The 137,644-nt window shown below is 48.3% G+C and overlaps 3 protein-coding genes across 9 annotated transcripts; all 3 read right to left on the bottom strand.

The window, feature by feature from the left end:
• Positions 1-3,111: 3,111 nt before the first annotated feature.
• Positions 3,112-31,456, bottom strand: ZDHHC18 (zinc finger DHHC-type palmitoyltransferase 18). Of its 3 annotated transcripts, XM_070383384.1 has the most exons (10): positions 31,069-31,456; positions 26,455-26,615; positions 11,976-12,125; positions 10,255-10,392; positions 10,078-10,126; positions 9,479-9,581; positions 7,946-8,058; positions 6,979-7,078; positions 4,429-4,506; positions 3,112-3,858 (listed from the first exon to the last, which is right to left on the bottom strand). In XM_070383384.1, exons 1-9 carry the CDS (start codon positions 31,383-31,385, stop codon positions 4,465-4,467), a joined length of 1,173 nt encoding a protein of 390 aa, XP_070239485.1. In that variant the 5' UTR covers positions 31,386-31,456; the 3' UTR covers positions 3,112-3,858; positions 4,429-4,464. The 3 variants fall into 3 exon arrangements, with proteins under 3 accessions (XP_070239485.1, XP_070239474.1, XP_070239495.1); XM_070383373.1 differs by lacking the exon at positions 4,429-4,506; XM_070383394.1 differs by lacking the exons at positions 3,112-3,858; positions 4,429-4,506 and having other exon boundaries at positions 5,102-7,078.
• An 18,101-nt stretch (positions 31,457-49,557) lies between these two features.
• Positions 49,558-59,322, bottom strand: PIGV (phosphatidylinositol glycan anchor biosynthesis class V). 5 transcript variants are annotated; one of them, XM_005895886.3, is made up of 5 exons: positions 59,257-59,322; positions 58,173-58,257; positions 56,335-56,469; positions 52,179-53,300; positions 49,558-50,648 (listed from the first exon to the last, which is right to left on the bottom strand). In XM_005895886.3, the coding sequence occupies exons 3-5, from the start codon at positions 56,410-56,412 to the stop codon at positions 50,367-50,369; spliced, it is 1,482 nt and encodes a 493-aa protein (XP_005895948.1). In that variant the 5' UTR covers positions 56,413-56,469; positions 58,173-58,257; positions 59,257-59,322; the 3' UTR covers positions 49,558-50,366. The 5 variants fall into 5 exon arrangements, with proteins under 5 accessions (XP_005895948.1, XP_070239436.1, XP_070239455.1 ...); XM_070383335.1 differs by having other exon boundaries at positions 58,173-58,262; positions 59,257-59,295; XM_070383354.1 differs by lacking the exon at positions 59,257-59,322 and adding an exon at positions 58,804-59,250 and having other exon boundaries at positions 58,173-58,262.
• A 6,235-nt stretch (positions 59,323-65,557) lies between these two features.
• ARID1A (AT-rich interaction domain 1A) lies at positions 65,558-134,129 on the bottom strand. Its single transcript, XM_070383321.1, is given in 21 exon segments — positions 65,558-68,648; positions 70,386-70,516; positions 70,862-71,476; positions 71,479-71,752; positions 72,222-72,318; positions 72,402-72,536; positions 72,623-72,773; positions 73,097-73,272; positions 73,408-73,540; positions 74,650-74,857; positions 77,509-77,718; positions 78,913-79,022; positions 79,107-79,252; positions 80,570-80,882; positions 81,591-81,758; positions 82,312-82,401; positions 82,695-82,935; positions 106,013-106,129; positions 107,320-107,772; positions 109,290-109,502; positions 132,908-134,129. Coding segments are annotated over 21 exon segments (6,855 nt in total). The 5' UTR covers positions 134,051-134,129; the 3' UTR covers positions 65,558-66,917.
• Positions 134,130-137,644: the final 3,515 nt, after the last annotated feature.

Raw genomic sequence — 137,644 nt, 5'->3', positions numbered from 1 at the left:
CCTGTTCTCTGACACCCTGTCTCCGTGTCAGTTGAAATTTTCACCCAAAGGTGTTGGCATTGCACCTAGGAGGGTGGGTTCCTGCTTGTCTGCTCTACCTCTAGCCAAAGCTCAGATGGGGCTCAGGGCGGGGCTCCTCTCTCTGGGAGCCAGCCAGTTTAATGCTTGAACCAGAACTATTTCACAAGCCTGTCCCTCCCCAGTTCCTCTTGGTGTCTGAACACCCACCCTCTCCTCCTGGAGGGAGGCTTAGGCCAGAACTCTGAGGCCCAGAGGTGAGATCTGCCTCTTTGAAGGAAAAGTAGGGACGTGTCTGAGCTAATGCATGTTTTCCAAGGAAGCAAGCAGAAGGGATTTTAGGCTTGCCATCCTGAAGGCTTTGCCTAAATCAGATCACTGACAGAGAAAACAATGAAACATACTGGAATACCAATTTACAGTGTATGTCTAGGTAATAGGATTCTAAGTGGGTTTTTCTTTTTCCTTTGACTTTCCTAGTATCTTCAGGTTGTCAATGGTGAATGTGTATAATTTTTCTATGACAGAACAGCCTACAATCTTGGAATCAAACTGTCTGGGTTCAGTTCTTACAAGCTACTGTGGCTTTGGGTAAGTGACTTGGCCTCTATGAGCCTCAGTTTTCCTGAATAAAAATGGGGCTTGTTGTGAGCATTAAATGAGTTGATGGAAAGCATAGCAGAGTGGATGGTAACTATTAATATCATGTGAAAAGAAAACCGAGCCTTATTATTATAAACATACACACTTAAAGCACTAATATGGAGCTGATTTCTATGCAATAAGGAAGGGCCCCAAACCAAGTCTCAACCAAAGGTCAGACCCTGCCCAACTGGAGAGACGATGAACGAATGGTCAGAGGCACTCACTCAGCACTACCTCCGCCCTCTCCAGCTCACACATTCCTCTGGCCTCCACAGGCCTTGGGCCCTTGAGGACCTTCCTTGGTACTAGTCATCCAGCCTGGGCTCTCCCAGGTCCTGGGGAAAGCTGGAGATTCCAGAACATTAGAAACCTGGAGGGCAGGGCCTGGGAGACCTAGGGATTTTGCAGATGTTTCTGTCTCAAGGCAGGAAGACTTCTCTTCCTGCCATTCTCGCCAAAGACCTGGTGGCGGCTCACACCACGAGCTCCAGGCCCTCAGTACAGTGCTGGGCAGGGAAAAGGGAGTCTCCTCACTCCTTCCCCTCCCCTGCTGAAGCTCAGGGGTGAATTTGGGAGCCAGGCTACCTAACACCTCCTGCCCGCTCTGGCCTGTCAGTCCTGACTCAGTTCCTGTCTCAGGCACCTCCCTTTGCCTCCAGGCCTCCCTTTCCCAAGTCCAGGAGCCCAGGCAGGCAGGAAGCAGCAGGCCCTGACAGGGCATGGGGTTCCGCTGTCAGCTGCCTGAGTCAGCAGGGCAGGAGTGGGGTCTGCAGCACAAAGGGGCTTTCCTCATCCCGCCTGCTACCTCCCCACCCTCCCATAGAGCATCCTTCCTACCCGCAGGATCAAAGTCTCTCGTCCCACAGACAACCACTCCTTCTTAACTGGTAATAACAGGCTTTGAAGGGTTGTGGCATAGAGAAGGCACCAACCAGTTGCTATCTACCTCCATTGAGAACAAGGACAGGACTCTGATTGCAGCAGGAGGGACGCTGGTTAGACTTCAGAATGAACTTCCTTGGAAATTTTTTTCAGTCTTGGAATGAGCAAATTAATCAGGTAACTAGAGGAAACTAAAGTGAAAGAAAGTGAAAGTAAAGTTGCTCAGACATGTCTGACTCTTTGCGACCCCATGGACTGCAGCCCACCAGGCTCCTCCGTCCATGGGATTTTCCAGCCAAGAATACTGGAGTGGGTTGCCATTTTCTTCTCCAGGGGATCTTCCCGACCCAGGGATTGAACCTGGGTCTCCTGCATTGTAGGCAGACACTTTAGAGGAAACTAAGGGCTTCCCTCATAGCTCAGTCAGTAAAGAATCTGCTTGCAATGCAGGAGACCTGGGTTCAATTCCTGGGTCAGGAAGATCCCCTGGAGAAGGAAATGGCAACCCAGTCAAGTATTCTTGCCTGGAGAATCCCATGGACAGAGGAGCCTGACAGGCTACAGTACATTGGGTCTCAGGTCGGACACAACTTAGTGACTAGAGAGAGAGAGAGAGAGGGGAAACTATGGTGCCTTCTCCCATGGTTAGTTCTGAACGAGAGTTCAGTTATTCAGCTAAGAGCTCACTCTACTAGTTGGCTGTCTTTGGGAGAGATATTAGATCACTTTTAAATGACTCAGCTATCTGAGTCTTTTTTCCTCAAGGCACTGCTGTTTAGAGTACCCTACGTCTCCTTGGCCATTCCAGGACACACTGTGGAATTACTGGAAAGAGAATGGAATGAGGTCTGGGTGTGGAACTGCATCCCAGCTTCATTATAAGGCCTTGAGCAGGTCCATTCCTGTCTTTTGGCCTCAGTTTCCCCATCAGTTCAACACAGATCATCACTCAGCCCCTGCTAGCTCTGAATGACATTCTCTGATATTAAGATTTCTTCTCTAAGATCCCCTCCTTCCACAGCAGCCATCTTCATTTCTTAGGTGGTGCAGAAAAGTCAGAGATTGGGAGAGACATGGGGCAGGTGCAGATCGTGGACTGATCAGCTGCGAGACCCTGGGCAATTCCTAAAAAGGCTGTCATCACCTTCTTCATAGGTTTAGGTAAGAGAATGGGCCTGTACGTGTATTCTGATGTGGGGTGTCAGCTGGGCAAAGGCAAGATTCCATTATCACCCTGGGCTGGGCTCAGTTCAGGGTGTGACAGCCCCAGACTGGAGTTAAACCCGCTGCCCTGGCCTGGATTGGGACCTCTCCAAGTTCAGAGGTCAGCTAAGACTTGAAGGTCTCTGGAACTGAGACCAGGAGTTCTGGAGGGGCAGAGTGACGACAACCCTAGCCACTCTGCCTGTCCCCTCTGGCTTCATTGTGCCTCTTTTTTAAAATCTCTAGAATGGCTCTGACCAGCTGACTAGGCCGGCATTGAGGATAAGCCAGATGTTCTCCTGCAGATTCATCATAGGCCCCAGCCCTGGACCCCAAATAAAGGTGGTACTAGACACTCAAAGGTATGGCAAGAAGAGGGAGATCTTTATTTTGGTTAAAAAAAGGTACAGGACAGTAGACAAGCAGCCCCCCACCCCCATCCCGCCATGGGCTCAGCAGATTCCCTAGGCCTGCCTGGTTGCCTTCAGTTCCTCTAAAGAGCTTGGGGCTGTCAGCGCTAGCCCGCCCCTCGGTGCCTGAAGCAAAGAGGGACAGCGTCCTCCTTGCGTCCTACCTGCTGGGTGGGGGGTGGGGGGGGTGCCGTGGGAACAGTGTCAAACCAGCTATGCTCAGAACAGTCACCAAACTTGTTCAGCAGCGTCATCAACACCCCAGAAGGCTCCTGAAGAAACCTGCTCAGCTAGACTAGAGCTCTGCCTGATCCTGGGGGTGGGCAGGCTGTAAGGCAAGATTCCTAGAGTCTTAACTCTGGACGGATCTGGGGAAGGGGAAGGAAGGTGGAGGAGGGGAGGGCGAGTTTCAGCAGAGTCTGACATCATTGTGCTGACAGCTGCTTTCTGGCCTTCTACACTCTGGCCGTGCGCGTGGAGTAGGAGCAGGGGCAGAGAGGCCAACCCCTGCCTCCTCTGGGGGGGGCCCTAGAGAGAATACGTGTGGGGCAGGCTTGGGGGCAGACCCTGTAGGCACAGACGGTGGCAGACGGGCCACGGGTTAGGCAGGTGGAGGTGCCGAGGGCCTGGCGCCCCCCAGGCCGCTCCTGGAGAGGCAGAGAGCAGTGGTCCTCAGGAGGTCCTTAAGCCCCCGCATACACTGGAGATCCAGGGCAGGACAGCAAAGGAGGAGAAGAGAGAGGGTTAGCGCGATGGGGAGCAGAGAGGAGGCCGGCAGGGAGAAGGGGTGGCCACAGCACCTGCGTCTTCCCCACAGAAGGGCCGAGGCTCGGGTAGCAGGCAACCAAGCAGGAGAGAAAACGGGCAGGTGAGAGAAAAAGCTCAGCAGGACAGAAAGCTAGGACACAAGTTAGTGACCGAGGGCCCCTGCGCACCAGGACCCGCCAGAGCAGGCTCCAGCGCCCCAGGGCAGGTGTGCCATCCTCTCCCGACCTCGCCCTTCACCTCCTGCTCCAGCTGGAGAGCTGCTCTGCGTGAAGCCACTTCCTCTGTCCAGGGTGGGGCGGCTCCTAGCCCTGCGCCCACGCCCCGGCCCTTCTGCTGATGGGGGGGCAGTCCTGAGGGCCCTACCACCGCCAGCACACACACTGCACCACACACCAGACAGATGAATGGGCCCCGTGGGGGCGGCGAGGCATGCGATGAAGATGGTATGGTGTGTGAGGGGAGCGGGCAGTGCTGCTGGCCGACGGGGGAGATACAGTCTTACCAGCTAACCCTCTGCAAAGAGGCCTGTTAGCTCCCCTCAGGCTGTGCAGGAGATGGCAAAATCCTGACAGGTGTCCTCCTGGGGGAGATACCAGAGAGGTGGGCCAGGGTTACGAGCTGTCTGGTGGGGCCCTGCTGCCCAGGCGGGGGTGGGGGCCAGGGAGGCTCTGGCTCTCAAACTGCAATCTACTTCTTTACAAACATTTTCTTAGCTAAGCAGTCACTGGAGGTCAGAGTGGAAAGACAGAAAAGAAAGAAGAACTTAGGGGTTGCAAGCCCCCAGGGCCAGAGAAAGTAGAGGGGATGGAGAGAGGACCAGATGGCCTTTTCTGCCCTGCCTGCGGGGGCCTAGCTATAGCCCTCTGTGCTCGGCCTCCAGCAAGCAGACTCCAGCCAGGAGAGAGCTTCAGCTGGAGCACTGGGCTGCCTGCCCTCTTTCTGTCTACCCAGGCATCACCGACTCGATGGACAAGAGTCTGAGCAGGCTCCGGGAGTTGGTGATGGACAGGGAAGCCTGGCGTGCTGCAGTCCCTGGGGTCGCAAAGAGTCAGACACGACTGAGCGACTAAACTGAACTGAAGAGGAAAGACCAAGTCTGGCTAAAAGAACAGAGGGCTGCCAGTCGGGGCCTCAGCAAAGAAAGAGCAAACAAAAACCAAACCAAAGCAAATCAATTCTTAAAAACAAAAATTTTATTACAAGCAGGAACAAAGAAAACTGGCTTAAATAAAAGGCAGGTCAGAGTCCCCTCCTCTAGCCAGCTTCCTCCCCACCCCTCACTCCCACTGCAGCAGGGCCCAGGGCCCTGAGGCTGGGGCGAAGTGGTTTCTCCCAGAGGGGACTCCTGGTGGCTGTGACTCCTCAGCTGCCTGTGACCCACCAGCCTCTGGAGCAAGGAAGGACAAGGTGCGGGGACTTCCTATGTCCTTTTCCAAGGGCTTTGACCCTCTTAGAGGGCCAAGGAAGGGGGACAGAGGGACAATTTCCTATCTATTGTGACAAGAAACTGTCGCTCCCAGGAGAGGAGGGCCATCGTCTAAGTTTCTGGCCCAGATTTAGGCCAACCTTCACTCGTTTCAGCCCACCCTGGTCCTTCCTGGAGGGAGGCCCTCAGTTGGCCACGCTCTAGCCCCTGGGGCTGGGTCCCATACTCAGATCCCGGAGGAGGGGCTGTGGCGAGGCAGCCACTCCCCACAGCCATTACCCCATCCAGCTGACCAGGCCCCAGCCTGTCTGGGCAGGTCCCAGCTGGAAGCCTGACCTGGGGGCTGGGTGGCCGAGTCCAGGCCACTGTTTGAGGTCCTTGGAGGGGGGCAAGGAGGATGGGCTGGACTGCAGCAGGAGCCCAGGGGTCTCCTGTGACCAATGCACACACTCCCCGTCCCCACGGCTCAGGCTGCTCCTGCTGCTGCCACCACCGGCTGTTACCCAAGGGCGATGGCAGAGAGTGAGGCAACCCAGGGGGTGTGGGAGCCAGCCACATTCGTACAAGAGCACCCACACGTGCACACACACACACTCGCTCACTCACAGCCAGAAGGCCTCTTGTAATAAACTTATTAAAACCAAGGTGCCTTCTGATAACCCTTCACCTGGCACTACAAAGATAGCAATGTGGCTGACTTTTTCTTTTTTCTTCCATTAAAAAAAATGCTATGTAGAAAAGAGGTCTATAAAATTGTGCAAAATACCCAGCGTTAATAAACCCGTTTCAAGTATTGCCAGCATGAGTAAAACCTGCCCATCCCCAGACCTGGCCTGGGAGGGAGGTGGAGGGGGGTGCAGGTTGGGCCCTTGGAGAACCCTCCGTGGGCAGAGGGGGGCGAGGCTCCCCCTTCCTAGTGTGCCGCCCAGGAATCATGCAGGAGCTGAGGTCTCGGGTGTCTGGCTGGCTGATTTGGCTTCCTCTGACGCAGGCTGCTCCTCCCACCCACCCCCAACTCCGCCCTCTCTACCTGGAGCCCCAGCTCTAGTCTACTGGCCGACTCCATACAAAAACAAAAACAGAACAAAGAACGACGGCTCTCCCAGAAGGAAGGAAGGGCCCAGACGCCCAAGCAGCCCCCAGAGGCATCCTCTCCGACAGCCTGCTGTCCGGAGCCGACTTCTCAGTCCGGCTTCACCCCCTCGGACCCCGGCTCAGCAGGGCCCAGCAGCTCCCCAACCCGGGAGGCAGCACACTCAGTCTGCAGCCTCACTCACACAGGGCACGGCTGGGCAGAGGCTTGGCGTGGTCCGCTGGGCAGCCTCAGGGGCCCTGGCCTCTCTCTCCTGGCACTCCTGCCACTGACCAGCTTGGGGAACTTAGGGCCCCCGGCCGTGTGAGCCTGGTCTGGGGAGCAGAGGGTACAGCCATGGCACAGTGTGGGGAAAGCCACGCAGGGTGGGAAATAAATACGAAAAGACTCAAGCAGTCTTGGGCGGCTCTGCTTCCCTTCAGGTGGAATGGGGAGGAGGTCCTGGCAGGTGTGGAGGGTGGCAGGTGAGTGCGGAGGGGCAGACAGGCCAGCAGGTGGCAAGTACTGAGCCCAGTTCATGGGTGGCTTCCTACCATGCTGGCATCGGGCTTGGCTCCGCAGGCTGGCTCGTCGCTTCTGACGGGCGAGGGCAACACGGTGTCGGACTGCACAAATCCCCTCCGGTCAATCAGGCTTCCAAAAGACAAGAGGGGGACACATGAGGGCCCTGCCTGACACCACAGCTCCAGGCCAGGGCCTGGACAGCTGGGTCCATCTCCCAGACGAGGCAAGACCCAGCCCTAGAAAGGCTGCTCCAGTTGGTGGCTCAAGACCCTTCCTTTCTGGAAGGGCCCTCTCTACTCTGGACACCTGGCTTTGGGCCACAGAATTTATCCACTATTAATTCAAACTGCCTGGCTTTCTGTCGGGCTCCCAAGCTGCAGGCGAGAAGAGCAGGACGAAAGGGCATTGGGAGATCCTGCAGTTCGTACTGTCCTTTCCCCAGGGGCGGGATAGGTGACAGGCATATGGGATATTGGGCGGGAGGAGGTGGGGAAGGTGTGAGGAAATCTTACCCCACCCCCAACCCGCCCCCACGGCTTCCAATTGAATTCCCGATCTGGACATCTGGCGCCCCCTAGTGTCCGGACAGATGGGGCGTTTCCCCGCAGAGCTGAACCACCAGGAGGGAGATGAGGCTCCACCCAGTCCAGCCATCAGCACCGGACAGCAGAGTGCCTCAAGGTAGACAGAGCATTCATTGTGCTGATACCTGAGGAGTAAGATTACATGTGATATCTAATACTCTTTCTGATATTTTGTACTTAACTTTTTCTACAATGAGCACACAGGATTACAAATTACAACCCTACTGAATTCCTTTCTGGGACAAGTGCCACACAGCAGGGGATGATGGATGGAGGGCATCTTTGGTGTGGAGAGGTCAGTGATTCCAGAACCTCTTTGAGAGGAGACTCACAGAGCTACCCAACCCCACTCCACACGCACACACTGGCCAGGCCAGGCCCTGTGACCTCCCACACACACCCCCTGGCTTACCTGGGAGGTAGGGGGCCACAGAGCACAGCACAGCAGTTGGTGATAACACTTTTATGGCTGTAGGGGTTGACGGAGGCCTCGCCGCCCCTCTTGTTGGACCACGAGCCTTTGATCTGCAAGCAGGAAGGAGCTCTGAGTCAGGTACTCCCTTCATTTCCCCTTCTAGAGGCTGGGGAAGACCAGCACATTCTGAAACCAATTCTGGCTAGCCTATTGGAGGGAATGTGCCTTTACCCTTTAGTCGTTCCGTGAGAATGTGGGGGTCTGCTGGGTGTCAGGGAGGCACCCAGAAGAGGAGGCTCTGACCAAGACAGAAGTCAGAGCAGAGCCAGAGAGATGCCTCCAGAGGAAGCTTTCGGGGTGCATCATTCCTTCTCTTGCCAGCCACCCAGGAAGGAGGCTAGTGCAAGGGTCCAGGGCTCAGGCTGACCTAGCTGTGAACTCTGGTTCTCCCAGACTTGCTCGTGACCCCGGACAGAGCACTGTTTCTGAGTCTCAGTTCTCATTTGAAAACCAGGGAACTCTAGCAACGCTGTCGAAGCATGAGATGAAACCCTGCCCCTCTCTAGCTCCACGGAGCTGGCTGTCAAAGGCACTGAGGAGACCAGCAGTGAAGGAGACCGGCTTGACTGCACCGTGGAGTCTTCCAAATGTATCTGGCCATGACGCCCATTTCTGCTTAACCCCTAGTGATATCCTGCAGAAACAGCCCCCAGGAAATCACCTTGGGAGAAGCTGGCTGATGTCATTTCTGCTCTGTACCAATCACCCAGCATGTGATACCCTGTCATGCCTGTTAAGTTCCTTTCTCCAAATGACAGGCTGAGGTCAAGGAACGTATTTTCCGTTGGTCCATGGGCCTCTGAGCAATATTAGATGCCAGCCCTGGGACAGATGCTCTCATTTATTGTTGCTTGGAAGGATGGGAGGGGAGGGGTCAGGTCTGGCCCAGGGCTCAGCACATAGTGGGTGCTCCAACAGACAAGGTTTGTTGGTAGAGATCTACAAGGCAGCAGGGGGAGTGGGGAGGCTAATGGAGCTTCAGGCTTCTCTCTTGACCGCCCCCCTCACTAAGGATGCCTCAGAGAGCCCCAGGACTCCCTGAGAACAGTGGAATCGCTGTTGTCTACGAGGACAGCGTGATGGGCCTGAGCTTCCGAGTGCAACCCTGGCTCTGTCCCTTTCCAGCTGGTGACCTGGGGCAAGTCACTCAGCTCGGAGGCAAAAGGACCCAAAGAGAGGATGGAAACTGCAAGAACTCTGGAAATGGTAATGAGCCGGCCAAGTGTATAGCAATGGGGTCAGTGCTGCTCTGGTGGGGTTAGGGAGAAAGCAACCTCGGGGCCTGCCCAGGGTCTCCCAGAGCCCAGCCCTGAGCCCTGGAGGGAGATGCTGGGCTACCTCGCCTCTCTGCCTGCATTTTCCCAGAAGTTTGGGGGTCAGGGCTGCACTGTGGCTGCCCAGGCTCCTTCAGCCCTGCCCCCATCCCAGGATCTGGCCCAGGGATGAGCTGCTGCTCGAGCCTTTACTCACATCTTCATTAGTTGTCAGGTTGGAGGCGACGAGGTAAGTGTGAAACCCTGAGAGGCCCAGGATGGACCAGATGGAGAAGAAGCAGATCACCAACTCCAGCACGGTGAGCGGTGCAGTCAAGGACCCACACGGGACCGGGGCTGGGAGCCTCCCTCACCAGCCTCTCTCACCCATCCCTCTGTGCAGCTACTCCCCCGGAAGGGAGGTAAGTTTGTAACCGTCTATAATCTCAGCAGATCCTCTTCTGGGCCACAAGGAGGGTTCAAGAGCCCCCACAGGGCAGGACAAGCCCAGGGTCATGGACGGAAGACGGAACTGAGGGTTTCAAATACCAGAGCCACGGACAGGGCACAGTCCAGAGAGCTGGGTATCTCAGGGGGCTGTGCTCCTGGGAGTTCTTGGCAATTCTGGCCCCACAACAGCCCATTCAGAATGGGCTCTAGCTTGGGGGTGAACAGGAGCAGCTGGCACGCTGGATTCCAGAGGACAAACATCAGCTCTATCCCATTGCCCTCTGTTTACAGGATGTGGTGTGGGGACCCGCCTCAGGGAAGGGGCCTCAGGTCCCACCAGGGCTCCCCCTTGCCGACAAAGGATATCTCGCTGGTGTCTCCTTCAGAGTGGAGAGGAAGTTGCTTCCCTGAGAGCCTGGGGAGGAAGAGACAGGAGAGGGCATGGCTCAAGGGACAGTGACCACGGTCCCTTGAGCTGGCTGAGCTTGCCCCCGGCCCTCCCGCTTAGCCCTGACCCACCCCCCTCCGTCACCCCTAACTCACGCAGCGTCAGGTGGGTGACCACACAGGCGAAGATGAAGGCCGTCAGGAATGAGAGGGAGAGAATGAATGCATAGAAGAAGCGGTAGTTCCGTTTCCCCACACAGTTGCCCACCCAGGGGCAGTGATGGTCAAACCGTTCTGGAAGGGCCAGGGAGGCAGGTCAGCGCCGGGGGTTTAAGGCCTCCCGCCACAGCTGGGTGACCCCACCCCCTCACCCTGTCCACATGCAACTCTCAGTTCCTCGACACTCCTGGCCTCTGGCCCTTCACCTGCCGGTTCCTCTGTGTCTTGGCTGCAAGGCCACATCCTTGAGAAAGTTCTCCTTCAACCTCAGAGGAGAGTGAGGCCCCTGTTATTTGCCCCACTTCCCTGGCACTTGTCCTTTGCAGCACTTTGCCTACATGGGTTTATATGTTTATTTACAATTAGCAGGTTGGCTTGTAACCCCTTCCCAAGTGCCGTAGTGGTAAAGAATCGCTTGCCAATGCAAGAGATGCAGGTTCGATCTCTGGGTCAGGAAGATCCCCCGGAGTAGGAACTGGCAACCCACAGTATTCTTGCCTGGAAAATTCCATGGACAGAGGAGCCTGGTGGGCTACAGTGTGTGGGGTCGCAAGGAGTCGGACGCGACCAAACACAATAAGCACAACTGTAACCCCTGCTCCACTGTGAGCTCCATGAGAGGGCCTGGGCTGAACCCCAGGGCCTGGCAGAGTCTGGCATGAAGAAGACCCACAGAAAGGACTTGCTGCCTACGATCCTGGCCCCTTGGCAACAACCAATGACCCCTGCTCCCTAGCTCTAGAACAGAGGACCGGGGAGGGGCGGGCCCGCTATAACTTGTGGAGAAGCGGCATTGGAGGCCTAGTCAGAGGGCTGAGCTCACACCAGCACTGTGTCCCAGGGGTGGGGTCACGCCCAGGCAGGTGAAAAGTCCCCTGTGGGAATGTAGGTCACAAGCCTGACGCAGGCCTACACCGGGCCAGCGCCCTTCACAGAGGGTGGGTGGGGCAGATTCTCAGGGAGGAACGACACCCACTGAGTCACCCATTTCTTGGCCTGCTGTCCGGGTGCTCCCCCGGCTCCCCTGCTCAGGGAGTGCTGAGCTAGCGTCATGAGCTCACCGCCCTGGGGACTGTGCACAGTCACCATGGCTCAGCTCACCTGGGTCCTCTCGCAGAGCCTCTCCCTTACAACACCCTCCCAGAGGCACACCTGGGTCCCTGTCTGAGCTGCTGGGCCTCCAGAGAGTGGTGAGAGGGGACGAGACAGTCTCTGGCTCCCCAACAACCACGGCAGTTGTGGGTCAGGAGCTTAGCTTCCAATCCCAGCTCCACCCTCTCTACCTCACTGGCATGAACTCCTCGGTTCCCAGATTCTTGTCAGTCCAAAACCCAGGACTTTCAGCAGAGCTGGCCCTGGGCCACATGTCTAGAATGTCATGCTCCAGACTCTGGATCCTGGACCTGCTGAGGACCAAACCAAGGCGTCTCTATGTCCATTTCAGAGCTGGGGGAGGAATCCACCCACCCTGGGCTGAAGCTGCGATACCACTGGTCACATTCAGGGCCCCTCCCTGCAGCCCCTCCTCAGTCAGAGCAAATCTGAGGGAACCAGACTTCCTGCCCAGACGCCCCCGCCCCCCCACAAGCGACTCCCGGTCTCCAGGGCTCCATCCCTCTCAGGACTGCCCGCGCCCCCCTCTGCTGCCTCCCACTTACCCACACAGTTGTCGCAGACGCTGCAGTGTGAGGTGCGGGGCGGCCGAAACATCTTACAGGTGAAGCAGTACTTCAGCTTCACCACCTGCCCGTTGATCATCACCTCCCGGGTCCGAGGGGGTGGCCGGTACGTGGAACTGCCTGTGTTGTCTGAGAAGGGGAGGAGAGACAGATGGGGGATGGCCAAGCCCCGTCCGGGGGAGGGGGGAGCCAGTACTGCCTGGCCAGGACGAGAGAAGCTTCAGGGAAGCTGCTTGGGGGGACAAACATTAGGGCAAGATGGCTGCCGAGGGCATCGAGAGCTGTGACCACCCACCAAGACTTGCTGTCAAGTGCTGTGGAGAAGCTTCACACCCCTGCTCACGTGCCACTTCAGGAAGGGCTTTCAGGGAGGGAGACCTGGGAAGGCTTAGTGAGCTTCATCTGCATCTAAACATCCCAGCGAGCTTTATTTGCATCCTTATCGTCTGACCCACCAGGGACTGTAAAGAATCCACCTGCAATGCAGGAGACCTGGGTTCGATCCCTGGGTCAGGAAGATGCCCTGGAGAAAGGAATGGCAACCCGCTCCAGTACTCTTGCCTGGAGAATCCCATGGACAGAGGAGCCGGCAGGCTACAGTCCACAGGGTTGCAAAGAGTCAGACACGACTGAGCGACTAACACTTTCACTTTCTTTCAAACAAGCCTAGATCTGAGTTCTGGTTTCCAGGAGGGACAGAGGACACAGTGAGAGCACGCTATGAGGAAGCAGTCAGACGCAGGGTGTGTGGCGCCTGCAAGCACTGCCCTGCTCCCTGACAAATGCCAGTGTCACACTGCATTTCAACTCTGCTCCAGTTAAGAAAGAATTTTTTAAGAGTCAGTGTTGCTTACAAAAGGAGAAGGGAGATGCTTCTAAATTTAAAGATTTAAGAGATAGAAACCAGTGCAATGCTTGATCCTAGAACGGATCCTGTTTTCAAAAACAAAACAAAACAGGGGGCTTCCCTTGGTGGCTCAGTGGTAAAGAATCCGCCTGCCAGTGCAGGAGACGCAAGCTCGATCCCCGATCCAGGGAGATCACACATGCCTTGGAGCAACGAAGCCCGTGAGCCATGACTACTGAGCCTGTGCTCCAGAGCCTGGGAGCCGTAACCACTGAAGCCCGTGGGCCCGAGAGCCTGTGCTCAGCAACGAGGGAAACCATTGCAATGAGACGCACCCCAACTAGAGAGCAGCCCCTGCTCTCTGAAACTGGAGAAAAGCCCGCGCAGCAATCAAGACCCAGCATGGCCAAAACATAAATAAATAAAATTATTAAAAAACAAGACAAAACACAGCAACAGAAGAAAGTTGGGGAGCAAGGGGGAACAAGTGACTATAGATTAAAAATCTGGGAACCATGAATTCTCCTAGACGGGATAATGGAATTGTCATTATGGAGCAGGGTATCCTTAAACCTTGGAGATACATGCTGAAGTATTTACGGGGTAAGTGTATATTTTACTATGTGTATAATTTACTATGAAATGGTTTAACGTGACATATATGTTTGTGTGACACATATGACACACTAGTAACAACGATTTAATCTAGATGGTGAATTTATACAAATTTATTATACTAATTCTTCCCACTTTTCTGAACGTTTGAAATTTTTCATAATAAAAATTTTAAGAGAAAAAGAAATGCAGAGATACATGATATTCATGGATTGGCAGATTCAGTATTAGAAAACAATTTATTCTCTCCAAATTAATTTTTAGATTCAATATAATCCCAGTTGGGGTTTGTGTGTGTGTGTGTGGAAATCAACAAACTCATTCTAAAATTCATATAGAAATCAAAGGGCCAGGAATAGCCAAGGCACTCTTGAAGAACAAAGCCAGGTCTTATACAGCAAGACATTAACACTTATGATAAAGCCTTAGTACTTAAGACAGCTGGGTTTGGGTAAAAGGGGAGAAATGCTGACCAGTGGAACAGAACAGACTCCAGAAACAGGCCTAACATGTATATGATCATGTGATTCAGGACAAAGGCAACATCACAGGGCCAAGGAGGAAAATGGTCTCTTCCTGATAAAACAATGCTGGATCCACTGGATACACAAATGGGGGGGAAAATGTGACTGTCAGAAGGACTTCCCAGGAGGTGCAGTATTAAAGAATCTGCCTGCAATGTGGGAGACGCAGGTTTGATCTCTGGATCAGGAAGATCCCCTGAAGAAGGGAATGGCTACCCACTCCGGTATTCTTGTCTGGAAGATTCCACAGGGAGAGGAGCCTAGCAGGCTACAGTCAACGGGGTCACAAAGAGTTGGACGCGACTGAGCACACATATTACTGTAAGCCTGCCTCCCACTTAATACAAACTCAATTCCAGATGGACTACGGTGCTCAATACAAAACGTTTTGGATTAAAAAAAAGAAAAACAGAACAGCTTCATGACTCTGGAACAGACAAAGATTTCTTAAATAAGACACGAAGGAACTGATCATAAAAGAACAATTTGATAAACAGCATTTTATCACAATTAAGAACTCCTGTCCATCTAAAGAGATTATTGAGAATGAAAATATGACCTTCAGAGTAGTAGAAGATATGTGCAGTATGTTTATCTGACAAAGGACAAAGGATGTGTATCCAGAGTCTATAAAGAAGTCTATGAGTCAGTAAGAAAAAAATCAGACAGCTCAATCTGAACGCGGACAAAAGATTCAAACAGGCATTTTATAAAAGAAGCTGTTCAAATGGCTAATAGACACATGAAAAAGTGCTCATACTCATTAGTCATCAGAGAAATGCAAATTAAAACCACAATATGCTACCAGTACATATGCACCAGAATGGTGAACATGAAAAAAAAAAAATATATATATATATGTATATCTCAAGTGTTGGCAAAAATGTACAGCAACTCAAAATCTCATCTGACCACTTTAGACAACAGTTCTGCACTAACTACCAAAGCTCAGCATGTGCAGCCCAGCAGTCCCACTCAGAGGTGTTTTCCCAGCAGAAATGCACATGAGTTGACGTGCACCAAAGCCAAGTGCAAGACTGTTCTTAGCAACAATTCTCAAAATAGCCAAAATCTGGAACGACCCGAACTCCCATCAGTAGTAGAATGGAGAAAAAAACTGTAGTATATTCACACAACAGCATTCTATACAGCAGTGAGAACGAATGATCCTTAATTATACACAACAATATGAATGAATCTCACAAATGCGTAAGTGCACAAAATGCTCACAAACAAGTAACTGTAATCTATGGTGTTAACAGCCAGGATCATGGATATCCTTGTGGGGTGGGGGCAGGAGGTGACAGAGACTGGAAAGGGGAACAAGGCGGGCTCCACCACTGCTTCTTGGTCTGGGTGTGCTAATTACATGTGTGTGTTCCCACTGTGAACCCTCAACAAACAGAGCACTTATGAGTTGTACACTTTTGGCAAGCCCGTTATACTTCAGTAAAAGCCTAGGAAAAAGGAAAAAGAAAACAGAAAGTAACTTGTCCAAAGTCACATGTTGGGTCTGCTGGCAGAACAGGGTGCTGAACCTAGATCAAAACCCATAGAGCTACCCAGGGAGCCTCTTGGTGCCCCAGGCCAAGAGGACCAGTGCTCCCCAGAGCAGCAGCTCCTTCCCAGATGGAATTCTGAGTCCCAGGGGCGCCTGGGATCCCCAGCCCTTGGCTATGTTTCCAGCCAGTAAACGGGATTGACTCCCCGATAATACCTCTACTTTGGCCACTTGCTCCAGTGACTACTTACTGAGTGCCTACCATGTGCCAGGCACTATTCTAGGCGCTTGGCATGTATCAATGAACCAGACTCGTGTCTTACATTCTTAGCTACCAGAGACTTTTGCTAGGCTGTCTCTCCACCACCTCAACTGTGGCGTGTTTAAAGTGGAGCTAAACGTCTAAGCATCTCTTCCTTAGTAATGGCAGTATGGTCAAGGCAGGGGCTTTGAGGCGAACAAACATACTCTGAAACTCAGTTTTGCCACAGGCTGTGTGTGAGGCTGCAGTCAAATGAATTTTTCTCAGTTTTCTCATCTGTAAAATGGGAATAACAGGGAGGATGAGACATGAATTCTAGCTGCACCTCTTACTAGCTGGGTTTCTTCTGATGATGCCATTTGTGAGATGTGTGACAAGGCAGATCATTTAACCTCTCTGCCTCTGTTTCCTTGATCACTGAATGGGAGTAAGGGTACTTACCCCATAGGGCTATTGTGAGGATTAAATGAGTTAATGCACGTGAAGCAGCACAAAGCAAATGCTTAAGAAGTGTACACTGGGGGACATCCTTGGGGGTCCAGTGGTTAGGAATCCACCCTGCAATGCAGGGGACACAGGTGCATCCCTGGTCGGGGAACTGGATCCCACATGCCACAGAGCAACTAAGCCTGCGCGCCACAACCGCTGAGCCTGCGCACCACCAACTAGAGAGTCCGTGCACCACAATGAAAGATCTCACACGACAGAACAACGATCCCACATACTGCAACTAAGACCCCATCCAGCCAAATAAAAATGAATTTTTAAAAATAGTGTGCACTGTTATTATCAGCTCATAGAACTACGGAGAGAAAGAAGGGAATGAGAACAGGTCACCGAGTGCTAGTGCGCTAAGCGCTTGCATATATTCTCCTCTTCAACATCTCCGGAGGGGCAGTTACCATCTTAATGTCCAGGCTACCGTTTAGGAGCCTTTCCAGTGAGGCGAGTGACTTGCCTAAGGCCACACAGTGGCAGAATCACGATGTGAATCCAAGTTCCTGAAGCTTGGGCTTGAGGTCTTTTTGTAAATTTGCAATTGCCACAATGAGTGTTATTCTTCCCTGCCCGGTTCCTTATTTCTCCTGATGGCACAATCCAAGGGCCACGAGGCACCTCAAACAGCATGTAACACGGTCCCCGGTCCCCAGCAGATACCCGATGCCGCTGCTCTCACTCTTTCAGCTCACAGATGAGGAAAGAGGCCCAGGGAGGTTACGGGATTTGTCCGAGGTCCCACAGCCGGTGAGTGACTGAGCCAGGGGAACCCAGTCTGGAGTTCCCCGGGCAGACCCTTCCTTCTCCTTCATCTGGGCCTGGCCAGTCACTAGGTCTGGTCAAGTTCTTTCTTCATCACCATCCCTCTCCACTCCCAACCCCCATCCCAGCCCAGGCCCGTATTACCGAACAGTACCCCCAAAAGACTCTTGCTCCCAATCCCGCTGCCTTTTAACCTGCCCTGCACTCACCATCACATTCCCTTAAATAACCCCTTTCAAGTCACTTCCCAGCTCAGAAACCGTTCACTGGCCTCCCCTAAAAAAAACAGGATAAAGGTAAACTTCTCGTCCTGATATCAGGGCCCTCCACAGTTGTGTTCAACCTCCGTTTCCAGCTTTGTTCCCGCCACTCTGCCCTGGCTTCCTGCCCCCCATGACCCAGCCGGGCCTCCCTTCTCTCTGCTCACCAGGACTCACTGGGCCTCAGCAGCAGCCTCTCTGACCACAGGAGCCTCACACACAGCACAGGACATGCCCTCGACCCCGTGCTGAGCTGTGACAGGACTGCTGTGTGCGTACACTGTCTCCCCAGCTGGACACTACATCGCTTGAGAGCAGAGACAGTGGGACCAACAGGCAGCCCTGGGACCTAGGACCTGTGAGGCAGCAGGCAAGGGGCAGAGACACAGGCGGGCCTGCAGTTTACGCCCTGACCCTCCCACCTGGAGCTGGTGCCCTCTGGGAAGCTGCTTAATCTCTGTGAACCTGCATCTGTCCAAGCAGACAAATAATGACGACCACCTTGAAGAATGGAAAGGATCAGCAAGGGTACAGGTCAAGGAACTGGCACTCAGTGAGTATGTACGTGTGCGCTCAGTCACTCGGTCGTGTCTGACCCTTTGCAACCCCATGGACTGTAGCCTGCCAGGCTCCTCTGTCCATGGGATTTCCCAGGCAAGAATATCAGAGTGGGTTGCCATTTCCTACTCCAGGGGATCTTCCCGACCCAGGGATCGAATCGAACCTGCGTCTCCTGCATTGGCAGGCGGGTTCTTTACCACTGCACCACCAGGGAAGCCCTGGTAAGTACTTACAACAGCTGTTTTCATGAGGAGCAGCAAGAATGTGCAACCTACCACACAACCGCACTCACTTCACATGCCAGCAAGGTCATGAACAAAATCCTCCAAGCTAGGCTTCAACAGTATGTGAACTGAGAACTTCCAGATGTACAAGCCAGATTTAGAAAAGGCAGAGGAACCAGAGATCAAATTGCCAACATCCGTTGGATCACAGAAGCAAGAGAATTTCAGAAAAACACCTACTTCTGCTTCATTGACTACACTAAAGCTTTTGACTGTGTGGATGACAGTCAAACAAACTGGAAAATTCTTAAAGAGATGGGAATACCAGACCACCTTACCTACCTCCTGAGAAATCTGTGTGCCGGTCAAGAAGCGACAGTTAGACATGGTACAACAGACTGGTTCAAAATTGGGAATGGATTGCATCAAGGCTGTATACTGTCACCCTGTTTATTTAACTTATATGCAGAGTACATCATGCGAAATGCTGGGTTGGATGAAGCACAGGCTGGAATCAAGATTGCCAGGAGAAATATCAATTATCTCAGATATGCAGATGACACTACCCTCATGGCAGAAAGCAAAGAGGAACTGAAGAGCCTCTTGATGAAAGTGAAAGAGGAGAATGAAAAAGCTGGTTTAAAACTCAACATTCAAAAAACGAAGATCATGGCATCTGGTCCCATCGCTTCATGGCAAACAGATGGGGAAACAATGGAAACAGTGACAGACTATTTTCTTGGGCTCCAAAATCACTGCAAACAGTGATTGTAGCCATGAAATTAAAAGACACTTGGTCCTTGGAAGAAAAGCTATGACAAACCTAGACGTGTATTAAAAAGCAGAGATATTACTTTGCCAACAAAGGTCCATATAGTCAAAGCTGTGGTTTTTCCAGTGGTCATCTACGGATGTGAGAGCTGGACCATAAAGAAGGCTGAGTGCTGAAGAACTGATGCTTTTGAACTGTGGTGTTGGAGAAGACTCTTGAGAGTCCCTTGGACTGCAAGCAGATCCAACCAGTCAATCCTAAAGGAAACCAACTCTTGAATATTGAAAGGACTTATGCTGAAGCTGAAGCTCCAATACTTTGGCCATCTGATGCGAAGAGGTGACTTATTTGGAAAAGACCCTGATGCTGGGAAAGACTGAAGGCAAAAGGAGAAGAGGGCAAGCAGAGGATGAGATGGTTGGATGGCATCACTGACTCAATGGACATGAGTTTGAGCAAACTCTGGGAGATGATGAAGGACAGGGAAGCCTGGCGTGCTGCAGTCCATGGGATCACAAAGAGTCAGACACGACTGAGCAACTGAACAATAATAACAAGCAAGGCACAGGACCTGGAGTCTGAAACGTTGGGTTTGAACCCTGGTTTTGCTAGTCACTTGCTACTTTAGGAAGTCCCTTCACCTCTCTGAGCCTCAGTTTCCTCATCCATAAAATGGAGACAAGACTGTCTCACTCTCACAGAGCCATGGTGAGGGCTGAGTGAGAGGCTGGGAGGGCAGCCCTGAGCACAGCACTGGGTTCACAGGAGCCTCAGTCCTGACAAACAGCTCAGGCTGTGACACGTAGGGTATAGAACCCCCCAGCTCCTCCCAAAGCTGTTGATACTGCTGCAAACTCAACCATAATCCTGTTCCTCAGGCCCTAGGTCCCAGAACCTGCCCCTGCCCACTGGTGTCTCCCAGACTTGGATACAGGCTTTGGAGCCAGACAGGCACGTGGATACGAATCTTGGCCCAGACGCTTACTAGCTGTGTTGTGTGTCAAGTTGCTTAACCTCTCTGTGCCCTCATCTGCTGCAAAAGAAAATGGGCCATAATCGAATCCACCTCCTAGTGCTGTTAGGAGATCAGGCGAGAATTCATCAAGTGGGTTTAGCGAAGTGTCAAGCAGCTGGCAAGAGCTTAATAAACACTAGCCATTACTATTACTGGTGTTGTTTCTACGGAACACTATATTCCAAACAACTGATTTATGAAGAGACTTGACAACACAACCCAGCTGTGAGTGAAGAACAGCCACAGACCCTCTTCAGGGGCCAAGAGAAAAGTTACTGGACCCCTCACTGGATTCCCAGAGGCCCTCCCAGGGCACAGGGGTGCCCACACCTCTCCCCAGGGCAGGAAGAGAACTCCTGCCTGTATGCTCTGGCCTCCAGCAGCCAGGCCTCCTCCTCTCTAGAACTCTGAGAAAGAGGAAGTGAGGCTCTGTGCACCTAGCGTCTTCAGGCTGCTGGGAGCTGAAGGTGGAGAAGAAGAAAAAAGGGCCACACTGGTACAAGGGTGCCACCCAGATGCTGAGTAAGGTCACCAACTGCAGGGTCCTAGACGGGGCAAAGGAGGCCTTGTGGGCGTGCTGCTACACAGGGGAGCCCCACGTGGAGTAGGGGAAGACAAGCAACTGTTTGCTCTTTCTCAGGTCAGACAGTGCTGACCAATAACCGCCCTGGAGTTGGCCTCAGAATCTTCCTCAACCCCATTCCTCCTGGCACCCATCACCAGTGGTAACTTGTTAGTGCCCAGAGCCAAGGCCTCTACCCACGCCGACCACAAGGCTCAAGCCTCTTCACTTTCAGCAGAGGAAAACCACTTTCAAAGCGAGTGCACATTCCCTGTTTCACTTGTACCCAAACACCCGGCTGGGATGTGTGCCTGACTTTTATCCACTTCACTCCAACAGTACAAGGTGGGGCTGAAATTAGAACCCTTGTCCTCCAGGGCATTCATCTGTCCCTTCTTCCAGACACAAGCATCTGTGATGTCAAGTTACTGTACAAGGCCCAGGGTGGCGGGTAAGGGAGATAGGGCTAAGTACCCAGAGGTGAGTCAAACGTGGTTGCATTGTTACTCAGCGCAGAAAACAGTTGTTGCAGAAATGAATGAAGCAGCAGTAATGAGACAGGCTATCCCTGCCCTGCGGGAATCTAAGATCTCCTCCGGGGCTCCGTCTGGTGCAGGCTCTGCCCCAAGAAGTAAAAATGGCACCCCCAGGTGGGAAACTAAAGCCCCCCCGGACGTGGTAATGAGTGGGAGGCTCCTTCTCGCTAAAGGGCTGGGAGAAGGAAATGGATCTCCTACACCTTTCTCTCGACCGAGGGCCTGCTCTGGGTCTCTTCACCCCAACCCAAGCTCCAGAGACACGCAGCCCCAGCTCTGCAGAGTGAGCCTGAATGGCTAGGGCTGAACCAAAACCCCGTGGCTGGCAGGGAGGCCCCTGGGGCTGGCCATGAGCTACTGAGGAGGTGTTAGGAGGGGAGACCGAGCACTTCTACTTGCCCTGCTGGGCCCCGATGCTGCCCTCCCATTGCCCCACCTGCGGAGGAAACAGCTGTGGGTGCCCAGCTCCCAGGCTTGATGTCAGCCAGGGCGGCCAGGCTGTGAGCACTGAGGTCACTGCAATCTCCGCCTGACCAGTTCTGTTCCTTATGGAGCCCCTGCCACAGGCAGGCTTCCTGGCAGGCCTGGGGATACAGGAAGAGCTTGGCCTGGGGGCAGAGTGAGCAGGAGCAGTGGATAATTACAGAGTCAGCACAGGAGGCACCGAGTCAAGTACAGTGACTCTGGGACCAGCGTGACCTTATTGTGAAACCTGGCCTGGCCCCTCGTTAGCCTGTGATTTGGAGGAAGTTGCTCAACCTCCCTGAGCCTCAGCCTCCTCGCTGGGTGATGGCAGTTTCGACCTTGTCAGATGATGATGCCAATGAGAGATGGAAAGATGTAACCCAGGGACGGTCAATCAACGCTGTTACCAGTGTCTGCACTCAACACCATGAGAAGACAGAGTGGAATACGTGGGGCAGGGGGGCAAGAGGCAGCATTCAAGAAAGCAATGAGAGGGACTTCCCTGGTGGTCCAGTGGTTGAGAATCCACCTTGCAATGCAGGGGATACAGGTTCAATCCCTGGGTGGGGAACTAAGATCCCCCATGTTGCAACTACAAGCTCGTAAGCCTCAGTGAAAAGATCCCAATAGGGGCAACAGAGATCCTGCGTGCCGCAACCTAGACCTGGCGCAAATACACAAATAAATGTAAAAATAAACATTTAAAAGAAAAGAGAGCAAGAAGGGATGAAGAAGCTGCACTGGATGGGAAAACGGGAAAGAGTGAGACCTCAGGCTCATGCGGGTGGGGGCAGAACACGGCAGCAGAGGGGACCCCGGGAGCCAAGGCAAGAGTGTGCAGTGTGGCTAGGGAGCCGGGGAGTGGAAGGAGGTGAGGAGGGAAGGGAGGCCCCGAGCCCACCTTGGTTCTGAAGGCCAGTGTGCCTCAGGGGGTGAGCTTTCAGGAAGGTGGGGGACGGTGTGCCTCCGGGTCATGACACTAAGCAGCCCTGAATCACGTGATGAGAAAAGGCATTCCCAGTTTCAATTCTCTTTCACGCCTTGACTCCATCAGGGCAAGGTCTCAGCTCACAGGCCTGATCGTCACAGGCCTCAAAGTAACTGCTTTCCACAGGCAACTGTAACCACCAAGGATTCTGTAACACTGTTATGCTTTTGTCCTTATGATAATCTTCTACTTGGAACAAGTGGCTTCTGCTAACAGGGGTGATACACATTTTCCAATGGAAAAATACATTTAAAAGCAAGCCATTTACTGGAAAACTCTAAAGAAAGGAGGGTACCAAGGTGAGATGCTGAAAGGGCAAAACCACTCAGGTTGTACGTCAATGGCCGATCTTCCGGAAACAGGGCTGAGGGCACTGGGGGCGGCCCACGTTCTGAGCTGGGGGCAGGGGGCCGGGTCTAACGTGGATCTTGGAGAGAAGACTGTGACCGAAGGGAGAGCGGCCGGTGGAGCACTGAGCCAGCGGGGTGGACAATGAGCTGTCCTCCCCGGGGCAGTGGGCTTCAGAAGGACCCCCACGGGAGACATCCTGGAGACAGACAGGATGTGGTCTGTGACCTGCCGTGTGGTGGCGGAGGGAGAGGCAGCTTGTTTCTGTCGTGTGAGCTGTAACCATGGCTAGGAGAGTGTCTATCACCCGGATTTGGGTGTTTCCATGACCTCCCATCACACCAGGGGCTTTCAGGGGCAATGCTGCCACCTCCTACCCCTTCTCCAGCTGCCCAGAGCCTGCAGGCGGTCCAGATGCCGGTCTCACCGGCTGTCAACTCAGGGGCTCAGACCAGGGTGGCCCACCACTGCCGTCGGCCTGAGCCTCTGGGGTTTCCCCAGACATCTACCTCTAAAACAGGGACCGTCCCGGGCAAACTGTGAGGCGCTGGCCACCCCACCCCAGACGGTCCTTAGAGGGTGTGAACCCTCGAACCAGATCCTGTGCGGCTGGAATTGCTGTCTATGGGGCCAAAGCGAGAGGGTCACACTGTCTGCATGGGTGCAGGTCCCCAGTGACCAGCTCATGTTTATATAAACAACTTCACCTGCCTCAGAGTCAGCCCCCAACCTTCTCGAAAAGGCTCAGGGACACCACAGGCCATGACTCGCTCCACAGCTCTGGGTGCTGCTGCGGCCACCACCCTCTCCATGACCACCGCTAAAGGGACAGCTCGTGCGAATTTGCCGTATGACTCAGGGAGCTCAAACTGGGCTCTGTAATAACCTAGAGAGGAAGGAGGGAGACTCCAGAGGGAGGGGACAGAGTTCACCCGTGGTTAATTCATGTTGATTTATGACAGAAATCAAACCCATGTTGCAAGGCAATCATCAATCGATAAAAAGTAAATAAACATTTTGTAAAAAGGCTCAGTGATGTTAGTCCTTTTAAAGAAAATATGTTTCACCTTGAGGAGAAGCCTCCAGCTCAAGTTCAGAATTCAAAGGCCCCAAAGATGCCACCTTCCAGGCTAGGGAACTGATCTCAAAGGGATGTTTCCAACCCTGACGCTCAGGGGTCCACAAAACTGTCTCCACCCCATGCTGCAAATTATCTGAAGCATCCGTGTCCAGCTAACACCGCCTGCTCAGCATCCACACCGGCCCCTTTGTCCCACTGTCCTCTCCTCGGGCCCCATTGATGTGGGGGAGCTCCCCTCACACACCTTCCTGTGCTTGAAGTCCACTCACACCTCAGGGTTTGGCTCAGGGCACCTCTCCAGGAAGCCTCCCTGAAACCTCTCAGCAGAAGACACTCCTGGTTCCTTCTATCCTCTTCCAACACCCGATCTCACCTGTGGCGGCCAGACGGAGCTTCCCCCGGGGACTGAGCAAGCCTGGAGACCCCCAGAGGGAGGGTTCACATCAGCTTCGCACCCCAACCCCCACCTCCGTGCCTCCTCTCCCGGCAGTCAGGAGTCAGCATACAGAACTGACTCATGAATGGCCAAACCGATGACATCTAATTGGGAGACATTCCAACTGTCTTTCCACTGGTCACTGAAGGAAGCGAGGAGGGCCTCACAGAGGCTGGTGCATTCAGCCCCCACGTGCAGACAAAGTGAACAACACACTCACCACCCAGGAAAGACTGCTGGGCCTGCCTGACGATTCTGTAACGACCCAGGGCCAAGCCGGAAGGACGAGGCACTCTGGGAAGCTACTACAAAGGTATGGCCCCACTGGGGTCACACAGGGTTCCCAGACACTTGAACTGAGACTTAAGAACAAACAGCACGTGGCGTGGAAGACCAGGACGTGTCCCGGCCGCAATCCCAGAGGAGGAAAAACACAGGGTTTGGGAGCCGAGGCTCTGGGGCCATGGGACCCTCTGCCTCAGTTTCCGCAGCGGCACAGCCAGCCTCACAGCTGCAAGGATCTACGGGAATAAAGGATGGGATGCACTCAGCACAGTCAGGCTCTCCCTGAACCTGGGGATTATTCCGGTCAGTACGACCCAAACAGCTCACGGAGAGGCCGGAGGGTGCCAGGCAGCCAGGCCTCTGCGGCCCAGACTGAGCTGGACATTAATCCGGCCTCATTAGCCCCGACCTGGAGGGAGGAGAAACGGGGCTGCCCGCAACCAGCTGCCGGGTCAGACCTGGGACACTGGAACGGCGGACACCGGGAGGCTGAGTGACAAGGGCCCAGGGGTGCAAGAAGGAAGGAAGGAAGCTGGATGCAGGCTGGGGAAAAAGGCAACCGAGGGTGTGGCCGAGGACAGGCCAGGGCAGTGGAAGGAGACAAAAACAGACAGGCACGGGTGAGCATGCCCCCCCAAGCTACTCCAGAGCATCAGTGGACCGACTTCCAGGACAGATGCCGCAGGGCTCTGCCCCTCGCGGGGTTGCCATGGCTCTTCAGAGGCAGCTGGGCGTTTATTCAAAAGTCTGTCTGAGAGTCACCCTGTTAGAGGAAGGAGCCAACCACGGACCGGAAACCCCCGAGGTGTGCAACCATCCACGTCACTGCTCAGCAGGAAGGAGCCAGGGTGGAGCAGGCTGAGATTAAGGCCCTGGCTGCAGCGGTGCCCGGCCACCTGGGGGGGCAACCTGTGCAGCGGCTCTGGGAGGCCAAGGGCCACCTGGGTGCTGGCGGCACAGGTCCTCTGTGGCCATGCCGGCCTTCCTGCCGTCCCTCAAACACACCAGTCTGCTCACCGCTCCCAGCTTTTGCTTTTACTGTGTCCAGGCCACATGTGACTGGCTTATCTCAAGGCCACCTCCTCCCGAGGGCCGGCCTGACCATCTCATCTAGACCAGCCCACTCCCCACCCCAGCGAGCTCTCCCCAGACAGCGGCAGCGGCTCAACCCCTCATCTCTGCAGGTCCTTGTGTCTTTGCTCGGGTATCAGCTGCTTCACAAGGCATTCCACCCCCCTATACAATTGTATACCCTCCCCCAGCTCTCCCCCTGCCTCCCCAAGCTTCCTTCTTCTCTGTGTCGTAGCCTAGATATTTGCTAACTGTCTTTCTCCTCCCACTGGAATGTCAGCTCCAAGAAGACAGGGATTATCATCGGATTTGTTTGCTACTGTATCTAGAAATGGTGTCTGGCACGTAGTAGGGGCTCAGTAAATGTTTGATGATTGAATGAATAAGTGCGTATGAATTTTTAAAAGCAGGGGTTCTGGTTAGAGTGCCTAGGGTCCTATTTGGGCTCTTCCACTTACTGTGTGACTTGTGACCATTTACTTAACTTCCGAGAGACCCAAGGTAATCAATCAGTAAAAGGAGAATAACAACAGCACCTGTCTCACGGGATTACTGCAGGATTACATGAGATCATGCATATAAAGAGGTGAACACAGAGCCCAGCCTCCTGTAAGTACTCAGGACTGTCTGGCTGTCAACACCAGCCCTCCCATGCAGGTATTTCTTGCTTATCCGCTCACTTGCTTATCCTCTGCTGCTTGCACTCTAGCATCAGCTCCAGCTGGCCCTGCTCGTCCCTGGACCCCCAGGGCCTAGCACACTGTGGGAAGAGAAAATCAGGCCTCCTCTCAAATCAAGGAAGGCGCAGTTTGCAGACACAGCCGCAGCTGGAGCAGGGGCCTCACCGATCTGTTTCTCCAGGGCAGCTGCCTCACAGACCGTGGCCCGGGGCAGGATTCCAGGGTCGGTGAAACTTGTCTGCAGCAGGCAGCTCATGACGAAGAAAAACAGGATGGCAGCAATGATGGGGATGGCGAGGGTCAGGTGGCGGGCCAAAAAAGGACAGCTGGAAAAAGAGAGGGAGAGAGGCGTGAGCAGATACCCCGGGGGCTGCCTGGGGCACAGGGTTGCAGCTCCAGGCAGGCGCTGTCATCCCAGCAAACACCCCATGGTCCTGAACGGATGCAGAGGTACGGCCCCTGGGTGAGTGCGGCCACATGCCTTTATGTCCTTCCGCCCTGCCCTTCCGTGCCTAGAGCAGACATCACTAATTGATCCTTGCACTTTCTCCCTGAGCACCTGGCAGACGTGACCAATAGGTCCTGGCACTCAACCCCTGCACTTGGCTGCAACCTCCGAATCCTTCTACACACAGAGTTTCAGGCAGGCGCCACCAATGAACTGGACTGTCACCTGAGATGACTCATCCATGACGATGTTCACGCATTTATTCGGTTACTCCACATGTGTTTACTGAGGTCTTTTCCGTCTTCCTGGTGGCTCAGGTGGTAAAGAATCCACATGCAATGTGGGAGACTGGGGTTCAATTCCTGGGTCAGGAAGATCCCCTGGAGAAGGAAATGGCAACCCACTCCAGTATTCTTGCCTGGGAAATCCCATGGACAGAGGGGCCTGGTGGGCTACAGTCCACGGGGTCGCAAAGAGTTAGACACGACTGAGTGACTAACATAATTCCAGTCTTAAAGGCAATACCTTTAACAAGCAGCAGGGATAATGGCTGCTTGTGAGGAAGACAAGAGTCCCCCTGCTCTTTCAATGAGGCTTAGTCTAGTGGGGAAAACAGATATGTAAACAAAGAATTGCCACACAGGGTGTAGCCTGTATAATGGGGAAGACAGAAGTAGCAGAACAGTTAGGAAAGACTGGCTGGAGGAGAGAAAGCCTGGGCTAGAACCTGAATGAGTCGGGTCCGCCAGGTAAAGGGGGGCTGAGGGGACAGCCTGGTCCAGGCACTGTCACCCAGAGACCGGCATCCCCGCTCGGTTCTGTCAGGCCCCCTGGCCCTGGTGAGCCCCAACAAACAGCCCGCGCACAGGTCTAATGCTGAGGCCCACCTATACTATTAACTACTGTCCTGCGTGGCCTTCCCTCCCAGGGCCAGGGTGGCCCCTGGCGGGCTGAGAAACTACTATCTGGGGATGACTGGGCGTTGGGAGGCCTGAGTCAGCCCAGGTTCCAGGAGCCGGCGAAGCAGCAGGAACAAACCTGTGGGTTATCTACAGTTTCTGGAGCCTCCACTGTCGGAGGGTCTGGCCTCCAGAGAGGCCCTTCCCTTGAGGAGCAGAGACTGCCAAAACCAAGGGCTCCCAGGGGGCCACGTGCTGCTCCAAACACATCAGCGGTCCCCGGGCCTGAGCCTCAAACAGAGCTGGGCCCTCCATGTCACCCACATGACAACTCAGAAAAGTTCATGTACAACTATACTTCTTGGGAGACGGAGAAGACCTGAAGTCTGAGACTTGCAGAGCCCTCAGAGACAGCAAGTTCTGGCCGCCTGGTTTTACTGAGGGAGGACCCCAAAGCCCATGGGCAGATCCCAAGTCATCTGGCCAGGCAACAGCAGGATGGGGGTCTCCAGGCTCCCAGCAAATGCTCTGTCCATTTCATTCAACAAATACATGTATTTTCTATTGTACTGTAAAATAGTTACTGTATCGAGTGCCTACTACATACCAAGCCCTGTTCTTGGCACTGTGGGTACAACAGTGAGAATAAATTCCTGTTCCCATAGAGAAAGGCAAGAAGCTAACAAAAGCATAAGTACCGTATGTCAGATGGAGGTAAATGTTTTGGAGAATAAGTCAGGGCAGAGGTGGCAGGAGGCTGGGGTGCAGCTGCCTCTATTATAGGGATGGTCAGGGAAGGACAGGAGAAAGTGTGCGAGGGAGCCAGGTGGCTCTCTAAAGGAAGAACATCCCAAACCATGCAAAGGCCCTGAGGTCGGAGCGCACACGGAGGCCACTGTGCCTGGGAGGGAGGGCACAGGGGACAGTGGGAGGAGAGGGGACAGGGAGGAAGCCATCACCAGGGCTCCAGCTCTTATCTAGAGAGCCACGGGATATTCAGATCTGACGTGGAATTAAAGGAACCCTCTGGCTGCTGCGTGGGGCAGGAAGCAGGGCAGAAGCTGGGACGCCTGTGCAATAACGCACCCAACCCAACAGAAGAGAACACCATTCACAGCAGGAAAGGTCCCTGCTGAGAGCCCTGGGAGAGTCCTCTTACCCTCCAGGCCCTCACCAACAGCGTTCCCCTACCCGGGGCCCCCACCGAGCCCCCACCCCAGTCCAGGCCCAGGTGAGCTCTGGGCCCGAACCCAAACCTTCTTGCCAACGCCACCAGCCCAGGTGAGGAGGAGCAGAGACAAAGAGGAGATGCTCTACCAGCCCTCCTGGAACCCAGAAGTCCTCACTGCCCCTCCCTCTCTGGAGACAAGCCTGGCACCCGTGAAGACATCCCCTCAGTCCAGAGGAAGTCCTGCTTCTGAACGGACCAGATCCCACACTACGGGGTCACAGGGGCCAGCCTGAGCAAGCACCACTTCCTCCTGCCTCAGCTAGGGCCCTGGCTGGGAGGGCCTGGTGGAGCCCGAGGGAGGCTGGAAAATGCACTTTCAAAAGACCCACATGGGCCGGCCCAAGGAGGTGGATCTGAAACTCAGCCCAGGGGCCATGCTGGGGACCAGTGGAGCTTCCCCAGAGCTTCTGCTTGCTCATTATTGCAGAACTTTTTAACCCACCCTGAGTCAGAAAGGCAAGCTGAAAGGGAGAATCTAATTTGTAGAAAGTCTTCACCTTGCTTCAAGGGGAAGCCCAAGGTTGCAGAAACAGGGCCTGGCAACTGGAAAGGGTACCTGGGGGCCCCTGTCTTTGTGGCAGCCCAGCCAGGGCCCTTGGGAAGGGTTTTCTGGTGATGACAAGTAATAGCAGCAGCCAGCTCTAGACGCCTATTACCAGCTGAAAGCTTACGTGCCTAGATTCATGTCATCTCGTGACACCCTGAAGGGATGGGTAATGTCATAAATCCTGCTTTATAGATACGGAGACTGGGGTCTGAGAAGCAAAGTGATGCCCCAAAGTCACTCACTTAATGCCTGGTGGAGTTGAAATCTGAACCCGCTCGCGGGCTGCAGAGATGGCGTTCCCGACCACCTGGGTAACTGAGTAAGACCACAAAGAAGGGTGGGCAGCAGAAGAGGGAGAGGTGGGACTCACGCAGCCCGAGTGTGTGCATGCAAGGAAATCAGGGAGAGGTGGGACTCACGCAGCCCGAGTGTGTGTGCATGCAAGGAAATCAGGGAGAGGTGGCTCAAGCTGGAGATCAAGCGTACAGTGGAAAACTTCTGATTCAAAGATGTGATCTGGTAAAGGGACACGCGTCCCTTCCTCCATCCCTAAAACGGAGAATCTGTGTGGGCCAGTCCTGGGTCACTGGGGACATGAAGAGGTCAAACGCCCACGGAGACAAATATGACCTGTCACACAGAAATACTTCGGACTCGTGAAAAATAACAAGGCGCTACAGCTGTTCCTGCCATGGAACCAGCCAGAAGGTGCTCTGGAGTGTTGGGAAGAGAAGCAAGCCAGGAAGTCAGGGGGCGGGGGCAGGGGGCTGGGAGATGTCTGGGGGGACCACAGGAGGAGAGGGAAGAGCAGAAAGCTCTGGAGAAAATGAGGAAGGTGCAGAAGGGGAAAGGGGAGGTCTGAGAGGCCCAAAGATGAGGGTCTAGGGTGAGAACCACTGAGGGGGAAAGTTAGGGGGTCGAGTCTGAGAGTAGAGAGATGACTAGGGGACCCTGGAGGGAATAGGGAAGATGGCTGGGGAAACTGGAGGTGAGAGTATACAGCCAGAGGCCAAGGAAGACATTCAGAAGTTGTCTGGAAGGGATACAGAGATAAGATGTCTGGAGGGGTCAGAAAGAAGCTGGTGGCAAGAGACAGTCCAGAGGCTAGGATAGGAGCTGCAGAGGCCTGGGGCAGCTTCCAAGAAGGCAGAAAGGATGGGCGTCCTGGAGAGACACGGGGAGGGCGGTGTTCCTGGCCAGAAGCTGGCAAAGGCAGAGTGCCAGGGAAGGAGGGGGTACTAAGGGAGGGGCAGGGATGAGGCAGCTGGCAGGGACGGAGGGGACCAGCTTAGATGATGATCCACATGGGCAAGGGGGAGATGCCGAGTCTGGGAGGGTTGGAGGGGACCAGGAAGGACAGATGGGGGATAAGCAAGGAGACGGGAGAGGCCCGAGGGCAGACTCTGAGAGGCACAGGGAAGATGCCGGCCAAGGAGGGGCTGGGAAAGGAGGGTGCCTGGCAGGTGCTGCAAAGGGTGGAGAGTCGGGGAGGTGGTAGAGGAGACGGGGTGCCCGGCAGGCGACCAGAGGAGCTGGAGTGTCCATCAAGGCCTGGGGAAGGTGAGGTGAGCGGCAGGGGGCAACGGGGACCGGAGGGGACGGGGCACCTCGGGGGGCGGGGACGGGGAGGGTTGGGGGGCGCCGCGGAACTCACTCGAAGACGAAGAAGAGGACGGTGGTGGTGAGGATGAGCAGCAGCGTGAGTGCGAAGACGCCGCCGTGGCCGGCCAGCATGAGGCGGCCGCCGCAGTAGAAGCGGTTGCGGCCCGGGAACACCTCCCACTTGCGCCGCGGGCGGCGGCCGAGGCTCCCGCTGCCGCTGCCGCTGCTGCTCCAGCGCGGCGCGGCGGCGGGCGGCGGGGGCCCGGGGCCCGGGCCGGGAGGCGCGGCGGGGCCGGGGCGGCGCGCCCCGGGGGAGGCGGGCGGCGGGGCGGCCCCGGGGCTGATCTGCTGGTACTCGCAGTCCTTCATGCGGCCGGCCGCGGACCTCGGCTCCGCGCCCCGCGGGCCGGCCGGGCCGCACGGGGACCGGGGCCGAGCGGAGGAGGGTGCGCTGGCGGCGGCTGGCGGCGGCAGCAGCGGCGGCGGCGCGCGCGGCGCTCGCTCGCAGGGGGCGGCCCCATGGCCGGCCCGCCCCGCCCCGCGCGGCCTCCCGCCGCAGCGCCCCCTCCGCCCGGGCTCGGGATGGCGCTGCGGCCGCGCGGCGGCCGGGTCCCGACCCGCCGCAGGGCCCGGACCCCATCCCGGGCCGGTCCGATCGCTGCCGCACGAGGACGCGGCCGCGGAGGCGCGCTCCAGGACACTTTCTGCTCTTTTGCAGTCAGACCATTTGTTGGGCGTCCCCTGGGTGCCGGGCACCGTGCCAAGCCCCGAGATTTGAGAGGTGATCTACTTCTGGCAATCTGGATTTCCAGGGCCAGGCTTCACCACCCATCTCTGAAGACTTAATGCACAGGCATCTCCGGGGCCGGCAGGGGTGGGCTCGGGACATAATCTGCTTGGAAGGCCAGCGGCCTGTTAATTACTGTCGTGAACTTCAAAATGCCCAAGGAGTCTGTGCGGCATATCTCTGCCCCCTTCACCCAGCTCTGCAATCAGGACCCAGACCCAGTCTTCCTATCCCCTGATGGGGTGGATGCCACAGGGCCCCAGTGTTTTTCGAGAGTTCAGGGTGTATTCGTTTTTTAAGTGCTGTGTAACAAATTACTACACACGTAGCGGCTTAAAACAACATCTTATATCTCACAGGTTCCAGGTCAGGGGCCCAGGACAGTTTAGCTGAGTCCCTTGCTTAATCTCAGAAGGCTGCAGACAAGGTGTCAGCAAGGCTGCATGCTCGTCTGGGAACTCAACTGGGGAGGAAAACACCTGCAAACCCACTCAGACTTTGTGGGCAGAACTTATGACTGTCTGACTGAGGGCCTGGCTGTCACCTGGAGGCCTCTCTGGGGTTCCAGAGGCCATCTGCAGTCAGTGCCTTGAGGTCACCCCAGTTCCTTGCCTCGTGGGCCTCTCCAACACGGCTGCTTACTTCCTCGGGCTCACAAGGAGAGTCTCTAGCTCCAGGCTGCTAAAGCAGAGTTTAAATAACATAGCTTATATATGTAACTGGAGTGACAGCCCGACACCTTCACCATGTTCTGTAGGTGAGAAGCAAGTCACAGGTCCCACTTGAAGTTGAGAGAATCACACAAAAGCGTGAATACCAGGAGGCAATCACTGAGGCTTCCCTTAGGGTCTGTCCACCACACTGGGATTACTGGAAAGCTTAAGGAAAAGTATAGGAAAAAGAACTGGAGACTAGGATAAGAGAAAGGAAGTCAGAATACAGGATGCAGAGGGGTAAATACAGCAACTGTGACGTTCAGATCAGATCAGATCAGATCAGTCGCTCAGTCGTGTCCAACTCTTTGCGACCCCATGAATCGCAGCACGCCAGGCCTCCCTGTCCATCACCAACTCCCGGAGTTCACTCAGACTCACGTCCATCGAGTCAGTGATGCCATCCAGACATCTCATCCTCTGTCGTCCCCTTCTCCTCTTGCCCCCAATCCCTCCCAGCATCAGAGTCTTTTCCAAGGAGTCAACTCTTCACATGAGGTGGCCAAAGTACTGGAGTTTCAGCTTTAGCATCATTCCTTCCAAAGAAATCCCAGGGCTGATCTCCTTCAGAATGGACTGGTTGGATCTCCTTGCAGTCCAAGGGACTCTCAAGAGTCTTCTCCAACACCACAGTTCAAAAGCATCAATTCTTCGGCGATCAGCTTTCTTCACAGTCCAACTCTCACATCCATACATGACCACAGGAAAAACCATAGCCTTGACTAGATAGACCTTTGTTGGCAAAGTAATGTCTCTGCTTTTGAATATGCTATCTAGGTTGGTCATAACTTTCCTTCCAAGGAGTAAGCGTCTTTTCATTTCATGGCTGCAGTCACCATCTGCAGTGATTTTGGAGCCCAGAAAAATAAAGTCTGACACTGTTTCCACTGTTTCTCCATCTATTTCCCATGAAGTGATGGGACCGGATTCCATGATCTTCATTTTCTCAATGTTGAGCGTCAAGCCAACTTTTTCACTCTCCTCTTTCACTTTCATCAAGAGGCTTTTTAGTTCCTCTTCAATGTCTGCCATAAGGGTGGTGTCATCTGCATATCTGAGGTTATTGATATTTCTCCTGGCAATCTTGATTCTAGCTTGTGTTTCTTCCAGTCCAGCATTTCTCATGATGTACTCTGCATATAAATTAAATAAACAGGGTGACAATATACAGCCTTGACGTACTCCTTTTTCTATTTGGAACCAGTCTGTTGTTCCATGTCCAGTTCTAACTGTTGCTTCCTGACCTGCATACAAATTTCTCAAGAGGCAGATCAGGTGGTCTGGTATTCCCATCTCTTTCAGAATTTTCCACAGTTTATTGTGATCCACACAGTCAAAGGCTTTGGCATAGTCAATAAAGCAGAAATAGATGTTTTTCTGGAACTCTCTTGCTTTTTCGATGATCCAGCAGATGTTGGCAATTTGATCTCTGGTTCCTCTGCCTTCTCTAAAACCAGCTTGAACATCAACTGTGACCTTAAGGATCCTTAATTGTTACACATGCTAAAAGCCACTGATTCATGCCCTTGGTGCCGAAGATTCTGGATTTGATGAGCCTCCCCTCTTGCTCCTTGGCTGTGGAACAAAGTCACAAAGCTGGACTCACAGGTTCAAGGACAGATTCCTGTCCCACCTCAACTGGATCTACTTGCAACCCTAATTCTGGCTCTTTGTCACTTTATAGAAACTAAAACAATCCGGTTTGATTGTCAGCTACCCTCCTGTCTACCTCACATTTCTCTATTTGCTTCTATCCTTTCCTCTTATCTTAAAGGTGCAGGCCTCATTCTGTCCATGGCCAACCCTCCATGAATGTCCTATCTCTCTTCCTGTTCATTGAGACTACAAATTCATGCTCAGTTCTCTCTATCAATTAAAAAGCAAAACTAAACTAAAGAACCAATCACAGAAACAACTTTGTATGTTTGGCTACCTCCTTACTAGCTTCAGATTTATCTTTTCCCCTCTCATCTGTTGTTTTCCAGTAGTTCAGTCGTGTCCGAATCTATGCTACTCCATGGACCACAGCACGCCAGGCTTCCCTGTCCTTCACTATCTCCCAGTTTGCTCAAACCCATGACCATTGAGTTGGTGATGCCATCCAACCAGCTCATCCTCTGTAGCCCCCTTTTCCTCCTGCACTCAGTCTTTCCCAACATCAGGGTCTTCTCAAATGATTTGGCTGTTCGCATCAGGTGGCCAAAGTATTGGAGCGTCCACTTCAGCATCAGTCTTTCCAGTGAATATTGAGGACTGATTTCCTTTAGGATTGACTGGTTTGATCTTGCAGTCCAAGGGACTCTCAAGAGTCTTCTCCAGCAACACAGTTCCAAAGCATCAATTCTTTGGTGCTCAGCTTTCTTTATGATCCAGCTCTCACATCCATACATGACTAGTGGAAAACCTGTAGCTTTGACTATATGGACCTTTGTCCGCAGGGTGATGTTTCTGCTTTTTAACATGATGTCTAGGTTTGTCATAGTTTTTGTCATAGTTTTTCTTCCAGGGAGCAAGTTTGTCATAGCTTTCTTCTTTTAATTTCATGGCTGCAGTCACTGTCCCCAGTGGTTTTGGAGCCCTGGAAAATAAAATTTGCTATGAAGTGATGGGACCAGACACCATTATCTTAGTCTTTTGAATGTTGAGTTTTAAGCCAGCTTTTTCACTCTCCTCTTTCACCCTCATCAAAAGGCTCTTCAGTTCCTCTTTGCTTTCTGCCATTCTTGTCTCTCATTCAGTTCAGTTCAGTTCAGTCACTCAGTCATGTCCGACTCTTTGCGACCCTATGAATTGCAGCACACCAGGCCTCCCAGTCCATTACCAACTCCCGGAGTTCACCCAAACTCATGTCCATCAAGTCGGTGATGCCATCCAGCCATCTTGTCCTCTGTCGTCCCCTTCTCCTCCTGCCCCCAATCCCTCCCAGCATCAGAGTCTTTTCCAATGAGTCAACTCTTCGCATGAGGTGGCCAAAGTATTGGAGTTTCAGCTTTAGCATCAGTCCTTCCAAAGAATACCCAGGACTGATCTCCTTTAGGGTGGACTGATTGGATCTCCTTGCAGTCCAAGGGACTCTCAAGAGTCTTCTCCAACACCACAGTTCAAAAGCATCGATTTTTCGGCGTTAAGCTTTCTTCACAGTCCAACTCTCACATCCATACATGACCACTAGAAAAACCATAGCCTTGACTAGATGGACCTTTGTTGGCAAAGTAATGTCTCTGCTTTTGAATATGCTATCTAGGTTGGTCATAACTTTCCTTCCAAGGAGTAAGCGTCTTTTCATTTCATGGCTGCAATTACCATCTGCAGTGATTTTGGAGCCCCAAAAAATAAAGTCTGACACTGTTTCCACTGTTTCCCATCTAATTCCCATGAATTAGAGGAATTGAATTCCCATGAATTGGGACCAGATACCATGATCTTCATTTTCTGAATGTTGAGCTTTAAGCCAACTTTTTCCACTCTCCACTTTCACTTTCATCAAGAGGCTTTTTAGTTCCTCTTCAATTTCTGCCATAAGGGTAGTGTCATCTGCATATCTGAGGTTATTGATATTTCTCCCGGCAATCTTGATTCTAGCTTGTGTTTCTTCCAGTCCAGCATTTCTCATGATGTACTCTGCATATAAGTTAAATAAGCAGGGTGACAATATACAGCCTTGACGTACTCCTTTTCCTATTTGGAACCAGTCTGTTGTTCCATGTCCAGTTCTAACTGTTGCTTCCTGACCTGCATACAGGCTTCTCAAGAGGCAGGTCAGGTGGTCTGGTATTCCCATCTCTTTCAGAATTTTCCACAGTTGATTGTGATCCACACAGTCAAAGGCTTTGGCATAGTCAATAAAGCAGAAATAGATGTTTTTCTGGAACTCTCTTGCTTTTTTGATGATCCAGCGGATGTTGGCAATTTGATCTCTGGTTCCTCTGCCTTTTCTAAAACCAGCTTGAATAACTGGAAGTTCATGGTTCACGTATTGCTGAAGCCTGGCTTGGAAAATTTTAAGCATTAGTTACTCTTATTAAATAAGAGTAGCTATTACTTCTTTAGTAAGTATAGCTACTACTTCCTTGTCACTTAATCATTTCTTAGCTTTTTGCAGCTTGGCTTCTATGTTACTCCCCCAAGAATTCTATCTTCAGTGGGTCACTAGTGGCCCATTTAGTGTGGTATAAACTGCCCATTCTCATCAACGCCCACAGTTCCCAGCCTCTGCTACAGAGAGACACTGGCTCCTGGCTGTTGGGATGTGAGCGGAAGTGGCAGTTGTAGTTGTTCAGTCGTTCAGTCATGTCCGACTCTTCTGCGATCCCTGGACTGTAACTCACCAGGCTCCTCTGTCCATGGGATTTCCCCCATAAGAACACTGGAGTGGGTTGCCATTTCCTTCTCTAGAGGATCTTCCCAACCCAGGGATCGAACCCATGTCTCCTGCATTGACAGGCAGATTCCTTACCACTGAATCACCAGGCAAGCCAGAAGTGATAGGCTGTCTCATAAAACTCGCAAGTGCTGATCGCTGCGCTTCGTCCCATCCACTTGTGGAATGGAGACTCTGAGAACATAGGAGAATATCAAACCAGATGTGTCCATTCCAAGTTTCAAGGTCCCATTCCTTCTCAGTCACAGGAAAGGCTTAGTAAGACTGAATTCAACTGATAACATTCAATAACATGCACTATATTTTTGTTCAATTTGTAGCTAATAAGTCTGGTGACTACAAGAAATAAGAGATCTTTCATGGGCTATCATGGAAGCTCTGTGACTCTCTGACCATGCTTTGAGCTGAGAGTTTAAAGGCCCCAGCTTGTCATCTTCTTTCTGCGAGGACTCATGCTCTCAGAATTCCTTCTGCGGTCATCATCACTGCAGTCCCTGTAGTCATCCTCACTGCCATACAGTCAAGTACAACAGCCACTTGGGCCCCCAAGGCATTTGCTTTAGTTATCACGCATCACAAATAACCACAGGTGATAATTTGATTAATCATGTTGCCGCAGCATGCCATGAATTAGCAGCATCACATTTCTCATTGGCAAGAAGCTCAACACATTCAAACCCCATGACACAACCAAAACAGTTCCCTAATCCCATCTTCTCAGTCGATTCCCTGGGACCCCTCCTAGCGCCAATTTCTGTATCCCTCAGGGTCCTGCCGATGAGAAAGAAACCACACAAGTCACTGGAGAAAATGTAATAAACAGAATGATTAGCCATTCTAGGTATAACATTGTTATTAGTTATCTGAAAGGGTGAAAAGAAAACAGATTCTATGGAGGCAGCAATAGTAAGAAGCATCTAAACTCCTAGGACTAGGAGAACAAAAGGAAGAGTTTGGAATTACTAAAACTTGGAAACTTAGAAGAGGGGTCCTACAGAGTTGAAACTCAGACCTCTAAGTCTAGTGTTGGTGGAGGAGAGACCAACACTTCTGAGAAAGAGGTGCTACAGAGATGGTGTTGGTGTCTCTGATTGGTACGCCACGAAGCAGGGTCTGCAATTTTTGGAAAAAACTGCAAGTGGATTCAGCTGCTGCTACAGGATGACACTGCTGCTGCTGGGGTGAAGGAGCATAGTTTAGGATGATCTCACAGGAACAGGAAGCAAACTGAAGAAAGCAGTCTTTTCTTCCTCCTCTGACCTCACTATCTCCCTCTAGTGGCCCTTATTGGCAGAGTCAAACATAGAGCCCGCCGTCAATAGCAATGTGATTTGCAAAGTCCCAGGTCCAGTATCTCATAGTAGAAAGTAGAAGGGTGGATTTGGAGCTGAAACAATAACTTAATAACTAGCCCAGGTACCTTCATAAAGTATTGGGAGAAAGAGGTGAATTTAGGTGAGGATTAGCTTATTTTTCAGGCAGAGGAAGTCCAGAAACGATGGGCCTCTCAGGGTCACTAAAAGTGACTGTTTCTGGACTAGAAATTGTATAAGATTGAAAAAGTTCTCAGACAACATGAGTTGAAAGATGTGGTCATCTCTAAGGCAAATATCAGGTGAAGACTGTGGCCTTCCCACTTATTATTTCAGATGACCTCAATGTAGCCATCATTACATTGGAAGTGAGGCAAGGGGATACTAGGAGGAGATAAATATATCAGCTTGAAAATTCTATCTAGAAAAGAACTGGAGTGTGGTTGTGTCACATGGATCTGACTAGAAGCAAAGAGAGCAGAAATCTATTGTGCTAATTTTGTGTCAACTTGGCTAGGCCACAGCATACATATATTTGGTCAAATATTCTGGACATTTCTGTGAAGGTACTTTTCAGGTGAGGGTAACATTTAAGTCAGAAGGAGTAAAGCAGATTATCCTCCATAAATTGACTGGGTCTCATCTAATCAGCTGAAGGCCTTAACAGAAAAAAGACTGACTTTCCCTGAGAAAGAAGGAATTCTGCCAGTAGACCTGCCTTCAGACTTTTATTACATCAATTGTTCTATTGAGTCTCCAGCTGCTGGCCTACCCAGCAGATTGTGGACTTGCCAGCTTCCACAATCATATGAGCCAATTCATTAAAACCTCTCTCTATAAAAAAAAAAAAAACACCTCTCTATAGACAGATAAACAGATAGGTATAGATATACACACACACACACAATCCTACAGGCTATGTTCCTCTGGAGAATTCTGACTTACACATCAAAAATATTTTGAGGTAATGGTATTGTCAAAGAAACCATGAGCCTAAATTGAAAAAAGAAAGAAAGAAAGAAAAAAACGTTGACAACTTAAATATAACAGGAAATCTCAAAGGACCCTGAATAGCCAGAACAATTTTGAACAAGAAGAGTAGAGTTGGAGGTCTCACCTTCCTGATTTCAGAACTTACTACAAAGCTATAGTAATCAAAACAGTATGGTACCAGCATAAAGAGAGGCATAAAACAGACAGCTTAGGAACCCTTGCATATATAGTCAAATGATTTAATAAGGATTCCAAGACCTTTCAATGGGAAAAGCACAGTCTTTTCAATAAATAGTGCTGGGAAAACTGGATATTCACATGTATAAGAAAGTAAGAACTTTACCTTATTCCACATACAAAATTGAACCCAAAATGGATAAAAGCTAAAACTGTAAAACCCTAAACATAAAAGCTAAAACTATAAAACTCTTAGAAGAAAACACAAGGGAAAATCTTCATGATACTGAATTTGGTGATGATTTTTCTGCATATGATACCAAAAGCATAGGCAATAAGAGAAAAATAGATGAATTGGACTTCATCAAAACTAAAAATTTTGTGCATTGAAGGGCACTATCAACAGAGTGAAAAGGCAACACATGAAATGGGAAAAAATATCTGTTAATCACACATCTGATTAAAATCCAAAATATATAAAGAACTTCAACAATTCAACAACAAAGAAACAACCCAATTTAAAAATGAGCAGGGCTTCCTTGGTGACTCAGTGGTAAAGAATCCGCATGCCAATGCAGGAGACATGGGTTCGATCCCTGATCCAGGAAGAACCCTCATGCCATGGAGCAACTAAGGCTGTGCACCACACAAGTTGAGCCTGGGCTCTAGAGCCCAGGAGCCATAACTACAGAAGCCCATGCACCTAGAGCCTGTACTCTGCAACAAGACAAGCCACCACAATGAGAAGTATGATCACTGCAACTGGAGAGTAGCCCTGCTCACTGCAGCTTGAGAGAAGCTTGTAGAGCAATGAAGACCTAGGACAGCCAAACATAAATAAATAAAATTATAAAAAATGGGCAAAGGATCTGAATAGACACTTTCCCAAAAGTATACAAACGGTCAAAAGCACGTAAAAAGATGCTCAACATCACTAGTTATGAGGGAAATGCAAATCAAAACCACAGTGAGATACCACTTCATACCCACTAGGATGGCAAGTATTAAAAAAAAAAAAAAATAGAAGACGAAGGGACGAAAAAGGAAAGTAAGTGTTGGTGAGGCTGTGGAGAAATCTGGATCCTTGTGCATTGCTACTGGGAATACAAAATGATGCAACTGCTATGAAAAACAGCATAGCAGTTCCTAAAACAACAACAACAGCAGCGTAGAATTACCACATGATCCAGCACTATATGCTTCTCAGTATATACCTCAAAGAACTGAAAACAGGCAACTGTAATGTTCATATGGCTTCCCTGATAGCTCAGCTGGTGAAGAATCTGCCTGCAATGCAGGAGATCCTGGATCAATTCCTGAGTCAGGAAGATCCACTGGAGAAGGGATAGGCTACCCACTCCAGTACTCCTGGGCTTCCCTGGTGGCTCAGCTGGTAAAGAATCCACCTGCAACGTGGGAGACTTGGGATCGATCCCTGGATTGGGAAGATCCCCTAGAGAAGGGAACAGCTACGAACTCCAATATTCTGGCCTGGAGAATTCCATGGACTGTATAGTCCATGGGGTTGCAAAGAATTGAACAGGACTGAGCGACTTTCACTTTTCAATGGGCTTCCCTTGTAGTTCAGTCAGTAAAGAATCTGCCTGCAGTGTAGGAGATCTGCGTTTGAACCCTTTGTTGGGAAGATCCCGTGGAGAAGGAAATGGCAACCCACTCCAGTATCCTTGCCTGGAAAATCTCACGGACGGTGGAGCCTGGTGGGCTGCAGTCCATTGGGGTCCCAACAACTGAGCGACTAATACTTAATTACTATTCTATGTTCATTAGTAGTATTATTTTAAATAGCCAAAAGGTGGCGCTATCCAAGTATATCCATCAACAGACAAATAGATAAACAAACTGTGGTGTATACATACAATAACGTTTCATTGTCATATCTTTTTGCCCTTTCATACTCTGAGGAGAAAAGGAAAGATACAACCATCTGAATGCACAGTTCCAAAGAATAGCAAGAAGAGATAAGAAAGCCTTCCTAAGTGAACAATGCAAAGAAATAGAGGAAAACAATAGAATGGGAAAAACTAGAGATCTCTTCAAGAAAATTAGAGATACCAAGGGAACATGACCCAGATAACCACGATGGTGTGATCACTCACCTAGAGCCATACTCTAGGTCCTGGCTCTAGGTCAAGTGGGCCTTAGGAAGCATCACTACGAAGAAAGTTAGTGGAGGTGATGGAATTCCAGTTGAGCTATTTCAAATCCTAACAGATGATGCTGTGAAAGTGCTGCACTCAATATGTCAGCAAATTTGGAAAACTGAGCAGAGGCCACGGGACTGGAAAATGTCAGTTTTCATTCCAATCCCAAAGAACGGCAATGCCAAATAATGTTCAAACTACTGCACAATTGCACTCATCTCAGTTCAGTTCAGGTATGTCCGACTCTTTGCAACCCCATGGACTGCAGCACGCCAGGATTCCCTTTCCTTCACCAACTCCTGAAGCTTGCTCAAACTCAAGTCCATTGAGTCCGTGATACCATCCAACCATCTCATCCTCTGTCGTCCCCTTCTCCTACTGCCTTCAATCTTGCCCAGCATCAGGGGCTTTTCCAGTGAGTCAGTTCTTCACATTAGGTGGCCAAAGTATTGGAGTTTCAGCTTCAGCATCAGTCCTTCCAAGAGTATTGAGGACTGATTTCCTTTAGGATTGAATGGTTTGATCTCCTTGCTGTCCAAGGGACTCTCAAGAGTCTTCTCCAACACCACAGTTCAAAAACATCAATTCTTTGGCGCTCAGCTTTCTTTATAGTCCAACTCTCAAATCCATACATGACTACTGGAAAAACCATAGCTTTGACAAGATGGGCGCTCATCTCACTGCTAGCTCAAATTCTGCAAGCCAGGTTCAACAGTACTTGAACCGTGAACTTCCAGATGTTCAAGCTGGATTTAGAAAAGTCAGAGGAACCAGAGATCAAATTGCCAACATCCACTGGATCATCAAAAAAGAAAGAGAGTTCCAGAAAAACATCTACTTGTGCTTACTTGACTACACCAAGCCCTTTGACTCTGTGGATCACAACAAACTGTGGAAAATTCTTAAAGAGATGGGAATACCAGACCACCTCACCTGCCTCCTGAGAAATCTGTATGCAGGTCAAGAAGCAAGTTAGAACCAGACATGGAACAATAGACTGGTTCCAAATTGGGAAAGGAGGACATCAAGGCTGTATATTGTCACCCTGCTTGTTTAACTTATATGCAGAGCACATCATGTGAAATGCCAGGCTGGATAAGGCACAAGCTGGAATCAAGATTTCCGGGAGAAATATCAATAACCTTAGATATGCAGATGACATCACCCTTATGGCAGAAAGTAAAGAGGAACTAAAGAAACTCTTGAGGAAAGTGAAAAAGGAGAGTGAAAAAGTTGGCTTAAAACTCAACATTCAAAAAACTAAAATCATGGCATCCATTTCCATCACTTCATGGCAAATAGAGGGGGAAACAATGGAAGCAGTGACAGACTATTTTCTTGGGCTCCAAAATCACTGCAGATGGTGATTGTAGCCATGAAATTAAGATGCTTGCTCCTTGGAAGAAAAGCTATGACCAACCTAGACAACATATTAAAAAGCAGAGACATTACTTTGCCAACAAAGGTCCATCTAGTCAAAGCTATGGTTTTTCCAGTAGTCATGTATGGATTTGAGAGTTGGACTATAAAGAAAGCTGAGTGCCAAAGAATTGATGTTTTTGAACCATGGTGTTGGGGAAGACTCTTGAGAGTCCCTTGGCCTGCAAGGAGATCCAACCAGTCCATCCTGAAGGAAATCAGTCCTGAATATTCATTGGAAGGACTGATGCTGAAGCTGAAACTTCAATACTTTGGCCACCTGATCCGAAGAACTGACTCACTGGAAAAGACCCTGCTGCTGGGAAAGATTGAAGGCAGGAGGAAAAGGGGACGACAGAGGATGAGATGGTTAGATGGCATCACTGACTCAATGGACATGAGTTTGAGAGAACTCTGGGAGTTGGTGAAGGACAGGGAAGCCTGGCGTGCTGTAGTCCCTGGGGTTGCAGAGTCAGACATGACTGAGCAACTGAACAATAACAACACACCTACAATGGAATGTTATTTAGCCTTAAAAAGAATGGAAGTATTTTTAAATTTATTTTTTATTGAAGCATAATTGATTTTCAAAGTTAATTTCTGCTGCAGAGCAAAGTGACTCAGTTATACACATATATACATTCTTTTTTTTTTCTCTTTTTTTGGCAGCACTGCAGAGCTTATAAGATCTCAGTTCCCAGACTAACGACTGAACCTGGATCAGGGCAATGAAAGCCTGGAATCCTAACCACTAGACCACCGGGGAACTCCCTATACATTCTTTTTTATATTCATTTCCATTATGGTTTATCCTAGGATATGAATATAGTTCCCTGTGCTATACAGTAGGAACTTGTTGTTTATCCATTCTATATAAAAAAGGAAATTTTCACACCTTCTATATGAATGAACCTTGAAGTGGTGATGATTGCACAACAATGCGAATATACTTAATGCCACTGAAATTTATACTTAAAGATGGTTAAAATGATGAACTTTATGTTATGTATGTCTTTCCCCCTCCCCACACACATACATAGGCTTTTGGCTGGCCAAGATTTAAAGTAACTTTTAGGCCCTTCATGCTTGTACCAGCAAGAAGTGGCTGAACATTCACCAAGGAGGTCATACTTCCCAAAGCCCATTTCCTGTGTGGTCATGCACAATAAACAAGCCAGGAGCTGTGAGAAGAGTGGAGAACAACGGACAAAGGAGTCTTTCCGAGAGCAAGTCAGGGTTAATCAAGGAACTCTCCCCAGGCCCAGGGAAGAGAGCTTTGACAAGTCTGACCATTAGAGATTAAGGAGTGCTTTGGAAGTGACAGTTTTACATCTTCCATTCTCTTCTTTTCTGAATAGGAGCTTACACTGAGGTCACCCTATTCTTGCTCTATTATTGTATACTTTCTTGTCGGGTATGGATAAAAACTCCCAACAAAGGAGCAGATGGATTCACAAGAGAATTCCACCAAACTTTTTCTTATGGGTGTGTATACTTTTTTTTTTTTTGGAGTAAAGCTGATTTTGGGCTTCCCAGATGGTTTAGTGGTAAAGAATCTGCCTGCCAAGCAGATGTGGGTTTGATCCCTGGGTTGGGCAGATCCCCTGGAGAAGGAATTGGTAACCAACTCCAGTATTCTCGCCTGGGAAATCCCATGGACAGAGGAGCCTGGTGGGCTACAGTCCATGGGGTCACAAAGAGTTGAACCAAACTTAGTGACTAAATAACAACAACATAGTTGACTTACAGTATTAATTTCAGGTGTACAGCAAACCGAATCAGGTATACATATACATATATTCACTCTTTTTAAGAATCTTTTCCCATGGATAACTTGGTTTTTTAGTTCATCATCACCTTAAGGAACCATATTAGAAGATGGCTGAGCCACCTGGAGCTGAATAGGGTAACTAGATGGGATTTGGGAGAGTCTCCCTTGGGAAGGGTAACTGTTCTTTCTGTGGGAAGGGCAGAAACAGGCATTTGATTCAGAAACACAGACTGAGGCATACTGTGACACACAAATATCTGTGTTCTCTTTGTCCTAAACTCATAGCCAGACTTCACTTCCCACTAGGGTTGCCAACTTAGCAAATAAAAATACAGTATATCCAATTAAATTTGAATTTCAGATAAACAATGAACTTCTTACATGTCTCCTACAATATTTGGAACATAATTATACTGAAAAAATATATTTCACTTACCTGAAATTTAAATTTAACTGAGCATCCTGTATTTTATCTGGCAACTCTACTTCCCAACCTCCCTTGGGAGTTAGATGTGGCCATATGACCGAATTCCAGTCAATGGAATGACAGTGAAAGTCACGTACAACTCTCCCAGCTCTGGCCCCTGAAAACCTCTCCGCAAGCAGAGGACTCTGAGCATCTATCTGAAGGACGGCAGGGTCAGGAAACGGAAGCAGCCTGGGTCCCAAATGACCTGGTGGAGCAGGCATCCCTCCCCAACTCTCTACTAGACTATGATGCGAGCAAGAAAAATCTTTTATTATTAAACCACTGAGTTTGGGGAGTTGTTTGTTACCGCAGTTAGCCTACCCTGATTAATATCCCTAATCCCTAAATTCAATAGCTTTTCTCATCCTTTCCTTAACAGCATATGAGCCTGGTAACCGTTTCTTTCTTCTTCTTTTTCTGGCCATGCAACACAGCATGTGGGATCTTAGTTCCCCGACCAGTGATCAAACAAGTCTTAACTGGACCTCCAGGGAAATCCCCATTTCTTTCTTCTTGAAACTCTCTTTTCCACCTCATACAATTTGTTCCTGGTCTTTCAGTGACAATGACGATGACAATGATGATAATGACAATAAAAAATAGCTACCATTCATGAAGTTCTTCCTACGAGCTAGGTGCTAAGCTAGTGCTTTATCAGGTTTCTCATTGAATCTTCATAACTACTCTGTACGGTAAGTGGTATCACCCCCATTTTAGAGATGCCCCATCCAATACCGTGGCTGCTGTAATTATCCTGTCAGTGCGGAAAGCTCCCTGACCCCTCCTTTGTCTCCAGTTCCACCTTTCCTGGTTTAGGAATGTGCTGATGGCACTGTAAACTCAACATGTCCAAAATGCAGCGATTCCTTTGTTAGTCCTTTTCATTTAATTTGCACAACAACCCTATGAGACAGACAATGTTATTATTCATATCTGCGAGGTAGATCGTGTTATCCACGTTTTACAGATGAGTAAACAGAGGCCTAGAGATTCAGTACCTTGCTCACCTTTACACAGCTAGTACGCAGTGGAGCTGAGCTTGTGGGTTTCAAGGCTTAGATGTCAACAACGACACACCTCAAGTTCCACTCAAACTGAGCTCTCCTCGTTCTGTTCTGTTTCCTGCTGCTTACACTCATTCTCTGGCCTTAACTTTCAAATCCTATCAGTCTATCCCTTGTGAAGTCTTTTCAAGTATTTCAAGCTGGGCGGGACCTCCATCTTGTGTGAATTTACAGTGTACTAACTCTGTAATGTCAGAGAAGGCGATGGCACCCCACTCCAGTACTCTTGCTTGGAAAATCCCATGGACGGAGGAGCCTGGTAGGCTGCAGTCCATGGGGTCGCTAGGAGTCGGACACGACTAAGCGACTTCACTTTCACTTTTCACTTTCATGCATTGGAGAAGGAAATGGCAACCCACTCCAGTGTTCTTGCCTGGAGAATCCCAAGGACAGGGGAGCCTGGTGGGCTGCCGTCTCTGGGGTCGCACAGAGTCGGACATGACTGAAGCGACTTAGTAGCAGCAGCAGCAGCAACTCTGTAATGTGGGTCTTCCCTGGTGGCTCAGCAGTAAAGAATCTGCCTGCAATGCAGGAGACGTGGGTTCGATCCCTGGGTTGCGAAGATCCCCTGGAGAAGGGAATGGCTACCCACTCCAGTATTCTTGCCTGGAGAATCCCATGGACAGAGGAGCCTGGCGGGCTACAGTCCATGGCATCACAACAGTCAGACACGACTGAGTGATTAAAACACCACCACCAGTTCTTGTACCACACTTACCCTTTCCTAAGTAAAATTCATCCTCATCACAAATAAGTTCAAGTAGAGAAATATAGAGCAAAAAGTTTTTAAGTGTCTCTCCATTCCCCAGAATTTATCAGTCTTTCCCTTGATTAATGGTCCTGTGTTTCTGCTAGAAACTATCAAATAGCTATTTGAGGACAAGAGGCACGCCAGTCTTATTCCCCTAAAATAGGCATTACTAAACAATTGCTCAAAGAATCAGTTTCAAATCCCCTAAGCCTGCACACACTACATGTTTTAGATGAAGGTGAGAGGGTCGGGTCAAGAAAAGTGATTATTTTTTTCCAGGGAGGCTGGTAAAGACATGTCAAACACTCCCTTCTCCTCCCACTTTCATTAAAGAACAAAAAAGCATCTACTTCTAGGTACATGAAGGGTCTGGTTTCTGTTTTAGCTGGGTCTCAGAAGGAAATGACTTTTCTCTGAAATTGTAGACGCCCAACCCAGCTGCAGCATTGTTAGACCTCAGGGTAAACAGGAAGCTTCCTGCCTTGGGTCCTTCATGTCCCTCTCCCAGACTATTAAAGACTGTTAATAGGATAGTAAAAAGACAGCTGCTGGCCATAAAATCAGCCCATTCCTTAGTTCCTTAGAGAACAGCAACTAGATCCCTCCAAGGTCAGAGAGAAAACGGTGTCCGTCCCAGGTCACACCAGGTGTGTCCACCTAGCTGGGGTTCTCAGTTATCTCCTCTACGATCAACTGTACCTAGAATGGTCTTTGCAAAATACCAGAGTGATTTAATTCCTTGACATTAGTTGAGAAGGAGAGGTTCCAGTTTATAAGGGTTTCTGGTCCTTGAAATCATTTGTTTCCGGGGTGATGAGATCCAGTGTGAAGGTTAAGCTGAGGCTGCCAAAGCAGTGAAATCACCCCCTAACCTGTGGAGTCTGAGTCACCTCTTCCAGTAGGGGAATAATCGGTCCTGATTACCCGCCAAAAGCGGCAGCGAGGTGCATCCGTGAGGGCAAACCACCTAGTACTTCTCCCTCTGCTGTGAAGAGCTGATTCAGGACCTCAACTCTTCCTGCACACAGGGTGGAAGGCCCCAGACTTGCAGCTGTTGCTGAGGAAAGAGGGAGCAGTTTCTGCCAACTGGAGGGACACTAGGGCAGGGGTGATCATTTTTGCCAAGAAGGGCACTCGGGTGTCTTGGCAGAAGGCAGAGGGCTGTCCTGATTTGTGTGTACATTTTCAGAAGCACTTGACTCTGGACCAAATTCTCTCAGCTGTGCTAAAGCTGGGGCGATGGATGGGAAATGCTTATTGGCCAGGCTGACTAGGAGCTCCAACAGAGGGTGCTGGGGCTCAGTCAGGAGCGTCCCTTCAGCTGGCAAGTTGAGCTTTCAGTCATGGTCAGAGGGAGTGTGTCATAATTCTAATTCTCACAGGGCTCTCCAGAAGCTGCTTATCCATCTATTTTGAAGTTTCTGCTTGCTGGAATTTTTGGTTCAAATGGGGAACGAGTGGTGATGATGCAGAACATCTTACCTGGCTCAAAGAATGAGAAAAAGTAGCTCAGCAGGGATCAAGGATTTTACTACAATTACACAGACAGGCCCATAACCAAACGGGGGCCAGAAGATACCATTTCATTCAACCCTGGACTTACCTACAATTTATCAATTCCTGCTGCTGTGATGGTTCCTCTGATCCTTGTCTACTAATAAAGCAAGCACAGGCACTTGTGAAGGGCAGGAAAACCAGTCACCGCTCACTGAGCTGAACATCTAGTTGCCTTGGGCAGGTTTACTAACACACGACAGGAGCCTTAGTTGCCAGTGTCAGTGCTTTTCCTCAAAGGAAAGGTCACTGAAGTTACTCCTCAGAGTTGCACCTGAGAAGAGGGAGAGTTTCTTCTAAGTGCTGAAAACAGGAGAACTGGGTATTTTTCTCCAGTAAGCTAATAGTTTCCCCTTAGTTTCAGAAGAGGTAACTGAGGCTTGGGAAACTCTTCCTGGCATGCAGCTTGTGAGTGGGGTTTCCTGAGGGACCAGGACTAGGCCTTCTGCCTCCTCATGCAGTGCTCTTATCATGACTTCCCCCGCAAATAACTTGATGCAGAGCATGTGGCAGGGTCTCAGCCCTTAATTTGTGTTATTATTTTTAAAATCTTTATTTTTAAAATTATTTTTGGCTGCACTGGGTCTTCGGTGCTATCTGTGGGCTTGCTCTAGTTGCAGTGAGCAGGGGCTACTCTTCATGGCGGTGCACAGGCTTCTCACTGCAGTGGCTGCTCAGGTTGCACACGGCCTTCAGTAGTTGCTGCACGTGGGCTCAGCAGTTGTGGTTCACAGGCTCAGCTGACCCACGGCATGTAGGAATCTTCCTGGACCAGGAATCGAACCTGTGCCCCCCTACATTGGCAGGTGAATTCTTAATCATTGCACCAAAGGGAAGACCTGTATTATTTTTTTTGAAAGATAATTTATGGGATTTCCCTGGCAGTCCAGTTTAGTGCTTTCACTGCAATAGCCCGGGTTTAATCCCTGCTAGGGGAACTAAGGTCCTGCAAGCCAATGTAAGTAATAAAAATAAAAAGGTAATTCATTACAGATATAAACAAAAGTTTAATATGCATATCTTTGTAAGATCATATAAATAAGTGAACAAATCATGAAAAAACTCATCAGAAACAACATCCCATTTAGAAAAGATGGTCCCATTTTACTTACTATCGCTGCTACACTGTTCAGGCCTCCATCATCACTGTGTGGACTATGACCAGCTTGTCAGCTAGAGCCTTTGATGAAACTGATATTCAAATTTACATGTGGGTAGGTGGTAAGTTTCGGAGAAGGCAATGGCACCCCACTCCAGTACTCTTGCCTGGAGACTCCCATGGACAGAGGAGCCTGGTGGGCTGCAGTCCATGGGGTCGCTAAGAGTCGGACACGACTGAGTGACTTCACTTTCACTTTTCACTTTCATGCATTGGAGAAGGAAATGGCAACCCACTCCAGTGTTCTTGCCTGGAGAATCCCAGGGATGGCAGAGCCCGGTGGGCTGCCATCTATGGGGTCGCACAGAGTTGGACACGACTGAAACGACTTAGCAGCAGCAGCAGCAGGTGGTAAGTTTAAGACTATCTCTGCTAAGGTTGACTGACAACATAGATCTGGAATAAGATTTCTTCCTTTATAGAGAAAACAGTTACTACTCTAAAATTTGCCACAGCAAGGACCAGAAAGGGTTCTCTAGAGGCTTTCACTTTTTCCATTCCTAACCAACGTTCACCTACAGAGAGAGGTTCTAATGGACGGAGTAAGGATTCCAGGGAGCACAGGCAGCCCCAGAGTGTATTTGTACTTTCAGACCCTGGTTATGTCTGCTTCAGGCCTGTCCCCTAGGTCTCCAGGTTATGTCCAAGGCAGCCAGTTGCAATGGAGGAGTAGTCCCAAGAGCCAGTAAGTCACGAAGTAGCCTAGAACGCATCGTGTGACCAGAGAACAAGTTTTCCAGTTGTACAAGAGTCCCATGATAGAGTTTCTGGGGACCTTTTGTCCTGGTGGAGGGTCCCCTGCAGGAGGCTTCCCAGGCACAGCCTCTAGGGATTTCAGCAGCGGTTCTTGATCCAGAAGCAAGTGAGCTGAAAACCAGTACACAATAGGAGTGGAGGAGCATAAAAACCTGGTGAGAACCTGGAATCATAAGAGGGGGAAAATCCACACATTTATTGGAATGTCACTGTCTCAAATGGGATAAGGCTGGGACCTCCCTGCTTCTGGGTAAACTATAGCTCCCAGACTAGGAATGTATTGTACTGGAAAAGATATTCATTCAGCAGAGCTTAGTATCTGCCTTATAAAGCTGTGTATAACACCAGCCAGGTGACTGAAATGTTACAAGTAAACATAGCTACAGACTAATTACCACAATAATGGGCCAATCAATACTAAAAACTCCATGGGGTCTACTTTTAGCCCAGGACCAGGACTCTAAACTCTCGGCTGGGGACCTCCCTGGTGGTCCAGTGGTTAAGACTCAGTGCTTCAAATGCAGGGGGCCTGGGTTCGATCCCTGGTCAGGGAACTAGATCCCACATGCCACAACTAAAGATCCCGAGTGCTGCAACTCACACCTGATGCAGCCAAATAAACAAATAAATATTAAGCTCTAGGCTGCCCCTGGGGCTTTGGGAACCTGAAGCGGTTCTCGCATGCCCTGGGGATGGTAAAGCAGAAGGAAAGGGGCAGGGGATCCTGTGGTTCAACACGGCCCCTCTGGGGGAGTCCAAAGCCAGGTCTCCAAATGGTCTCCCTCATCTCTGGAAACTCTAAGCTTTGCTGGCATTCACTCCAGTAGCTAACCTGGCTACAAACACAGATTGCTACTTTCTATTTCCCCTGTGCCTCTTATTCATATAGCTCGGAGAACTTTAAAGACAGCCAATGTGCACCTCCAAGAAGCAGGAACTGCTGAAGAATGACCAGTATGGAGACCAAAAGACTTCCCCGGAGTCATGCTGACCTGAGGTCACAACCAGGAACAAAAACAATCGGACATACAATCAAACCCTTCCCATCTCTCTCCATCCTCACCACTGACCGAATACCGCACAAGACGTCCCCTCCGAACACAAAGCCCCTGCCAGAGCTCAGAGTACCTCAGAAAGCTGGCATTCAAGGAGACATTCCAGGTACAGCTGTATGTTAGAGGAAGGTCCCAGAGGCATCCTCTGTGCTCATCCCTGTAACTCAGTCAGATCAGGTCCTTTTAGGACTCTCACCCATGCCCTTCCATCTGCCAGAGTGCTCATCCTCTGCTTCTTAAATGGAATTCCTTCTTACTCTTCAGGACCCAGCCTACACATGACACCCTCCTCGCCTCCTTGGACAGCTGACTACTGTTTCCTCTGTGCTTCCACAATGCTTTATCTCAAAAGGATCTCCTCTTCCATTCCGCTATACTGTGCTTTTACCTTTTACTTGTTAAATGTCTGCCTCTCCATTTTGACCACAAGACCCACTAGGGCAGCAATCTTATCTTATTCATGTTCCACCCTTAGTGGTCTGACCCAGGGACTCACAATAAAAACACCCCCAAATAGTAGTTGAATGAATAAATTAGGTACAGGTCACTCAAACGGAAGAAGTCAGCTGTCTTGCCTGTTCCTGACCAGCGGGTGTGGCCTGTGTTCACACCTCTTCCCAGCCAGGAGTCCACCTCACCTGAACATGCATGCACAGACTGCCAAACAGCAGCAGCGCTGCAGCATGGACCAGGTACACAAACACCCGAGGACTGAGGAATCCAGGTTCAGGCTTCTCCAGGGTCTTTTTGTTCTTGCTCCTTTGCATCCCAAGTGTAAGGAAGAGCCAAGGGTGGGTGGTCACGTATGTCCAAGTTGCCCAGGCAACCAATATAGCCATCGGTGCAGCCAGTAGAAAATTGGGCACCTGCTTGAGTTCAAAGTATCTCAAAAAGCCAACATTCCAATAGATATCCTGGATGTAGCTGTATATTAGGGGAAGTCCCCAGGAGCACCAAGGTGGCTTGTTTCCCTCTGCAGTTCGGTAGCCCTGGTCTACAGCTAATTGCAGCAAGGGCTGAGGAATGGGGTGGGCTGAGCCTGGCAGACAGAACTGGGTATAGGCGTAATACTGAAAGAGGGCAAAGGGAAGGCCGAGTGTGAACACTGACAGGAACACAGAGCCCATCAGCTTCAAGAGCTGTCTCAGAGCATTGTGCACCATGAGAGATGAGAAAAAGCCTTGGCACTGAGAATGTATGAGGAAGCCAATGTTGACTAGCCCATTGGAGCGTACACCAGTGGCCAGGGCAAAAAGGAGTCCACTAGTCCAGCTGTGGCCCCTTTCCAGCTGCCCCATGGCGCTGAATGTCAGGAGAGCAAATAAAGCTTCTGAGTAACCAGCAGTCAGGAAGACATTGGCGGGGCTGAGGCAGAAGAGCAGTGCTCCATAAAAGGCCTGGCGGGGACAGCGCAAAACCAAACAGCCCAGGTCATGAAGTGCAAGTGCAGCCAGCGCGGAAAACAAGGAATTGAGCAGTGCTACTGAGATGAGCAGGCAACTCCGTAGGTTCAGTAACCCCCACAGGGGTCTCAGCAATTCAGCCCCAAGCAACAGGACCAGGGGGAAACCAGGGAAGAAGGCAAAGTTGTGCTCATACAGGTAGCCGTGCTCGGCAATGAACAGGAAGTGTTCAGCGTCCCAGTGAGATAGGCCACCCAGAAGACCTTCCACGAGTTGGTCTGCAGAGCCAGAGGGGGCGAGGCGAGGAGGAGAGAAGGCTTCTGCACGATGGTCTGGGATGATGGCATTGAAGACAGCCTGTGGGATAAAGAAGAACTAGTACTTTGGTTGAGCAAGTGGAAGAACTACCATTTAATAAAATGAGGAAGAAAAGACACGCTGGGGAAGAATCACGAGTTCAGTTTGAAGTAGATGTTCCAGTGTAGCGGTCAATGAGGCAGTGATATATATGAATCTTGAGGGTGAGGAGAACCATCAAGGGTGGAGATATAAATTCAGAAGTCCTAAGTGGATGGATAGTATTAAAAGGTGTAGACTGAATGATATCACCCAGGGAAGAAGTGCAGATACAGAAAAGAAGAGCTCTGAAGATTGGGTCCTGGACATGCCATATTTAGAGGCCCAAAGAGAGCGAGGCTCCAGCAATAACGGTAAAGAAGGAAGGGTCGGTGAGGTAGGAAGGAATCAGAAGAGCACAGTGTCATAGAACCAAGCAAAGCAAAGGAGTGATCGGCTCTGTTAAATGTGGTTGACAGGTCAAGTAAGATGGGAACTGAAACTGACCACTGGATTTAGCAATCCAGTGAAGGTCACCAGTGACTATGACGAGAGCTATTTCACTGAAGTGGAGGAGAGAGAAGACTGCCTAGACTGGGTTCAACAGAGAAAGGGAGAAGGGAAACAGTAGATACAGACAACTATTTGGAGGATTTTTGCTGTAAAGGGGAGCAGAGATGGGATAATAGGTGAATGACATTGTGGGGTCAAGAGAAATCTTTTTTTTTAAGTGGGAGGCGTTTGTTTGCCAACGGGAATAATCCAGCAGAATGGAAACCACTGTGTACGCGAGTGAGAAAGGGAAGCGTTGGTGGAACAAGCAGAAGGGCATGGAATCTGCTACAGAAGTGGAGGAGCTGACCTTAGTTTAGAGAGGACAGACAGTTCACCCCGCCTTCAGCAGTGAAGGTGCAGAGGTGCAGATGTAGGTTTGTGGATGGCTGTGGAGGAAGTATTCAGAAGGTTGCTTCTTATTGCTTCTATTTTCCTGAATTTTCATTCAGGAAAACAAGCTAGAGAAAAGGTGCTAGAGACTTGAGGAAGTAAGAAAAATGTGTAAAGTAAGTAATTTCTGACCCCAGCTCTCTAAATAGCCTGTGCACTGGATTTTCAAATACAAGATGCCTGGGTTTCTCCTCTGCTCCACAACATTGATTTAACCAGTATGGGGTACAGCCTGGGCATTTAGGTTGTTTTTAGCTCTCCCAGGTGATTCTGATAGGCAGAAAAATTTAGAGAATACGTAGGGACTGGACCAGGGAAATACACTAAGATTGCCAGGCAGCACTAAGGACTCACTTGGGTTAATGGTATTGAATTTAAAGAGAGACTAGTTAACAGAGTTGTACGCTTTTCTCTGAGCAGATGCAGGCGCAGAGTACACATGGAATTGAATTTAATCAAGGTTGGGCTTTTGTCTTGTGATTAACACAGGAAGAAGGGAGCAAGTGAGTTGTACATGTATGCATTGTAGACCATGGACTCTAAGCTGGCTAAGAAGGGCAGCTGAAGCCACGAGGTGAGTGAGGGACAGGGAACAGAGCTAGAATCAATGGCTAAGTCCTGAGGGAGTAAACTGCAAAGACAGGAGATAGTGGTTAGATGTATCAGCTTTATTAATATTGAAACCACCAAGAAACATACAGTAATGCTGGAAAGAGCAAGAGTGAATCAGGAGCTAAAACCTTCAAGGAATGAGGAAGAATGAGCTGTCACTAGCAGAGATAACAGAAACAATGAGGGGTAACTGGGGATATAACCTGATGGCAGGAGTTTTAAAGCTGCCAGTGGGGAAGGGGAGGACAACGAAATAGCATTATTATTAAATGTGTTTTTCCCCATTAGACTTCCTCTTAAGAGGAAAGAGATCATGACTTTTTATACTCCCACCTAGCAATTCTTTGAACAGAGCAGGAACTTAATAAAATTTGGTGGCTGAGTGAACAGCACAGAGGAAACATGCTTGTTTCCAAATCACCTGAATTAGAACCCCCACTTCCTGGTACCCTATCCCAGGTGCCATCCAGTCACAGCACTGCTTCCTTAGTTCTGCCAATCCCTCAGTTGATGCTGGTTCAAAGCCATCATCAAGTCAGTTTTCCCAAGCCTGGCCACAGGAGTACAACCTCATTTTTAAGGCTCTTTCCTTTTTGGGTCAATTTCTTTACTAGGCCACTTTGAACAGTGAAACAAGTGGGACAGGACTGACAGTCACAGGGAACAGTCCTCGGCTCCAAGCTGAAGACGCTTTTAACTAAACCTGGGACCTAGCAGAGCCTGTTACGCCGCATATAGTTGGGGAGGAGAGCGGAAAGGAGTTTTCCACAAAGGAACCAGCTATGAGCCTGAGATAATGTGCTTGTGATGAAAGGCACACAGAATATGTTGACAGAACATCCCTAGGCTGCTGACGTACATTCAACAATAATAGATACTGTGGACCTACAAGCAGTGGGTACTGTGCTAGGCACCATATATAGTTCATATATACCTGAAATCGGATTAAAATATCGATCAAGGGCAGCCATGGAAGGGAAAGGGAGTTGCAAAATGCACTGGAGGTTGTGTGTGGGTGAGACAGGAAGGGGACACAGCTAGGGAAAGAGCAGAAGACACTGATGACTAAACAGATAAACACAGATGGTCGCAGGACAGTGCCCCCTCTCTTTCACTCAACTGACTGATACTGTGCTCAGCCTCCTGGTTGGGGACCCAGGGTAAAGGCATCAGGTTACAGAACATCACGGTCTGGTGGAAAGATCACTAGCCCAGGGGTAAGGAAACCTGGGGTATGATCTTGGCCCTTTTCTAACTTGTCTTGTGACTTTAAGGAAGCCATTGAACCTTTCTGGGCCTCAGCCATTTCATGTGTATAATAAGAGATTAATAGATCATTTCTAAGAGTCTGTCCACTTTTCAGCTATGTGGTCTAGGTCTCTAGAGTTCTTACCACGTGGAGGGGCACATCTGGGAAACCGAAAGATGAGGCCTATTCTTAGCATCTAGCTCAGTCATGTGGCAACGGCATGTTCGGGACAAAAGATCAGAGACTGACCTGCAGCACCAGAGTCAGGACACGGCAGCTGACTGCAAACCCCAGGACCTCCTTCCGGGATGGGTCCAGGGGCCACATCCTCTCACCACCAGGAACTCAGGGGGCCTGCTGCCAGGGCTGAGCTCCCTCAGGCTTCTAAACACAAAATCCAAGGAGGAAATGTCACACATGGGCAGAAAGTAAATTCTTGAAAGCGTTCTTCATAGAAACACCCTCCTGCTTCAGCATTATTATGGCAAACTTAACCACCTAACCTCCTAGATGAAGAAAAAGCATCTTAAAGGCAGATGGGACTGCCTCCCATCACTCTGAAGCACTGTATTCTTGTAGGGAAGTTCCACATTTCCTCTAGGCAGGAAGCTGGAAAGCTAAGCTCACAGAAAACCTTTAAAAGCCTGTTGAGAGCCCCTGTGCGGGAACTAAAGGCCTGGGTTCAAGTCCTGACTTTCTCATCCATAAGTTTTCATTTTGTTCTTTTCAGCTTCAGTTCTCTAGGTGTAAGTGAGATTGGACTCTTTTTGTCTGTTTCATGAAATTGTCATGATGGTGAAATGGGCTGAAGTGTGAAAAAAGCACTACCAAATCTACACTGCGGTTGCTATTATTTGGTGTGTGCCCTTTCCCTCTTGCCCAGAATAATACACTAGGTCCCAAACCAGAGTCCCAAAAGTGGGGCATAGAACTGAACTGGAAGACCATAATGACTACACACTCTAGTTAAGCTCTCTGATGTGTGTTCAGTTGGTCTGTTAAATTAAGTGGAGAAGGAAAAGAAAACCACCACTCAGCAGGACTTCAGCCAGCTCATATTGCTAAAACAAACTGAGAGGGACGACAAAGTCGACTACTACAGATGGAGAAACTGTTATTTCCCATCTCTTCATTGGAATGGCAGCAATGTATAAACAACTGCAAAGCCATTCTGAGGGAAGGACTGCACTTTATGGCTTTTTTTTTTTTTTTTTAAACACAATTCCTTGGGTTCACAGAAGTAGCAATGGCTCTTACAGAACCAGTCAGAAATCAGAAGGGAGGGCAGGAGCATCAGAGGCAGCTCATCAACTTGGGGTGAAGAACTAACCCTAAAGGAAAAATATTGTACTTAAACTGAGAAATTAAGAGGGAGGGCTGGAACACTTTCCTAACACCAAACCTTTAAGTATCACTTGTTTCTGGAATTCTGTGACCCTCACTAGACTATGTGATATGCTCTCATTACCCTCTCCCTTGTCGTCTTTACAGTTATTGCTTATTTAAGTTGTTTATGAGAGCAGGGGTTTTGTCTATCTTGTTCCCAACCACCCTTCCAGAGCCTCGCATTACACACAGGCACATTAAACCTGTGTTCTGATTCAGTGGAAGTGGCAGGAACTGGATATGGCTTCACCAGTTCACTGGCTCTGGAAACAAAATCTCTGCTCCAAGTACTCCTCCCACCATATCTCACGTTGAGAGCAAAACAAAGTCATAGAAGCCACAGGAAAATACAATTTTTGCAGAAGCAACAGTTCTCTTTCTTCAGCACAAGGGGGCGCCTGTTGATTACTCCATCACCAGGAGGCCTGGAGGAAGGGAGGGGCCACCAACGCCACACCGGTTTGCTCATCAAAATTCAGTTCAAAGGCAAGCTTTCGAAATCCCCAGAGAACAGCGGTAGTTTGTGAATCTACCCAACATTGCCAGTATCTGACTCGCTGAATCGAGAGGAATTGTAGAAACAAGAACAGCCAAACTTACACGGCCGCTGGTTCTTTATCCTAGGATGAATTCACTTTTTCCCTTCCTTCACTTCCTATCCACATGCAGAAGAGTCGGGAACAGAAAAGCACATAACCCACCTCTGCCTCTTCACCAGGCTTCCATTCTTCCTTTCGTCTCTCGAGACTCAAGCTCTAGACCCAGCGAGCACACAAGACGTGTAGCCTACACTTAGTTTGCAGGCAAACCAAGTAAAAACAAGAATAAAGCCAGTGAGCTCTCCCTCTCAGCTAATTGCGGCCCTCACTTCCCAACAACCCCTTTACGAAAGCAGACTCTGAACTGGCAGGACACTTACAGAGCAACTAGTTTTACTCTTTTCCCTTGAGATAAATATGCCCCAGGGAAGTGAGTAATAAAAACTCTCCAGAGTTTTTACACAGAGAGCTCATTAGACCCTGTGTAATTACCATCGCCATTTTACAGATGTGGAAACTGAGGCTCACTAGATCAAGTGGCACACCCAAGGATATATTTAAGGAGAATGTCTTTTTTTTTTTTTTTTTCTGTCTGAAACATCAGTCTTTTCCACCAGCCCTCACTCCTGCCAAAGCGGATGCGCTCTTTCAGAGCCAGGATCTCCCAACTCCAAGCTCAGTACTTGTCAGATGACAGCGCATGCTCTTGTATGCTTAGGGCAGGGAGGGTCCCATCTGAGCAGACAGGAAAACCTGTTGAATCGGAGCCCTGGACCCTTTGGGTAAGACTAACATCCTCGGGGGCGAGGGGTGTTGTTCGGACCCAGGGTCCTCGGGACCAGAGGCCTTGCTGGCCGCCGGCTTCAGGGGCCGCCTTCTGCCGCCCACCCGGGTCCGAAGCCCTTTCCAGCCGTTTCCTTTTCGACAAGAGTCCCAAGCAGAGATTGGGCATCTCTTCTCTCCAAAGGGCCACGGCTCAGGGGTTACTCCGGAGGGGGCCGGCGACGCCTGGCCCGGCCTACGACCGGAAGGCAGGGGAGGGCGAGAGGCTGTAAAGGAAGGGGCGGCACTGGGAGGCCGCTATGGCGGAGGGGGCGGGGCTCCTCGCTTCTCGGCGGCCTCCGCCTCATTTCCCTCCGCCTCCGTTTGACGACTTCCCTCCCCCGCCCTCAAAACTCCTAGGCTCCGAAGCTGGCGCCGGATCCCCAGCGCCGGCGGGTCTCAACCTCCCAGGCGGGGCTCGAACCTTAGCTCCTCCATCCGGGGCTCCGAGCGGGCGCGCCTGCGCACTGGCTCCGCGGATGGCGGTCCCGCCCCGCTCCTGCCGGGAGTCGGAGCTGCCCCGCCCCCTCCGCAGCGGCCATGTTGATTCCGGGAGAGCGGGGCGGGGACGGCATAGCCTCTCGACTCAGCGCCCCTCTGCCTTGGCCCCTGCCAGCCTTGGTGACACCTGAGGAGTGCCCGCTCCGCCAGCCCCTTCCCCCCGCCTTCAGTTAGTCCTCCAGGGCTGCTGTCTTAGCGTCGGTGCTCTTGGCCCAGTTCGAACCACCCCTCAAACATCCATAAGTTCCCTTGAGGGCCGAGGCCCTCGGAGTTGGGGGCTGCCCTGCGGCCCTTTCACTGAAGCCAGAGCCGCATTTTCCCTCCTGTCAGGCAAGAACAGCTCAGGACAGGGCCTGGCACACAATAGCTGTAGTTTGAGTAGAAAGAAAAGCCTTCTTGGGGTTTCTGTGGCCAGCAGCGGCACCCCGCATCTTGGGTGTGAAGAAAGTGGGGGTTCCCCCGGACTTTCCCCTCCTCCGGCTACTAGGGACCTTCTGTCCTGCTTCAGTCCTCAGCCCCAAGTCAGGTGGCTAATGAGGGTGGTGAAGGAAACTTAAGAGAACGCCCCCCACGACTCCTTTCTCCTTCACTGAAGCCGTTTCTCTCGTAGGAAGTGGGGCCAAAAAAGAAGAAAAAAGAAGCTAACTCAACAAAACCGTCTGTTAGGGAGGAGCGGCCAGTTGGTACCCCTGTAACGGAAACTGTTAGAACAACTTTGCACCCTCCTTAGAGGAAACAGATAATAAATCCTTCTCCGTTGGTGGATTTCTCGTTTCTCAGGATTCCAGAGCCCTTTGTGGTTTCAGTTATCTGCCCTCCAAACGAAGCTAGGGTCTGGGTTAGCCTCTGGCCACAGCCCTGGCTGAGGGAGGGGTTTATCTTCCGCCACAGCTACTCCTGTGGGTGGGAACAAAAGAGGTGGTTGCTATCTCTCCAGGCAAAGAGAGGCAGCTCACAGCAGTTCTGTGGGGGCCAGGGACTGTATCTTTGGATTCTTCATAGCTCATTTCAGGCTCTGAGACCTAAATTGCCCTCAGATATTTGTTGTGTGTAAGGTGGATCTATCACATTTTAGTCGTGGAGTGCTGGAGACGGGGGGAAAATGGAGCTTAGAACCCTAGGTTTCTCAGTGACACACCCTTGTTCTCGGCTCCAGAGGCATGTGAGTGAGTCGGCAAAGCTGTGGGTTACACTCGTGACTGGGGCCTAAGGTTGTGGCTTGAATTTCTAGACGTCTTTGAGGCTCCAAGCAGTAGTGTCTGCAAGGACAAAACCGAGAAATGAACCATCCTTCCTTTGTGAATTCACAAGGGAAAAAGACATGCATTCTTAAGATTCCCTCTGTTCACACACCAAATTCTCTCAAAAATCTACTTGTGAAAAGGACAGGCGTCTATTGTGACAATTCAGAATGTTTTTTTTAAAGCTCAACTGTCACCCTTCAGAGGTAGAACTTTGTCCAGATCTTCAGCTCTACTTTCTTGCAATTTCTCCTTCCTTTCCTTCTCTACTACCCACCCCCCTCCTCTTCCGCTCTGTTTCCTGTTTCATTTTCTGGCTCCTGCTCCGACTGGAAAACAAGGAGGCTGAATCTTGTGCTCACAAAGCTCTGGCTTGTCAGAATGGAGGAAGACTTAGGTGGGATGGGAGGGGTTCTGGGCCTCCAGGACTGTGAGTAAGTAGTGGAGGAGGCAGCTCTCTAGTCTGCTTTTAGAGTCTGCTGCTAAAATGGAGCCTGCAGCCACACAGGGAGCCAGCTGAGCGGCCAGCGCTGTGGGAGAGCCAGGGAGGCAGAGACTTACCCAGGGCTCCCCAAAGATTCTACACCACTCAGCCACTTCCCTAAAGAAGTAAATACGCCACACCACCAAGACACGGTTTCATAATACAGATCTCTGACTAAATTAACCAATGTAAGCAGTGTACCACTGTTTCTAGAATCCTAGAATGTAAGAGAGTTAGAACATTTCTCTTTCTTGAACTTGCCTAGCTATGCTCTTGCTGTTTCCTCTGCTTGAAATGCTTCACTGCCGATTACCCTTTGGCCAACCCACTTCAGGTCTCAGCTGAAATGCCACCTCCTTGGAGAAGCTTTCTCTGTCTACCCCACGGCAGTCACCACCCTGTACTTCCCACCACCCTAATTCTGCTCTCTTTATGGCATTTATGATCACCTGGTTGTCCTGTCCATGAATTAAGTATTTGTTTCATTGTCTTGTTTTCCTCATGGAATCTAAGTGCTATGGCGGGGAGGGGGCCTTGTTCACCAAGGTGTTTCCAGCACTTAGTACCTTGTATATTGTGTGTACTCAGTAAGGATCTAGTGAATACATCTGTTTGTTTAACCTGCACTTTATGGATGAGGAAACTGAGGCTCAGGTGAAAATGACCAGTTCTGAAGTTACACAGCTAGTGGCAGAGGTGGGATTTGAATGAAAAACCTTCCTGGCTGTTTTGTTTTTTTTTAACCACCCCACACTATTTTAAATCTTTCTCAGGTTTACCTCTTTCCTTCTCTTCCTTTTTTCACTCAACTATGGGTCTTTATGGGCTATATTGAAAATTCTACATAGGGCACACCAAGTCTTAACAGCTCCTACCTACTGTTTCCTTCATTAAATTCCAATTTTACCTTTTGATTTACTCAACAAAATAGACTGCTATGTAATGAGGATGAGAACAAAACACTGAACAAGACAGACACAGCCCTTGTCCTCATGGGAGATGATGGTATCCTTTTTAAATTAATCTTTAAATGAAACAAAGGTGAATTATTTTTAATGATAAAAGGTACAATTCACAAAGAAGCTAGACATCATAATCCATGATGGTATCGTTTGTTACAAGGACTTTATAGCGCTTGGCACAAATTGCTTGATAAAGTTGGGCTGTTACAACTCCCTGAACAAAAAGGGGAGCAAGTGATTTTCCCATTGACGATGTGAAGGAAGTTTGGTAGTTTCCATAGGATTAGGACCATGGAGTGTCTAGAGACAAAATTATAAGAGACGGCCAAGGCCATCTCCAAATGTGATGGCAGAGCAAAGCAAGGTAGCTAGAGAGAAGTAAGTTGTCAGGTTGCTCCAAGGAAGCGTGTGCTCCATGAGAACTACTAAACTTCCTTCACAGAGTCGGACAAGACAGAGTGACTGAGAACACAATCCTACGGGAAGGATGGAGTAGCTGATGCTGATCTTGGTTTTGAGGGCATGCCATTATGGGACAAAAGTGACCACACTGGCCTCTGATCTGCCAACAGTTAGCAGGCAGTGCTAATGCCTGTGATGACAGGCACATGTGCCTTACCAGAACTTTATGCTCCTTCTTTTATGTGGATTCTTTTTGTGGGCATTCATTGGCAGTTTTCAAGGATGCTGGATGACGCTAAAATCCATCTTGAAACTAGGGGTGGCACCACCAGAAGCATCCTTTTTGGCCTTGCCATATGTATCACTTGAGGATGCCCATCCACCCTGCAACAGAGACCCCACCCTCCTGTCAGTTTCAGCAGTCAAATGCTGATCCTTTAAAGGCCATGGATACTAGATATTTTCCACCCTTTCTTTGGTGTTTGCCTTTCAGTAATTAGAAAGCCTTGACCCCACAGAGAGGCCTAGTGGGAAGGGACTTAGCCACTTGGGGGTGGTAGTGGCTGCAGGGCAAAAGAACCAATGAGGTTGAGAGTATTGTTTAGGCTGGACTTGGCGGCTCTCCAGTTATGAAAGAAGGTTAAGGTCATTTGGGGGGTGGGGAGGGAGGAGCCTGGGAAAAGAACTGCTGGCCACACCCCTGGGTTCTCCACTGGCTAGGTTCTATTTACTTCTCCAAAGCAAATTACTCACAGCTCAGTGGCCAGCAGTTCTTTCTGCATGTGGTAACTCCAGTCAGAAACTGGAGTCCAGGCTAGGCTCATCCTGCATTGCAGGAGAGCAGATGAAAGGAACCCAGGAAACCAAACTCCTAGGTAATGTTCCACACACAGCCCAGAAATGCACTTTCTTGACTAGAAACTGGAGTTTCAGAGGCCCAGAGCAAAAATACCCATTAGCAGTATTACTTGCCAAAATATAGATATGAAAAGTTTGCCATTTAGTTTTTCCCCCCGCGAGTTCTAGGAAGGCAGCTTAGTTGACAAACATTAGCCAGTTGTCTCTGTTTCCCCCCCTCTCAATGGAGAAATATACAAACTATTCATTCCTGTCCCTGACCCAAATATTAACAACCACACTTCGTTTGACAAACACTTGATTGAAATCAATGGAACAATTTTTACCTCATGCTGAACACAACAAAAACCAAATCTTGCCTGCTGTGCTCCGCAACTAGATCCAGTTACTCCTGGTTGTCCTCCAACCCAGAAAGGAGGTGGAGTGTGTATTAAGAACATGGGCCTTGGAGTCATGGGCCTTTGTGTGTGAGCTCAAAGAAACTCCTTTTCTCAACTGTAAAATGGGAGCCAGAATACTTACCTCACAGGCACAGAACTGTTGGGGAATTATTTGCAGTACTCTGTTTCGTACACAAGTAGATACTCAATAGAAAGTTGTTGTTTCAAGTTTCACTTTAAACGTCCATGATAATACCATTTTCTGTTACTGCTTTTGGTTTCTCCATTGTGTCCCTAAGGAAATAGATGAGAGAAACTATATATTGCAACATTAACCTTATAAAAGTAACTGTGTCTGGCCAACATCTACCATTTCATTCAACAACTACTTAGTAAGTGGCTGCAATTGCCAGGCTGTTCTGTAGGACAGGAATATAGAAATGAACCAAATAAACTCCCTGTCCTCAGAGAACTTACATTAATTACAGTGGAAGGCAGTAGGTAAGTACAATATACAATAAGTCTGATGGTAACAAGTGCCATAAAGAAAAATTCAGCAGAGAAGGGAAATGAGGCAGGGGAACAGGTTGCTTTTTTTTCCTTTTTTTTTGGTCGTATCACATGGCATGTGGAACTTCCCCAACCAGGGATGGAAACCCATACCCCTTGCAGTGGAAGCAGAGTCTTAACAACTGGAACACCAAGGATGTCCCAAATCACTATTTTAAATAAGGTAGCCAAAAAAAAAAAAAGGTAGCCAGGGAAAGACTCACTGAGATGATATTTGAGCAAAGACCCGAAAGAGATGAGGACTTTAGCTATGCAGTTATCTGGCAAAACAGTATTCTAGACAGAGGGAACAGTAAGTGCAAAGGTCTCAAGGTGGAAACAGCTCTCTATGGTGGAATGTGCAATGGGGAAGAGAGAAGAGGAAACCAAAAAGGTAACAGCAAGCTAGATAACTGAGGGCCAGGTAGATCATTATAAGGATCTGGACTTTTATTCAGAGTAAGGCTGAAGCACTGGAAGATTTTGATCTCAGATTTTAATGGGAGCATTCTGGTTGCTATGTTGAGAATAGGTTCAAACACCAGGCAAAGCAGAAGCAGGGAGGCCAGTTTGGAGGATATTTTAAAAGTTTAAGAAAGACACGATGGTTACTTGAACTACAGAGATGGTAGCTGAACGGAGGATTATTTTTTGAAGAGTACCAACAGACTGGACGTGGACATGAAAGGAGTCAAGGATGTCTTTGGCCAAGCGATGGAGTTGCCATTTCCTGAGGCTTCTAGAGGAAGAGGCTTCTAGAGGGCTTTTTAGGCATGTTCAGACTGAACTTCCAAGCAGAGATGTCAAGAGGACAGGTGAATGCTCTAATCTGGAATCAGGGGATAGAGCTGGTCTGGGGAAATATTTCTAAAGAAAAAACACAGAGATACTCTCTTTGCCAACTATTTTCAAAAGGTTTCTTTTTCTGGGGTATCATTACTTTCTTTGGCTACTTAAACCCACTTTATTTCAAGAGGCTAATAAGATTTTTGAGTCTCTCTGGTGGTTCAGTGGTAAAGAATCCGCCTGCCAATGCAGGAGACGCAGGTTTGATTTCCCAGGTCGGGAAGATCCACTGGAAAAGGAAATGGCAACCCACTCCAGTATTCTTGCCTGGGAAATCCTGTGGACAGAGCAGCCTAGTAGGCTACAGAGCTTTCTTAAATTCAGACTTACACTGTGGAAGGTCAAGTGGAATATGGTACAGAAATGACAGGGGCCAGGATGTCACCATTTAGGGAGAGAGCATACATACCAAGGGAGATTTGCAAGAACAAGACGAATTCCCCCAAGCCCCCAAAAGGTCAAGATTTTAAACAGTTTGAAAATAAAAAGCCTCACAAACGTCTTACCAAGATTTAATGTACATTTATTCTTAACACGTGGAACATATAGTATAAAGATTTCATACTGAATAAATGATATTCATTAAGCCAAAAAAGGAAAAAAGGAGGAATTTACATCAAGTTTTAGCTACATTGTTTGAAATACAAATATGCAGATTTTATCACTGAAAAAATCTCAATTGTGTTTCTTCATCAGGAACTTCAACTGAACCTAGAACTTTTTCACACCTCGATTAGAAAGAAAACAAAAACAAAAACAAAAACCCAGAAAAAAATAAACTATAAGTTGATTGGCTGCTGAGACAGCAAGGACTTTTTACAGAGACCTGTACAGCATCACACCAAGAGGGGCGATGTCTGGCAAGAGATTAAATAGCTGTGTCTCGCTTTGTGCAGGTCACCAACTCGTTAACTCGTCATACTATAAAGGGGTACCTGGGAGGGGGACCAAACTGTGGGGATCCAAGGGTATGTGCAATGTACAACGTCATATATATACACACGTGGCAGCGCAGCCGCTGCAGCTAAAGGTTAAAACCAGTTCTAAGAGGTGATCTCAGGGTTATTCATACAATCAAGGAGGAGAGAAAGAGGTCAGGGTGTTGTAGGTTCACACATGATACTTTGGGGGAAAAGCCTTTTTTTTTTTTTCTCCTCAACGTTTAACTAAAAACATTTTTAAAAACTACAGCTTGCTGCTGACCCAGCGTTTTCTCTTGTTTCCATGTGAGACATTATTATTACAGTATGTTTACAGTATCAGGTGTACAGTACAGTACATGAAAGGGTCTACACTCTACTGCACAGGCCTCTCCAGTGAACAGGGTCTGTCCACAACTGCGAACTTCTCGGTTCCTGCAAGATTGTGAATGTACAACAATAAACCACACACAGTTCAGCAGTCACCTTTTTTGTCCTTCAGGGTTTTTTTTTGTACTTTTTTTTCCTTTTTTTTTTTTTTTTTTTAACCATTAAAAACAGTTATGAAATGTGGCATCCCCTTGATGCAAGGACCGGGAAAGCCATTTTTATTTTATTTTTTTTCCCCAAACTCACTGTAAACGACAGTAACTTTGGTTAAAATAAAAAAAGTCTTCTATGTAGGCAGAGCTTTGTCTTTTCAAATAGGGCAGGGTCCTGAGGGGAGTAAAGTGAGGACAGGGACTAGAAAGGTGAGGGTGAAGAAGGGGTGAGAAGGGGGAGGAAAGAGGAAATAGGGGAGACTTCTTTTCCCGGGGAGAAGCTGGACAGCACAGGGTAAACTGGATTCTGAGGTGGTTTTGCATAAATAAAGGGCAACAGTCAGTTTCTAAGTTCTCCACACACGCACACACACACGGGGAGGGAGGTGTCCCACGGCTGTCATGACTGGCCAATCAAAAACAGTACATCACAAATGACTTGTGAAACCAGTGAGTTCATCAGCGGTGATACCGAGATGTCCAACAGCCGTGACTCATACAGCGTGAACTCTGAGTGGTTCTCGTCCACCTTGGCCAGGGCCAGCAGCGCACGGGCAGCCCGTCGCATCATGTCCACACTGGTTGGCTCAAAGGGCGGGTTCTGCATGTGGAGCAGGCTGGCCTGGCTCTGCTGGAACTGTGTGGCAGCAAGGCTGTCCTCCAGGAAGCCCAGGAGGTTGCCGATGCTGCCCTTCTGTACTGCGATGGCACGGGCTGCCAGGCTGTCGCCCTGTGCCAGGTTGGCCAGCAGTACTACAGCCATCTCCCGGCACACTGGGTTCTTTCGGTCACTGAGGAAGCGCACCATGGTGCTATACAACTTCTCCAGGCGGCTGAAGGGGGGCGTGGCCAGGATCAGGTCCACATTGTTGTCCTGGATGCTGAGTTTGCTGAGGGTTTCCAAGACCAGTCTCTGTGGGGAGAGGACGGCGTTGGGGCCCAGGGTGGAGAAGGGGTCCTGGGCCTCAGCTGAAGGGCAGACTGCCCAGTGTAGGAGTCCGTCCAGGACAGGCAGGCAAATGCTCTCGGGGTACGGGGAGAGGTCCAGCTGCCCCGAGATGTTGGCGAGCGTGACCAAGGTGTTTTCCCGAAGCATCTCCAAGCAGTCCCACCACCACTCCACTTTGTTGCAGCTCACCCCTTGGTCCTGCTCCTCCTCCTTCTCGTAAGTTAGTGGTGCCTGCTTCCGTTCTGGGTGCTTGTGGTGCAGAAGGATCAGCTTGCCCAGGATCAGCAGCAGCCCCGGGTGTTTGGACATCTCAAAGTCGTTGCCTGGCACAAATGACAGGCTTCGGATGGTGTTGGAGACACAGATGCAGCGTTTGGCAAGGGAATCCTGCCAGTCCAGAAGGGTACACAGTGGGGTCTCATCTTTACTGTGGGGTTCATCCTCTAGGATCTTGATGTTCCGATGGCTCTGCGCTGGGCTGATGCCGAATGGGAACTTGCTGCTTTCCTTGGTGGCCTCTACACTCTTAGCGCCCTCCTCGGTCAGTGTGCTAGACCTCGTGGACAACATGTCGTCCATAGTGGCCGTGATCCGTTTTTCTGGAGGGCCATCAGGCGGGGGGCCCTCCTGCTCTGCTGTCCCTGGTGTGCCCTCTACTGCTGTGACATACTTCCGAGGGACTGGGGGGCAGGGCACATGAGGCCGGGAAGGCAGCAGCTCTGTCTTGCTCTCAAAGTGGGTCTGGATATGCTCAGTGGTGTCGCCCCCACCAATCCGCCAGTGCAGCAGGCCGCTGTCAAACTCCTGCACGCGCCCAAGCTTATCTGAGCAGTCCACCACAAACGGGTCATTCTTCTGCACGATCTTTACTGGAAGCTTGTCAAACTTACTAATCAGTTTCTCCTCACTATTCTCTGAGGCTGCTTTGTCCTTGCCCGAAAAGGCCATCTCCTCATCATTTTCAATTACTTCCTCCTCTTCTTCCTCCTCTAGTTTGTGACCTAGAAGGTCTTCCTCCTCCTCCCCTTCCACAGGGGCTGGACTAGACGCTTTGCTGAATCTCCCAGGGTCCAATAGTGTTCTCTGTCCTGGGTCACCCACCTCATACTCCTTTAAAATGCCAAAGATCTCAATCAGGCAACGTCGGAAATATTCCACAAGGAGTTCGAGCAACCCTGGGAGCTAAAAGAGAAAGAACAGGAACTAAATTAAGGGAGAAAAGTGGCTAAGAAGAGAATCCTTGACTTGAGAGGCCTGCCAAAGTCTTCTATTTAACCTCCCCTCTTCCCTTCCAGATCACACATCTGTATCACTGGGAGAGTCAGGGTTCTTCTTTCCCAAAGGCTGTTCACAAAGCAAGTCATTAAATTCTCCTCTGCCCAGCACAAAGTTCTTCCTTCAGCCCAGTCTTCACAGAAGCCTGCGTCTGCAGATGGACATGCTGACCAGCAACTCTGTACCTTACCTACCAGGGCCACCCACCTCTCCACCTCACCTTTCTCAACCAACTTCTGCTTTTCTTCACCAGGCCCAGTTTCCTACCTATTGGGTCACTGCCATTGTCCCTCTAGGAGGACACTCTACATTCCAGTGCCAGTGGAGCCCAAGGCTAGGCATGCTGGGATGATGCCTTCTAATACAAGGCAGGCTGGACAGATGTTCGTCTACTCTTCCCCAACCTCCCCAACTTCCCAGGAGGCTGGGCCTCTATGCATCACCTAACACAGTAAATGGGATGAGGCTTGTGCTCTCTGAACACTGCTCCAAGCTGGTACAACTTTCCAGCTTAGATCCTGTGCAGGCTATTTCCTACCCCTAGCAGAAAACATTAATCCAGTAAGATTAATCTCTGGCTGAAGAGTATAACTGAAAGGAAAAAATAGGGCTTTAGACTTAAAAAAGGATCCAGGTTTGAATTCTGGCTTGTCCAGGAACTATCTGTGTAACTGAAAATTCTGAGCTGCAGCTTTCCTATCTTTCCACTGAAAATGAGGCAAATTCCTAAATTTCATAGCGTTGTTCTGAGGTTTAAACGGAATATGTCAAGTGCCTGGCTTATGGAAATTGCTCAATCAATATTTGTTCCTTTCTTTCTCATGGGAAGCAGGCTTTGGATTCAGAAAGACTGCTAACAGCTGTGTGAACCTGGGCAAAAATAAGACTCTCAGCCTATTTACTCATCTCTAAGCGGCCACATCTGCTCAGATGGCTACAGTGAGGATGACACAAAAGAAAACACAAAGGACCTAGCACGAAGTGAGGGCACAGTAAATGGAACTATTAATAGCATTGCCCCGCTAGTCAGTTCCTTGACAGATGAGCTAGGAGGTACTGAGGATGATCAAAAGACAGAGTAGGGTGGTGCAGAAGAACCTCTTCCTAGCTGAGAAAACTCCCAGCTACATGTCTCTGCAGAGAAGTTTTGGAATTTGGAAAGCCACCTCTGTGTTAACCTCCCCCACTGCCCCACAATGTACACTTCTTCACACTTTCCATTCTACATCTTAGGAAAAATGGTTGTCAATAAAGACTTCATCTATTCAGCAAGGGTGAAGAAAGAAAGGGAAAATAAAGAAACTGCTCTGCTCAGGGACAGAGACCACAGGTTCATGGATAGAGACCCCGGGTTCTTTTCGGTCTAGAAAATATGGTGTTCTCATTGGCATCAGCAGAATCCGCCCTTCTTACCAATACCAAGAAGTTTCTCCCAAATTCCCTTTAAAGTCAGTCCTGATCAACTAACACAAATTATCAGGCCTATGACAAGGGGCAAAGTATTGGCATAGAAGGTATCAAGACAACAAGTGAAATAAAGGAGACCATGCTGGCCAGGGAGGGTATTATTCCCTGGTCACTTAGCACCATCTACTTTAAGAAGATCCCAGGCCCTCCCGGTGTTCCCCCAGCACCTAGACTCACCTGACTGAGGTTGAAAGTCATGATGCTGTTGTCATCGTACAGCAGGATGTTAATGGTGTCTAATGCCCACGTGCTCTCTGCCAGCAGCCCAGACTTGAGGGACATCATTACCCGCCATGCCTCCGGGGTTCCTGAAATAAACCTCCACGTCGTCCATCCACCACGCCCAGGTTGGCAGGAGGCCCCCCACCCCAGAGCTGGCTCATTAGTCAGGCTACTCTGAGGAGAACACATGGTGAGAGGCACTTCCCATCTGCCCCTCATGGCTTCTAGGCTCGCTTAGGACATCACTGCGTGGCAATTCCTTTAGTAAAGCCTGACATCGGCTGATTTCTTCCTTACTCAAAGTTCTTTGGCTCTATTTTAGTCAACACTGGACCAGATTTTAACTCATCCAGAACATCAGGATGGAGAGAGAACACTGAACCAGATGTAAAGAGGCAGATTAAGCAACCCAATCAAGGAGGTCTCCTTACCAATGTCTTTCATTGTGAGCCGCCTCCGCTGCTTCAACACAGGCTGTGTGGCTTCAACAGAGCCAGGTGGGAAGGTGATGTCCCGCCGAATCAGAGGGGGCTGCACAGGAGCAGGTGCTATGTGCGAGGCGGGTACTGGGGGCCCTGCCTTCTGCATCTTCATCCCAGAGTGCAGGAATGGAGACTTGCTCGGAGAGGTGCGGTTCTCCATTGGCCGGGGCAGGGGAGCGGGGCTGGATACCTGAGGAATGTGATTCTGCATGCTTGGTGGGGGCTGGTAGTTGGCTGGAGGGGGCCTTGTCATGGGGGGCACGGGGGCAGAAGGACCATAGGGGGGCTGGCGTGTGCCATGGGAAGGCCACGGGCCTTCATGGTTGGCCCTCTGATCCGTGTGCAGCATTTCATCTGTTCGGTTCACGCCATGATAGGTGGGGCCTTGCGGGGCCGAGCCCGTGCTCTGCCTGTTGGCGTAGTTGTAGGTCATGTCATTGCGCCCCTGCCACATGGTGCCTTGCTGGGCAACCTCAGCCGATGCCTGTATGGGGCCGCCCATCATCTGTGGTGGCATGTTCTGCTGGGCATTGGAGCCAGGGGGTGCTGAGACACGGTCCCGCCAAACTGGAATGGAAACTGGTTCTGGGGGCCGCCTGCTGGTCGGCGCTCAGTAGCAGCGGTGGCAGTGGCAGGATAGGCGTTGCCGTACTGGTTGTACACGTCCTGCTGAGGGGGAGGCTGAGCAGCTTGCTGCTGGTTGGCAGGTGGGGGCTGGGCGGGGGGCAGCTGCTGCTGCTGGGGCTGCCCCTGCCCCGCACTGTACGGCACGCTGTACATCTCCCCTTCGTGCCGCTTGGCAGGAGGGCCGTAGGTGCCATCCATCGGCCGCTTGTAATTCTAAGATGGGGACAGAAGCAGAGAGAAAGTTAACACTCTGCATCCGGGGACGCAAGACCACAGCTGCCAAGATGCAACACCAGACACGTGCTGGGCTTACTTCTGCCCCTCTAGGAGAGGGGACACAGACTCCACGGGAACAAAGGAGTCACCTTTACGAGTTATCTTTTGAAGCTCCTTCTGAAAGCAAGAATCATTCTCTATTCCCTCTGGCTCTCCCTTGCTCTAAGCAGAAAAATGTAGAAAGGTTCAAAAATCAAAATACAAAATACCCTAACCCTCATGGAGCACTGGAGATGGGCCTGGACCCCAAACAGGGAAGAAGAGACTGAAAGCTTGGCTCTTCACACAAAACTGGCTGTCGGGTGGGAGAAGAACGCCAAGGAATCTAAAGGGACTTCTCAACTCTGCCTGCTGACAAGGCTCTTGGGGGGAACCTGTAGGCCAGCCCATCCACTGCCCTCCTCACCTGCTGCTGCTGCTGATACATTGTGGTCTGCTGGCTGGGGAAGGGGCTGCCGGAAGGGGTGCCTTGAGCGGAGAACTGATTGCCATAGGAATCATGTCTGCGGGCAGGAGAGAAGCGGATGGTCAGGGTGGGAGTGGGGAAGCCTGAGTCACAGCAGCGCGGCGACCAGGCTTTACTCACCGTTGCTGCTGCTGCTGCTGCTGTGGCGGGTAACGGCTGGGAGAATACATCCCCGAGTCTGGGTTGGAAGGCATGAGATTCGGCTGTGGGGCCCCAGTGCCCATGTTTCCCTCGGGTCCTATGCCAGGCTCCGTCCTAAACAAAATCGCAAGAGCAGGTTGAGTCCATGATAGCTGTGGGGTGTTCGGGTGGGACGGGGTGGGGTAGGGGGACATGCTTACCTCACTCTGTCATAAGGACCTCCATAGGGATAGTGCTGTCGCGGTCCCATTGCCACATTTCCCAGCCCAGGGCCGGCAGCTCGACTGTAGGGGTCCCCCATCCCGCCATTGGGGCCCTGACCTGAGGACATGAAGGGATCGCTCCCCGGAGCTGAGAGCAAAAGGGAAGGCAGTGAGTAAACTGGTGGGTCAGCGGGCCGAGTAACCTCTGCCTCGCCTGCCCCCAAAACCCAGACCCTCTTCAGAGCTCAGGTTTGTTCCGTTTTCCTGACCGGTTTGAAACAGAGATCTAGAAAGGCCCCAACTAGCAAAGAACACATACTTGTAAAGGATGATGCGTGAGCCCAGGGAGAAGACGACAAGAAAGGAGGATGAAGGGGATGGCGTGACGAGCAATAAGAACCTTAAGCCACTCCAACGCCCCCATACTCTGGCCCTGCCCTCAACGACAGAAGGCCAACAGCAGTCAGTCACCTTTCCTCATGCTGCCGTAAGGATCCTTATTTGGCTCATAGGACATGCGCCCCATCATGTCGGAGGTATTCATACTGGGCTGGTACCCAGGGTTTGGAGTCATGGAATTCCGCTTCTGGAATGTGGGGTCACTTCCATCAGGAAAGGCATCCTGGATCCCAACTGAATTGCTCCTACTCAAGAGTGAAGGGAGCCAATTAGACCCTAAATAAAGCAATTCCTCCAATAACACAAGGCACATGGGAGTCACTGGTTGGACAGAGCAGGGACATACCCTGGGTTACACAGCCTGACCCTGCTCCTGGCCTTACCTCATGCCTGGCAAGGGGGGGATCTGGCTGTGCGGCGTGGATGCTGGAGTCGGTGGCTTCAGGTCTCCTCCTTCTGCCATGGAGCTGCTGGTTGACTGAGGTGTCTGTGGCCCCTGCATTGACCCTGATCCCGCTGTGGACAGTGATACAGGATGAGCAGGAAAACTCTCACAGAAACACACACATGCCCTAGGATCTCTTTGAAGAGGAACACTAAAAAGGCTAGAACTAGGGTTCTTTAAAACCTAAATCACCCTTCTCAGCAGATCTGCAAGGCCAGTAATAAGGGAATTTGAGGGCTCCATCGCTTCTCGCTGCTGTTCACGTTTGGAGACCATTAGCATGCATGCTGGTGATGACGTGAGTCTCTGTCAAGATTCCCAACTCTTTTTCTTTACTTCCCCAAGGACCCTGTCTAACCTATTATACCTTGTAATGCTGGTACACAAGCTCCCAGTAAGGGGCCCTGGAAAGCTGGGTGGTGAGGTCCCCTCTTACCCCAAACCTGCAGAGCACTGTAGGAACCTAGGAACTCCTATTCTCAAGCATCTAACCCAGTGTCACCAGCAGTTCAAATGTTCCCTGAAGCCGATGAGCACAGTACCAGTAATTAACGCTTCCATTAGTTACCATTCTCAGCAGCAGATACCCCGCGGCTTTGGCCTCCCCAGCTGATGAGTCATCTCAGGCACTGCTTACACCCTCGGAGGTCAACCCCAGGGCACATGTGTTCACACCCACCTTCTAGGAGCCCTGGCCTTCCTCCCTCGACATGCCTGTCCAGGCCCCATCCTCCTCTCAGAAAGGAGGGTGGGCAGAGGCGCTCCCTGCGGAGTACTCCATTCATATTCCCGCCCCACACCCTCCTTCCCATTCACTGCCATCTCAGCTCCCTGGGGAATTCAGGGCTCTAGTCTGAGCAGCATTCTTAAGGCGCTGACATCAGTGGGCCAAGGCTCCCAGATGGCCTGCCTCACTGCTATTTGTCAGATTTCCCGACTTGTTCAGTGTCCCTCCCACTCACTAGTTTACAAACATTTGGCAAGGCGCCAGGTGCACAATGAAAATTTAAACTTAAGGGTTGCTGCAAACTACCTCCCAAGGGAGTCGCCACCGCCCGCTCTTCAGTCTGCCAACCTGTTATGCTCAGTGGTAGGACAGGACAGAGTACACATCCCTGGTGGCAGCCACTGGTGAATGAGGAGCCTAGGCCCTTGGTGAGGCTGCTCACCCCATCCTTACCAGGCGAGGGAGGCTGGATCTTGGGCTGGGACTTCTTGGAATCAGCAGCTGCAAAGATGTCTGGGGGAGGGTCTTCTCCCCGTTCGATCTTGCACTCAAAGGCATAGAGACACTGGATGTACTGCTTTTTCAAGGAGCTGGCAGCACTGCTTGAGGTGCCGACATTGAGGTTGGTCGCAAGTTCCCGCCACTTCTTGTTCTTGTTGACCTGTACAACCAACCAGAAGAGTCGGGGTGCATCTTCCATCTGGCCTTCCTGCCCACATACCCCGAACCCCATCAGGCAACCGACCAGGTACTCATCTTGTGAAACCACAATTCTCAGTTAACCACAGAAGTTATCCTTGCTTGGTGGATAGTACACAGCCAACATTAAATCCATGGCTTCCCTCTACCCTCAGCAGGTTTTATCCACAGATCACTGCAACTGTCAGACAGCGCTTATTCAAAATAGGGCGAATTTTACATCACTATTAGTCAGAGAGATCAGAATTCAGAAGGTATGTGCTTTGCGTTACACAAGTGTACTGTTGAAAAACGATGTGCAAAGCACCATCAGATCCAAATCATATTTTACATGCGCTGATAAAAACTAACATTTTATAAAATGGAGATGTGTGGCAATATCAACAACCACCCTGCCTGACTTACTTTGTCAAACTGGGGGTTTTCATATCTGATTTTTTTTTTCTTCTCAGTGTGGGGCTTCTTACAAATTTGACATTCTGTGTCCCTGCTCCCGCATCTCAGTGACGTATGACTGCAAGCCCCTCGCCCTCAGCAGTCACTGTCCTGACTACCCAGGAGATGCTTCAGGCCCCATGACTTCATTTTTACCTTCCCAGGGATCAGTCTAGAGCTCTGCTTCCTTTCCTCAGCTTCAGAATACACTGTCTCCCATCCCTACAATTAGTCTGTCTGCTTTAGCCAGGCAGGATTCCTTCTTCACATAATTGTTTTTTGACTGCGCTGCACAACATGCAGGATCTTAGCTCCCCGACCAGGGCATGATCCCGTGTCCCTGCAGTGGCAGCGTCTAACCACTGGACCACCAGGGAATTCCCCTTGAGGTATTCTTATGTTTGTTCGTCCACCACGTGATAAGCCTGTCTCTCAAGGGCTACAAACACCAACTTTCCAGTCCCAATCCACAGGGAATTCAAAATGTTTTGACACCTGTTGATCTGGTACCTGTGACACCAGAGACAAGAGTGATAAGGAAGCAAAGAAAGGAATAGTTTAGATGGAGGGGAAATGCCAGGAACACTTCCTAGAGCAGGCAATGTCTGAGCTGAGACTTGGAAGGCTGGAGGTGGCATTGGTAGGGTATATTCCAGACCCTTTCCCATCTTCATGCCATCAGGGCCAGTCAACTGGAACAGCTCCTCACTTGACCCAGACCCTGTTAATCCTTCAGAGAGCTCAGGACTCATCTTTTGCCTTCTTGGAGCCTTCACAAACTAACTCATAACAGCACTCTATCTTCTCTGAACTGTCTTTAGAGTTCAATCACATCACAGCATCTAAAAGGCTGGCAACCTTTTGGAAACTGGAAGACAGACCCCTGGGCTTTGGGATTCTCCCTATACCTCATTTTAGGCCCGGTGAATCCAGAAGCCCATGCAATTAAAAAGTATGCCAAACCTAACCCAATGCCCCTTTTCTCTACAGGTAGGAGTGCCCTGACTATGAGAACTCAACACCAGGGAGAATGGCAGCAGTGAACCCAGGTCACCGCAGAAGCCTGCTGGGCTCTGCTTCCCACGCTGGTTATGTGGCAGTGTGCACGTGTCTTGTTTTATTTTGTTTTCCTTTTGTGAGGGAGGGGAATAAAGCCTGAGGGAGAAGGAATTCATAACTGACTGTTGGTTGGCTTCATTCCAATCATTTTCTCTTCTGCTGGTGACAGCTGTTTTCCTCTTCTGATTTAGAAGATTTGGAGTCCACCCCTTCCCACTATGCATCCCCCTGAGCTCAGCTGCACATTCAGATCCAATAGCAAGCTCCTGGTATGATGACTACAGAACATACATAGGAAGAAAGTTTGCAAGGCATGATGGACTGTCTGCCACGATTGCCTCACCTGTTTGACTCCTGGGCTGAGTATAAAATAAAGATTTAAGCTATCAGGGCAGGCGCAAGGCTCAGGGTGGTGTTCAGTTTGGGTTTCCAGTGGAGATTAATCCATTCATTTAAGTCTCGCATACAGAGTAACTAAACACAATTTCCCACCTACTTCTTCCTTCATAAACTATTTCTACTTAATAGCTCCTGAAGTCCCATCTCCACTGGGAAGCTTTCTAGAATGAAAGGATCAGCAACTATTCTGGCTTCCCTTGTACCATCCTGGAGACCAATTTATGTGGCAGAAATCTTGCTCCAAGTTTTGTTTGATTATCCCTAGCTTTCAACAGTCTAGCAGGATACACACTGTCCCTAGATTACAAATAAGAAAAACGAAGGCTCAGAGTGGTTACACCTCTTGATTAAGGTCACTTAGGTTGTAAGTGGCTAAGAAAGAATTCAAAACCAGACCCCTCTCTGAATCTTGCCCTTGTCTCATACTCCAAACTGCCTGCCATGGAATCAGAATGCTCATAGACTTGCCCTGTTTTGCAACTCAGGGGGACTCTGGGCACATATAAATTAATGCTAATACTTCACGCTACCCATGGAGATCTCAGCCTCCTCCCGTGGCCTTGTCTTCTGGAAGGCCTGGGCTCCCTGGCCTGTCAGTATGTGACTCAGAGAGCAGGGGAGGGTGATGTGCCTGTGGGAGGCATGGCACCAGTGAGGCCACTGAGTACCTACAGAAAGGCTTGTTGAAACCACAGGGGGAGCCAAGTGCCAGGCACTCACCTGAGTCAATCCACCAATTTCCTTCACAGACACATAGAGGCGGTACAGGTCCAGAGGTTTCCTACCCACAGCAGGCAGATTTGTCATGCCCATGGCCTTCTCCTCCGTGAAGGCCAGATAACGGTCCACCCACATCTTCCTCTCAGGCTCACCACCCAGCTCATACAACTTGGTGATCTTCTCATTGGTTGTAGTAGAAGAACTGGATTTCTGGAAGGGGCAGGTCAAGATTCATAGGAACTGGTCAGATTCAAAGCCTATGCTAGGGGTCTCAGAAGCCCCTTGATTAGGGCAGTAGTAAAGCTTCTCACTCTGGGGTGGTCACTAACATCTGCCCTGCCTTCACAAAAACCAAAAGGGAGCTAGACCTTCCTGTAAAGAAAGCAAGCTAACCCTGCCTATACATTAGGTATTGAGTGCTGTGCCAGAGGCCTTTATGCAACAGGTATTACAATTATCCTTCTCTTAAAAGGTAAGGCAGCAGGCACCAAGGAGGCCATGCCTAAGATCTCCTAGTGTTTCAGTAGCAGGACTGAGAGTCAAACCCTTGTCCACCTGACATCAATGTCACTAATACACCCACACCACTACCCAGGAGCCTGGACACGCTTTTACAGACGTTTCAGAGAAATCAAGAAACTCAAAAATATGACCTTGAGACGATAGACTAAAATGAAAAGGAACTTTTCCTCCTCTTAAGAAAGGAAGGGTTCTGCATGAATGGCTTTGGATGACTATCCAAGACATGAGGATGACTAAAAGGGTCTGGAAGCCAGAGGTGAACGTCCACAAGAGGTGGCAGCTAGGATTGTTATTTCCCCTACTTTATAAGGTAGGGAAAATGAGGTATGACGAAGGGCAGAAATATTTTAAATGACTCAGATACTGAGCAGGTCCCCAGAATGCCACACAGCCCAACAGAGAGCAGACCCAGGACCAACCTGAGAGAGGTCAAGGACCCAAAGCCCACCTGCCTCTTCTCCCCCTTTATGGAACATAGGGTACCAACCATTCCTGCTGTTCTGAGTCCAGGAAGGTCCAGGAAGACAACAACCAGTCACCCATGACATACGTCATCTATCAGTACATAAGGACAGGGGTCACAGTTTCAGAGAGTACAGCGTAGAGAATTCTACTCTGCCAGTCTGGCATTTCCTCCGTATCAGACAGACATGAGAACACTATGTTATTTACATTAGGACCCCTTGGGCTAACTCATACCTAATTCAATGAACGATTATCCTGGGACTCTTCATGGTTAAGAAGAGGTAACAACACCCTTTGCCAAGATTATCTAGTCGGTGTCATATAAAAGGCTGGAGTCTAATCACCCTTTCTTCTTTTTCCTTCCTATCACTGAAAGGATGGGACAGAAAGTTGAGGAGTCAAGATATAAGCCATTACCTTGGATTTAGATTCCGTCTTGGGTGTCCCATCTGCCTTGTTGTTCATTTTGGAGGCTGGAGTTAACTTGACATCCCCAAGACCCATCATCTCTGGACTGGCTGCCATTCCTACAAAAGAAGAGAAAAGTCCGATGGGTTTGTGACATAAAGACCGTTCTGGAAGAAATCCCTGGGGTGATGCCTATGACTTACCTGCTGAATTGTTGGCCATGGTTCCACCCATGGGATATGGGGGTCCCTGAGGGTTGATCATGCCAGCCATACTATTAATCCCCTGTCCATAGGGAGGTCCAGTTCCCATTATGCCCCCTTGATTCATATTGGGGTAGCCGGGTGGTCTAAGGAAGAAGATGCAGAGTGTGAGAGACAAGAGTTAGAGACACTAAGCTTTCAAATTAGGGATAAACAGGGCTGTGTGAGCCGAGATCATCTAGTTAGGCTTACAAGGGAAAGTCTTATGGGCCCCACAAACTACAACCATGCACACAGATATTCTTATTTTCTACCACCCACAAAAGTTCTAAGAGGGTTTAAGCTCCCAAAAGGAAATCATCGCTCAGTTTTAAAGGATGCACTCCTTGAAGAATGGAGTCTTACTGTGTCTCTTAAATACTACTTCCCTTTAAGGCATCTCCAAAGTGAAGCTGTGTTTCCATTTAGGGGCCCTCACTATGGCAAAAGGCCTAGATTAAATACTCAGTTTTACTACTCTGTCATGTCACCCCAACCAAACTCACAGCATAGCACCTGGAGGGTCTGTGTATTTTAAACTACACCTCAAAAAAAAAAAAAAAAAAATCTTAGTTTTATTTATTTTTTGGCCACACTGCACAACTTGTGGGATCGCAGTTCCCTGACCAGGTATTAAACTTGAGCCACAGCAGTGAAAGCCAGAATCCCAACCACTAGGCCGCCAGGAACACCCCTTTGTATTCTTCCTTGATGGGCCTACTGCAAACTTTGTGTTTCTATCATCCTAAAGTACTATCAAATCCACCTCTCTTTATTCAGTCACCCTATTCTACCTTTGTTCACCAGCATCCCAGTTAAGAATCACTGTAAGAACTGTCAGCATCAACAATGGGGTACACAGACAGTCTTCAGAAACAGCAGAATCATAGTCACTGAAGCCAGTGGCCAAGGAAGAGATGAATGTTGAAGTCATAAACCAAATCACACAAGCCTTCTGCACTTTCGCACCAGAGTCAAATACAAAGGAGCACACAGAAGAGTAAGCGAGACGGCAGACCACAACCTCACCATCCTCCATTTCCCACACCGCAGGCGCAAATCATGTGCATCGTTCAAAAGTATTTTTGGAAACCAAGAAGCTGGATTGGCAGAAGAAATAAACTCTGAAAACCTATTTTACTAATCAAAGTAACGTATACTTTATAAATTTCTTTACATATGATGTCTGATACCAATCTGAGATGCTTACAAGTCAGCACTTCTGCTGTCTTTTTCACTGTAAAGAAACCTGGTTTTCTAAAGAGCTCTCAATAAAATGCCTATTTACCAAGATAACATGGTTTAGGTCCAGAAGTATCTCAACGACCTAAACGACTCTGCAATTAGATTAAATGCTCGCTTCCCAATTAGATGAAATGCTCTCCTTGCACTGCTACTGTCCCCCTTCACTTCCCAGGCCTTACCTGTTTTGGATAGAGTTGGCAGCAACATGCATGGCAACAGCAGTTTCTTGAGTTTTCCGGTTCATGCCCCCGGGAGGGGGACACATCCCTGACCCAACCTGAGGTGGCATATTGGCCATGTTAGGGCCATAAGGCCGGTTGCCCATGGAGGCGTGACTCATCCTCCCGGGAGGGAGTGTGCCATAAGGTGGTATGCCAGGTTGCCCATGCATCTGACCTCCAGCACCCATAGGGTTCATGCTTCCAGCCATGCCTGCACTGGGGTAGTTAGCATTGGGCAAGGCATTATAGTTTGGCTGCCTGGGGTAGCCTCCTGAGAGGGGAAGGAGAGAAGATACAGAGACTTGGTTAGTGACTCACTGGCAACTCATTAATAATGCTCAACTCTTAAACTCTAAAGACATAAACAATGGGAATCATTCAATATTTGGTCTGGAAAGAGACCAATTTCATGGTCTCTTTAAAAAAACAACAAAACCTCATAGTCCATTAAAAAAAAAAAGTTTAAGGAGGGTGTGGCAGGAATGTATAAAGCCAGGCCTCAGTTGCCCCTCATCTTAAAGACAGCACAGCACAGGGCAAGGCTGGCTGGCAGGCAAGGCTGGCTATGCTGCTAAGCCAGGTCCTTCACCTCCCAGATTCTTCCCTTTCTACACACTCATCTTCCATGCTCTAAGAAATTCAGCTTGAGATCCATCTAGGGCTGATTTTGAGCAAATATCTATTCTATTGGGACTAATTTACTAAAAAATAAAAATTAATAACCAATAATTACCACTTACTAAGTGTTTGTGCTCTGTCTTGGGCTAAATTACCTTATCCTCATCTTACAGATGAAACAGAGGCTCAGAGAGATTCAAGGACTTTCCCATGATGGCAGTCCTGCTCTACTTTAAGACCTGGCCTGGGTGGATTTAAGGCAAACATAGTTCTACTCTTATAACCCAGATAGCAACCTATCAAACAAGGAACTCTTTTCTAGCCTCACCCCCATGTACTCCTGCCTGGGTAGTATACTCACCCTGTGGGCCGTACTGACTCCCCTGGGGACCATAGCTCCCCATGGAGTTCTGCTGGTAGGAGCCCATGCCTGTGTGCATCTGTCCTCCGGAAGGCTGACGTGGAGATAAGGCTGACCCGGGCTGGGGGGAACTGTACTGGGGCATCTGGGGGTTCCTCTGCATGTAACCTATTTGTGGGTAGTGTCCACACAGTTATTATCTCAGTACCATGGGAACGAATACTCTCCCTTATCCTAAGACTTCACCATCTACATTTTCTTTAGCAAATACTTACATGAAGTCTCTTATCTGTTGTATAATTATGTGCTCTTTTAGGCACCCTCAAAAGTGACATAGTCATTAACCCAGGGCATACCAACTGTTTCTACTAAATGGAGGTTTGAGGAAAAAAAAAAAAAGCAAAGACCCCTGCCCCAAATCCCTGATAAACGCTGTAGGATTTACAGGGTAAAGATTTGATGCTGAGTATTTAGTATTTGCTGACCAAATTAGGCACAATGGAGGGGTAATCCATCAAAACACATGACCAATAAAAATGGCTGTGGGGAGATATAATTCTGGAGCCACCAAGATGGCCAAGCCCATCCTAATTTCACAATCTGCTGCTGAGATTGTCCTAAGCTTCATGGTCATATAGTTCTCCAAAAGCTGTTGCAGAGATAATGAACCAAAGGTCTGCCTCTGCCCTCCACCCCTCTCCCTTGAAGCCCAGGCTCTCACCTCGATCTTGGGCAATGCTTGATTGGTTCATAGAAGGATGCATGATGCTGTCCGACTGGCCACTGGGTGGCCGAGGTGGCATCTGGTTGCCTGCTCCAGAGAGAGAAAGAAGTAAGCCGGTCATGGCTACACCTGGAAAACCTAGTCAGCAGGTTAAGTTCGAAGTGGAAATGGCTTCTGGGAAGGCCAAGAACCTCCCAGGATCACATACACTGGAGGATCCAGCAAAGGGGCTCCCATCTCCTTTCTTCAAATGCTGAAGGGAATCTCTCAGCCAGTGGAAGGCCGGGACTCCCTAATATCATGCGGGGGAGGAGGTGGAGGTGTGCGGGGGTCACAGCAGTCCTCTTTCCCTTTCCCCAGAGGTCAGTACTTGATAGTACCTGGCACTGCAGCAGGCGAGAGTGGTCCTGAGCGAGACTGAGCAACACTGGCAGGAGAGCCAACCGGGGACGGGGAGGGGCCTCGGATGCCAGGCAGGTGAGGGGAGGTATGGGGAGAGAAGGGAGACTGAGCTGGATTACTCTGCTCCCCTTGGCTGCTGGAAATCCCTGATGTGCTCACTCCAGGGCTCAGAGCTCCTTCTGTCCCCATGGGGAGATCATCTATTGAACCAGACAGATCCTGGAACATATACACAAGGATATGGATTAGCAATTTTGAGGTAGAAAGATTCTTTGTTCAACAATCCTACTACAGGATTAACATTTTCCTTAAACAGCCCAAAGTAAATACAGGGCACACATTTATGTACTCGTGATACTAGAGCTTACAGTATACAGCAAACACTCTATTAAGGGCTAGATACAGAATAGTTTAGACTCTGCAGCCCATACAGTCTGTGTCACAACTGTTCAACTCAGGCCATCAGAGTACAAAAGTAGTCACAGACAATTCGTAAACAAATGGATGTGATTGTGCCCTAACAAAATATTATTTATAAAAACAAGTAGCTAGCCCACAAGCTATTGTTTGCTGACCCCTGGTCTATCTACCAGAAGCAGATTGAGTACTTTCATCTTCTTTCCCAGCCCCAACTTCTATAGTCAAAAGAGAGCAGCTCTGTCAGTGAGCCTTTAGTTCTCTTCCAACGGGGAAACTTACAACACTGCCAGCATGGCACCAGGAGCTACAAGAAAATGTTAACAAGTTTGGGCAACATTCACAGATCCCCTCTGCATCAGATTATTATAACCTACATTTACCAAGAACTCACTCCAAGTTGCCATACTTTAAAACATAAGGGGTAGGAGGTAAGAAAGGGATATATTACACAGACAATTCCTTAACTGCCAAGAAGGCCTGGGACTACATTCCTAACACCTGGCCAATAACAGGGATGAACAAATGTTTGCCAACTGAACAAACCAAGTTTTTTTTTTTTTTTTTTTTTAGTTTTATGTTTCAATGAGAACTTGGTGTTTATTTGGGGGTTGTGCTTAGGGATTGTGTCTTGAATTAAACTGTAAAGAGTTCACTTTTCACTCTTAAAAAAAAGTTCACGCTCCATCAGTAAACCCCAAGGTTAGCACTTAGGACCTCAATATGAAAAAATACTCTGAAAAAAAAAAAGAGGGACTTCCCCAGCAGTTCAGTGGTTAAGATTCCACACTTCCACAGAAGGGGGCATGGGTTTGATTCCCTGGTCAGGGAACCAAGATCCTGCATGCCATGTGGCCCAGCCAAAAAAGAAAGGGAAAAAAAGGAAGATATTCACCCCAGAAAATGCATCCCCACCCCACCCCAGCCCCAATTTCACTCTCTGGCAACACCACAGGCTCAACATCATACATTAACTTCAAGCTGGGAACTAACTACACTTTGAAGAAAGGATGAAAGCTTTGGGAACAGGCTCAGGTCTGGGAAAACCCTAAGGCTCAAATGGTTAAGAAAAGAGTTCTCTTAAAGAGACACATCTGAAGAGGAAAAAAATCCAAAATGGCCTGATTTGAGTCTATTCCTATTCCCACAACAAGCTCACCTTGGAAAGTTGAGTTGGAGGAGATTCTGACCCTAGAGTCAGACAATAACACTGGAGATCAAGAGTACCTCTTACGCTCTCCCCAAGTGTCCAGGTTGGCTGGACCTTTTGCAAACCAGTTGGTTACTTTACTAGGTTGGGAGTATTTCTGCTGAGTTTTGTGGGAACAAAGCTTGCCTTGAAGGCAAGGCAGGCAGGTAGGTGTACATTTGTCTGTGTTCAGCTCTCAGGGTGAGCTGAGATTTCAGAAAATGCTAGCTTTTCTATAAGAAGCAGACCCAGTACACCATAGCATGCTTTAAAAATGCAATTAGAATTAGTCCCAGCATGGACGAGAACTTAAGAAGCCCTCCTCTAGGTAACACCAAAGGGCCTCTTTCTTTTCAAAGGACTAAAGCACCTGGAGTTCTAAAGAGCCTTGGGTTCATCCCAACAGAGGATTTCTTCCACGTTGAGGGCTAAGCTGTCCCAGGACACCTGGCTTCTGAACCAAGAAGGGTAAACCCAAAGTGGCAGCAAGATGACAAGAGGAGCCAACTGTGTCGGCCAGAAAAGGCCTCGAAAGCCACTTGTTAAGCCCTGGTCTATAACAGAAACCACAGCCCAATGCTCTGTTTTAGGGACCATGAGCTTCCCTCGCATTCCTTCCTACTGTCTCCATTCTTTACCAAACCACCAGCTTCTAGTAATAAGAGCTACTTGCTTAGAGGAAAAAGAAATCAACATATTTTGGAACAGAACAAGAATCAACGGTCCAGCCATAAGACAAGAACTCTTCCAGTGGCCTTGAAAAATTATTTTAAACATTTCTGTCTTTAATTAAACAAGTAAAACATGAACAGTTTCATGGTAAAAATAGCTCAGATAGTACACGTAAACTCAAAGTCCCCCTCTGTTCTCGTTTGGCTGCTTTCAATAGAGGCACCCTATTCCATTTGGTATATATCCTTGGACACCTTCTGAGGAACTGAGGAGGGGGAAAAAAATAAAGGATGTTCAACAACACTAATTATCAGGGAAAAGGAATTCAAACCATAACGAGCCTCATGTCTATTAGGATGGCTATTGACAAAAATAAAGAAACCCATTTTGGCAAGGATGTGGAAAAAAGGGAACCCTTAGGCACTGTTGGTGGGAATATAAACTGGTACAGCCGCTACGGAAAACAGTATGAAGGTTCCTCAAAAAATGAGGAAAAAAAAAAAGGACTACCAAGTGATCCAGCTATTTCACTTCTGGATATTTATCCTAAGTAAACCAAAGCAATCACTTAAAAAGATACACATACTACCATGTTCACTGCAACATGGAAAAATTATTTCCAATAGCCAAAGCAGGAAAGCAACCTAACCCCAATGACAGATGAATAAATAAAGGAAATGTGGTGTGTACACACACAAGAATACTCAGTCATAAAGAAGAACGAAACCTTGCCATCTGTGACAACACGGACGGACCTGAGGGGCATTATGCTGAGTGAAGCAAGTCAGAGAAAGTAAGTACCATACGATATTACTTACATGTGGAATCTAAAACAAACAAAGCCAGCTCACGTTGGTTGGCTGTCAGAGGGGGAAGGAGAAATGAGAAGGGAGTCAACAGTACAAACTTCCAGTTATAAAATAAATAAGCCAAGGGGGTGTGATGTACAGCACGGTGACTAGAGTTAATAAAACTGTATATCTGACATCTTTCAAAAGTTCTCATCACAAGAAAAAAAATTCTGCAACTATATGTTAGTCACTCAGTGGTGTCCGACTCTTTGCGATCCCATGGACTACAGCTCTTCAGGCTCTTCGGTCCATGGCTTTTCCAGGCAAGAATACAGGAATGAGTAGCCATTCCCTTCTCCAGAGGATCTTCCCAACCCATGGATCGAACCTGGGTCTCCTGCGCTACAGGCAGACTCTTCACTGTCTGAGCCACCAGGAAGCCCTGTAAACTTTAGGGATGACGTTAACTAGACTTGCAGTACTCATTTTGCAACACATGCATATACTGAATCATTACATTATACACCTGAAATGAGTATTATGTTGTAAGTCAATTGTATCTCAATAAACAAAAATAAAAGGAAAAAACCCTACCAGCTCACCGACCACTGCTACAAGGTCAGAGTAAAGCCTGCAAATGCTCCTTCAGTTAGAGTGTGTTATAAATCAGGCTCTCCAGAGACACACAGGTGAGTGTCCTAGTGCAGCTGAGGGATCCCAGGGGCCTGGAGGCCTGTGGTGGCAACGTGGCGGCTTCCTTCACAGAGGCACTCTGAGGAGAGCTGTCAGTTTTGGTAAAGTGCCCTGAGGCTCCTCTGGAGAAAAAGTACTAAATAAACCACTTGTCAACAGCAGCCCACGTGGACTGGAATGCCTGGGCAGAGAATAATAGTAGGGAAAGAATCAGCATTAATCTTCTTATCTCTCTCATTTGATTGGTATGAGGCCAGTCCCTCAAAACTACCGTTGTCATCAGATGGCAAGTGGTCAGGGGAGGGGTTGATTAAAAAAAGAAATTTTTAAGAATCAGAATGTTGGACTCCCCTGGTGGCATAGGGATAAGAATCCACCTGCTGATGCAGGGGACACGGGTTCAATCCCTGGTCCAGGAAGATTCCACATGCTGCAGAGCAACTAAGCCCCAGCACCACAGCTACTGAGCCCACACGCTAGAGCCCGTGCTCTGCAGCAAGAGAAGTCACTGCAATGAGAAGCCTGCACACCGCAACTAGAGAAAGCCCCCGCATAGTAACAAAGACCCAGTGCAACCAAGATAAATAAATTGAAAAAAAAAAAACAAACTTAGAATGTTAGCACAGGAAAGAACTGAGCATTTATATGAATATTAATGATCATTTGAGCATCTATGATGCTTCAGACATTTTATGGAAGTGGAAGTGTTAGTCACTCAGTCATGTCTGACTCTGACTCTTTGTGACGCCATGGACCGTAGCCCACCAGGCTCCTCTGTCCATGGAATTCTCCAGGCAAGAATACTGGAGTGGGCGGCCATTCCCTTCTCCAGGGGATCTTCCCCATCCAGGGATCAAACTCGGGTCTCTCCTGCATTGCAGGCAGATTCTTTACCACCTGAGCCACGCTATGGAGTTCCTTAATTATCCACAATTCTCAGCTGTAGATACTAGTACCACTAATACGTTAAAAAGGAGTAAGTTGATTCTCCGGGAGACATGCCCAAGCCACCCACCAAGTAAATGACAGAAATTAAGACTTTGAACCCAGATCTGCTGAACCCCAAAGCCTGTGTTCTCTCTCCATTATGCTGTGATACCATAAAGACTGAGGAAAAAGCATCACAACCTTGAGTTAGGAGACTAAAGCTCTTGGTACTTATCAGTTGTGACCTCGGGCAAGCTAGCAACAAGCTAGGCTTCAGTTCTATCACTTAAAACGACAAGATGACTGGACAAATCTGAGTCTGTGATGCCCCTGGGGCATTTGCAAGAAACTCTACTGGCACCACATGGTCAGGGCCATATGGAAAATGCAACACCAGCAGCAGTACCCTGGAATAAGAGACACAACACAACAACATGCGGCAGTATAAGATGTAAGACACACCCATCAGCTCCGGCAGCTAATCACAGGAAAAGTTTTTATTGGGAAATGAGAGGGAGAGGTAAAGGCGGAAGACTCCAAAAGAGGGCTCCCCGCTCCATCTACATGGACACTGCTCTAAACTCCATGTCCTTTTATTGCACAGGACACACCTCTGCTTTCTACCCTACAAAAAGCCAGTTTTTCAGGTCTTTTGTTCCACAAAGAGCTGGATGTCTGGTTGTTGAGTCAGACCTCAATGTGCCTAACGAGTTCGACTTTCTACAACACTTAGCACACAAAGTCCAAACAATCCAAGCCCCTGTTCGCTCCTTCTGCTGGGCCACCTTTTAGCATTTCAGGACTCTGGGTCTCAGTTCTCCCAAGTCCACCCAACAGGTGCCTTCCAGGAGGACTGCTGAAAAGAACTACAGCAATGCCCTGTAAGTGGAAAGATCTCTTTTCCCAGCTCTGCTTTCCTCCAAGCACAATCCTGCTGAGAGACAGGAGGTGAGGATCAGCCCACTCAGTGCCCTGCCAGTTCCAAGGAAGCAGCAGGGCCAGGGAGAATTTCCTCACGTGTTTCCAACGTGTTTCATGCATTTTATTGCTCATCTACCATGCAGATCAAAAGCGCTGGAGCAGGTCCAACTATTTCACACAGAATCTCACACTCCAGGCTGGCTACAGCCCCGAAAGCCTTCGTTTCTTCACTTGAAATACTGCCCAATGTTATTTTGGGATATGACCTGATAGAGGAAGCCCATAGGGATTCCATGACGATAAGCGTTCCAGCTGTGATTGGTTGCCCAGCCCCAGCGAGTGCCAGCATGGGTTTGTCAGGCTCTGCTGACAAACAGAACTCAGCAGCTAACACCTTCTTTTCACACCACAACAAAACCATGCCCGAAAATCACACAGGCCATACCTCATTGGGGGTGTGGGGCGGGGGTTTGCTAGTGCTCTCGCAGGAAGAGCTGCGAGTTCTAACATGAATCGGCTGCCTGACTGAGTACATTTTCAAGCAGAAAGATACCAGATCAGGGTTACAGAAGGGGGTTAAACAATCTCCCAACAGAGACTCACAAGGATGACATCAGTTCATTTTGCTGAGCAGATTAAACAACATCAATAAGGAAGTTTCATGGCAATGTTCAGTTCAGGGTTTTCTCAGAAATTTGGCTGAATCCTTGAGAAATGGAGCTTTTGTTAACCCCCCAGATGGAGTTCTCATATTCTTCACTTGTGAAGAGCTTTTGCCAAGCTGTGCTGACTACTGGCAGGGAAACCATCCACCCCAGGTAAATACTACACACACACTTGTAGTAAATGTGTATGTGTGCAAGCATGGGGTGCATGTGAATGTGGTAGGAACTTCACAACTCAGCCATACTCACTTGAATGACAAGTCCCGGATGAAAAAAGTCCAAATGCACAGACCGAAGAGACCAAATCTGCACTAGCACTCTGTCAGCCTAGCCTAACGGGCCCACGGCCACGGAGGGAGGCTGCTCCCAGGCTGGAGAATGGGAGGAAACCCTGAAGAACACAGAAGAGGCTGGGAAACCTAACCTTTGATGAAAGGCAGGTGGTAGGAAAGGAGGCAACAGTTTTGACAAACTTCAAGGAAAAGACAAACTTTAGGAATGACTTAAGACAAATAAGTTTTGGGGAGGCCTGATTTTTCATAAAGCCTTCTTTAAAGCAACATTTATATGTCAAGGATCAGAGGAAGAAAAGACTACCTCTATCAAACACCTCCCCCGCCCCAAATATTCAGTACAATGATTCTCTTTCTTTCCTTCAGTCTTTGCTAAATAGAAAGATGGGTGATCTGACCCACCCAGACTTGTTCCAATGAGGGGTCTTCGTCTAAGAGATTAAATGCCAACCCTCCCTAGAGAGCAGTATTGGCTGAAATGCCAGGAACGAATCAACACACAGAAGAGGCTGCCTCTTACTCCCCAGTCAGGGTTTAAGCAGGCACTAAGGAAGAAACGGGCTTCCCGTGTGGCTCAACGGGTAAAGAATCGCCTGCAATGCAGGAGACCAAGGTTCGATCCCTGGGTTGGGAAGATCCCCTGGAGAAGGGAAGGGCTACCCACTCCAGTATTCTGGCCTGAAGAATTCCATGGACTGTATAGCCCATGGGGTCACAAAGGGTCGGGCACAACTGAGTGACTTTCACACTTCAAGGAAGAAGAAAGAAAAGACAAGGAGACTGGCACTATCCTACAGTTTGGGACCATCATCCTGCCTGGACTACATTCACTGTGGAAAAGCAGAAACCGCTCTGGGAAAGGCTCAGAGAACTCTTATTTCTTACCCCCTACCCCAAGTTTCCAAAAAAAAAAAACAACAAACCCTCACCAAACTCCCTCTTCCCTTTTTCTACAGGTTATTACTCTGTGGACAATGAATAATTTCTTTCTGGTACCTTCTGACTGCCTGGTGGGGAATGCAAAGTAGAGAGAAGGTCAGACTCTTCTTGTCTCCAGGACGCTTTTCAGGGCCCACCCACCTCCAAGAAGAGATCCCATACATGTACATGTTGAATTTCATAAAGAAAGCTCTGGGAGACCAAATCTCCAAATTCAAAGAATGTTAGAAAGAGGAGTAAAGCAAGATCCTTCATATCTTCCTCTTGAAGGGACTTAGAACTGACATGAATACATAACTCTCAGGTGTTCAACCCAAGGGTACATGGCTGTCTCACACTTCATTCTCGCATCATTTTCTGGGGTAGGGATCATGCCCATTTTAGCAAAGAAGCAAGAAGCTCAGAAGTTAAATGACTTGCCCAAGGACAGAAAACTGTTAAACAGGAGAACTGGGTTTAAACCCATATTTCTGACTCCAAAGCCTGCACTCTTCCCACCATAAGGTGGGAGCTTGCCAACATCAATGGCTGGGCTCCATGCTCCACACAACATGAGGCAACAGCTTGTCTCCAGACATGCTGGGTGGTTAGCTACATGACTCTAAGAGGCTAACCTCACTCGGCATCACTTAGTTCTTTGCAGAAGAAAAGAGCAAAACCAGACAATTCAGCTCCCCAAGTCTACCATGCTGTGTGTCCCTCTCTTTCCTAGCCACTCTTCCTTACTAAACTTTCTTTCATGGTTATTTCAAGTCAGCCCTTTCACCTGTAACTTTCTTGATTTAAGCCTACTTTTTCTAAACTAAAGGGTATAGTACTTTTCCTCACCTCTGGGTCCTCAGAAGGGTACTTAATGGATGGATCGGGGAAGAGAATGACTCAGAATCCGGGGAGATAAGCAGAAGTCCCATGAAAGTAGCTATGTGATCTCAGCCTGTGCTCCTGTGCCCTAACCCTACTATCAGGCACAAAGGTGGGGCTCAGAGAGAGAAGTCAACACATTCCTGGCCTCCAGGTGGCCTCATCTCAGATAACTTCAAACCCCCACACTTTTTCCCTCACCCGGCCCTGTGACCACCCTTCCAAACTGCAGGACAATTGGGTCTTGCTGAGCAGCCCCAAACTACAACATGGGAAAGCTCCTTTCCAGGGGCATGAGCCAAGCAAGGTCCAACCCCCTGCCCACAGCCGTGCCCAACAATGGGGCAACAGAATGCGCCTTAACAGCACCGGGCAGCCCATTTCCCAGCCATCAGTGAGAATCGGGTGGGAAGACCAGTTGTGTGAAGTTGCACCACCAGTGCAGCGACTACAGACTAGAGTTGTTTTCTGCCTTGGGAACTTCAAAGACAAGAACAGCTTCGTGGGGGCAAAGCCTCCACAACCACAGTATAACTTCCCTGATCCCCCCCTCCCTCCACAGACAAAGCAGAGTCCCTTCAAGATCCCCCAGAGCCAAAGTTCAGGACTGGTGGCACTATGCTCAATCTGCCCCTCTCCTCACTAGCCCGTGGGGTGAGAGCCTCCAATGTTACTACTAATGCCAGGCCCACAAAAGATAAAATGCTTGATAAATATTACTCAAAAGCATCCTCTTTAGATCCAATCTCTATTAGTCTCTCTCTCTTCTTTAACAGTCCTTCCCTCACCCCAACACTGTACCTTCACTCTAGACCTCCACAGTTGAAGGAGGGACTCGGGTGTTGTCATCAAGGGAACTGACTTTCCCGACTAAAACTGAGAAGTGTAATGCTGAAAGGACCTCGGCCGCCTGGTAAGAACTCTTGACAGAATTGCACTAAAGGGAGGAATGTCTGGAGAGGAGGCTGTTGGGAGGCAGGTCTCTGTGTCCCTGGAGAAATTTCCATCTAATTACAAAAATACAAGAACCCACTGTCCTAATCCACCTCAGCAGAATCTCTTGAGGTAGGTCTGACCCTTTGAGTGAAGGTTGAGGGCGCCGCTGAGGTGAAAAGAGGGGAGAAGAAAGAGTGCTGGGCTGCTGGCATTCCTACAGTGGGCACCCCTTCAGACAGCAGCTCAGCCACTGCAGCAGCCATTGATTTTCCAGGGGTTGATACTCTGCTCCCACAGATCTGCTCAGCTGGAGGCTGAATCACATTGAGCGCTTCTGCTCATCTCCCTGCACTGGCCCCTCCCCAAACCAGTCAAACAAACACCAAACACAATGTGAGCTGGCAACAGAGAGATGGTGCTCCCCACACACATCCCCACCCCCAGAAAAATCATAAACACCAGTTCAAGGGAACCAAAGCTACATGGGCAACCCACAAGACGCTGCCTGGGCCAACCCACAGACCCCAGAGAGCCTTTTAATCCACTGCCCAACATCCCCACAGAGATCTTTCTAAAGATGCAGACGTTCTACAGAAAAAAATCCAGGTTCCCAACTTGTGAAAACAACAGATGCTAGAACTCCCAGAGAGCGCTGATGGATTGAAACCCTGCTTTCTGGTTTGTCACAGACCCCACCAGGTCCGTATGATACCCATGTTACTACCTGAGCAGTCTTCTGACACACACCCCTCCCCCTACCAGGGTTTCTCACTTAGGCCAAGACAGAGAATGTCTTCTCTAGTCAAAAACCACCTCCTGGCCAAAAATGTACAGCGTGTTCTAAGGGTCACTAGCTAAGACTCAAATTTGAAAAAAAAAAAAAAGAAACTAGGGCAGAGCTGGGTCTGAGTTAGAGCAGTCAAGACCGCTGCATATTTATGGAAAAGGGCTATTCTAATCCCAGCAGGAAAAGAGCACTGTAAAGCTAGAGAAGGCAAAGAAGTGAAGAACTCCCTACTTTCTCCAAGTCCTGCATTCCATCAGGAAGGCCAACCACACAGACCATGTTCCTTCATGGTCATCAGCTTGGATCCTTGAACTTGAGCAAGCAGACTAGGAAAAGGGGGGCAGGAAAATAACACAGAAAACACAGTAGAATTCTGGGTCTGAGAAGTGTAAGGGGGAGGGGTACTGCCTTAAGCTTCCACCTCCTTTGGCTGCTCCTCAGAAATATAGCAACCAGAAAACAAGGAGGATGCGATGTGCACCGGCGGGGAAGGTGAGCTTGGCACTGCGCTGAACACAGTGCAGACCGAGGTCTGGGGGGCTGGATGGCCTCCTTGGTTTGATATTTAAAGCTCTAAATGTGTATCTCCAGTGGTCTTCCTTACCATGACCTACAGGTCTAGATAAAATCCAAAAATTTAGAAGGAAGAAGTGGAACAAACAAATCTGAGTGGGAAATGGATAGACTCTTAAACCAGAAAAGACAGCCATCAACCCTGAAGGCCTTTAAAACCAAAAACACCAACTCTATATATAGGGAAAGACACGGTCAAGTCCTAAAGGTAGAAGACGAAGCAGGGGGAAGAGGAACGACGCGCACTCGTGACAGCAGTGCCTCTGCGCACAGGTCCTCGGACTACTGGAACTCGACTTCTCTCCTACCTTTCCCCCAACCATCAGGAGATCACCTTCTCGCATCTCGGTAAACAACATTCAGTGTTCTTCCCACATCAAAGCTGGCCTTCAGGAAGGGACAGATAAGCTGTCAGCTTACGCCTCCAATGCCCAGTTCCCACCTGCAACAAGGCGAGGTTTCTTAGCCCCCTTGGGAAAAGTCAAATGGGAAGCAAGCTAACAGCGTGGAGGTGAGCTCCACCTCAGGGCAATCAGAGATTACGTCACAATACCAGACAATTCCATGCTGACAGCAGGTGTGGAGGAGGAATAGGTTCTGGCTACCGAGGTAGACAGAACAAGAGATCAAGCAGTGGCCCCCAGAGGGACAGCCCTAGATCACATACCAGTTTCATCACAGCTTTTAGGTAGAACACCAAATATCTTAGAAATATGAGAAAAAGACAACAGAGCTGATTCTGTGCTTGATTTATCAGGTATGTTAACATAGCTCCACACCTATGGGTCCTCCCCTCTGGGCCCAGATTCTCACTCTGCTGCAGGGGGCCCTACTGGTTTCTGTAAAGACAGCACTGCTAGGCAAACTTTGTTCAAAAACCCCAAGATACCCCTCACCCTCTGCTGCTTCTCACCCTCTTCCCCAGAAAGACAAGACACAGCTTGGCAGTCCCACACCTAGGGGCTAGCTTTTGGATTTTGGTTGGTCTTCTTGAAGGAGGACAATGGCAGAACCAGGGTAGGTACCTCACTGAGGTCGTCTCCCAAACGGCTTTGCAGAAGGTTGTAAAAGCACCAACAGGAGAGAAGGGGAAGAGGAGATAAAGATGGAGGAAAGCCACTATCACCAAGGCAACTGAGTTCATCCATATGTTGACTCGGGAAATTCAAGAAATTCGAGCTTTTGAGGTTTCTTCCTTCCAGAATAAATGCTTCCTACATCTTCCTGGGGAGCAGACCCAAACCCAGAAGCTATAGTATCATTACCTTTGCCTAGAAGTTTCAATCTCACACCTCTCCATCCCACCTCCTTTCCTTTCTCCAAAGAGAAGAATATATGGAAGACAAAGTCTGTCTTTTTAATATGGCATTCTTCCTTCTCTTAAAGGAGCTTTTTGCAGATCCTTTATAGGAGTTGGTCCTAATAGTAAAAGCAATGGGCTAGAAGTCAGGGAACCCCATGTTCTCAGTTACTGAATGACCTTGGGCAACTCCTATACCCTTTCTGGGCCTTAGGTTCTCGTATATGTAAAGTGTGGGGTGAAAGGGGACGATGGTGTTTGTGTTAGTGTGGTGAATATTCTGTGGAGTAGCTCATGCTGCCTCCACTCTGCTCTTTTCCTAACTGCAGAGGTTAAAAAGCTAAAAACTACATTTCCCAGAATCCCCCTGCAGATGCTTTTGGCTACAATTTAGGTTCTGCTAATTAGAATCAGACTCAAGATTAGATCAAAGTATGGCAGTGGCCATACTTCTGTCTCCTTCCCTTGTTTCTACAGGAGCATTTTGGTTTCATCTTCCAGTTAACTGGGCGCTAGTTCTGGTGGCTGCAGCTGCTGCTGCTTGATTCCAGCTTACCAATCCCTAGATAGCAGACGTAGAGCACGCAAGCTGATAGTGGCTCCCAAGAGGAAGTTCCCTTGGTGGGTCAAATCTAGGTCTAGATCCCGATTCCCAGAGGACAAGCCCAGAGGCACGCTCCCTCAATCCTTCGACCAATCTTCAAGCCCTATTTGCTATATTAAACCCTTCTCTATTAAACTACCTAGGGTTTAGTATGGCCTAGGTTCAGTGTAGAAACCACTGTCTCTGACATAATTTTGTCAGACGACACGAAGAGTAGTTGTGAAGATGAAAGAAATTATTCACAAAGCATATTCCCTAAGTCAGAATCTTCTGAGGAAAAATGGGCAAGATGGGGAAGCCTAGAACTTTAAAATACATTTGTCCAGGACAACTTCCTTCACTTCTTCCCTTTTTACCATCTTCCTGTACTTTCTCCCTCCCACTCTAAGCTCTGGGGGGGGAGCTGAATGGCTCACAGAAGATGGAAGGCTGAGTCAGCACATGCTTTCCTTTCCATCCCTATATTCTCTGCAAGCTTTTACTCTGCTGAGGGTAGCATTACCTGCCCAACCCCAAATAACTATTCTCTGGGCTTGGGCTAGAGAGGGCACCAACTGTCTTCCTCAGAAGCAGGAAATATGTTTACATAATCCAGGGGGTAAAGAACCAGGGCACAGCCCTGCACAGCTAATGACCAAAGACACGTTTGGCCCATACAAGATCCTAGTTTATCTTCTTATACCAATTTCTGGTTGAAGTAACAAACCACCAGCTTCCTGTAGCAGGAGTGGGGACAAACTGAAAAAACAAGGTCAAATTCAAGTGGCATGCTTGGTGGGACGCGGTATTTCCCACCAGTCGTCAGCAATGTTAACTAAGCCCAGGAGCCATCACACTAGAGGTGAGGCTCGGTTAGTTTTCAGAATGAAGTTTTCTGAAGAAAACAAAAGGTTCCAGCAAGAGGAATCTGTGTGAGACACACAGGCAGGAAGCAGAGCTGAGCCACCAGCAACTAGAATAGAAACAGGAAACGGGCCCAGGAACAAGCATACAGTAATCTGCTGCAAGCAGCACCGGCTCCGGCAGGCACCAGGCAGTGTCAGGGTCGGAGCAGCGTGACTAAGATGGAGAAGCAGATTGGCTGGTCTGCCAGAGCACAGGCACTCTAGAGAAGGGATGACTACCTGCACAGGGTACATGCTGCTCTGAGCACTCTGGGCAGATGTGACAGAGCGGGTGGGGATTTCCTTTTTGAGACTTTGTAAGAGCACCTGGGTTACAATTCAAGGGGACCGAGCACAGATACACAGTCAGATATAAAGAAAACAGGTCACCGACCTCAGAATGGCTCAGCTTCTCTGGGTACCAAAATTGCTAGTGACATTTCAGTTATCCCTTAAAAAAAATAAGCCATCAAAAACTTAGGCAAAGACTGTTGGTCCTGCCTCCTCTTACCATGAAATGTAACAAAAGGGAACATAGTGTAAAACTTAAATCCTTCAAACATTCCAGTTTATTAAGCTTTTAGAGAATTTCTGTCACCTCTCCTACCCCTCACCAATAAACCTAGACAATGAAAAGCAGGTCCCCAAGCTCAGGCAGGTCAACAAAGGTTTACTAAGATTTGCCTAACACAGGTATCAGACACAGGTCTGAATGCTCAAGCAGAAGCACCAGCATAATGCTACACCAACATGAAGAAAATGGGAAGAAGTCCCAGAGAAGGTATTTCACAGCTAGGTTTTGAAGCCCAAGTAGAACTTTGTTGGACATTAAAAAAAAAAAAAGGTGGTGGGGGAAGAGTAATAGAGATGACACACACCTTAAGCCAAAGGACAACAGCTCTGTGAGGACCGGGAGCTGTGAGGAGCTTCAAGGCGCCCCCGAGTGGCCAGAGATGAGGCTGTGAGGCATGCTGGGAGTGGCGGATGGCCCCATAATAGGTTCTGGGCTGTAGGTACAGGGAGCCAGGGCTCCCAGAGCACACACAAAACAACTAGTTTACTAGACGTGGTAACATTTATTAGAGGAGACCGGTGGGCTACAGTCCATGGGGTCACAAAAAGCTGGACAAGATTGAGCATGCTTGCATGTGTGCGCACGCATGTGGGGGCATGCGCGCGCGCGCGCACACACACACACACACACACACACACACACACACACACACACAGCTTCTGGCAAGGTATTTCACTTACAAATTTTACTCAGCTTTCAGGGTCTAACTCTTCCTTGCTCCAGAACCATAAGACACATGAACCAATAAAGCTGGTGTAGGGCCCAAGAATCTGCATTTCTTACAAGCCCCCAGGTAATGTCTGTGCTGCTTGATAATGGACCACATTTTCCTCAGCAACAAGGATCTGACTGATTAAAGTTTCACCATTAATCAGAACACTGTTTAAGAAAAAAGGCACAGAACAGAGCTTGCTCCCATACAATACTAGGGAACCGAAGAACCATTCTTGTCAACTTTTCATTGTTGGAGCTGATGCCCTGCTTGGTGAACTCCTTCAGCAGGCCTGACCTATAGATTTAACCACCTTCCCTCTTCCACTTCCTCCCTGCCCCTTCAGTTCACAACTCATCTATGCTTCCATCACAGGGAGGGTTTGGGGGAAGAAAGGGAAATGGATGTCCATTTACACTCCTCCTTTTACGACAAATCTAGTAAATGGAAAAAAAAAAAAATCTAGTAAATGATAAATGACAAAGGGTTGAGACTTTTGGCTAAATATTAAAAGAGAATTAGATTGTCCATGCCTTTCCTTTGCTGGGCAGGATGCTAAAGGAAATATTTCATCTGAATTATCAGAGAAAACTGAATTCAAATTCTAACTCCAACCCTTAGTTTCCTATGTAAAATAGAAGTGATTATTAAACTTAGTACATTTCAATTCCTGCTCTTCCAGGAGGATTCACTATGGCTGAAGATCCTTTCCTGGCCTCACACCTGTCCTTTAAGATTCAGATTCTATAAGAGTTCCTTTCCATTTTCTCATTCCAGATCACTATAACCCAAGCTCTCATGATACGAGAACATCACAGTAGTAAAGCTTGAGTGTGAATAGGTACCCTGTTGTTAAGTAGAAATATAAAGGAGGGCTTGGAAACTCAAGCTATAAAAGAACACCTTTCGATAATTTAACAGACATTAAAAATCCTATTTCTACTTACTTCACTCCTGGTATCAACAACTTTCACTCCTGTCCAACCAGTGCAAGCAAGTATGGTCTAGATCTTCAATAGCAGCCTCTAAGACTTTTTCAGTCAAGGATATAGTGTCCCTTTTAAGCTAACCCAGTGCCCTTGATTCCCTTCTCTTGTTAATTCCTGGAGGATGTGCCTGTTTATATCTTCCTAACACTCTGGCTGTCCAAGGGACTCTCAAGAATCTTCTCTAACACCACAGCTCAAAAGCATCAATTCTTCAGCACTCAGCTTTCTTTATGGTCCAACTCTCATATCCACACATGACTACTGGAAAAACCATAGCTTTGACTATATGGACCTTTGTCAATAAAGTAGTATCTCTGCTTTTTATTATGCTAAGTTTGTCACAGCTTTTCTTCCAAGGAGCAAGTGTCTTTTAATTTCATGGCTGCAGTCACCATCTGCAGTGGTTTTGGAGCCCAAGAAATAAAATCTCTCACTGTTTCCATTGTTTCCCCATCTATTTGCCATGAAGTGATGGGACCGGATGGCATGATCTTAGTTTTCTGAATGTTGAGTTTTAAGCCAGCAATTTCACTCTCTTTCACTTTCATCAAGAGGCTCTTGATGTGGTGTCGGAGAAGACTCTTCAGAGTCCCCTGGACTGCGAGGAGATCAAACTAGTCAATCCTAAAGGAAATCAGTCCTGAATATTCATTGGAAAGACAGATGCTGTAGCTGAAGCTCCAATCCTTTGGCCACCTGATGCGAAGAAATGACTCACTGGAAAAGACCCTGATACTGGGAAATACTAAAGGCAAGAGGAGAAGGGGATGACAGAGGATGAGACGGCTGGATGGCATCACCGACCCGATGGATATGAGTTTGAGCAAGCTCCGGGAGTCGGTGATGGACAGGGAAGCCTGGCGTGCTGCAGTCCATGGGGTCGCAGAGTCAGATATGACTGAGTGACTGAACTGCACACTCCAGCAGTGACTTCACTATTTTGTACCCTATCTGCTTTATACACATAAGAATCTTGAGATGAAGCTGAGGAATTTGGGCCGATTCAGCTGACTCCTCCTAACATGCCTTTCAAGAGTCCTCTTCACCTTTACACCCTTCCCTTACTCATTTCCTTCCCTCCAGCTTCAGAAATCAGGGCCTCTCCCTAACTTAGAAGGATCCCAATAAACTGCTTCATGACAAATTCAACTTTACATTCCTTGACAATACACTAGATGCAGACCATCTTTGTCCCTTTCCTTGGCTTCCAGAAATATGACACAACCCTGGGCCCCCTCCAACCTTTCCAGTTATGTGCTGGGCACTTCTACTCAGTGACCCAAGCACAGTCCAGCACGCCATCTGACTCCTCACTCCATGCTGCATGGCCGGGGAGGTTAACTATTAACCACTATGCAGACAACTCTCAAACTCTATCCAGACTCAGCTCTTACCCGAGTTTCAGCCTCCTAAATTCCAACTAGTAATGAAGCATCCATTTTTAGACATCTCATTGTATGGAACTTAACGTCTCCTCAAAGGTGAGTTTCCCTATTAACCTTCTATTTTTGTCAATGAGAGCCCCACCCTCCCCAAACCTGGTATATCAAGATTGTTATATTTTCCAGCCAGTAGAATCCACTTGTTCCCAGTTCTATAGATTCTTTCCTGAGCGCCTCACAACTAAGACTAGGTAGCTACGTAAATGAGGCTGAAGAGCAGAACTCCACTGAACGCTAGAATTATTTCAATAGTTTAACTCATCCCCTTGCTTGCAGACTACCACCTTTCCAAACCATACTACACACCAGTGGATCATTTTTGTTAAAACATTAGCTTCATCATGTTATTGCCCTAATTACGTATCTGCAGGCCTATGAGATCAGATCCAAGTGGCTTACTTATCGTACCAGGGCTCCAGCCCCTGTGATCTAGCTTTCCTTCCTGTTCCTGCCCACCTTAGGAAGCCTGATCCTGACCAGCCCCCCAGAAGTCATCCACACTGCACCCCACCCCCACCGAGCCTCAGCCCAGCACTTTTCCTTTCCACCCCACCCAAGACACCCGTATCTAGTTCATTCTAATTGAATTTCTGCCGTGATGTCCCCTCTACAACTTTATTTTCTTATGCTTATTTTTAATTGATTGATGATTACTTTACAATATTGGGAATTAACCGCAGGTGTACACACGTTCCCTCCCTCGTAAATCTCCCTCCCACTCTACTCTTTAGACATAAATGGATCACTGATTTCACCAAACCCTGATAGCACTCACTGTAACATTCAGGCACACATTCTTCTATTTTACCAATGAAACAGAGGAGGATCCCTGAGGGTTACAACCATATCGTAGTCAGAATCACCCACTTAAGAGTTCAGGTTACCTCGTAAGTCATAGGAGTTCAACCCTTCCCTGATGCGTCTAGGCCTTCTATACAACAACCAGAGCAAATGGGGCGCCAGAATTTACTCCAGAGACAGGCAGTTTACCTACTTTTCTTTCTGAAATATCCTCAATCCTCCAGATCACAAAGGAATCTGTATGTCACACTTGGGCTTAGACCTATAGGAATCAAGTAGTCAGAGGTAGTGTAACTTGTGAAGTTTGATTTTTTTAAGATGACCACCCTGGTGATTATGTTGAAGATGGACTTGGAAAGAAAAGAAACAGCTCAGGACTCTGCAACAAACAAACACCAGGTAAGAGATAATGGGAGCCCAACAGAAAGGCAATGAGGAAGGACAAGGGATCCAGTGATGAGTGCCAGAGAGCAAAGAGTCCCCAGGGTGGAGCTGGCAACGCAAGAGGTGCCCTAACACAGGAATAAACTGCAGGGGTCCCAGCTGCAGGCAGTCGGGTCAGTCGGGTCTCTCCCAGGTCTCTCTTCCTTCACCCATTTTCAACCCAGTCTTCCCTTCAGATCAAGAGTCAAACTACAGCGTAAGTCACCACTATTACTCACGTTGCCATTGTGGCTTCCCAGCCCAGTAGTTTTTTCTTCCCTTTTTAAAGGACCACCAAAGCTCACTGCTATTCATTCAAGTATGGTCTTAAGATCTACAGCACCACTTGAGAGTTTGCTAGAAATGCAAATTCTTGGGTTCTACCCCACAACTACTGAATCAGAATCTCTGGCTGGATGTCAGTAATCTGTGTTTTAATTAATCTCCAGATGATTCCTAATGCATGCCTAAGTTTGAGAAGCAGTGATATAGCTAACTTCCCCAGATCAAAGCTTTTAATCCTATATCCATTTTGCACCACTAAATGGAAACTCTATTCCAGGTACACTTGCAAGACTAACATGTAAATTTACAAATGTGCCTCAGTAAGAAAAACTTGGGAAGCCATCATTACTCTTAAGGAAACCACATACACTTGAATGAATCACTTAAACAGAAGCTTTTCAAGACGCAACTATTCCAAGTCATTCTCAGAAATGACTATAATCAAAAGTCAGAAACCAATTTTCAGATGAGTCCCTTACAGATTTCGCCCCTAAATAAAGAAAACTAAAGACTTAATGAAACACCATGAGATTTGCTCACCTACCCCTTACAAGAACATTTTTTTTTTTTGGGGCGGGCCGGGAGCCGCACTGTGTGGCATGTGGGATCTTATGTTTTCCTGACCAGCGACTGAACCTGTGCCCCCTGCAATGGAAGTGTGGATTCTAGACCCTGGACTACAGCAGGGAAGTCCCAGGAACCTTCTTAACATGGGGTGAAGTGAGACTATTTCACAAGATAATGACAAATTCTAACCCCACTTCTTCCTAAGGCCACTGTCAGGAAGCACAAATAAATTAATTCATCCTCTAAAATGAAGTTTGGGCGGTCCCATAACAGTCTGTGATGACTGTCTTGCACTAGCAGGGAAAACAACAATTTGGTAATATGGTCAAGTTGTACCCTGTCAGTCATACACTTTTTGGATGAGCAATGAATCTGCTCAGGTGTACCTATTCGATGAGTTGGAACTATTATATGACAAGCTCTATAACAGTAATGAGCAAGACAGAGCAAGTCTGACCCTCAGTGAGCTTGAAGTAAGTAACAGAAATTACCCTTGAGATGAGCACTGACGAGAAGCATGGTGCTGAGCCGGTCTGCTGTAGTCGAGGAACCCGACACAGTGTGGACTTGAGAGGATGTCTACCAGGGCTGCCAACCAGAAGCACCCGCACAGCTTCTCACAGGCCAACGCCCAAGCCGTACCCCGCGCCAAACAAACCAGAATTCTGTGAACCCTGGCCATGGGTTTTAAAAATCATTTGTTCCCCCAGGTAATTCTAACATGCAGGCAAGGTAGAGAACTACTGGTCTTGGGTATGGTGAGACACGGTTTGGGGTACAGAGGTCACTAAGACAATGCCTGCCCTCCAGGAGATTTCTATCTAGTGGGAAAGACCCAACAACCCAGAGGTATTAGCAAAATGCTCTAGCAACACGGAGCAAAAAACCCTCAGATCCAGCATGATGCTTCTCTGGGCACAGGATGGGGAAGTGATCACAATGGATTATATAAGGTGCTTTTACCTGTGGCAGCAAGGTTTGGCTCAGGCACCTAATTATTCTTTATACCTTTTCATACATCTTAAATATTGCAGGCTTTTAAAAAAGTAAAAATAAAAAATGCCTTTAGTCAGTGAAGGCAACATGGAAATTATTTAAGCTGAATTTTGAAGCTTAAGGGGTTTTCTGAGGAAATGATTCTGAAGATGTAGTCTGAAATATAAACAGAAAAAGTCAGAAGGAAAAGTACCTTAGGCAAAGGGAAGACTGTACGCAAGAGCTGGAAGTGGAAAAGGCATGGGGCCCCACAGAAACTGAGAGAAGGCAGAAAGCAAAAAAAAGGATGAAGCAGAGGTTCTTAGGGGCTTCCCTGGTGGCTCAGACAGTAAAGAATCCACCTGCAATGCAGGAGACCTGGGTTCGATCCCTGGGTTGGGAAGATCCCTTGGAGGAGGGCAAGGCAACCCACTCCAGTATTCTTGCTTGGAGAACCCCCATAGACAGAGGAGCCTGGTAGGCTACAGTCCACGGAGGTTGCAAAGTGTCAGACACCACTGAGTGACTAAGTACACATACAAAGGTTCTGAGAGTGCCATTCTTGGTCTAGAAGCATCAAAAATTTGTTAGAAATGCAAATTCTCAGGTCTCACTCCAGACTTACTAAATCAGAAAGAGGTGGGGAGGCGGGGTGGATTTTGGATTTTATTCTTAATCAAAAATAATTGAGAGGTTTTAAATAGAGGAATAACATAATCAGGATAACAGTAACTAAATGGTCTGGCGTTAATAGCTCAGCAAAAACCCCTCAAAATCTAATTTTTGTAATAATCAGGATCAGAAACCATACTGAGTCTTTAAATCAAGGGTCACAATCATAATGCCTTTAGGGCTAAGCTGAAAGGGTGCCTGAGTGGGAAGAGGGATATAAAAAACTGAAGGGGCTGCCCTCCAGTCAGCAGAGCATCTGCTCTGTAGCCAAACACAAACACGTGCTGAGTGGAGGGATACACTGGTGAACCTAGGGCCCCCTTAACACAGCTGCTTAAGAAAGGAGCGGGCTCCTTGCAGGGAATCCCGCCTTCTCCTTTCTTCAGATGTGACTATTTCCCCAGCCTGGCTAGGCAAATCTGGCATCAAACCAGAAAAAATTTCAAAGAATAAACCACCGTTTGTTTCTTTGTCTAAGTAGCAGAGGGATAAAAAGCAATTCAACAAACAAGATGCCAATAACCCGGCCAGTTTGCCTCCCACATGGAGCTTCTACTACTACAGAACAAATGACCTGTTTGGATGAACCCAGGGCAGAAGCCTGAACCTGGGAACGCTCCTTGGGATGGGCTACCCAGGAACAGCTCTCTCCTGGGTCCAAGAGGCTACAGGCTACTGGTGTCTTCACTTCAGTAGGTCATATCAAGCTCTTGTATTCAACAGCATAAGGCTCTCAAGCTTTAACAGACAATGTGTTTGTATGCTAGGTTTCTCAGGACTAAAACTACCAAATGCAGTTCAACCAAAATGTCACCAGAAACAAGCAGAAACTTTCTGATGAGGCACAACTTACAGCATGGGCAGAAATCTACCGATTTGGGTTCTTGCTACAGTAGTACCTCACCCGGATAGGTGATGAGGGAGTGGTTACACAGTTCTGACTGAATCAGGTTAAAAAGCACATTCCAGTGAAGTTTAGGATGCAAAACAGGATTGCAACAGACGTTAATGAGAAGGGAACAAGAGTGATTGCCTTATTCAGACACTTCCTCCCTCAACCCCTCAGCTGAAATAGTCAACAGTCTCCGAAGGCCTAGCTGACAATAGCGATTCATCCTGGCCTGGAATGCCGGAATTACAGGTGCTGAGGGACTCCACAGACCTTGTCCTACTAAGGTTACGGCTTAGAGATCTTCAGGGGAAGCCATGGGGCCTTCATGATAAAGTGAGTTCCCATCTCCTACCTTAAAGGTCCAGAAAACCATTTTCTTACAAGTCAGAATAATGGAAGAGACAAGCTTCAAATCCAAGTAGAATAAAAATTTCACAAGAATCTTATTCTTACCTGCGGCTGAATTTCCATCTCCTAACTGAAGCCAGATTTGTTAAGGAAAGGTTTGCTACCTACAGTCTTCTCAGGACAGTCCATTTTATTCCTGTGCCCAGCCTGAGGGACTTGCCGACATGTAGTAACACAGCTAAGACCAAGGGAAAATGCTCCCAGGACCAACCTACTATTAAATAGTTGGTGTTACCTGCCTTTGAGTATTGAGTATAGTTCCTTGAAGATGATGGTCATTACAGCCAATGTTTATGAAGGCCTAACAAGCACCAACGCTCTCTTTATACTAATATTAACCTCTATGAAGTGGGTACTTTTAGTTTCATTTTACAGATGCAAAAGCTAAGGCATGGACAGATTAAGTGACTTGCTCAAGGTTACAGTTAGTGGCAGAGTCAAAATGCAGATCCAGGGCTCTAGAGCCCAAGCTCTTCATCAGCAGACCATACTGTCTTTTTCAGGATACTGTCTGTCCATTCTATAAACACTGCATCAAGCATCTGGCACCAAAAACTCTACTAGACAAAAGCATCTATTCACATAAAACAACTAGAAAATCTGCTTTTACTCCCCCATGCTCAAACGTGACAATCCATGCTGAACGCACTCCAGATTCTACCTCCTAGCTAAAAGTTAAGACAAATACCTAAAAATTTAGCTTTCAAAAGTAAGATATAGAAAAAAGCAAAAAACACTGAACTTTTTCTCAGCTTTGATGGAAAGCAGACAGTGCTTCTATCATTTCCATCTTCTCTGTCCCTCAGTTGCGTCTATGCCTAAGAGCCCAAGATTTAAAACAAACAACAACAAAAAAAAACCCATTTAAACAATGTTTAGATCTCTGAACAGAGATCACAAATATATTCTTCCCTGGGCAGGCAACCAAAAAGGACATTCTATAAAGTCAGTCCACAAATGCCTATTCAGAATTCTGAGCTTGAATTTAAGGAATAGTTCATCATTCATTTAGCTCAATACTACCAAAACAACCAATCAGAAACTGGTCTTCCTTGCTTTTCTCTCTGCCCCCATCAGCTTTTAGAGGGTGGCAGAAATACTCACAGGCAAGCTTGAAGGTCTTGACTGAAGACTCAGGTTCATATCTTCTTGCCCTCCCTTACTGGAGGTCATTGAGGGGGCTGAGGATGCCTGAGACCCAAATGAATCTTGAGATAACTCCTAAAACAAGAGAAACAAAAGCTGTGAGAGCCTGGTTATTGATAAACCAGGCCAGCGTGCTTCATGGTGAAAAGGGCTATGGGACTCTATCACACAGGGGGAAACTGCGTTTGAGAGACTGACCACTCGCACACAATACTATTCAAAGGCAGAAAAATACAAACTGTGGCTCTTAAGAATGTCAACAGTGGACGTAAGACTCTCAGATGGCACTGTTGACCATTTATCATCACCAACAGAAGAAAACTGTTCTTTGGAACAAAGGTTCAAATCTAGCTAACTACAAATTTTATCTATCAAGGAAAGAGACCAACCGATTTCAAAACACCAACAAAAAACTCATAATAGAACCTCTGTATTAAAATGAGTACTGCTTCCTTTAAAGGCACTGGCCTGGGATGAGACTCCAACAATGCCTCCAATGCACAAAATCTCTAGTGGACTTGTCATCATTCAGGCATTTCTCCTCTTTTTGTTCTTTAGAGAATAAAGCCCAAATTGTTATTTTCAGACTTTATCACCTAACTTGTTCAGAGACATGGCTACAAATGAATTTTAGCTATTTCCCAAAATCCACTCTCAAATAAAAGTATTTGCTACAACTGAGAACGGGCTTCCCTGGTAAAGAATCTGCCTGCAATGTGCCAGGAGACCTAGATTCAATCCCTGGGTTGGGAAGATCTCCTGGAGAAGGGAATGGCTACCCACTCCAGTTTTCTTGCCTGGAGAATTCCATGGACAGAGGAGCCTGGCAGGCTACAGTCCATGGGATAGCAAAGACTTGGACATTACTGAGCTTACCTTCACTTTCACCACTAAGAATATTCTAAAGAACGTTATATCAGCCCTGATAGCAATTTCAAATGAAGGGGTCCAAAATATTTTGAGCAATAGCAGAACAGAATGGCAATTGCATGGAAGTACAGTACAGTCTCCCAAAGTGACTGTTTTAAAAAAGACCAAACTCACTTGGATGCTCAAGTTCTCAATGCTCAGTTTAAAAAAAAAATAAAAACTAGTCCATTATCTTTTTTTCTTGTCTGTCTATGCAACTTTCCACTGCCCTATTAATAAAGAGAGCTACAAATTTTTATGCAGCTAGTTCAGTTAGAGAACCAATTCATGTGGCAAAGTTCTCATGACACCAACCCCCAAAGTCTGCGGTCACGTGGAGGGAGGGCGCATCTTACCTGCGGTGGAGGGAAGCGCTGCTGGGAGTAGGCAGTTTGCTGTGACTGCTGAGACTGGGGCTGAGGGTACGCAGCCTGCTGGGAAAGCGTCGAGGATGCTGGCTGCTGAGGTTGCTGCTGCTGGTAAGGAGACTGTGCCTGCGGCTGCGAGTAGGGGGGCTGGCTCTGGGGGTGCTGCTGGGTGCCGGACTGCTGGGAGGGGTATGGAGTCGGGGACGGCTGATGGGGAGGCTGGGAGGGCTGCTGGGAGTACGGAGGTTGAGAGGACTGGAGCTGCGGTGGCTGAGACTGAGGCTGCTGCTGATACGAAGGTTGGGCATGGGGGGTCTGGGATGGTGGCTGCTGGGAGTAGGGTGGCTGCTGTTGCTGGGGGTGAGGACTTTGCTGGTTGTAATATGGAGTCTGGCCCTGCTGACCATACCCGCTGGGGCCTTGCTGTCCATAAGGAGGAATCTGTAAAAGGAAAGGACACTTTTAGCACTGACACTTCTGAATGAAGAAACGTGAGGTATTCTGTTAGAAGCTATGCCCTGAAAATGGGTACTGAAAGCAGGCAAGCCAAGCCTCACACTTGGAAGGCCCAGGGTTTTTCTACCAACCCTGTTAAACTGAGCCAGGAGGGTCAGCCAAGCTGGGTTACTAGGTTGGTTTGTTTACAGATGGACGACATTCATCCATGGAAAATTTACACTGTTTAATAAAAATTTGGGCAACTTACAAGAGTTCAAGAACAGCTGTCTTCACCAATGAGACTACTCTTTTTTATCATGGCCTAGACTTTTTATAAGCGCTAGGAATCTATATCCTAGCCACAATGAAAAGTCACTGGCTCAGTCAACTGAAAACCTAGGGTTTCGTAGTCTAGATGGTATGCCAATGACTAAACTACTCTGGTTCTCTTTTTCACTTTGTCTTTATTCATAAAGTATCTGAGAGCCTACTTGTTTACTTGTACCAGGCACTATTCTAGGCACAAGGGATACATTTGGCCAACTAGGAAAGAAAAAAGACCAATAAAATTCACCCCAAATATCCTCTATTTTCTCAGTGCGGGCTGGGGAGGAAAGGCAATTATATTTAAGGGCATACTTTGCGTCACAGTCTTAGAAGTAAAGTTAGGTTCAATATTCTATTCCTCACACCATTTTCAATATGAGTATCACGCATATATAAATGATAGAAAATGCTATCAAAACAAACAAAAAAGAGTGGCGATAAAAAGATGATGGTGCGGATGCTCAGACAAAAGGAGACGAGTAAAATCTTAGCGTCTGTAATGGCACCATTGGCACCTTTACTGTTCAATCTTCCCTTTGCCCGCTACTCCCAGTCCCTTCTACGTATTCACTGTAAACCAGACAGCTATATATGTTGAAGGCCTTGAGAAATACAAAAGGCCTCTTCTCTCCTCGGGCTTCCCTGATGGCTCAGATGGTAAAGAATCTGCCTGCAATGCCGGAGACCTGAGCTCCCTGGGTCAGGAGGAGCCCCTGGAGAGGCAACAGCAACCCACTCTGTATTCTCGCGTGGAGAATTCCATGGACAGAGGAGCCTGGTGGGCCACAGTCCATGGGGTTGCAAAGAGTTGGACACAACTGAGCAACTAACACTTCCCTCCCCAGGACACATGGTATGAGTGGTTTTCCTTGGTAGCAGTGGATTGGTGTTCAGCTACTGCCTTTTTCTTTCTTTAAACCTCCTTCAGAGATAACCACTCAGTGGATACAAGCAGGCCAGCCAGGTCAAAGAAGACAGTTATGTATAGCCAGTGGCCAGGGAGCAGTTTTCCTTCAAGTATACATGCTATGATGACCGCAACCTCGGCCTTGTACGTAAGCACACTGAAATTGAGTCGGCTGGCCTATGCTCCTTTCAAGGGGTTTAGAAGCCAAAGACACCTTCTGATCCTACAGCTCAAGACCAGATCTTGGACAACAAGAAGGATTAAGGTCATTGGAGTCACCATCTACCTGCTGTGCATAAGAGAGGCCGCCCATGGTACTCTGCGCTCGGCCCTGCATGGTCATCGGGTACCGCTGTGGGGTCTGGGACCCATATGGCTGCCCTGGGTACCCATGTCCTTGCTGCGGTCCTGATGGAGGTCCCTGTTGTTGCGAGTATGGGTTAGTCCCGCCATATGGCTGAGGTCTCATCTTGCCCATCTGATCCATTGGACTGGATGGCTACAAAATAAAGAGCATTTCATTAACCTGAAGCTTTGATGGCCTCTTGCCAGTATGAACACAACCTAGGCATACAAGTCTGTGTGCCACAGAGGAAAACAGTTACTATGAAAAAGTAATGGTATATACCCAGTAACCCTTGGACAAGTCATTTAACCTTCTTCAGAACTGGATTTTGTCATATGTAAAAGAGAAACACCATCAGTTTATGAAAGCATCTTATAAGCTATATTCTACTTTATAACTGTGGTACTACTTGAGACCCAAGGAACAGGCCAGGTGTGGAGCAATGAACACATGGACTCTATGGTACAGAAAACAAGAACATAGGCCCTGTAGTTGGGAGGGGTTGGTGTCACTATACTCTCCCATGATCTTGTTCAGTAATACCAAAACTGATGCTTCAACACTGTGGTTGGGAATTTAAATATACAAGCATCTAGATATTTTTATTCTTTAAATAGTGAAATCTTATTTCCTTGCATATCAGTAGCCCATTTGTACTATGGCACAAGCACTTAAATTTATGCTTTCTTCCAAATGGGTAACACAGCTAAGTTACCGTTGTTGAGGGAATTGTGACCATGAATTTACTTAAGAGCCTTGTACAACTCAACTGAAAAGTTCACCTCCTTGAGAGTGGCAAGGTGGGTAGAACTTACGTCTCCTTAAAGAGCAAGACACAGAGGTACCGATAACGAGAGTCCAATTCATAGGTATTTGGCTACAGACATAACTTTCAGCTCTTTACGGTACAATATGATCAATCAACTCATTCATTTTCTGACCTAACTTTTATCTTACTGGAGCTGCATAGAACAGAGCCCCGGCACATTTTCCCCTCCCCAAGACACTCACCCATATCTACTGGTGGTGAGAAAGTGAGGAGGGAGTGTCTCCAAGCACTTAACTAGGTACACCCTGGCTGCAGAGCAGGCCTGGACGTGACATAAAACTTGAAAGCTGAATCTTAAATTGGGGGTGGGGAGCAGATATTAATACCATGACCTGAATATCAGTAACTTCAAATTAAGGAATTCAGAGGCTCTCAAACTTGAGAATACTTCAGAATCACCTGGAGGACTGGTTAAAACGCACGCTGCTGGAACCTACTCCCTGAGTCTGATTTGGAGTTTGGGGCTGGGCCTAGGATATGCATTTATAAGAGCGCTCAGGTGACGCTGATGTTGCTGGTCCAGGGACTACCACACTTTAGAACCACTGACCGAGATTACACCAAGGGTCCCTTCTGGTTCTATTACTCTCTAATTCATATATTACTTTAGCCTTAAAAACAAAAACAAAAACCCTCCAAAATAAGGGGAGGGGGGCACTCAAGTAATTGGTTCTCTGTACATATCCCTTTTTTTTTTGGTGGCATACTACATCTAAGTCTTTTCTGTTAGAGGAAGTTGAGCTGTCTTGAAGAAAATGGCTAAGATTAAAAAGCCACAGAGACTATTCCTCTAAATATCAACAGAAAAAGTGGAAGCAAAGCTCTCTCAAATCTCAGCCTTAAAGGTAACACGGATCATGAGAATACTCTCCAAGTTTCTAAACTATTATAAGAATCATAGTAAACCATGCCCCAAATCACTATTACATTATCAGTATTATTAAAGTGCTCTTTCCAACAACCATAACTGAACAATTTTGCCCAGTCCAGCCTTGGTATCAGAAGCTCCAACAACATTTCCGATCATAATTTTGGAGCTCCATGCATTCTTTTGGGAAGTTCAAATTCAACAACTGCACCAGTGAGTAATAAATATCATGTGATCTTCCCCAGACACACCTGGCAATGGAGCCAAAATATCACCGTTCTCTCTTACAAGGAGCTCAGGGGCTTAATAGCCACAACACGCTGCAGATGACAAGGAGATTCTCATTTATCCTAGACTGCAGCTGCTTTCCATGCGGCCCCCAGGTGAAGAGACTACGTGTGCTGAACAGAGACCAGCCCACTCTGGGCATCCCTGTCAGTCTAGGTCTCCCCAGCACACAAGGGGCAGTCACTACCAAGGTTACTACGGAGCTTCTAGAGCAGCAGCTATTAACCAGGGCTACAGATTGGAGTTTTCTGGGAAGCTTCACAAATGCCTGGGCCTCTCCCTAAAGATTTCAACTTAGTGGGTCCAGAAAGCCTTGGGCTCTCTCCCCTCAAACCCCAAGATCCCTGGATGATTCCAGTGTGTGCACACTGGACTGCACACGCACGCTGAGATGCACAGCTCGAGTGACCTTAGTCTTAGTTCCTTAGCCAGGGATTGGACCCAGGCCACAGCAGTGAAAGTGCCAAGTCCTCATCACTGGACCGCCAGGAAATTCCCCAGTTCTAATGTATATTACTAGCTGAGAACCACTGATCTAGAGAAGCATGCCCAATAAAATTTTCTGTGTTATATAACTATTAAGTACTTCAAATATGCCTAGAGTGACTGAGGAACTGAATTATTTTTATTTACTTTTAATTAAATTCAAATAACCACATGTAGCTGGTGGCTATCATATCGGACTGCACAGTTCTAGAACAACACTCACAAATCATTTGCACCTCTCCCTGCTCAACAACAGCTCCAATCTTCCTACCTACTACATCATGTACAGTATCAAACGGAAAGAGCAAAGAACATAGTAAATCGATAGACTTGGGTTCAAATCCTAACTCTATCACTGTCTGACCCTGAATACATCAGTTCTTTATCTAAAATGCACATAACACACTTCACACAGTGCCTGGTACTTAAAACACCTGATGAATAGTAGCTATTATCAGTAATGATAAATAGTGCTTCTGCCTGGCTCTAAAGTCCGCCACAGTGTGCTCCACTTCTTTGCATTTTTCAGGCTCCTCATGCCAAACTTTCCACTGTTCAGCTCCACGAAACTGTTCCCTGCCCCGCCCTCCTGCCCACAATGGCTTCCACCAGCAGAAACTCAACCCTTAAACATGAAGCCACTTCCCAATTCTTTAGCACATCCTGCTCTTTCACATTTCTAAAGGTTCTGCTGTAAAATCAGTCAGAAGCACAGGCTGCAGCACTTAGTTGTCCAGCTAACCGGCGGCACCTCTCAAGACTAAGTTCTTGGAAGTCAGAGACTGGGTATTTTATCTTCAAAGTCCCCCCAAGACCCCATCTGCAGAACTAGGGTTCAGGAACTTCAATGTGCCAGGCTGTCTTTAGGAAGTGGTAGAGGATACCATGGGTGGAATGCCTAGATTTAACCATCGAGTCAAAGGGCCAGGGGCACTGCTAAACCCTAAACCAGGTTACAACTCTGAGGGCAGAAGAAAATGGGGATGGCACTGAAAAAGCAGTGAGAGAACAAGCAGGGGAGAACAAGCAGTCAAAGAGAATGAGCACATTTCTGAGGACAATCTTGGGTGCCACCCTATAACCAGAGAGGCCATCAAACTACACAGGCGTCCACAAACAAAAAGGCTAGAGGCAACTTACTTTTCCCTCTCTCTCTCACATCAGGGGGACTGCACTCCCAATTAAGGACAGCTACTATGTAGGGGCTGGTTAATAAAGGGTTCAAGGATTCTTCCATTAAGAAATTCCTTGCAGACTAAAAATAAATGCAAGTTAAAGAAATTCTTACTCTTAAAAAAAAATGAAATGAAGACATTTCCCTTTCCTGGACATGAGATTTCTGACCCCCTCCCTTCAACAGAATATGCAGCTTAGCAAACTAAAATGTATTCAGTTCAATCAGATTACTCTGGTCTCATGTGAAAGTTAAATATCTGCTCACATGAGGAGGGGAGGTGGGCAGAGACTGAACTCACACCTCTGACATTTAAAACCATTGTTAAAGATTTGTGACTTGCAGTTATAGATGAAATGTCATCTTCCAATCTTTTGTAACAGAGAAGGGGGCCTTAAATCTTCACTAATCAGTTTTATTGGAAAGTAGCAATTGCAGACCAGAAAAAATCCCTACTACATGCAAGACAGAAAAACCAGTATCAGCAGTCTGCAGGCACCCAGGAAGAGGCAGAGGATGGGAAATACCAAAGAGCCAGAGGTTCCACTCTGGGAGAGACGGAGAGGAAATCCTTTCAATGGGAAACCACGGGGGTAGATTACTGTGATTACACTTCAAAAGCAAAGGCTCTGCCACAAAGACACATAATTGAGAGGAAAATACTGCCCCCTTGATCAGGGAAGTCGGGGCCCCCTGCTATATACTCTCCTGCATTCATAAAAATAAAAATAAAACAGAGGAAAAGAGCCATAAGAAAACCCCCATCTCCATTCACCATTTATCTCTTTCCAGATCACTGGACGTGTTACAAACTGCCTGCCAAATGAAGTGCATCAAAAGATGCTGTTTAGGGGCATCAAAAGGAAAGGCATGCCTGGCAGGCTAGACCCTTTGAATATATTCAGAACAAACCACTTACAGACTCACCACTTGCATAGAGTCCCCCTGCTCTAAGCAAATGGAATTAAAAGCCCCACCAGATCAGAGGGCTAACGGAATCCCTTACAACTTCTTACTGCACCAAGGGAAGCCATAACAACCTAAGGGGTTGCTGAGATATAACACACTTGACTTCCAAATTCTCTTGTGATCACGACTGATTCAGAAGGGAGTAGAGAGGGCATGACCAAGGACCCAACTACCAAGCGATATACAATTCATCAAAACACACCGTACCACATGGCAGGGGCAAAAGGAAAGAGAAACTTCTTAATTTTCTTGAAATAAAAGCTCTACTCAGAAAAGCTCCAGGTTTCAGTCCCAATCCGAAGATGCAGAAAGGAAGTGACCAGGCAGCAAACCAAAGGAGCCAGATTTAGTACCCAAGGACCAGCAAGAACGTGATCAGAGAGGGATGGGCCGGGGGCTGCCACAAAATGCGTGCATCAGCAAGCAGAAGTCTTGACTGCCACTCGACCTGTCACCCTAAATGCCAACTAGTTGGGGCCGGCAGAAACCTAGAATATCATTTCTTACTCCTTGTGCTTTCAAATTTATTCCTGGCCAGATCTGTTGTATGACTTTTAATAATAACAATAAAAAAAAGCATCCCTGGCTCTTTAACCGAAAGAACCCCCTAATTGATTCCCACAGTAATTAACCTGCATTTTACCTCAGAGAGCGGTAGTTAAGGAAGTCGGCACTGCTATTTATAACTCATCTCAAATTGAGGGCAGACTGCCTAAAATCTAACACATCCCAGCTGTACTCCTGTTTGAACTGGGGCCAAGGGAATTTTTTAAAGCAATCTTGGCACCGAATGAATGACACCAACAGTATGAGCGCGCGAGCGGTTGTGTTGTGGTGACGTAGCACTGGAGGTGGAATGGGAGGGGGCCAGTGTACTGTGATCCCTCTCGTGCACGCCTGCTGCTCGCTGAGTCCCAGTACAGTAAGCTGGGAACCGCCCACTGAGAGCCAAACACAGGAAAAGGCTTTTCCTGTGGAACGCCTTGAAGTGAGAAACACATGGCTAATCTGCATAAACGCGAAGCCATACCGCCCCTGCCAGGAAGGTTAGTGCTCGTAATCTCTGGCCATGAAGCTGGCTGCCTGGGAGGACTTGGACTGGCGCCTGATAACCCAGAAAGAGCCGAGAGAACAGATGGGTAAGGACCCCGGCAGAAAACAGCCCCAGGTCACGTGACGCGCCACATGGCCCCGCCAGCACAAACTATTGTCTGGCTGCGGAGCTCCCATACAAAGGCACCCGGCCTCAGCTTCCTGTGATTATAGGGACGGGCCGCAGCTGTTGATCCAGTTCCCGGGTGGGACCCTCCCCTACTGAGCAGCATTCCAGGCAGGGACAAGTAGAAAAAGTTAAGGTCTCTCGGCTTCCCCACAAGCTCCACATGGCCCCACTCAGATCTAAGGAAGGACTGAGCAGACTTCCATAAACAGAACCACCCTTTGCACCCCGAGATACACGTGTTGACCAGCATAAATCACTCTCGTTGTGCTCCCCTCCCCAGCCATACAGACATCTGTATCCTCATTCAGTCTTTTCTCACTCCTCCAGCACACTTCAAGGCTTTGAAGACTGGTCTAGGAGCCCAACCCCAATCACGGAGAAACTGCCCAGAAACCTGCTTATTTAGTTCTATCCCAGATCCTGCCTCCAACAATGAGATTCCTTCCTTTTCGTTTTGTCTTGCAGTTAAGCAGTCATTTCCCCACCGATAATGTGACCCAGGGCAGTAAGAGATTCTTTACTTCCTATCTGGTCTCACCAGCAGCATTCACTGATGATTTCCTGAATCTAAATTGATAATAAAAATCTCTCATCAAATCTACCCATACCTAACCCAGGAAATCAACCCACTTAGCCTATATGTCTTATCATTCATAACCTGAGAATCACACCCCATTTTTCTACTTCACAAGAGAGTGAAAATTCTTTCAGTTTAGTTCTAGTTCATTCAAGTTCTCAACAAACTGGTCATACGCCTGTGGTGTGAGAGGAATTACCAACCACTAGTTTACAACTACCACTCCAAAGAGACAGTTTAAAAAAAAAAATTCTTTCAAAGTTCTGTACATGTTCACAATATAAATAAAAAATCCAAAGTCAATGAAAAGTTCTACCTACCCCCATTCTGTTTACCGGAAGTGATTCCTGAAGATGAGGGCACATTCCTCTTTGCAGCCTTAAGTAAGAGCGCATTTCAAAGACATCACCTGAAGCATCAACCTCAAGGAACCCCTAGGAGGGGCTGCAACCAGACGACAGACTCAGCGACCTTCCAACCCACACTGTCTCGAAAGTCACACGAGGCTTGGCTTGTCCAGGCTCAGAGGTATTTAGGCTGTTGTGCTCCATCCTTCCAAACCAGAAGATCAGGGGATTAAAAGAAACAACCTCACTCAAGGCAGAAAAGAGAGACCAGAGCGGGAAAGTCATTGAATCTTCAGATCATGAGAGCCAACTGTAATAACCACCTCACAGCTGTCCATCCAAAAGAGGCATATGACAGAAAAACCACAACCAGGTGGCTGATAAATCTTTATTTCTTCGTTGGTTCCTGAAAGGGTCTTCAAATAAAGCAGCTAGAGCATCAAAGTAATAAATTCCCCAACAAATGATAAAGTTCTTCTCATTCAGAGCACTTTCATTAGCCACCTTTCACAGAGAAAGTAAAGTGGTCTTCCAAAAATGATCACTTTTTTGAAACACCAAACTTAGCAAACCAAATTCTCCCAATTTCCAATGAATTACAAAAACCTCTAAGAAAGACACACACCCTCTTGAGAAAGGTACTATTAAAACAGGGATAAAATATATAAAACAGTGAGGCCCCAAGACAAGACTTCCCTGACGGCTCAGTGGTAAAGAATCCACCTCCAATGCAAGAGACACAGGAGTTACACGTCTGATCCCTGGGTTGGGTTGGGAAGATCCCCGGGAGGAATAGCAACCCCCTCCAGTGTCGTCGCCTGGAAAATCCCATGGAGAGAACAGCCTGGTGGGCTACAATCCATAGAGTCACAAAGAGTCAGACACGACTGAGCATGTAGGCACACAAGGCCCCAAGACAGTAACTAAACAAAAATGAAATGCCATTTGATAAAATTAAACATCCCCTTCTTTACAACTTTTTAATCTGAAGAGTGAGGCAGCAGTACAACGTGGTGAGAAGAGTACACCAGACAGAGAACGCCTGGGTTTCCACCCCAGCTCTCTGACCAGCTGGGAGAGAGGGGCAGGTGCTAGCCAGGTCGCACCTTAACCTCCCCAGCTGCATACTAGAATCCTGCCCTCCAGATTCTGAATCAGCAGCTCTGGGATGGGGCCAGGAATCTCTTCAGGCGATTCTCCGGTCCAGTCTGGAAGCATTTGGGCTCCATGGCCTCCTTCCAAATTGCCTCCATCTCCAGCGCAGAGCACCTCGAGAACTCAGATGCACGTTCGGTTTTCCTTAGCCAAACAATGGTCTGAAGAGGGCAGTGCCCGGCCAATCGAGCAAAACCAGGAATGGAACTCAGATTCCCAAGTAAGCAGCACTCTCAAAGCTAAGATTTCCCCAAATTGTTAATACTCAATCCCTGACTGTCTTGTCCACCTAAGCACCTATTACTAACAATTACTACAAGCTTTACTTATTTATCTTGTTCACTGTCTATACCCTAGAGTAGAACATAAGCTCTGGGAAGGAACATAAGACACCTGTATGTAAAACACACTTACCCACTTTAAGAGGAAAAGAAAGGAGACTGTGAAAGAGAAAGTGGGATTCTGTAGGTCTGGCAATTCCTACCAGCATTCATGTTGAGAGGAAATGCTTTGGCTAAACATTAGGTCAATCCTAAGAGCTCTGCCTCCAACGTCTCTGTCCTTCAGTTTCTATATCAACAGAATAGAGATGACAGTAATAGCACCCTCAGGGTTGAATGAAATAAGTTATTAAAACAAAACAACACAAGACACTGTTCTTTAAACCACCTGGACATGCTCCAGCCTCAGAGTCTTTGTACTCACTCATCTCTCCACTTGGAATACTCTTTCTCCTTCCAGGTATTAGCACAGCTCTCTCACGTAAAATATCACTTCAAACTGACCTCCCCTGGTGCACCTATTTAAAATTTCAATCCAGCACACTTCTCGCAGCTGACCCCTGATTAACTTTGCTTCTGAGCACATATCACTAAGCATACTATATGCTAAAGTTTACTTATTTATCTTGTTTAATGTCTATACCCTAGACTAGAATATATAAGCTACAAGGCTAGAATATAAAGCATGTATCTGTGTTTAAATGATAGCTGTATCCTCCAAAACTTAACTTTAGCTATTATCATCTACACAAATCCCAAATTTCTAGCAATAAAGCTTAGAAACCAGAATAGTTAAGGTCCAGTCCCACACACTCAAGACCAGAAACCCAAAGTGGTCAACTAGAAGTTAACAAATTACTTCCTTCTCTACACCCTCAACAGGAGAAAAAGCAGAATGGAGCTGAAAGTGGTTTCAAAATACCTACTTAAAAAACAAAAGCACACAAGCCAGACACCAAAAGCGTTGACCAGTCCAATTCTCAAGCTCCACCTACTTTCAGTGTGTTCTTCCAAAGGAATTTCTCAATAGCTCCTTCCAAGAATCCTGACAGTAAAGTCCAACAGTTTTCAACCAGGACAACACGAGCCCCTGAGCAGCGTTTGGAAACAAATGTATGAAAGTGCCTCTTTGGTTATCACAGCAGTTCTGTGGCATTACTGGCGTTTGTTACCTGGGGAGCAGGATGCCAACTGTCCTGCAATGCACTGCCACACAAAGAAGAGCCTCAGAAACAATGGACTCCGGCCCATTACAAGCTGAACCTGAGACAGAGAATTTCCTGTAACGCTTGACTCGGGAGCAATGGAGGGAAAGGGAATCAGAACTGACTGGTACTCATCCCAAGTACAAAGTCACCCACTAGCCAAGATAATCATAAATTAAATATTTACTTTATGAAATAGTTGGAAGATAATTTATTGAAGGTGGTACTTTCCCAGTGTGTTAATCACAATTATACAGTTATTTGTGGTTATTTATATATATACATCTTTCCCTACTAGAAAGTACTCCATGGCATTAGAATCCTGGTGCCTGATGCACTGTAGAAGCTCATTAAATATTTGCTGCATTACTGTAAGCAAGTGCTGAATGGCAGGTAGATACAGGTTTTTCAAAAAAAGTTTTGCCACAAGACTTCTTACACTGGCAAGTCCCAACTATTGTATGCTTTAAATGAGACAATTTCAGTAACAGGACTGGACAATTAAATCAGCTAAAAAAAAAGTTCTTATCCTGAAAATTCTTGAGAAATGAAGCATGATCAAAGCCTAAGAAATCTTGATGATATACAAGGAAGACAGAGTGGTAATACTGTATCCCCAGTACATGCTTAATAATTAAAAACTTAATGTACAGATTTTGCTACCCACACTAAGTGTTATGAGTTGACATCAGAAAAAATATATTTCCTCCTGCAAGCCATCATTTGGTACTTCTACTCAGGAAAGGACCTTAGTGTGGATGGACCACAAGCCCAAACAAGAGGGGCAGTTTTTTAAGACATTTTCTTCCCTACCTATTTGTCATTCATCATGAATTGATACGGTACACTTAAGGGATACCTGGAGAGACAAGGGTCACATAACCTTACAAACGGAGCTTTACCCAGGAGAGTACCTATCAACTTTTCAGTAAGGACAACACTTCTAAATCACACCTAGTTCTTTTGACCTGGTTTCTAAAATACTACTCTTTCTTCCATGTATTAAATTGCTCTGCGGGTAACTGCTCAGAAACAAAGAAAAAAAGGCAAAAACTGTTCTTAACCAAAAAACATTAAGGCCTTCTTGCCTTCTCTTTTAAAAAGCTCTCTTGCCCCCTCCCTACCCTCTATTCCTTTTATCTCCAAAGTTGGACTGATCTGGCATGGGTTATATAAAAAGATCCTAAACTTCTCTGAGTACACAGTTCTACATTCTGCCAGTTTTTTCTTCTTTACTAAAAAAGATATCTGTGATACATCACTTGGCTGTAGGAACATGACTTACATGCAGCAGGGGATTCTGTATGTCATCATGCTTTGACTGTCATCAATCCAACCAAGTACTATGTTTTTGATAAAGATACTGAGAAAAGGCAGCCATATCACTATTTCATTAATTCCTAGGGCTGCCTTGGACCACTCTCCAAAAATGCCAGCCTTTCCCTTGGTCCCCCTACGTCCACTGGGACTACAACAGGTACAATAAAATAAATTAAAGACTGGCTGAGGGAACAGCCAACCTTACTAAGATTATGCTGTTGTTCAGTCACCCAGTCGTGTCTGACTCTCTGCGACCCCATGGACTGCAGCACGCCAGGCCTCCCTGTCCCTCACCATCTCCCGAAGTTTGCCCAAGTTCATGTCCATTACATCGGTGATGCCATCCAGCCATTTCATTCCCTGCTGCTGCTGCTGCTGCTAAGTCGCTTCAGTCGTGTCCGACTCTGTGCGACCCCATAGACGGCAGCCCACCAGGCTCCCCCGTCCCTGGGATTCTCCAGGCAAGAACGCTGGAGTGGGTTGCCATTTCCTTCTCCAATGCATGAAAAGTGGAAAGTGAAAGTAGGAAGTCACTTGGTCATGTCCGACTCTCATCGACCCCTTGGACTGCAGCCCACGAGGCTCCCCAGTCCCTGGGATTCTCCAGGCAAGAATACTCTGAGATGCTTCCAAATCAGGCTTTTTAAAGGTCATTAGTTCCCCAAATGAAAAACCAGAGTCCTTCCTATAGATTCTCCAATTCTCTCTTCAGAGCTCCCAAAGTACCTGGGTACCAACCTCCTCTATACCACTGTCCACACAAATGTGTAAAGAGCCTAGCTTCATCATTTATACCAGAAATACATGAGAACAGACCAAAGATACCAGCTGTCTTTCTTGCTATCTCTGGCCAGTATAATCAAATTGGGATGGCTACTTGGCATGCTAAGCTATGGAAATCTAGCTAATATTTATCTATACCCCCACCCCCAAGTCTGTTTTGGCTCACAGACTCTTTTGAGACTGTCTTATTCAAGGCACACAGAATTTCCCTTTGGTAAATATGTCTGGGTGGGTGAACACAGCTATCTCAATCTCATTTTATTTTAACCCAAAATACCATAATGAGACCACATATTGGTCACTTGAGGTTTTATGTAGGGGTTTTAAAGAAGCCAATTCAAAGCTGCACTGGGAAAGCAGAAGATCGAAATCACAGACTAGAAAGAAAAACAAGAATGTTACAAATCTGTCCTAGACCAACAGAACCCCCAAAACAGACTGAGGGCTGAGAAACAATCCCTAGACCAAAGGAAATAAAGTGGGAAAGGAGAACAGGCAGAGATCACCTAGGGAACTCTGGTTTATTAGTTAATTAGACAAAGGCACGTCCTGCCTCCAGTTAGCCAGGCCATTCCAACAGAGGCGAGCAGACACCAGGAATCTTCACTGAAACGATGTTGTCCTGAAAGTGGTACAAATTGCCTCTCCAGTTCTTGTAAGACGTTTTACCAGCTCTGATGTGTTAAAGTTACTGATGTCTCCCAATGTGCTCTGCATTCTACTAACAGAGTCAGACACCAAAGGAGAGAATGAAAAAGCAAGAAAGCAAGAACAGAGAGAAAATAAAGCTAAATGGCAGAGGGATGATACAGTGAGTCTAGAACACAGAAACACACACGGAGCACATGACTCCCTGCCAGAGTATTCATCTGTACATACAAATACCAACTCACAGATCAAACTGTCAACATACTGCCTCCTGGAAGCCTCTGCCTTCATCGCAGCCGGGTCACAGCGATCACAGTTTCCCTACTCAGGCAGGAGGGAAAAGTGGTCTGGTACAGGAAACTTATTTTTAATGGGAAGGATTCAGAAACCACATAGGGTTTTCAGAAAGCCCACATGAACTAAACACTGGTTCTCCACTTGGTCTTTCCATTATTAATGTTTATTATCTGACCATTTCTGTGCCAAGCACAATCCTTAAGACATACAACGAGGGACAGGTCGTGGCTCAAATGTCCATTACTCAAAGAGACCTCATCCACTTGGTAACTTGTCAGGAGTCTTCTTAGAGGGTTTATTTACTAGGACTTGACAACAAGTGACACAAGGAAAGGAAAAACAACAAAACTCAAGATGGCCACTGGGACAAGGGGCCGGAATGAGAGATAGAGGGAAGTTATTAAGAATGATCTACTCAGGGACCACCAGATTCTCAGATCGGCTGGCCATCAACAAGCTGAAAGGTTATCGTAGCATTTAATTAAGGCTCCCATACTAGCCTCTGAGCAGCGTTTTCAAGAATCAGTTTTCTTAACTGGTCATACTTGGAGACCACCATAGGTCACCATCCTAAAATGAGCTTTTCCACCTTCATCAACCAACCAGACCACAGGTTCAGATTATCCTCACGCTATGCCACCAAAGAGCTAGAAGAGAAAGAAATGGAAGGCAGGGAGTCCCTAGGTCCTATAAACAGAGTGTGTCCTTACTGCATAGTAGAAAATATACTATGTGCATCAAAAGTATTTTTTAAAAAAAAAAAAAAAAGTATTTCCTTTTTTCTCCCCCAACTCCAAGCACTTTTAAACTTTTCTCTAACTAATAACACACTTTGAACACAATGTGAGGGGCAGATACATCTGAAACATTTTAGCCTTTGGTACAATTTGGAAGAAGCCCCTCAGGTAATTCAGATATACTCTGTAGCCTAGATGAGCATAAATCCAGTTCTCAAGCTTGAGTATGCACTACAGTGGCCTGGAGGTCTCACTGAAACACACTGTCACAGCTTCAGATTCAGCAGGTCTGGATGAGTCTTTGCACTTCGAAACAGGACCCAGGTAGTGCTGGGTGATGACGGACGGTTAGGGATGACACTGAGAACCACTGTACTAATGTACCTATCAAACTAGAACAGATGCTTAACAAAACTTGTTGGGGTTTTGTTGTTTTAGCATTAATACAACTCAGATGTAGCTAAATACTACAGGGCAGCTTTTAATTTAGCAAAGACCAATGCTGTGTTTAAGCACTCAATTCTATCCCCTTCTCAAGCAGAGGCCTCTACCAACTAGGAGTTGTGTTCAAATTTCAGTTGATAAAAAATAATACTTTCAAAAAAAATAATAATAATACTTTCATATATGTTATTTAACATTGACTACAGTTGCAAGGCAGGTAGTTTTCCTCCTTACACAGTTGAGGATACAGATTCAGAGAAGTTAAGTGACCTGCATAAAGTCACACAGCCTAAGGGAACTTTAAACCTCAATTTCAGAACTGACTCTAACATGAAACCGCGAGGCACTTAACCTTTATGTGTTCACTCTCTTGAAGTGGAAAATTAAGACAAAAATCCTCATCTCTCCAGTGAGTGCCCCAAGTTCTAGAAAGTAAAATCACTCGGCAAACATTTTCATAATGCAAGTTATATTCACTTAGATCAAAGTGAAGGTTTCTATCTTTGAGTCTGAATCCTACCTCCACCCCCACTGTCAAAGAGAACAGGGCCTCAGGACCAAATGCTGCCAATTCTTACCACTGGTATCATACAGCCATTCATCAGAAACCTAAATAAAAATCTAAATGGAAGAGATGGATGGGACAGAAATCTTGGCATAATGTCAACTGTAACTAAAGGCTTTTCAGTCTTTCACCCCATGTAAGAGTTCTAGACTATTGCAAAAATAATGTCCCAACAAGCTCCAGTGCTTGAATAATTTATTTTGGATAAGCAAACTTAGTATTTTATAATGTTACATAGTTCTGGAGAATCAGACAAACCTAGATTCAAATCTGAACTCTACCTTTTACTAGTTTTTTTTGCCCTAGGGCAAATTTCTCATTCTTACTCTACTTTCTCGTCTGTAAAGTGGGAGGAGTAACAGTAGAACCCGCCTTTCAGGGTTTTGAAGATTAAATGAAGAAATTCATGGAGACACACAAGCATAGTGCTTGGCACACAGTAAGTACTCAAAGACATGGCAGTTGTCAGTAATAGTCACCTCTGACATGCCATCAGTAGAAAACACGGAACTCAGTGAGGTCCCTGGTCTATCCCTGGCCCAGGACAAAATTGTGGACACATTAACTACTGAAGTGATCCCCAAATCTTTTATAACTTTGGCAGCCCAGACTCCTAAACAAGTAAAAAAGTTAGAAGTCTAGAAACAAAAGGCAGGCTAATGCTCATGAAACTCCATCACTTTGTGGCCAGAACAGAATCTTGTCCAAAATGCAAGAGAGAATGCCATCTGTATTCACCAGAGAAGATGCAGTAACAAACAGTAACCTATTTCCAGCATTTCTGCTCAGGTGACTTCTTTAAGAACAGCAGAAAGCAGTAATAAGGTCTACCCAAGAGACAGGGGAAATCACTGGGCAAGAAGAGCCCAAAGACATATCTGTTTCCTCTAAAAGGAAGCACCCAGCACGAGGTAGCCTTTAATCCTCTACCACGTGGCTGAACTCACACTCTTCTTAAAGTCAAAGTACACCAGGCACCAGTCAGTTGAGAATAAACAGCTGGATCCAGATGCACTCATGCAAGTTGTGACCTCAAGGAAAACAGGAGGCAAAATAAAAAACACTAAGCACACAGCAAATGGGTTTTCAAACGACTGACATCACACCAGTCCCTCATCTCCCCTGCTGCTGTCATGCTGCTGCTAGATCTTGAAGGGGGAGTTCCTTTTAACAGAGATGTCTATAAACAAGCAAGCTGAAAGCTAACAAGTTTAAGAGGGAAACGCATACAAAATTCTTGGCTGCTGGTGAAGAGCCACAAAAAAATCATGAATGCGCCAGTGCCAAGGGAAGAGGAAGTCTAATATCTAACACTGCAGACTTGGGAACCCAGAAGCAATGAAGCCATAAGGAAGCCCAAATGCAAAAAAGGCAAGGGGGAAGCACATGGCACATTTCCTCTTCATATTCAAGCAGCAACTCTGGGCCTGAAGAGCACATAGCCCAGTGCCCAAAAGCCCCTTAGTATTTCATATCAACATTAACTTCCTGGAGGGCGACAAAAATCTGTCCTGGATTACTGAGTGATTTCTAATATGTACCATAACCAACACTAAGTCAACATTTCAGGGATCAAATTTCCTACTTGGCTGCATGTTGGAATGCATTCTTGGCATCAGACTTCCTCCCACTGCAGTCCACCCTTAGAAAATGCAGACGCCACTGGGAAATAAAGATTCAACCTGTCCCAAGACCATCTTCTAGTATGCACAAATGACTAACAAAAATAAACAAAAGTTCACTCAGATGTCCCTTCAAATTCACTAATGCCATCCATTTAAACAGGGGGAAGAGTGAGTTCAAGGAAGAATACTCAGGACAGTTAAGCCAATATTCACCCTAACTTGGATTCTTCTAAAACCTAGATTGACTGAGAAGTTCATCTCAGCCCCTACAAACTTGCTGCTGAACCACTGTGCCCATTTCCAAGTTGCTGGAAACTCATTTTTGCAAAATGCCAGAACGGCCAGGAAAAGGTGGTGAAAGAGATATTTCCAAACTAGAATCTGTATTCAAGACTCCATACAACTTTACATGGGAACAGCATAACCCACCCTCCTCCTCCAGGTGGAAGCCCTGTAGTAACCTGGCACTGGATCCTCCATGCACCTTTAGCTGTTAAGCATCTACTTAGAGCCCTTTGAGAAGTGCCAAAAATTGCTTGTGATCCAATCACACATGGACCAGCAGGTAAAGAGAAACCAAAATTACTACATTAAAGAGGCTCCTATAAGGAATAAGCATGTGTTTGCAGCATTTAGGAGCTTCTTGGCCATAGCCAACCTAGTCAAAAACAATATTGAAGGCCATTTCTGTGAACAGATGGGCAAACTGCGTATATGCAGGTTTACCCGTCCAACAACCCTCAATATAAGGTCTGATCCAAGCAACTCAGCTTGAGCATGGCTCCCAAATCTTCAAAAACAGCAGCAGTCTAAGATCTGGACAGGTACCTCATGGCTCCTGTTTTAAGAAAGGTCAATTACCTCTGCCAAAAAAGAAAAAACTCAGGTTCTCTAACCAAAGTTGAACCACGGACACTGAAGCATCCAGGGCACACAACTCTGAAGGTGACACAACCTTCCAAACCCAAAATTACTACAAAAGAGGCCCTGAACTGGCCAAGAACTTGGCAGGTTGTACTAAAGGCCCCATGTAACCACAGGAACCACTAAGACCCTGAAACCACTCTCTTTCATGGAATTGGTTACAGTCCAAATCCCCAAAGTCACCAGAATGAGACAACTACAGGTCTGGGGATGGATGTGTAATTTGGATTCTGTAAAGCCCGTGAAACTCAGAGTAGCACTATGAAAAAGCAAATTAGTAATTTAACTTTCCCTTTTTTGGACATTTAACTTCATAAATCACTGCCTCTGAAAAGCTGTCCCAGGTTTACCCTGCCCAAATCTCATTGCTCCTTATTCCCAGATTCCTTCAGGCCATACACTTAGTTTGGTCTATATCCATTTATAAAACCTTGCTCTGCAAGTTTTCCAAATGTGTGCACATAAGCATGCTTCCCAAGAAAACTAAATTCCTCTGAAGCAGATATTGCCTCTATCTCTCAAGTCCCTCCCTAGTATCTAGTAGATATGTTCAGACAGAGCTACTTCCCACTCTCATCTGAAACTCCAGACCTCCCTGAGCTAGAAATCAGGCTCTTAGCAACAAACCTGAAGTTCTAAGACCCTCCCTACCACCATACTGGGAAAGGCCTGGATAACCAATGTCAGTGTCAACCCAAGTTTTTGTATCTTGTTTTAAAACAAGCTGATAGTCTTTGGTAAGTGAGCTGAACCTAACTAAAAATTATGGTCAGAGCCTTAATTACATTCATACTCCCTACTATCGATACTATGTTGGGTCAAAAAGGCACTTCCAGGAATCTGGTCTAAAAAACACTTCTTGAGAAGAAAACTGGTGTCAGAGCCAGTGGATTACGTTTGAAAAGGGACTTTGAGAAAGTAAATCCAGTCATCTCACAAGACCACCAAGGGAGATTACGATCAGAAGACAGTTCAAACAATTCTAAAATACTTCCTCCTCCATAAAAAGGATGTTTCACTAAAACAACCCAGAAACGTGTTTAATCCTAAAATGGCAATTTTAAAAACAAAAATTGAATCTACCCACATAACCCTTCAGGCAAGATTTGTTGAGTCCCCAAACACTGTACTGAAACCTGGGGCATTAATTTTCATATATAAATAAGTGATGCATAGGAGTCCAGTAAAAACTACATAAATAAACACAGCCCTTGGAGTGGGCTTATAATCCTGAGAGCCAAAGCACAACAGAGGCTTGGGACAGACAACACCTAAGTTGTAGTATCTTTTTTTCTCTTTATAGTATTCTAAAAATGCAAACCCCAGCCCTAAAAACATCTCACCAAACTACAAAACCTTTCTGAAAGAACAAGGCTTTAAATTTAAAACTCACAGTCTCATAAACAAAGTTTAAGAAGCACACTTAATTCACTGACTGAAACTTAGGTCCTTCTTTCCAAACTTCTGTTTATTTTCACTCTGAACTGCAATCGATTTTAAACAGGGCTCCACGTGTCCTGAACTTAGCACGGAGCCAGGAGGCTTCTCTTCCACGGCATCATCTTTTCACTTCAAACTCTTTTAGATCATCTCTTATCTCCATGCTCCCTGCCCTCACCTCCACCCCCACATCACTCTCTCTTCTCTATCCCCAGGTCTTTTTCTTCAATGTTATTTTATTCCACCACGTGAAAAGAAACTAGCATTATCTTTGCTTGAAAACTGTTTATTAATTTGCCTGTCAAACATTCTATAGAGCCGTTTACATCTTACTACAGAAACCTCCTGGGTACATATTGACAGCTCAGCAAGTATTTACACAAAGCTCTGAAACATTTGGTTCCTTCCGAGAGAAGAAGCTGCTGTGTCAAGCAGAGAATTATCAAACACCTTTCCCTCATTCATAAAGGGAAGCTTCCTTCTAGCACCCCTCTAAGATGCCTAAATTACACTTTTTAACTGCTAAACCAAGAGGAGAAAGACCGGAAATTCAGGGGCACTGGAGAACACCTGAGAGAACAGCATTTCCAGGACCAATTGCAAACCACACCACCTGGTTTAAAAACAACAACGACAACAGCAAAACCAGGGCTATGAGAAAGCAGTACACCTACAAAGCTGACCCTGAAACACTTAAGCTTTTCCTGTTCCTGTTCCAGTCTCAGGAACTTTTACTCCTCTCTCAGCAAAACTTACAGGGCAAGTTCAGGCACTCAGATTACAACCAACTGCCCAAACCAGACCTAGACCTGCCCAAACACCAGAAGAAGCTGGAGAGCTTAATGCTGCCTCTCCCCACCTTCCTATCCTGCCCCAGAAAAGATACGGTGTTAACATTCAATTTATGAACATCCACTCCTCACTCCATTCCTAATCTACCTCCAAAATCGTCTTGTGGAGATTTTGAAGGAACTATTTTTCAAGTCTTGCTTTAATGAAGTCTGCCTAATTTTTTCAATTACTACTTAGTGTTTTAATACCACAAGCCAGGTGGAATGACTAATGACAAACAGATTAACAGTCTCAAAGCAAAGGAGTCTGGTAGGGTTCTGCGAAGGGCCACAGACACAGTGGTACCCAACTATTTAGAGCCTGATTCTGTAAATCCTCAAGAGAAAACAGCCTCGAGTTCCATGAGCCCAGGGGAAGAAAGATGGTCTCTGGATCCCTATCGAAAAAGGTACAGGAAGAGGCTGCCCTCCTAACAAGCCAGGTATGGAAGCACAGACAGATACACAGCATCAGAGAAGAAGGTCATGCAGTCCGATGAAGAGAAAATGAACCAGAGAAGGCAAATGCCCTGTCCAAAGTCACACAGCTTAATCCAGGGCTACATATGGAGCCAAAGCTTCTCTTCCCAACTCCTGTGCTCCTCACCCCTCACTACTGCGCCACACGCAACTCGATGCACAACAGTAACGATAATGACCAATCTAACCAGGAAAAACTCAAGAGAAAAGCAAAGGGAATCTAGGACTCCATATCAGAGATCAAGGTATCACTCCAGCTCACAGGCAGCAAAGAACTGTTCAGTGCCAATTTATTCTGAATACCATATTTGCATGCTTCAGATCCTTCTCTAGAATTTTGGGATTTGTAGCCAATCAATACCACCTTTTGAGGGACGGGGATGGGAAAAGCCCCTGACCATTACTTTGTTAGCTGATTTCCACATTTCAAAAAAGGTTCACTAACTTTGTAAAAGGCTTGCTAGAGACGTCACACACTACAGGAGTCAATCTAACATATGAATGTTTAATGCAATCCAGGACATCTTGTTACAGCAGGTGCCACTTGTCATGGTAACTCTGTGTCACACACAAATGAAGGAACCTTAAAAAGTCCCCACAGGGCCCATAACAAAGAAGCCAGCTTTGGTCCTGACGGCTTTCTCTCTTCTCTCACCATCAACCCCACTCCATTACCCCCAGTTCTCTCGTGGAGAGCAGAGACACATGAAGCCCTTACAACTAAAGTGCTGTCTCAATGTGGTTACCCTGATCCCTCCTACTTGAGAGAACTCCAAGAGTCCTGTGTTTCAGCCAGCCCAGAATTTCTGCCAGTAGGCATTCCCATAATAAGCCTAGGATTCCTGTGTTTGTTTCCCAGGAGTCGGAAGTACCGTTTGATATTTCCATAGCAGGAACTAACAACCAAGCTTCTACAATCAAATTCACTTTGATCCTGGACTACATATTCTATTGGATTTTTTTTTACTTTGATGAGCTGGTACTACTCTCAAGGTACTATAGCTAAAAGCATCCCAAGTAAAAAGCTTTAAGTGAGGTTCAGTCACATTGGTGACTGAAAAGTATTTCATTACTAGCAGGATACAACTCTTTGAGATACAATTTTACTTATGGAAAGGCTTAAAGGAAATGTCTGTTTGCTGGGATCTTTCCAGCTCCTGTGAAAAGACACAGCCACAATACACACACTTATCTAATCTTTCTTTCAAAAAGGCAGAGTCAAAGGAGAGCATTACTATCTTAGATGTGTTAATCAAGTATCTACAAAAAACTGTTAATTCAAGACTGAGGGAAAGAAAAGAACAGAGCAATATCTTATTATTTAAGAATGTTAAGAACAGGCCATCATGGTCTGACAAGAAATTTATCCTTAAGTAGCAAAAAGGAATTCAGTATGAAATCTATCCACCTACAACCTTCATCTAGATGACATATCTGAAGCAACCTACAAAACTGGAAGTTGCACTGTCTCTCCTAAGAGTGAATGCTCTCCAGCCCATGGCTGTGGGTCTCAGGAGAATAGGCAAATGAACTGAAATCCAACAGGAATCTATGTTGTGTGAGGTGCTAAGCCTGGTAATGTTAAAAGGGAGTCAGAAAAGTTGCCCAAAGGCAGCACAGACAAGGATTGTATCTATTTTCCGACCTTTTACCCCGCATAGAACATAGTACCAAGTACATACAGAATGCTCAAATATTTAATGACTGAAAAGCAGAAAATGCTATACGGTAAACGTTATTTAAAAAAAAAAAATTTGCCTGAATATCCCCAAACTTAAAGAATTCAAATTAATTTTTGTTTTTAAATGAGCCTTGACTTACCCCAAATTTTTTCTCCAATGATTTAAGAAAAGTAAATTTCTCAGCCCTCTTTCCCCCTCCTCCACAAATAAAGGGGGAAATGAGAGGAAAGAGATATAAACTATAGAATTACCCAGAGACAAGAGGATGTTCTAAAACAAAATTTATCCTCCAGACACTAGGAATCCAATTTAAAATTTCCCTATTTCTTGCCCAGATATAGGACATCATGGAAGACATGGAGTCAAGGCATAGACCTCTAAACCTGCTATCTGACACAACTACTTTAAAAAAATCCCAGCTCCAAGTAACAGTGGAAAAGCAGTTCTAGAATGGGGAAGGTATATATATATAATTAGGCCACCTAAGTGAACAAAATGTGAATAAAATCTCACAGGACAAAAGTACAACTGGGTACTGCTGAGAGAGGGACAGACATGAAAAAGGATCAAGCCTTTTCCCCTGCTTTGAAAAGATGACTCCATAGAACACCCAATATTCCTGACCAAAGCATTGAAGACAGAGCACGATGAAGAAGGAAGAGCAAAATAAAGCAGAATGCACAGAAACATACCTAAAAGTTGTAATTTCTAAGCAAATCTTAAGTATCATTGTAGGTCATATTTTTATTATCTTGGAAGACAGAAATAAATGGAACTTAAAATGCAGAGAAAAAAACTGACCTGTATTTCAAAGCTGTAAAACGATGACAAAATAGAAAACTTGGTTTTTTTATATTCCAGGAACAAATGATAAATTTCACCAAACCAAGCCTTTAAGAAACGGTACCTCTCAAGATCATGAAAGATGTCCTTCCCTTTAAATTGAGTTGCTCTCCCAAAGTTTAATTAACAAAAGAAAAGTGTTAACAAGATTCAACATGTAAACAAAGAATGACGCCAGCCTTCCTTAGAACACTTAAATGTGAAATTCTCTCTCAGAAAGCCTCCAGTTCTCAGTTTTCTCTTACCCCCTCTGATAAAGATCCCACATTTGCCACTCAATAAAAAGCTCAGTAAAATAATTTCAATTCTGCAAAGCGAACAGGGTCAAAATTACTCAAGACAAACGCATCTTCAGAGCCATCAAAGAAGTCATTTATACCATCAGGAAAGTCACAAAACCAAAACAAACAGCAAACCCATTGTAGAGAAAAACTCAGCTACTGTTCGGACAACACAGAATCTATTTCAGGCTGCATAAAACATAACAAGCAAAATAAATCCAAGGTACAAGCAAAATGCCACTGCCTCCTCTTTTGTTCCGGGCACAATGTAACAAGGGCAGCCTGTCTGGGGCTCTGCTCCTGCTGATACAGTATTGCTGCTTAAACCTCCCTCCTCAAGGTCACAGCCAATTTCAGCTCTGGAATAAAAGGCAGATAGTGGCAGCGATGGTTTGGGTTATCACTGGCAGAAAAGCAGAGTGTAAAAGTTTATGAGCTCATCAGGATTGTTGTACCATTACATCAGAGGCAATTATAAATGGCCAAGAGCAGGAGATGGGGAGCCAATCAGATCACAGATAGGATGTCAACCTAAGACCAACTGTCTCCTGGCTTTGACAGAAGGATTTTACCTCCATAATTCAAATCCCAAACCAAAGCAATCTGCACTTACTACTCCAATCACTCAGCTGTTTACCAGCACTTCCAGGGAGAAGCCCAGGCCACTGGGCCGACGGAGACTAAGACAGGAGACGACCCGGGCTGCCCAGGGTGAACCGAAGCCGGCCTCTAGCTGCTCCCAAGCAGGCCCCTGCCCTCCCTCGAGGTCCCCCCGAGCCCGAGGGGCCCCCTCCTTGAAAGCACAGATGGGGACCGGCCTAGAGGAAGGTAGGGAGGGCAGAGAGGAGCGGCAGGTGAGCAGAGAACTGTTCACTCAACTCCCGACCTCCGAGGGCTGCCTACACCCCTAACCTGAGCCCCCAACACCCCCTCACCCCGGGCCGGGCCCTTTTCCCGCACACCCGGCTCCGCACCCCTCTGAAGACCCCCCGGAGCTGGAAGGGACCCGGGGGGGAGGAGGAGGGGAGCAGACACCTCAAGGAAAGCCCCACACAAAGGCTGAAGGAGGGAAAGAGAGGAAGGCAGACGGGCAGCCATTTTAAGAGAGAAAGAGCGAGACAATGGCAGCTCCCCAGCAGTGGGGGCCCCAGACTGGGGGTAGCCCACGGCCGTGGCCCGCTCCCCGCCGCCGCCACCCACTCCCAGGACCCCCCACCCCAATCGCCACAGGCCCCCCCACCCCACTCAGCCGTGTTACCTGCGGGGTCCGGGCGAGCTGCCCCCCGCCGCCGCTGCTCCCAGGGCTCATGGGCGCGTGGTGGCTCCTTTGTTGGGCCCCTCCCGAGGCGGCCGCGGCCGCCGCCGCCGCAGCAGCAGCAGCCCCCCAGCACTGTGAGGCCATGTCCGCCGGGCCCTTGCCGGCGCCCCCGTCCTGGGGCCCGCCGCCGTAGTCGCCCCCGGGGTAGCCCTGGTAGCCACGGGCCGAGCTGGGCGACGTGAGCAGTTGGTTGAGGGTGGGGGTGGCGGTGGGCTGGGGGGTTCCCCCTGCGGCCGCTGAGGGGCCGCCTCCCCCCATGGCCCCGAAGCGCTGCTGAGCGAAGGACGAAGACGACGAGGAGGCGGAGGCGCTGGAAGAGGGAGGCGGCTTGGAGCCGGCGGCCGCCGCCGCCGCGCCGGAGCCCGGAGTGCCACCTCTCGGGGAGCTCAGCGCGTAGGCCTGGGGGGGCGGGGGGTAGGCGCTGCGGTTGGGGTAGTAGGAGTTGTACTGGTGGTTGGGGAAGCCGTGGTCGTGCGAGTTCTGCTGGGGCCCCGCGTAGGGCTCCAGGCCCCCGCCGCCGCCGCCGCTCTGCAGCGCTGCCAGGCCAGGGCTTTGTTGTCCGCCATGTTGTTGGTGGAAGACGGCGGCCGCGGCGGCGGCGACGGCAGACGGGCTCCGGCCGTAGGGTTGCCCGAAGCCGTAGGCTGGGGGCGGCAAGGCGGCCGCGGCTGAGTGAGGAGGCGCCCCCACCCCGTCGCTGCTGCCGCCGCCACCGCCGCCGGGCGGCTCCGTGAGGTTATTGTTCAGGGCGGGCCTAGGGCCCGCGTTCCCGTTCGAGTTCTTCAGGTCCGGCTCCGCGCCGGGCCCGCCGGCTCCGCCGCCGCCGCCACCCCCATTGCTCTCGGCCCCGTCCTGCAGCTCCTTTCCCAGTGGCTGCGGCGGCCCCACGGCGGGGCCCTCGCTTTCCTGCCCGGCGGCTGCCTTCATTTCCCCGCGCTCCGCCGCGACCGCCGCCGCCGCCTCGCCCCCCGCCTCCTCCCGCTGCTGCTGCTGCTGCTGCTCCGCTTTCTTCAGCTCCGAGGGCGGCGGCGGCGGCGGGTTGCCCAGGCTGCTGGCGGCGGCGGGGGCGACCTGCGCGGCCATGATCCCCGCTGTCTCGTCCGCGGAGAGACCCGGCCCTGTCTTCGTCTTCTCTCACCCCCCTCCCACCCCACCCCGCCCCGGGGCCGAGTCCCCTCGGGCTTCCCTCCCCACCCGCCCGGGCGGGCCTCGCGGGGCTCCGCGGCTTTTGCGCTGCGCTCGCTCGCTCGCTCGCTCCTCTCCCCCCCGCCCCGCCGGCTCAGGCTCCGGGCTGGCGGCGGCGGCGGAGGAGGAGGAGGCGGCGGCGGCGGCCGAGGCGCCGGCGGCTCAGCTGCTCCCGGCTCTGTAAGCTCGGGACCCGGCTCTCCCGGCTCATTCCCCCCCAAGCCCTTGCCTGGGAATGAGGGGGGCGGTGGAGGCTCCGCTCCCCAGGGCCTGGCCCCGCTGTGACTCTCCGCTTTCTGCTGCCGGAGAAAGGAGGGAGGGAGGGAGGGAGGGGAGGGAGGGAGGCGAGGGGGAGGGGGCGGGGAGGGAGGGAGCGGGGGGAGGGGGACCCGGGACGGGCGGGCTGGAGGGCGCGCGGCAGCAGCCCGGGCGCCGGCAGGCAGAGTCGGAGCGTGGGCCGGGCCGGGCGCCCTGCCTCCCCTCCCCGGCCGCGGCGCCGGGCCGAGGCTACTGCGCGGCGGCGGGCGGGCGAGCGGGCGGGCGGCTGGACTGAGCGGCTAGAGCGCCCCACTCTCCTCCGAGTCCCCCTCACTCCGACACGAGGCTCAGCACTGCCATTTTACCCAGAGCCGTCGCGGCCGCCTGGCAAACCCGGAACGGAGCGCGGAGCGGGGCGCAGGCCGTGGAATGGACTCGCTCCCTTCCCCTCACAAAGGAGGAGGGGAGAGAACCAGCCGCGGCGGCGGCGGCGGCGGCGGCAGGCGCTCTGCCGCTCTCGCTCGGCAGCGCCGCCGCCGAAGGCTTCGGGGAAAACCCGGCCCGGAGCTCGCGCCTCTCCGGAGCCTGCGCGCCGCCTCCCTCCTGGCCTCCCTATCCAGGTCGGTCCCCTCCGCGCCGCGGGCAGCGTGAACTTTACTCGCGGCTGCAAAATTGGCCTGAGCCCGAGACCGCGGCCGCCTCGGCCCAGGCCTGACCCCCCCCTGGCAGCGGGCCTGGTCTCTTGGCCGCTACTTAGCATCTCCGCGGCACTTTTCCTTCTTCAAAGCTTTTTGCAGACCTGCTCCAAAGACCCAGCTGAGCTTTACGTTGTATCCTCTTTGCAAGCTGCATGGAATGACAGATCATTGTTTCAGACTTTCCGTTTTCCCACTCTCTGCCCTCATTAGCTGGTCCTCACAGGCCCTGGGGGGCATGAAGTCCCTGATCCCCATTTTACAGAGTCATAAGACAGCGTAGGGGACCGGCCTATTATTTATAAGGAGTATGAAGTCCATTATCCCCATTTTACAGTTATAAGACAGCGTAGGGTACTGTCCTATCGCTTAGCCTATCACTTACAAAGACGAGGGCAGTGGAGGGTGACTTTAAAAAGTAGTAGAGTCCCCAGTGCTGCCCCTGTCTACCTACTTGGCATTAGAAATAATAGTAATAAAAAGAAAAGTGGTGCTACATACAACAGTGGGATCAGAACATCAGAATGGGTTTGAGATCAAAGCTGGTCATCTCAACTGATATAAAATGGTCACCCCTGAAGATATTTTGGGGACATATGACAGCCTTCTCGCAGGAAGACACAAGCCCCACCTTTGCCCACAATGACCAAGGGTCCCAGTCTCCAAAGACAGTACCTGTAAGACTGTAACAGACTACAGAAGAGACTCCAGGGACTGGTGGAACCTGAGTGTTCAAAGGAACCACTGCCTAAGAGGGATGACCAAATAGAGGGAACCATTTTCTCCTTAAAAAGAGAGAAAAGGTGCAGTCTAACACCTCACTCAGAAAACAGATGCAACCTAAATTTGTTTTTCTGTCCTTCATTGTAAAGAATCATTAAAGTTTACTGTTACATTCTAAGAGATGCTGAGTGAACTGGAGGTATACACAGAAAATTCTAGATTCACAGGCTCCACCACATCTCAGCAGCAGCCTTGTCCTCTGACTGACTTAGAATGCTCTGACATGACAGGCTACACAGGCCAGAGGGGATACCAGCTCCTCACCAAGCCCAGGGCTGCCTTGAGAGATGCTAGGTCAGCTAGGCATTAGACACCAAGGCTTCATCCCCCCTTAAATGCTGTAAATAGACACTTCAGGCCACAGAACTATTACCTTAGAATTTCCAGATTCTGCAGGCCCCTGGAGTTTTTTGGCTGTACCACTCACTGGTCACTGAATAATTCCCCAAACCTGAACTCATTCTTAACCCCCCAGAAAACCTAATATCTTACACTAAAAAGGCACAAACTTCTTATGACTATTAAGAGTGGTGTTTTCTTCCCCTCAAGCCAAGAACCAAACCATCCTACCAGGATCTGACTGACTGGAATGGACCAGTGCCCTCCTTTCATTCACAGTCCTCAGGGGCAACAACTCTCCTGGTGCATCAGGTCCTAGAAACCAAATTATAGGCTGCCTCAGAAATGGAGCTTGGCTATTTAATCAACTGCCTCTGAGCTGGCAAACAGTCCTGAGTCCTGCACACAAATGAAGAATTTTTTACATGCAATTACCCTGCCATTTCCCTCAGAGCTGGAGTGTAAGGAGAAACCTGGAGCCCAGTGAAAATCTGGAAGCCAGAATGAATTTGTCTCCAGAGAAAGCCCTCATCCCCCTTCTTCAATGGTTGTGAAATTTGGAAAATGCCAAAATCCCTTTCTGACACGTGGGCATGCTGTTTTGAAAACAGCCACCATCTTTATCTAGCAATAAAGTGCACAAAAATCTATCCACTTGGGTTGAAGGAGGTAATGTAGGATTTCTCCTTTCCCACCTTTTTTTTTTTTTTTTTTAATTTCAAATCCTTTAGGATCCTCTTCCACGGCTACCTCTAGAGCCCACATCACTGTCCCAGGGACAGCCGAGTGGACGGGAACTTTCTTAGAAACTGGCCCATTAGCTTTCCCTAGGGGCAATGGCAGCGGGAAAGGGGGGGAGGGGAGGAGCTGGGCACGTGGCTGGCCCGAGCTACAAGACCCGGGTTTGGGACTGTGGGTCCTCCCGTTGGTGGAGTTTTCTCCCCCACGGTCCCTGCCTTTTAACCCCACACCCTGGCAGCTCAGGAATCCCGGCGCAGACTGGAGAACTAGGACTAGGACAGCGCTCCCCGCACGAAAGCTCCAGTGCCACCAACAGCCTGATGGCAAATATGGACTGAATCGTTGACATGGAAACCGGACTAAAGTCTCGCTGGCTCCCTCACGAGAGAGTTCTTATCGCCGTCCCCGACCGCACGGCACTCGGCAAACATGGACTGGATCTCCCGCCCGGAGAATCAGGCGGAGTTTCCTGCGCGCAGCATTAACTCCCGCGGCTGCTGCAGCCAAGGAAGGGGGGCAGGGCTGCCAGGACAAACCGACTGAAAATGGCAGAGGATGTGCTCTCATTTAATCTGGCTGCACGGTGTGCATGGATTGGGCCTGAGAGTAAGGGAGCAACCTATTAAAATCCACGCAGTCAACTGCAAAATGTGGAACCCAGGCCTGGAGGGTTTGC

The sequence above is a fragment of the Bos mutus genome, chromosome 2 (assembly GCF_027580195.1).
Source record: "Bos mutus isolate GX-2022 chromosome 2, NWIPB_WYAK_1.1, whole genome shotgun sequence".
NCBI lineage: Eukaryota > Metazoa > Chordata > Mammalia > Artiodactyla > Bovidae > Bos > Bos mutus.
Note: the sequence above shows the minus strand (reverse complement) of the source record. Positions and strands in the feature narration are given on the sequence as shown.

Bases quoted from the DNA above. Each gene is read 5' to 3' on its own strand.
- ZDHHC18 (XM_070383373.1), bottom strand. From the start codon at position 31,385: ATGAAGGACTGCGAGTACCAGCAGATCAGCCCCGGGGCCGCCCCGCCG. The intron at 9,582-10,077 runs ATATCCTTTGTC...TGCACCGCTCAC, and splicing joins CTGAAGGAGACACCAGCGAG to CGTGCTGGAGTTGGTGATCT. The intron at 7,079-7,945 runs GTAAGCCAGGGG...GTCTTTTGGAAG, and splicing joins TGTGGCCCCCTACCTCCCAG to CCTGATTGACCGGAGGGGAT.
- PIGV (XM_005895886.3), bottom strand. From the start codon at position 56,412: ATGTGGCCCCTGGACCCATCCCGGAAGGAGGTCCTGGGGTTTGCAGTC. The intron at 53,301-56,334 runs GTCAGTCTCTGA...TTTATCCCACAG, and splicing joins TCCTGACTCTGGTGCTGCAG to GCTGTCTTCAATGCCATCAT. The intron at 50,649-52,178 runs GTGAGGTGGACT...TTATGATTCCAG, and splicing joins GTCTGTGCATGCATGTTCAG to GTTCTCACCAGGTTTTTATG.